The sequence below is a fragment of the Lytechinus pictus genome, unplaced genomic scaffold, assembly GCF_037042905.1.
Source record: "Lytechinus pictus isolate F3 Inbred unplaced genomic scaffold, Lp3.0 scaffold_19, whole genome shotgun sequence".
NCBI lineage: Eukaryota > Metazoa > Echinodermata > Echinoidea > Temnopleuroida > Toxopneustidae > Lytechinus > Lytechinus pictus.
Window position 1 is genome coordinate 556356 of NW_026974140.1, and position 144179 is coordinate 700534.

Consider the following 144179-nt stretch of genomic DNA (forward strand, 5'->3'; position numbering starts at 1 on the left):
GTGTTTTATTTTTAGCAATTTTAACCAGTTCTTGTTTTGCTTCATTACATGAGATTAAACCTTCACATTAAGCCTCTTATGATTCTGATATCTTTTCCAGATTACTATGACAAATGTAACTGTTGGAGATCTCTTCATCTACTTTGTCTCTGTTTGAAAAAAAAATCAGCAAAATATTCCTAATAAATCTTTGAATATCTGATTGTTTTCTTAAAGTCCCATCATTCGTATCCATTACATCAATAGATGTATTTTCAGCCTGGCTTTTATTCAATGATAAAACAATATCTGTTGTTTTTTCCCCTTCTCACACCAATTGCATCTAGATCTCAAAATTGCCCCTTCTGCAAAATAATCATACAATTTATGTAATTCCTCTTCGATCTTTTATTTCTATCTACAACTTATTCATCTAAGCAGATTCCTTACATTTCGCTTCTTTCACATATACACTACTCAAAAAAAGTTAAGGACCACTTTTTAAAACGTACATAAATATTTTATACAAGGTGTTTTATTTCTGGAAATACCTCAGTACAACTGTCCTAAATGTCCTTAAACACGCTGTAATCAATTTCACGCATGGGTGGTTTCAGTTGTTGCACAATGTCTCTCGCATCACTGCACATCCTGAAAAGTGGGCCCCGAGGGGTATCAGCTACCGACATGAAGTGGTAAAAACGAATGTCTGAGTGTCTTTCAGGCAGTTCAGTAACGAGTGTGACCACCTCCTGCAGCAATAACGGCTTCACAGCGCTGTCTCATGGAGCTGATGAGGCGATTGATGTCTCTGACGTCCAGTGCATCCCATGCAGCCTCCAGAGCCACACCCAGCTGCTGCAGTCCAAGTGGATGGGCTTCGAGCTGCTCGAGACTCCTCCCCATCATGTCCCAGACGTGCTCTATCGGGTTTAAGTCCGGGGACCTCGCTGGCCACTCCATACGCTCAATCCCCTGGCCCTCAAGGAACTCGGTCACCACCCTAGCTCGGTGGGCACGGGCATTGTCATCCATGAAAATGATGTTTTGTCCCACATTTTCTGCAAATGGCACCACTATAGGTTCAAGGACCTCATCCCTGTACCTCACTCCTGTCATTGCTCCCCCTGGGACCACGTAGAGACGAGTACGGTTGGCGTAGGTGATGCCTCCCCACACCATGACGCTGCCTCCCCCATAACGGTCATGTTCTGCAATACAGGGGTCTGCAAATCTCTCTCCTGGTCGCCTCCAGACTCTCGAACGTCCATCATTGTGGTCAAGGGAAAATCTGCTCTCATCTGTGAACAGAACTCTACGCCATTGCTGTCTGGTCCATCTGACATGCTCCCGAGCCCAGTTGAGACGAATTCTTCTGTGAGCAGGGGTGAGTGGGACACACTGAGCTGGCCGTCTGGCATGCATATTGGCTCTGTGAAGTCGGTTACGGATTGTTTGAGTGGAAACAATCACTCCAGTTGCTGCAGCGAAGTCATTGTTGAGGCGGCGTGCACTGTGAAAGCGGTTGCGGAGGCTGAGATTCGTCAAGTAGCGATCATCTCTAGGGGTTGTCGAAACTGGTCGGCCACTGCGGGGTCTCTCGGAGTATAGCCCTGTCTCTCGGTGTCTTTGATTTGCTCTGCTAATGACACTGTGTGACACGCCCATCATTCTGGCTACTCTTCGCTGACTGAGGCCAGCTTCCAGCATCCCTAGGGCTCTGGCTACATCTGTTTCACTTAGGTGGTGTCTTGGCATTGCTGTTGTAGGCAAGTTGTTGATTGTACAGACTAAAGACGGAAAATGCTTTGGAAGACACTTGTCTTATGGCCCACTGCAAAGATGCCAGAGACATCATGAAAGAACTACATGTGTGAAATTGATGTCATTGTGTTTGATGGCATTCTGGACAGCTGTATCTTGGCATTGCTATGATGTCTCTGGCACCATTGCAGTGGGCCATAAGACAAGTGTCTTCCAAAGCATTTTCCGTCTTTAGTCTGTACAATCAACAACTTGCCTACAACAGCAATGCCAAGACACCACCTAAGTGAAACAGATGTAGCCAGAGCCCTAGGGATGCTGGAAGCTGGCCTCAGTCAGCGAAGAGTAGCCAGAATGATGGGCGTGTGTGTCACACAGTGTCATTAGCAGAGCAAATCAAAGACACCGAGAGACAGGGCTATACTCCGAGAGACCCCGCAGTGGCCGACCAGTTTCGACAACCCCTAGAGATGATCGCTACTTGACGAATCTCAGCCTCCGCAACCGCTTTCACAGTGCACGCCGCCTCAACAATGACTTCGCTGCAGCAACTGGAGTGATTGTTTCCACTCAAACAATCCGTAACCGACTTCACAGAGCCAATATGCATGCCAGACGGCCAGCTCAGTGTGTCCCACTCACCCCTGCTCACAGAAGAATTCGTCTCAACTGGGCTCGGGAGCATGTCAGATGGACCAGACAGCAATGGCGTAGAGTTCTGTTCACAGATGAGAGCAGATTTTCCCTTGACCACAATGATGGACGTTCGAGAGTCTGGAGGCGACCAGGAGAGAGATTTGCAGACCCCTGTATTGCAGAACATGACCGTTATGGGGGAGGCAGCGTCATGGTGTGGGGAGGCATCACCTACGCCAACCGTACTCGTCTCTACGTGGTCCCAGGGGGAGCAATGACAGGAGTGAGGTACAGGGATGAGGTCCTTGAACCTATAGTGGTGCCATTTGCAGAAAATGTGGGACAAAACATCATTTTCATGGATGACAATGCCCGTGCCCACCGAGCTAGGGTGGTGACCGAGTTCCTTGAGGGCCAGGGGATTGAGCGTATGGAGTGGCCAGCGAGGTCCCCGGACTTAAACCCGATAGAGCACGTCTGGGACATGATGGGGAGGAGTCTCGAGCAGCTCGAAGCCCATCCACTTGGACTGCAGCAGCTGGGTGTGGCTCTGGAGGCTGCATGTGATGCACTGGACGTCAGAGACATCAATCGCCTCATCAGCTCCATGAGACAGCGCTGTGAAGCCGTTATTGCTGCAGGAGGTGGTCACACTCGTTACTGAACTGCCTGAAAGACACTCAGACATTCGTTTTTATCACTTCATGTCGGTAGCTGATACCCCTCGGGGCCCACTTTTCAGGATGTGCAATGATGCGAGAGACATTGTGCAACAACTGAAACCACCCATGCGTGAAATTGATTACAGCGTGTTTAAGGACATTTAGGACAGTTGTACTGAGGTATTTCCAGAAATAAAACACCTTGTATAAAATCTTTATGTACGTTTTAAAAAGTGGTCCTTAACTTTTTTTGAGTAGTGTATATTTTTTAATACCTCCTCAAGTTCTTGTTTTAGTTATTCCTTTTCACCTTTTTTTTTTCTTTGAGTATGGGATAGTAAATTTTCTAATTGTGTATTTCAGCCAGTCCCACAACATTTCGTATCATCTTTTTGTTTACATTCATCAACCCAAGATGGTTGGCTGTCACTGAGAGCCGTAACAAAATCCTCATCCCTTAATAAGCTTTCTGTGTTTCAGTATGGAGGTGTAAGGTAATCATGATCAGATAAGACACATGGATACACATCATTTTCTACAACAGACCGCAGATCGTCTGTAACAAACCCAAAAGTCCAGTCTTGACTGAATATATCAGTTGAGTCTCCTCTATGTAAAGGTCTTTGTTGTTTGGTTTCTAGTTCTCCAAATATCAATAAGACAAAAGCATTCTTTCAGTTTTCTATTGTTGTACATGAACGATTCCACACTTTTCTCATACTACCACCCATCCATATTAAAGTCATGTTATATAAAATTAAAGTCTCCTCCTATTATGCATGTATATCCTTCATCATTGAATTATTATAGTTCAATAAAGATCAGTAAAAAATGTAGAAAAAACATGTTCCACATGTTCCTTTTCATTATTGAGTGCACATACATTAACAATGATAAATATTTCCTTACGTACTTCAACTTTGATGCAAAAAAAGCGTCCTACTTTATCTTTAATCGAGTCGAGAAGGTTAGTTTCTGAGGTTCTCCTCTAAATCATATAAACTCCTCTGCTCATTGATGTACCATGGCTAAATATTTTGTCTGATCTAACTTGATTCCTCCACCATATCTCATCCTTTTCTGTGGGATGTGTTTCTTGTTATGTCCTTTTTCAATTTTGAAAAAAAAAAGAAGAATCGTTTTCTAGTCTTAAAATCCCCGAATCCATTTACATTATGCGTCATTAAACTCAAATCCATTGTTTAGAAAAAAAAAAAACAGACGATGGCCCCACTAAAAAACACAAACAATAACAATATTAAAAAACAGAATGACTGCGGCTTTCCCAACCAGGTGCAAATATTTTGTTTCTATTTTTGTGTCTCGCAGTATAGGTGTTATTTAAATGTAAAAATCAATTTTACCTGAATTGATACTGATAACAATATACAATAGTATTGTTCTACCTTATTTGACATATTGCAATGTTGCCTGGGGAAACATTTTCAAGTCTTATCTTGATAAATTGAGAGTATTGCAAAAAAAGGGCAAGACGAATTATGACAAATTCTAATTATAGACAGTACTCCGTTATTCTTTCGTCTGAAAATGCTACCAGTAAGTGAACTTGTGTCGTTCAATTGTACATTGTTCATGTTCAAACTACAATCAATGCCTCAAGAATGTACCTTAAAAAAATATTTCTTCAGAATTCACAAATACATAATTACAATACACGTCAAATGGATCTTATTCGTCAGCCATTTGTGAGAACAAATGTCACGCTGACCTCCTTTCATGTATTATGTATTAAAGAGTAAACAATATACCCGTTGATATAAAAAAATAGTAAAACTCTTTTCATGTTCAAAAGATTATTCCAAACTTGCTTTCTTGACAGATTATGATTATTTTCCTTCAATATGTATTTTAAGTTGATGTATTTGCATTTAAGTTGATGACCTACTCATTTATGTTTAGTAAGTGCATATGTGGGTGTGGTTGCGTGTGTGGGTGTGTGCATATATCTGTGTTTGTAATAGCTTTCCATTCTATTTTTTGCATCTTAACCTTATTATACATTTTTTTCTCTCCTTTCGGTATCTTGTACATTAGTATATCCTATGTTTTATGTTAATAATCATAAGTATTTCAGGGCATACTCACAAGCTTTGCTTTAAAAGGGGTCCTGAAACCAATTCGTCTATGCTATAATCTATTTGATATATGTTTATGTACTATTTACGTTGTATGTATATCTATTTTTATTATGATGTGATAATTTTGGTTTTCAATAAATAAACTTGAAACTTGAAACTTGAAAATAAACCACTTTGTTTACACCTGGAGTGACGCTTTGCGTAGTGAAAAAAATTATCTGATAAATCTGTAGGCATATCACCATTTGTCTTTAAAGATTCAGTTTTATTAGAATAATAATAATACGTTGCTTGTATAGCGCATATCACTACCCCGCATACATTCGTAATTCCGAAGCGTCGTTATTCCAAAGGTTCGTAATTCCGAAGGTTCGTTAGTCCGAAAACGAAGTGAGGTTCGTAATTCCGAAGGTTCGTTAATCCGAAAACAAAATGAGGTTCGTAATTCCGAAGGTGCGTAAGTTCGAAAACGAAATGATTAACGAACCTTATTTCGTTTTCGGACTAACGAACCTTCGGAACAACGAACCTTATTTCGTTTTCGGATTAACGAACCTTCGGAACAACGAACATTATTTCGTTTTCGGATTAACGAACCTTCGGAACATCGAACCTTATTTCGTTTTCGGAATATCGAACCTTCGGAATACCGAACCTTCGGAATAACGCCACAAATGTTCAGATTAACGAACCCTTTTAAGTTACGAGTGTAACCTTACTACCTATGGACGTCTCTATGCGCTTAATAGAACTGCCATTGTGTTTTTTCCCACCAATGTTATTTTATTTCACTCTGTATCTGTCCATACGTTATCAGTCTTTCTTGTACTCTACTTCCTTGTAAAACAGCCTAAGCGGATACTTGAAGTAGGCCTTTTCATGCTCTGTCTTCAGCCTCTGTCGGGTATGCGACATCTTCTTTCGCTTGTCTCTTATCTCCTTCAAGGGAATTCATCAATGAATATGGGGTTCCCCTTCCCCTCGTATAAAAATGGCTTGTCTTTGAGTAGTTTTCGTGCACTTGAAAGTACGGAGCTTCCTGTGGTATACCATTTGAATACCACCATAATCGGGCGGGGAGCCCCTCTCTCAGATCGCTGACCAGAACGGTGTGCCCTCTTCATGCATAGGTCCTGCCCTCGTAGATCCAAACGAGACTCTCCAAAGGCTTGAATCAGCTTCTCCCAATTGCCTTTCTCACAACCTTCAGGAAAGCCAAAGAATACAGCAGTGCATCTCATTTCTCTGGCTGCAAGATCAACAAATTGACCCCTCATTTTCTTTCTCAAGCTCTCTAACTCTGTTCTTCATTTCCTTCAGCTCAAAATCATAGTGTTGTTCCTTTTTTTTCAGTTTGCCAAATGTTTTTTCTGTTTTCACTAATTTTCTGAAGGGCCATTCTAAGTTCACATTCATCTTGTCAACTTTATTATTGGAACAACCTATTTTAGTGATGATCGTAAGAAGTATTTCTTTCATATCACTCGGGTTACCTGCCTTGCTGTCATGCCCGTTCGTTCGACGTTTTTTCTCAACTTGTCCATCCTCCGGCGGAGCGCCGGACTCTCTCCCCGGCCCGCGCCTCGGGTCCTCAGTGGCAAGTTCTTGAACAGCCCCTTCAGCACGATCCCAGTCGGCAACGGTCTCTGTTTCCATCTCCATATTTTCCCGTCCTTCTTTTTGTTTTACTTCTCTTGTACCTCCCGAGCCGTCTCCTATCTGTTCTAAATATTTTTAGATGTTTTGATGTTTTAAGATCCTTTTCATTGTGGTAAAATTCTTCAGTCTTTTTCACTAGTCGCAAAACACGTTCTTATGCTCTCCAGCGCCATCTTCCGTTCTATTATTACTTTTTAATCACTAACATGTTTGTTATCTTACCAAACAAGGAATGCGAGCGCGAAGCGCGGGCTAAAAATTATTGATATTCAGAACTTTAAAGGTAAATTGTGACATTGGTTTATTTCAAAACTTTCTTTTAGATTTCACTATTTGCTTTTCTCAATATTCATAAACTAGTTCTGAGTCCACACAATGTATTGCATTGGCCAGAAAGGACTGTTTTTATTCTAAAAATATATAAAGAAGATAAGTTTTGCAGAGTGAGCTTTGTTTTGATGCATATTTAAGAATTGACATAACAAATGAAGAGCGCCACCTTGAGACCAAATTACATTAATACCTGCTCATGAGTATTCATATCTATCACCTCTGCGCGAGTCGCACGTGCCGATCTGTATACCTGCTAGGTACAGCACGGTATACGGATTGAAGCGTGTACTGTAGAAGCGTGTACATTCGTGCAGTCCCTCGAATGCAAATACAAATAACTTGGAAACAACCAAGGTACTTCTTGAAATGACCATCATAATAATTGTGATGTTATGCACGTTGTTTTTCAAATCGCAGATAATAGGTCCTACATCTGGATATCTGGGCAGAGTACCAGGTGCCGAGAGACGTATTTTCTTCCCTTTCCTTGCTTTCATCTTTGCATCGTTTCTCTAGCTGTATTTTTCTTTATTTCTCCAGGGTATGGAGGGAGAATTATGGTTGCTTGTGAAAGGGTTATTCTTATTTTTTCTATTTTCTATTTCTATTTTTTATTATATATACATAATATGTATTTTTTTTTCCGTTTCCGATTCACTGAATTGTAATCAATTTCTTCAGGTTCTGTATTATGATTTGTTCATTATTATCATGTGTTGTAATAAAATAAGATTTAGTACTTTTTTTTTTAGGAAAAGAAAATAATTTTGTATTAAACTAGCTTGGCCGCCATTTTTCATTATTTTGCTTTGTGCGTTATATAGGCCTATATAAGATGTTTTTTTTTTTTTCACTAATTATTTTTCAATATTCTGCCTCAATGTATTTATCAATAAAAAGTAAAAATACCGCGTGGCCTAGTGTTTTTCCCCCTTTTTTTAAAAACAATATTCTCGGGCGGATCCAGCTTTCACTAATAAGGGGGCCGGGGATGAAAAATATTTTCATCCACATTTTCTCCGATCGATCGGCACCTCAAAGCTAATTTTTGTTGGTATCTATAGTCGTAACAGTACTAAGCCCTATAAAAAATGCGAGCGCGAGGTATTATTTTCGGAAATCTGTATTGTGTCCTGAAAATTGATCTGAGCAATATTATGATCATTAACAAGATGCACACTGACGGATCCCGCACGGGCAGGCTGTGCCCCCGGCCCCTTCAGAGGCACAATGAATATTTTTTAATATAAACATTGACCGTTATAACACATGTGTGCCCCCTTTTAAGAGCAAGGACCATGTTTGTTCGCTTGTCAAATTTTCCTAGGGAAAATGTGTCCCCCTTGGGAAATCCTAGATCTGCCTCTAAAGATAGAAATAATAAAACAAAATATTCGTAACGGTAGGGCTTATAGTGCACCGCGAAGCCACTTCAGTTTCGTAAACTGTTACTCCAGCGGGCCCTGCTAATATTATTACCCCGGCTTTAGCTTGGCTACCTTAGCATGCTAGGCGCCCAGCATTTGAATTAGTAAAGGCCTATTTAGTTCCCTTGTTCGTTTTACTATAAGGCCTTCAACAATGTTTCCGTGTTTTGTATTACATTGATCAGTTGATATGTATTAATGTCTCATACTGCTTTGATATGAATTATACCTTTTTATTGTAATTGTTACTATGTTTTTATATAAGGACCAAGATGAAAAACAACAGTAATTAATGATTACAAAAAATTCTGATCTTGTGAACCTGTTTAACTATGACTGAATGAATAAATTCATAAATGTTTCCCTTTTTTCCCCTATTTTACGCCGCCAATGTTTTTAAGCTCTGTGCGAAAAGACTGGACACTTTTTAGCTGTTTTTACATTCTCTGGAAGATTATTCCAGATTTACGATCCCATGACAGAAATTGGGGTTTGACCGTGTTCTGTTTTCACTCTAAGCAAAGGTAAAGTTTTTGAATCTTTTTGTCTTGTACTATAACAATTTTCAAAAAAATTATAATATTCGTACACTGATTGGGGAAGTTTGTTATACATGAGCCTAAAAATGAAAATCGCCACAGGATGTTTGTACAGTTTGAATATTTCCAGAATACCTAATGATCGAAACAAAGGTGATGATGGAGTCATTCTTGTATTTAACGTGATTGCTCTCTCTGCCATTTTCTGTGTAATGTGTATCTTATGCAGTGTTGTTACTGGGGCACATTCCCAGACTTCCAACCCATATGAAAAATGAGATTGAATAAAAAAATGATATAACAATACAAGTACACTTTTTGGAATAAAATGTCTCAAACGATGTATAATTTCTACCTTCTTACGAATTACGTTACTTACGTGATTAACATGTTCACTCCAATTTAAGTATTCATCTATATTATATTCCGACAAATAAAATATTATGTACTTCAGTTCACTTATCATGTTTAATGTTTACCTCACCTACCACACTTACTTTCTTCTTCTTTTGCTTTATCACCAAGAAATTAGTTTTTTCTTTATGTTAAGAGTGATTTTGTTGGCATCACACCATTCACTTATTGGTCTTAAATTATCTGTTATTACTGATAGATCAATTTGTTTTTGCTGTGATGGAAAAGAATGAAAAAATATTTAAATATTCTGCAAACAACCTGAAGTTAAAGTAGTCTGATGATTGGGGTAGATCATTGATATATATCCAAAATAATGTGGGACCTAATACAGAACCTTGAGGCACGCCACAAACAGTTGGTGAAAGGAAAGATGTGACTCTGTTGTGTTGAACAAACTGAAGGCGATTATTTAGATAATCATGAGACCAATCCAGTTGTATGCTTTGGATGCCATAGTTTCCTAACTTCTTCAGTAAAATATCATGGTTTATTGTGTCAAAAGCTTTGGCAATATCTATAAAACCCCTATTGTTACTTGCCCTTCATCTTGATATTGAATCAGTTGGTTAACTAATCAGTGCTAATTTTGTGCTGTGTTTTTTCCTAAAACCATACTGGTATTTATATAACAAATCAAATCTATTTAGAAATTTCATCAAACGAGTATTCACTAGTTTTTCAAATACTTTACTTAAAACTGGCAAAACAGAAATTGGTCTATAATTGCCTAGATCAGGTTTATTGCCCTTTTTATAAACATGACTCACCTTAGCTACCTTCATAGAATCAGGGAAGACACCTGATTGTAGAGACAAATTAAATATGTAGGCAAGTGGTTGTGATAGATAATGAGCACCATCTACTATAAGTTTTATAGGGATATTGTCATGTCAACAAGACTTTTTTTGTATCACATTTCAGTAGTATATTTTCAAACTTCTTCACTTAAAATTGGAACCCAATAAAAAGAATCTTCTAGAGGAGTACGTAAGTATTTTTCATAAGTATGGGTACCCTTGGACATATATAACTTCATAGCTAGCTGTGGGCCAATGGACACAAAAAAATGGTTAAATACCTCAACAATGTCATCTGGTGTGCTATACTCATGAGCTCCAGAATCATCTTCAACTTGCAGTTTCTCAAGTAATCCTTTGGGATTTTTCTTTTTGCACAGTAACTAATTTACTGTTTTCCATGTTTTGGAATCATACGTTACAATCATACGTTTCAAACAACTGTCCATAATTTAGTCTCTTTGCATTTTTAAGAACTGATGTTAATACAATTCAATTTTTATTATATTTACTGTACACATTAGGATCGAACTCAGATGATAAAACTTTTGAATAAAGTTTATGTTTCTGTTTAATACTTTTCTTTAGTGATCTTGTAATCTAGGGTTTACTTTTGCCTTGCCTTGACGACTTATCTACAAATGGAGCAGACATATCACATGCTTTTTCCAGGAGTGTTGAAAACTTTGCATATCCAACATTAACATCTGTGCAACTATAAATTTCATTCCAAAGTTAATTAGCAAGATCATCATTATACTTATCTTTCTGATATTTCTTGTAATCTCTGAACCTGAACTTATGACCAAGCATGTCATTATAATGTATATTTGGAAACAATGCAAAAAGGGGAAAGTGATCTGATAAGTCAGTTAGTATAACTCCTTCATAATTATTTTCTACCCGTAAATTTGTGTACATATGATCAATCAAAGTTTGTGAATTGTGCGTTTTGCGAGTTGTAGAAGTGATTATTGCTCCAGTCCTAGACACTGAAAACTAACCAAAAAATATTCAGATATGCAAGATGTGCTACTTAAATCAATATTAAAGTCACCCATTAGTATACAGTGGTGCCTGTCAATCTTAAATGTATTTAGTGTATCTATCAGACTTTCTGTAAACTCTTTCATATCAGTGTTGGGTTTCCTATATATGATTCCAATAACAAAGAGTTCACCGTTCACAAGAATATTTAGCCACAACGTCTCAGCATGGCATACAACCCTGTTTATATTATCATACATAAAATTTGACTTAATATATGCAGCAACGCCGCCTCCTCCTCCACTATCACGACTTGTGTACTCAAAATTATAACCATCAAGCTGAATTATTGCCTTTCAAGGTATCTGCCATATTTCAGACACTGCAATGATACTAAAATCATGATCTATTATAGTTGTGTAAAATAAATTAAAACGGTCAATATTTTTATTTAATGACCGCATATTAATATGAGACACACTAAATTAATTTTGAGGGATATCACGGACAACTGAATTAAAATCATCAGGGGTCAAAGAAAAAGGCTGGCAAGAATTCACATTATCTAGGTCAAATACAACCATTGAAAATCATAGAAATGGAATCTGTGGGACAATAATGTAAGATGTTAAAGAGTCACTGTATTTTAGAAATGTCAGCTTCACAAAAAAATCAAAATAGCAGGGGAATCTGCAGATTTCCTGACTAAGAGTGTCCCATTGCTGGTCCATAGGTAGCGGTAGTTCTTGGCTTTACGTGTCAAGTTTGCTTTGGAGAGCAGCTGTTTGGTGCTTGAAAGCAACTTTTCATTGACAAATATCTTGCCCTCTCCCCGCAGACCTAAGTCCTTTACTTTTGTAGACTTCAGCGATATACGCTTATCGTAGACTGTGTCACGAACCCTCCTAGTTGCAAATCTCGCGATTATTGGTCGCGGTTTCGCTGCGGACTGAGGATGGTCAGAGTTGTGTTTCGACCCCCAACGATGAGCAACATCCACATCATGGTCAGAAACATTGGCATCGATGTGCTTTAACACTTTCATTGTTAAAGCAGAGACATCCTCATTTTGGCTCTCTGGAATGACAGCAATTTCAAGGTTTTGTCTTCGACTGTGTTGCTCTAGAGCCTGGACAGCAGACTCCAGCGATGAGACTTTGTTTATCTGTGCAAAGCTGGCTTTTTTCTACAAACTTCAATGCCATACCTCTAATATCAAAGACTTGTAAACCCAAAATGAGAACACTGGTAGAACAGAAGTATCAGTGTCGTCAGAGAAAAATTATGTATGCTTCTACTGCCATTACATCTTCAGAAGATTGCTTGCTGATAGTACATGGACCAGTGGTTGTTAATTCGTTCTCAGTGAATGAGAGGAACTTCATTGTCGATACAAGTCAGCGTCACCCTGTTCTATAACTTTTAAGGATTAATGCGGTTGCCTGTCAAATCAAATATTTCATAGTTCATACTGCAAGTGTGAATCTAAGTAACACAGCTCTGGCAGAGGCATGTAGTTGAGATTGTTGGTGAGGGGGAATCCTATGAGCATCTGGTCGAAGAGGTATGGTACAGAGGGTAGTTATGCGAGAAATATAACAGGACATGGTGTAAAGTGTTAAATTGGTGTAGATTATTTGGAATCGCATGAAATGATTTGATACCAAATGATATATTAAACGTTCTGTTTAAGGTCCTGTTAAACTCGCGCGATCATCAATCTTTCATGCGTGTAAATGACCTAAAGGTCACCTTTACAAGTGCTTCACTTTTTTATCTAACCTTTAAATGTACATTCCACTTCCCATAAGCTTTATTTTGATAACAAACATGAAATGTTTATTTTTTTACACTAGTCATAATTAAGAGGTTGACCTATGTGAAAAGGATGGTATGGTTTATAACGTCAGAAGATGACGTTGCCCATGATTGCAAAAGTAGCCTTCGTCAGATTCTCAATCTGCACATATCCTCAACATAACTTTCAGCCAAAAATAGACCTTTATAAATAATTCCCAACTTGTTTGTATTCCAAACATGGTATATGCTGTATCATTTCATTACTTACATTTGTGACCCAATTTGACCTTTTATGACATTGAATGACCTTTAAAGCATCGGACACGTTTTAAATTCGTAGCGATTCATATTAGGAACATATGTTGATTTTATGAAAATCATATTAAAGAGGTATGTGAACAAGTGGGTATGGCCTATGACGTCAATAAAAAATTGCACAAGAGTGCCCAGGTGGCACCCGTCGGATTCTTGGAGTAGACACCCTATACTACAACTTCCAGCAAAAAAATGCAGTCATACCCAACTTGACGGTTATGTTGGGGTTTTAGTTGACTATACAAGACACCTATATATTCACACATAAAGAACAAACAAATTAATAAAATATGGTTAATTTGAACTTAATAAAAAATAAATAGGATGCTCAAGCAGCCCTATCGGTATTTTTTTAATTAAATGCACAATTCTTGAATTTCATTGCCCAAAATTCAGAATAATACTTTTGTTAACTTATAAAACCGTTTTAAACAACTTTGCCTTCAAACTAAATCAAAAGCACTTGACAAATATTGAAATGATCAAATTTGACGTAGTCTTGCCCTTGAATTTAATTGATTGTTTATAAACGAATTATAGAGTCTTCTAAGGAATTACATAGTCTTATTCAAAGCTTTGAATGACCGATATCTCCAGGGGGAAATACCGCGTGATTTAAAATGCACATTTATACATTCAAGTGACTCCGACGCGTAATTGGACGGGAAAACCTATATTTTATATATATATATACCTGGAATCCGTCTTTATTCTCTTATAGATTTCCCCTGTGATCTATATTATTATGTAACCGAGTGTTCTTAATTACCATCCAGAAGCCAAGGAACCGGGACAGGGTCTGGGGCTGAAGCCCCCCCCCCCCCCCCACACACACACACACAAAATTTTTTTCCCCAAATAGCGTACAAAACGTAAAAAGTACCACGATTTCATGCATGGTCAGCCCCCCCCCCCCCCCCCCCCACTCCCCCGCTCAAAACCGTTCTGCGGCCTCTGGCCATTTAAAGTTTTTTTTTTTTTTTGGGGGGGGGGTTTCAATATTTTTTTCAATTTTCCTGTTCAACTCACAGTTTTTCAGTTTCGTCAACTTGATTTTAATGGCATCGTTTTTCCATCCGACCTTATTTGCTCCTTTGGATTTTTCTAAATCTTGTCTGTACTTATTTTCGTTTTAACATTCAAGTTTGAATTATACAGTGCATCTTTCCGTGATTTTTTCTTCCTTTCAAATATCTAAATTTATCTGCAAAGTTTGTATGTAAAATTATTGCAAAGTAGATTCCCATTGTCGAAGGTAAATTTAATTTAACGACGTAAACTTAGTAATACAAAAACCTCTTTGGCCTAGTTTCCCTACCAACTTTGTACTACACTTCTTTATTGTTATACTTTCAATAAACTTGACCTCCCGGAAGAAGCCTTTTGTTTCGTCACAATAGGATAAATGGCGATTCTGTATAGTTTGCACATTAACATACTAAGTACACACACAAACAAAATTATAGATTAACAAGGATCGAGTGTATGCTGGCGCGGATCATGCCGAAGTATACACAATTCAATTCAAATCAATTCTTTATTCCATTTCCTTTCAAAACATAATACTAAGTAATGTAAATAAGTACAATTTAATAGACGAGCATTCTTACTTCGTAAGACAAAAACAATATAACATTGAGTATAAATGGAAAATAGGGGGTCAACTAAAAGCAAAGCTTGCAAAGTGTGGACCCCCTTGAAATGAAGAAAATATAGTCGACTTATTCATATATGCGTATATACAGTGCGAATCAAAAAAAGTTTACACTTTGAAAAATCCTGGGAATTAAAAAGATACAACATGTGGGTAATTTGTTCACATATATTTGTGGGTTTGGGTCTCATCTATCATACTTACAAATCATACTGTCCAATTTTGTAAAGCTCGCAGAAATCTGTTTGCGCAGAAATGCTCGTTTTCACGCTGTGTCAAGGGGAAAGGGCGAAATCAAACTTACCCTGCGAAACATTTCTCATACTTATCCCTTGCACTTTTAGTCAATTGAAATAAAACAGATACATTCAAGCATTTCGTTACAATTTTGACACCAAAATTGAAATTTCAACACTAATAAGCAAAACCTTTACCATTTTTGTGCCAGCTGGATCTGAGGACATAACTGAATCTGAACAAAGCTTTATATCAGACATCTCCTGCATTTTCACTAAGATTTTTTTATTTAAAGTGGGTTTACATTTCATATTTCATGTAATACTTGTTTCTCCACACTTTTCCCAAGCTTGACAATGATTAAAAAAAAAAAAATCAAGCCTTAGACATTACATGCAAATCACAGCTCAGTGTAAAGCAAATACCGTCACGATGGCCTCGGTGTGTGGGGAGTGGGGTGGGGCGCAATGCAATCTTCGAAGTGTTTTGGGCAAGGAAACAAGATGAAAAAGGTAAAATATATCTTCAAATTAATTTTACTAGCTAAATTCAACGCGTTCTTCATGATTGAGGTCTACTTTTATTCGCATAACTATTTCAAAGTTCTGCGCAAATCATTTTCACCAACTTTTCAAAAGTAAGTGACGCTCACTCAAGCGGAAATATTTTTGACAGTTATATCGTCATTTGCTTAAATGGATCTGTACCATTGTTAAAATGTGGAAAAATCTTCAGGATATTACAAATGTATAATATTACATGTTTTTTTCAAAGTGTAAACTTTTTTTTGGATACGCACTGTATACAGGAAAGAAGAAAAGAGGAACAGAAAGGTCGAAATCATATTGATGTAAACATAATTACTGACCAAATGCAAAGCTATTCACACGAAGAGGTCTTCGCTATGAAATGTATGTTGCGCACTAGACAGAAGAAAAAGCAGAAAGACACCATATTTATTTTGAACAATAGTCGGCCTCTCAAAATTATTGTGGTTAATTCACTGAACTCTACTAAAATTTGAGTACAGAACACGGGATCTATATTCTGCACCTGGCAGATACAGTGGCAAATCCCGGGGGCGGGGGCATCTTGCCCATGCACCCTTCCCCTTTTTTGAGAGCCATTATCAATTTTGTTTATGTAAATATGCCGCTCTTATACACGTGTGCCCCCCTTAAAACTCACAGCATATATTTTAATGAGGATATGTCGTTCAAACACAACTGAGGACCTTCACTTTTGCCTGTTAAACAATCCTTTCCCAAATATATTTGATTATAAAAATCCACAGACAGATGATACAAAAATAAAATGACACATCAAATCCCAAGGATATAACTCGAGCGTTAATATTAATGAAGAAGTTACATGGTTAATAAGAAAAATGTTTCAATAAAATATCAGTTGAATGTTATGTTAGAATATGCTGCACCAAACATGCTTCGTGTAATTTTTCTCGTTATAAAGGAAAGTATTAAATTATACATTCAATGGCAAAATATGTTAGGAAATATAATGGGAATCATATTAACATGCACATTACGAAAAAAAAAATCAAGGCTATCGTATAGGGACAAGAGGGGAACAAGGAAAACGGCCCATTTGAAGTTTACTTTAATTCCCCGAAAGCCAGACGTTGAAAATGACCCGGGCCAGCGCATAGCTGTATTCAATGGGGGAGCTTACCCCAAGGTCAAGATAGATTTCAATTGGGAGATTACCCTATTCTTGATTGGGTAGATTACCAAATTCTTGAATATTGAGGTGGTGTGACTGGTGGGGGATTTCAATAGAAAGATGACCCTTTGATTGGTGGGGTATTTCAATGGGAGATTACCACTTTGTCACGGGTGACTGTCTTGATACTTTGATGTGTCCTCTATCCGAACACCGTGTTTGCAACTAATCCCAATTATGAGACTATTTGACATCAAAATAGTGAAGGCCTAAATTCCACCATTTTCATAGATTTCGTTTGAAAATACTTACATTTAGGTAAAATTGGAATATGAGAAAGTGCTTTATAATGCGTAAACCAAACACGATTTGTTCATAAGTATCTTTATATTAAATGTTACAAAATAAAGTTTAAAAAAAAAGATGTTACACTAGAAATACAAAATAGTTACATCTGACTAAATAATGCAAGCATGAATTGCGAGCTTGAAAAAATGATTTTTTTTTCAGGGGCGGATCCAGCTTTCGTCAATATAGGGGGAGGGCGCAAAAATATTTTAATTACCCTATCTTCCAAGAAAAGCTTATTTCACGTATGTTGATCGCCCATAGGATATGTATCAATCCAGCGGACTTCGCCATTAAAGGCCCTTGGTGTCGTGATACAATTCAATAAAGAAAATGTGTGTCGTAATTATGACAACAAGTGTTGTGTTGCTGAAATTTCCAGGAATTTAAAGTGGATATGGTGTGATCAAACTATGCAAATGGATAACCCATATGTCAATGGTCATATCGTGAGACGTGTTGTCAAAAGTCTCTGAGCGTCTTTCCCATTGTTTTCTGCGGCGTACCCGCTGAGCGTTCAATTGTCCAGTTTTTCTACTACGACTGAGTGCTCTTGCCATCCAGCGTGCCCTATTGCGGCGAAAACGGACGCAGCTCTTTTATCTTTTACAGTGACACCTCGATGAATCCATTAAAGCAACTATCCAATTTGTTGTTTTTACATGAGCGCAATGCGGGGATCCACGCAAAGGCCGATAATTAGTTCAGTGACGTGTACGTCTGTTATATTTTCCAAAAGCTACCCTTCTACAAATGTTTATACTTCCAGCTTTCAGGCTTTAGTAGTAACAAGTTCAACAAGATTTTGATTGTTGTGATATAATATTTGAGCTTAATAGCATGAACATGTTTTTTTTTATGGTTTGAAAAATAAACCGTGTTGACCGTCTAAAACTTCGCGCAATTTTTTGTTTCCTTTTTTTCTTATATCTCGCGCAACTTTTGAGACCAAATCGACGACAAACGGGTATAGCATCGGGACGTCACGTGACTTTTACGAGACAATGTCATGCCGAAAATGGCTCATTTTTATACTTTGTGTACAAAGTCTATGGAGATGAAGTTCATAAAAGGGTGTTTTTTTTCGTTTTAATTGGTCTGCTTAATTAATTTAGGGTTTGATTAAGTTCTTAAATTGTCTATAATACTTCCCATTAAAACAACAATGAAAAAACAAAATATAAAAAACAAGGAAATACATAAGGAAAAAATTGGCTTTCGCAATTTTTCTTCGTGGAAACCGTAAAATTAGATTACAAAGATGAGATCAGCAAAAAAAAGAAGAAAATTTGAAAATATGCAAAAAATGTTTTTCATGAATAAATTTGCATATTTTATCCATAATAATAATAAAAAAATCATTTTCAGAATGTTTTAATACTATCTTGTAGTTTTTGTGGTAAGGAATGTGCGTGCCAAATGAGATCAGAAGGGGGGGGGGGCATCATGCCCCAGGCCACCTCCAGTCCTAAATACATCTCAAATAGCCCAGTTCTTTTAGGTTTAATGTTCAGGCGCAGGTAAGATCTTTTGTTTTAATCACACTCAGCCCGATCTCTTTTTTATCTTTTTTCAAACAAAATCCCTGATAGACATGTGGTTAAATAAACATTAATTGGATTCCTGCTTTTGGGAACAGTATTTCGGAATAGACAAAGTAAAAACGTTAAGCTTATTATAGGCCTACTCAAAAAATCCACCATACTCTTTCTGATTTATACATTATTATGGACTACACGTGTCTATAATTGAATGATATATGTGTATTCAATAAGTGGCAGATCAGGGAATTTTCAGGTGGGGGCACATTTTCCCTTGAAAACTTTTTAGACAAAGAATGTAACTAAAATAGGGCATTTTGACCCGTTTAGAATGTGACGTTTAAAAAAAATGAAGGTCTTTACTTGTGTTTGAATGACATATTCATATTACAGATATTTGCTGTGACATTTGGAGGGGCGGATCCGGCTTCGCCAAATGGGGGGGGGGGGGCAGAATTTGTTAACCACATTGATTGTTTCTTCTACTTCATCTTCAGTGTTATCGAACAGTAGAGTATCGTATCTGTTTTTTCTTCCCTCTTCCAATGACGAAATCTGGTCTTTCATCTGAATCAATTGCTTAGAAACATTCTCTCTTACAGCTTTATTGGTCTTTTGCGATGTTGGTATAGGGCTCTCACTAGCATATATAATTTGTCGAAAGCCAATAAAATTGGCAAATTATTAATATTAGAGTTAAGATGAGGGTAGAGATCTTGCATAGGCCATCGAATATGTTCGTTTTTGGACATTTCATCTTCCGTAATGTAGGATTTTAGAAGATATCCGACTGCCGACAATAAACTAGTTTTGGTGACATATTTAGGCAGTTTATAACGAAATAATCATTGCCCAATGACCCAGAGCAGTCGTTCATTTTCAGATTTGACATGATGCAAGTCACTTGATAAAAAGAAGATTATATTGTGTGCTATATTAGTTCCATTTTGTTTCGGCAAGTCCAAATAAATTCAGCTATACGATATATGCGTCAAGAACTTACGTTGTAGATCGTAAACAATAGTTCGTAGTCCGCCTCTCTGATAGTATGTGGGACTACGATGTTGTGGCGTCTAGTCGTTGTCCATATATTTATATGAAGTGAGTTATATATTGGACACCTTATGTTTGATTCCTTTAGCTGAATTCAGGTTATATTAGAGTATCCATGCATTTCCATTCTCACTTGACGTAGTTTTATAATTTTACTGTACCAGTGAACAGAAGAAATTGCAAATTTGAAGTATCATTCTGTGATTTTTTATTGCTTTCGATTGCTTTCCGCCGACATCATCTGCCTACGGTAATTTTGATGGTGATGATGATGATGATTTGATACTGGTGATGAAATAATATAAATCATTAAGAAAGGTATTAGAAAGAGTGATGAAAATGTAGCGGAACAGCTTTGCAAGACGGCCGATGGCCGCCCACCGTCTTGCGCTTCCCACGCACAAGGAAGACAGAGTCAAGAAAAAACAAGTTCGAACGAAGAGATGAAGTAAAGTCGTGCATAATGTGTTAATTTCAAATTAATGTCAAAGAAACAAGCTGGTATAGTATAATTACGTGGGCTAGACGACCGACAATAGAGTATAACAGGTTTGATGGTCCAATCATGTTGGTACGAAGGCAGTGATCATGAAAATGTGTTTCTGCCAGGCCATATCCTGTACGGAACGCCAAGAGGACCTCAAAAAGGGGCCCAAAATTTGTTTAATTCAGCTGAAAAGGTACATGCCTAACTTTTTTGGCAATGGACCAAATATACATTGGGATTTCCAGAACTACCCATGCCAGTAAATTTATCCTGTACGGGGGCCCAGACAGTAGGCACAAAGGGCCCCCGAAATGGGTTTATTCAGCTCAAAAGGTACATGGCTAATTCTGTTTAAAATGGAATCTACATGCTTTGGGGCTCACAAAAATACCAATGCCAGCAACTTTACCGTGTACGAGGGCCCAGATGTCCCACAACTAATTTATTGAGCAGGAAATGTATATAAATCCTTTTGCAATGGAGGCGATATACAATGGGATTAAGAAATATCAATACTAGCAACTTTATTCTGTACGGGGCCAAGGCATTAGGCCCAAAGGGCCCAGATGTCCCACAACTGATTCATTGAGGTGGAGACATACATGGATAATTATTTTTGCAATAGACTCAGTATACATACTGATTTTTAACAATATCAATGCCAGCAACTTTACTCTGTATGGAGGGCGCTATTTCCACTCTTTCTTGTAAGTTACGACTTCATGAAGCTCTGGAAAAATCTCTCTACATCGACAAAATCAAAGGATTATTTGGAATATAAATTACTTGGACTTGAACAATATAGTCAAAGGCAGCAGGGATCTGTTGTTTGGACGAAAATTTGACTGGATTCTGTCAGACTTTGGATATAGTTTATGATACGACTTTGCAATTTTGAAAATGGCGGCTTATAACAGGGAAGCCAATGAGAGGCAATCATACGCAGCAGCAACAGGGATCAAAGACAAACACACCATTACTGGTAAGCCAATTTTCTTTAAACATCGGGATGTACCCCATGTTATGGAAAAGTACCTGGAAAGTCCAGAAGTATACAAGGCCCTATTAAAGTCTGTGCCTACATCTCACATCATGGGCATACATAAAGTTGGTGGGCTATGGAGGTTATACATTACACATCAGGACTATAGAATTGCACTGATAGCAAGTGGTTTGAACATTCGTAATGTATGCATTGCAGTGTATGATTCTAACCCATTTCTAGCGGGTGGAAATGAGAACCTTCTTAGACTAACTGTGAAAGACATCCCTTTGTCTGTGGACAACTCAGTGATTGTTGATGAACTTGAGAAACGAAAATACAAGGTGTCGGGAAAGGTTACGTTCCCAAAGTTGAGGGTAGATGGCCAACTAACAAACTGCCTAACGGGCGACAGAGTCATCTATATAGAAAAGCCAGCACAACCTGTTCCGAGAATCTTCTCTTTCGGAAATTTTCGTGGAAAGGTGTTTCATGCAAACCAAGTCAACAAAGATCAAATAACATGTTCAAACTGTCTTAATAAGGGACATCATCGTTCAGCATGCACAAACCAGATCGTATGTCGGCTGTGCAAGAGGGAAGGGCACTTACAACGAGATTGTCCGAACCCCGGATTAACAAGCGAAGAAGGCCGAGAGGAGCCGATCGGTAAGCAAGGAACCTTGGATACTCGGGAGCGAAGTCAATACGACAAAAAGGAGCCGATGCGAACCGTCGCCAAGACAACCAATCACATAACTGACAGCCAGGCTGGAGTTGAGATGCCGAAACGGACCGCTACCAAGGCAACGAGACGAACAGCTGACAACCAAGATGCTACCGAATTGCAGACCCTTTCACAAGATGAAACGTCGGGCAACACACAATCAAAGATTACGCAATTCATTCGTAGCGAGCGTCTCAAACAAGCAGACCGAGTTCACACAGAAACCAGCGCTGATGAATCGAGTGATGGTGATAGTCTAGAAATCGAGACGGATGATTGTCCAGAATCGGAAGTATCGATAGAGTCACCCGAGTTGCCGAAGACTAGATCTCAACTTGCAGCGAAGAAACCAGCAAAGAAAAGAAAACTAAAAGAGAAGAAATCAAAGAAAAAGTGAGGAAAAATCTTATTGGTGTCTCAACTTAATTTTCTTTTATCATGTCATCGTGTCATCTTTTGAGCGTTAATGTGAGAGGATTGCGCAACAAAACCAAGCGCAACATCTTCTTCAAATGGTGTCAAAACCAAAAAGCTGACCTCATTTTAGCCCAAGAAACGTATTGGTCGACGGAGATCGAACCAGTCATTAATAGTGAATGGAAAGGCAAAGTATTTTATTCTCATGGAAGCAATCGTGCAAGAGGTGTCGCAGTTATAGCAAAGGAAAATATAAATATCAACATGACTAAAGACAGTAGCTGTGAAGACAACACTGGAAGACTATTAGTGATCAAATTCACGAAGAACTCAGCTAATTATTGTTTAATTAATTTGTATGCTCCAACGGAGAAAAAGTACAAAGATTCATTTTTTAGGAAACTTCGAAAAACAATTGATCATATCCAAAACAAAGATAAAGATTGTTATCTAATTTTGGGAGGCGATTGGAATTCTGTTTTAGATCCACGAAAAGATACGAAAGGATCAAAAAGCTTGTACTATAAAACTCCACACAAACTAAAAACTTTGCTGAAAAATAAAGGATTCGTAGATGTCTGGAGAAAATTTAACAAAGATGTAAGACAATTCACTTGGAGAAATATGAATATGGATATTGCATCTAGATTAAACTATTGGATAATAAGTAAGGACATGTTGGGGAAAGTTGTCTCTACAGACATTAGACCCGTTGTTAAGGGAGATCATAATGCAATCTCTTTGAAATTAAGATTGAGCGAAATAATTAAAGGTCCAGGATATTGGAAACTTAATACTTCCTACCTTAGTGACAATAACTTTAAGATAGGAATTAGAAATGTTATATCAAAATGCCTTAGTGATAATGAAAATACCTCTATGATGAAACTAGAGATTTTGAAGATCAAATGTAGAGAATTTGCTCAGAAATTCAGCAAACGAAAAAGGAAAAAATGTGAAAAAGAACTTTTGGAAATTGAGTTAGCCAAATGTGAATGTGATTTAGACAATCGAAATAATGATATATCAAAAGGAAAATACCTACAACTTAAAGAAAAGTTAGAGAAGCTATACATAAATGAATGTAAAGGTGCCGCAATAAGGTCACGGATCAGATGGATGGAAGAAGGGGAAAAAAACACAAATTATTTTTTATCCATTGAGAAAAAAAATGGGGAAAATAAACTTATTACTCAACTAAGAGTAAATGGGAAGAGACATGTAGTTACTAAGCAACAACATGTCTTAAGAGAAGTTAAACTGTATTATGAAGATCTGTATAAGAGAAATCATATTAATCTAGATCATATGAATGAATATGTGTTCTCACAAGATGTGAAAAAGCTTAGTCAAGATGAAAGAAATAAATGTGAAGGCTTGATGAGTATGGCAGAATGCAAAAAGGCTGTATTCTCAATGAAGAGGAATAAAGCGCCAGGTATGGACGGACTGCCTATCGAATTTTATCAAGTTTTCTGGGAAGAAATAGGCGAGTTGTTAATTAGTGCATTCAATGAATTCTTCAGTAATGGACAGATGTCGCCTTCACAACGAAAAGGTCTCATAACCCTGATTTATAAAAAAGGAAACAGTGATGATTTAAAGAACTGGAGACCAGTAACACTTCTCAATTGCGACTATAAAATAATTGCAACAGTTCTAGCATTAAGATTACAAAAGGTTTTAACGAGTATTATTATGGAAACACAAGTAGGGTATATTAAAGGACGTTTAGGAGGTTTCAATGTAAGAATTGTTAAAGATATGATAGATTACATGCATGAAAAAAATGTTGAAGGTGCGGTCATGATGGTTGATTTCACCAAAGCATTTGATTGTATTGATATATCTTTTATAATGAAATGCTTAGACAAGTTAAATTTTGGCGATGAATTTCGCAAATGGATCTGTGTCCTTTACAGTCGAATAGTAAGTTCAGTAATTGTAAATGGTAGGATAACAGAAGAGTTTCAAGTGCAAAGGGGAATACGGCAAGGCTGTCCTCTTTCGGCACTCCTGTTTGTGATTGCAGCTGAATTCTTTGCAAACAAGATACGTAAAAATGATACTATAAGAGGTGTTTGTTTTGATGAAACCAATGGTCACTTTGAGTTAAAGGTATTACAGTATGCAGATGATACTACCTTTTTTGTTGGAGACGATAGCTCATTAGAAATTATTTTAACTGAATTAGAAGATTTTGGGAGGGTAGCCGGTCCTAAAATTAATAAAGAAAAAACTGCACTCTTATGGATAGGTAAGAAAAAAAATCGATGGGTGATACAAGATATTGACCTGACATGGGCAGAAAACCCGGTAAAATATTTGGGCTTTTTTATCTCTAATAATGTGGAAATTGCTAACAGTGCAAATTGGGAAAATAAGTTAGAGAAAATGCAACGTCTCCTAGATAATTGGCGTAAAAGAAACTTGACATTATTTGGTAGAGTGACGATTGTGAAATGCTTGGCACTAAGCCAAGTAGTCCATTTGCTTATGTTTAATTCAGTTCCATCAATAATTATTAAGAAACTAAATAGAATGTTTTTCAAATTCCTTTGGAATTCACGAATGGAAAAGGTTAGAAGATGTGATGTTATCAAAGATTACACACAAGGTGGTCTGAAAATGGTTGACATAGAAAAGAAAGTAGTCAGTTTTAGATTAAGATGGTTAGGAAGGTTAACAAATGAGGTAAATTCTATGTGGAAAACACTTGGAAATTATTGGTTTGAGCGTTTTGGAACTCTTAATCTAATATTGAATAGCGACTTTCGGGTTCACAATGTTACCCCATTGTTTGATAAGAAAATACCTCCATTTTATGTTGAAATAATTCGAGCTTGGAGTCTGATTGATAAAGAAATATTATTCAGAAAAGAACATGAGGTAGAAAATATTTTATGGTTGAATCATTATATTGTTTTTAATAAATCACCACTATTTTTCAAGGAATGGTACAGTAGTGGAATAATATACTTGGAAGACATTTTGAATGTTAATGGAGGCTTTAAAGATGTATCCGAAATTTCATCTGTGTTGAAGTTTAAAAATAGTAAAAGATCTGTCATTTTTTATTATTCAAAACTGAGGCAAGCTATACCTAAAATTTGGCTATCAAAATCTATTATTGAGAACCTACAAAGATCTGCGCATCTTGATATACCCAAACTAAAAATAGGTAACTCAGTAAAATGTCTGGACCACGTACCTTCAAGATACTTTTACAATTATGCTATACGTCATGAAGGGTCAAATTCACGTTGTTGTTTCTTTTGGGAAAATATTTCGAAAAAGAGTATAGTCTGGAATACTTGTTTCGAGAGAAACTTGTTAACAGTAAAAGAAAACAAACTTAGATCATTTAATTTCAAAATACTATATAATTTATTGCCTGTGAAAAGAAATTTATGTAAATGGCGTATAAGTGAAGATGCTTATTGTAATAGTTGCCATGTAGAAGAGGACATAACACATGCCTTGATCACTTGTAAATTAAATCAAAATTTTTGGTCATATATAATTTGGCTGATTAAAAAAGCCTTCAATAAACACGTTATTATCGATGTCGATTTTTTGATAAAAAATAACGAGCACAAAGAACTAGATGATATCATTAATGTAGCTTTTTGGACTGTGTATAAATCAATTTTGTTACGTAATTACAGGAAAGTAGACAATAGACCAGCAAATCTAACGTTTTTATTTAAATCAGAATTGCGTAGGAGACTAGAAATGAACAAAAACTGTACTGGTAAATCTTTGTATCGTCTTCCGTATGTATTATTTGATTATGTTTAATGTATTTTGATATAAATGTGAAATGTATATACAGATGATTAAATAAATGCTATTGAAAGAAAAAAAAAAAAAAAACTTTACTCTGTATGGGGGCCCAGACGGTAGCCCCAAAATGCCCATAATAATGTCCGAAAACTAATTTATTCAGCTGAAAATGTACAGGAATAATTCATTTTGCAATGGAGGCAGTATACAATGGGATTTTAACAATATCAATGCCAGCACCCTTATCCTGTACGGGGGCCCAGACAGTAGGCCTGAAGAGCCCCGAAAATGGGTTTATCTACATCTACATGCATTGGGGCTCACAAAAATACCAATGCCAGCAACATTATCTTGTACGGGGGCCAAATACAGTAGGGCCAAAGGGCCCAGATGTCCCACAACTGACTCATTCAGGTGAAGACATAAATGGATAATTATTTTTTCAATGGCCAGAATATACATTGGGATAGTTTTTTAAATACCAATGCCAGCAACTTTATCCTGTACGGGGGCCCGACAGTAATCCCACAGGGCTACCTCAAAATGGGTTTCTTCATCCGAAGACATGCATAGATGGGTTAATTTCTGAAAAAAGGGAAAACTGCATACTTTTGGAGTTAAAATATCAATGCCAGCAAATATTTCCCGAACGTGGTCGGGCGCAGACAATGATCACTACGTCCCATTCAGTCAGGTGATTATAAACCTGTCCCACAAAAATGTTAACGGCACTCTAAAAGGGTATACATGTAATATTAAAGATATGGCATTATGTACTAATTTTATTATTTAAACCCTTAAACTACATTCATTTTCTACAATTGGTTATGTATAGGTGCATGGGTAATAATTTACATAACTGCATTATGTGAGGCTTTACAAAATAGACTGAAACATACAAAACCTTTTTTGAACTGAACCTAAAAAAGTAGCACCAAAGGGCTATTTGTCTCATTACTTGTTTATTCATTACAAAATCACAAGATAATATATATATGACTTACAAGTTATGCGGTCACAGACGTCAACCCAGAAAGGGTAACATTACCCAGTTAATAGTGAACTTTTTTCCAAACCTAGCAGGTTTTTTATTGTTTACAGGTGCTCTGATATTTAGGATACTTAAAAGGAAAATCAGTTTCAACTTTCGAGTAAATAATAGACAACTAGACACGTACCTTCTTGGTATCATGTCTCGTATCTGCATTCACATACGTCTACATGTTTTTTTTTCTGGAACGAAAAAGTTCATACCAGGGATCCTGTTGGATCTTAGTTGATCACACAACTTTGAAAAGTAATATGTGATAAATGAAACTCTACTCTGTAGGAATAATCCACAATTAATGAACATATTTTAACTCTTAATGTGCCAATACGAATACCCCTTGACTGCCAGGGGTATTCGAGGGAATCCTAAATTGACCGAAACGTAAGCAGAGACTGATTTTAAAACGGTCATAACTCTTTACCCGTACGTTGTATAATGAAAACCTCTACACATGAAATGAGGCATGGTTCATGGACTTTATGATCGTGTTATTATCTTTCTTATTCGCGTTTGAAAAAAATTGAGAAAAAATGTAATATTTTACATCGTTTTTTTTTCAATAAGTAAAACCTAGAAATTATAATTCCATGAACATTTCAAAGAGTAAATAACCTGATATTGTAGAGATACCAAGAAATTAGGATAAAATGAAAGTTCAATGTTTACCCTTTTAAATGACGTAGATATTGATGAAATTGAACAAACAGAAATAACGAAAAATAATGCTCTTTTGAATGAAATACTATTTTGCTATTCAAGTTGTTTCCGCTGAAGTACGAGAGAGTATGCACACGCAATTGAAAGCTACCTATTTAAAAAAGGGCATTGTCCTTGATCAAGTGACCAATCACAGCACAGCTGCGATCCCCCACGCGAACACACACAATGATATATTAGAGCCCTGTATTTTCAGAGTGCGGCCAACCGTGCCCTTTCATTCGTGTAGTCTTCAAAATAAGACCCTGTTTTTCTTTTATTCGTAGTGTAACAAACACAGTTATTGCCAGTCAGAAGGAGACAAAATATTAAAGAATTAAAGATGATATTTTAAAATATAGATAAAGAGGGATCGGAAAGATTCAATACTAACAAGTTTGGGGTAAAAAATCCCACAAAATAAAATGATCGTTCTTGGCAAAGTACACAGAAGTAAGATTTTATTTTTTATTTTTTGTGAATCAAAGAAGAGGAAATGCAGATCAGTTACAAAAAGAATCAATACAAATTTTCAAAAAAGAAAATATGCCTACTTTTTCTGTATTACTGGTCTGATCCCCCCCCCCCCCCGCCTAAAAAGAAATGTGGGGTCAGATGGAAGTGTTTATGTTGACTTTTAACGCTTTTTTGTGGTGACCCAGGTTGAATACAACATTAAATTTATTTATTACTTTATTACAAACCATAATTCTAACATAATATTCATGTTATCATTAATACATAATTGATCTCCCATCTCTCTCTCTATCTCTCTGGACTCTCCCTCTCCTTTCTTTTTCATCTTTTTTCACTATTATTTTACTTTTATATTTTTGCATAGATTTATAACAAACGATTATTTACGGTGGAGCTAAAATTATAATAATAATAATGACAGTAACAACGCTACTACTACTACACTACAACTACTTAAATGAGTCGCTTAAAATATTATAATATTAATATTTGTGAACACTAATTTAAAATTATCTAAAAATTAATATAAATGTTGAACTGTTTTGAAGTAAGAGCCCCCCCCCTTGATTTCGCAAACATGAATCTCCACTAATTTTGGATGTGACAACGTTTTTTTCGTGAGAGGTGTGTGTTTCGTGGTAATTAAGTTGAGCAAAACCTTTTTGAAGAAATTTGTGATTAATAAATTATATGTGTAGGCTGTATTCATTCCGCGAGCGAGCATACACAGCAGGCGGTTTGAAAAAAAGGCAACGGTCTTTGTCGACTGCCAATAAGCCCTATATTGGACCTCTGTTTAATATGAAATCATAGCTGAACAGTGTAAGAAAGATAAACATAACAGATAGAATTCACTATCTGGACATTTAAAAGGATGGTCCGGGCTGAAAATATTTATATCTTAATACAAAGATTAACATTCACGGAGCAAAATGCCTAAAATTTCATCAAAATCGGATAACAAATAATAAAGTTATTGAAGTTTACAGTGTAGCAATATTTTGTGAAAACAGTCCTCATGAATATTCATTAGGTGGGCTGATGTCACATCTCCACCTTCCGTTTTCTTATGTTATTACATAAAATCATACTTTTTTCATTATTTCATACTTGTGTGAATAAAATGTCTCCCTTATAATGAAATAAGTTGCATCAATAAATATCTAATGCATTAAATCAGTTGTCAATCCAATTTTTCTAGTTCTTGGAGGAAAAAAATTGAATAAACCTAATTTCATATAATAAAATACAAAAGAACAAGTGGGGATGTGACATCATCAGTCCACCTAATGAATATTCATGACGACTGTTTTCACAAAATATTGCTAAACTTTAAAATTCCATAACTTTGTTATTTGTTATCCGATTTTAATGAAATGTCAGCATTTTGCTCAGTGAATTCTACTCTATGTATTAAGATATAAATACTTTCAGCCCGGACCATCCCTTTTATGATGGGGTGAGATATTCATTATTTCTGCTTCGGAAAAAAGTAACCACCTGTCCCCATTCTACATGACTACATTCTGTTGTACAGGATATGGCCTGGCAGCAACACATTTCCTTGATCACTGCCTTCATGACAACATGATGGGACAATCAAACCTTTTGTACCTGATCAGCTGACTAAACTCTCCCAGTCCCCGGTCTATAACTAAACCGACATGGCCTAAGGCAGCAGAACAATTTGTGAACGAAAAGAACTACCCCGCCCGATTTAGCACATCCACTTTTTATCCTTCTTGGCTCAATCACCAGGTGGCAAGAAAACCCTTCCCCAAATCGATCCTATCACTTTTGGTGCAATGCGCCAAGTTAATCCGCCTGTAATATCAGTGCATAAAATGGAACTATTTAATGGGCGTACTCTGATTCCAAACCCAAGTTATTCGGCTTTCCGTTATTCTTTCCTCTCATGTAACTTTCTCTTCACCACTCCCCCAACTGCTCTCTCGGTCAACTGTTTTTCCTTCTGCGACTCTCACACTTTAACCACTCCCTCTACAGCTCTCTCATCCACTCTCTCACTCAATTTTCTCGTTCTACGACTCTCGTATCTTACAACTCAGTTATCTCTCCTACCTGTTTACACACACACACACACTCTCTCTCTCTCTCCACCCCCTCAAGTCGCTGAAGAATGCTAGCGAGCCGGAGAACACGAAATCAGAAGCATAATAGAAAAACATCTAAGTTCGGCTTGGACTGACCATACATTCTGATTCAGTATTCAATTCTACTCTTCCAAATCCATCGAGTCCCGAAAAATACTGATCCTAAATCCAAGACAGCCCAAACGCCTAGCAACCTTCAGTTCGTATTCTTGTACCTTTCACTTCTACATTCCAAACGCCAGCTTGACCCAGAAAGCTGACAACTGAAACACCTTAGGAATGTAAATAGTGCAAGGCAAACAAACTTTACCAAAACAAAGAAATCTCTATTTTCCACGCCGCTATAAAAATATTAATGCACAAAAGATATGAAGATTATTGCTATAGTAACAGCGGTGATGACGATACCGATGAGTATGGAAGGTCACAGACCATGTACAGCACAACGTATCAAGACGCTCATTTTTACAAGTGTTAGAAATAAATTGACATATTAGAGTGCATGTCATTTTATTTCAATAAGAAAAAAAAATACAAATCATAAGAATGAATGGCCTAATATATATTTACGGATTGTCAATTCTGATGCAATTTCAAATATGATTACATGACGATTACGATACGATCTTTATTCCAACCAATTATCCTCATCATCAACTTAGTGTCTATAAGATTGTAATATGAGGATGTTCGCGAAATCGAAAACATAATATGAAAATGTTTTAATCTTAAATTACTGCAGTGCTCATCCGAACTGCTAGCGATCTCGCACACAATCCCTAATTAAATTTTCAACTCGTCTCCCAATGCTTTGTTTGGATAGTTTCACGAATAACAAGCAGTGTTCACCCGTATGCAATCCCTGTGGTAGCATACTCATTGAATATAGTTTCGTTCAGTTTTAATAATTCAATATTTTCACAAAACAAGAGATGCATAAGAATAATGAAATATAACAACACATTGGCAAATATGGAATGTATTTGATACAATATATTAACACCCCCTCCCCCATCCTTCCACAAGCGTTTTTTTTTTCACGCGAGTCCGTAAACCTGTCTCCCCCACCCCCCCCCCCCCCTCCCCTCACCGAAAGCGCAACTCCGCTCTATAGAGATCAGGTAGCGCACGCCATTGGTCAAACAACAAGAAAGAGATGACTATTCATCGATAACAGTCGTTTACTAGTACGTGAATATTCACCACACAATGACGACAAGGGACATGGAATCGCTCATCCGAGGAGCGCTTTCTTTCTATTGGTGGTATGCACTACTGGTGGCAACGACACAGACTTCTGTTTCCTGTGAAATTAAATCGAAGGGGCGGTTCACGCACAATAGCCATCTTTCGCACTCCTCACGGACGCTAATAATAGGATCCCCTAACACAAAAATCAACGTTTAATCATACACTTGATTTTTAAGATTGATTGTACATTATAGTCAATAGAATCAAACGTAGAAAACTGCTCTACAATCAATGCTAAGCTTTGTGTTGCAGGGGGGTTACAGGCCCTACAGATCTGCTTTTCGTGTGCAAATTTCTTTCCCGCCACACCCGCACCATACATGCATGTACATTACGACTAATGGCTGGAGATATTCGAAATGCAGGACCTAAAATAGATTATGACATGGATAAGAAAGTGGTTTTTCAAACAAATCGAGTAAATATTGAGTGAGGAAAAAGTTACTGAATTAAGGCTTAGATATAGATCATAACAGTCCATCGAATCGATATTGCATTTAATGTGGATTATTGGTGGATCACTGGCAATTTATTTCATGGGTCAGATCATCTCTCATATGTCTCCAGCCTAAACCATCTCGCATGCGTTGATATGTACACGGCATAGGCAATAAGCCTAAACGTGCTAAACGCGTCTGAACACCAGTCAAATTTGCGGGGTTTTTCCTTTTGCTTATTCCTTCTACACAAATAATATGTCTCTAGCACACAATGTAATGGGCATTATGTTTTACTTTCCACAGAAATGGGGGATTAGATTCTAATTCCCGGGGGGACCACTTACATTGATAAGTGGATACCAGGCGCAACCATGGGGTTTCGAAAAGCACCCTAAACAAGGGAAGCAAGTCTTTTCCAGATTATGAAAATGCATCTCTAAACAAGTATTCAGCTTGTGAAACCCTACAAGTATCTGTACTTGTTTCATCTTGGAAAATGTATGTATAAATTCAATTCTGGTGCCCTTCCCTTAGTTTTTCATGACATGTTTATAAAGAATCAAACTATCCATAGATATCCCACTAGACAGTCTGAAGAATTTCATTTACCTTTACTAAAAACACATTCAGCACAAAATACATTCATTTTTGAAGGTCCTAAATTTTGGAATACTTTGTGCATAGATTTGAAAAAGTCCCCTTCACTCGCAGTCTTCAAAAGAAAACTTAAGACATTTTTATTGGCTACGTATAAAACCTAGCTCTCCTTGTTGTACTTAGATTGTCCCTTTTTTATTGCCAATATTATCACTATTATCATGATTATTTTTGTTATTAGTATCATGATTACTATTATTATAGCGATTATCAATATCATTAACATTAATATTATCTCTATTATTACTGTCCTTGTTATTATTGTTGGTATCCGAAGAACTCGTCACCACTTCTCAACCAGGCATAAACTTTGATCCGTTTCCTTTGCGCGTTTACTATGATATCCTTATACATCACCTGTGAAACATTTTCTTATGTTAGTCCACATGCAGATATGTTGTCCTCATCGTCTCTCCTCGTTATTCTTCGTAAATTACTAATTTCATGCATTATGTTATTGTTTAATTCACATTTTTCTTCCCCTCTTTTGGCCACTATCATTATTTTAATTATGTTATTTAATATTAATGAATAATTTGATATGAGGGGTCCACGATTTACAAGCACAGCTCTCCATTTCCAGCATGTTATTTTCAGCCACAAATATATCATGATCCATATTGAGGTTTCAAATGTATAATTTAGATGAATATATATATATTGTGTTACATGTTTCTTTATTACATTTCAATTGTTATAATTGTATTTATGAAGGATTTTGTCTACTGTTTTGTTGGAAATGAGAAAAAATCAAACTGAAAACTGAAACTGATATAGCTAAATCAAATATCTGATACGGGAGTTCAAATGTCCTCGTAGGTTCAAAGTGTCCATAAAGCTATATCAAATATCCGATTGGGGAAACCAAAATTCACGTAGAGAACTTGAATGTCCAGTTAGAGAGAGTAATATCCCATTTGGGAAAAGAAATGCCTGTTGCGGCAATTTCCATAAAGTTATCGAATTTATGATAAAATGTAGATTGTTGGTTAATACTTCATGTAACCAGTTATAACTTCTGTCGTAGTCAATGTTTTTATGTATAAGTTGAATATGTTTAAGTATAATGCACCCCTCGCCCTATCTCTCTCTCTCTCTCGCTCTTTCTTTCTCTCTGTATACTTCCTGTCCACTTATACATTACTGTAATGTAATATAATGTTTATGGTTAGTATGTGCAGTGGTATACCTGCTTGACCAACCCAAGCGCACTAAGTCCATGAAAATCACTTTGGTCAATAGAGAGTCCTTTGTTTCTTGTTTTTGACCATCCACCTTGGGGGATAAGCTTGGGCGTGGAGTGGGGTATGTAAAACAAAGCCTCAATTGAATAGAAGTCAAGATCATAGACACACATGCTGTACTGGTGTGCTTGCCATTAAGATCTCAACATTTAAGAAACACTTTTCAAGTTATGTCCTGAGGAAAGTTGTCAAAATCCCAGAGAGCCAAAAGTTGGTAAGTTACAAAACTTGTATAACTTTGTAGAATACATTATTGCTGTTATGATCATATATATATTTTGTTGTATAAGTATTCAAAGTTTGTGTAATTTTCTGTCTAAATTCATGCCTGAAAATTGGCATGGCGAATAGTTTTCATGATTCTCTTTACAGTACTGAACTATATGCATATTGTATTATACTGTCTGTAGCAAGCATAGTGAAGTGAGAGATGCTGACAAAACTATGAACCTAATTTGAGTTATACAGGTGTATTCCACGTTTATTGAAAGGTTAACTATAACCAAGTATTTTATTTACTTATTCACTTATTCATTATGATTTCTTTTTACAACAAATACGTATATTTGATGTTGTGCACACAGGGTACAAATACAGTTTATAATTATTTCCTTATCATATACATTTATATTATTAAGTTTATACCTGAGTTAATATCATTATTATTATTTCATTAGTTCAAGATAATTAATCATATTTGGACTGTTCACTAAATAATTATATCTGTATATATATATCAACTGCTGATAAATGCAAGCAAATTACAATTAATTACATTCATTTAGAGTTTGAGTCAAATTCGATCAATAATTTGTGATAACTGTTCTTACAATATGAACGAAACTTATAATATAATAATGTTTTTATTTCTTCTGTTTATTTATGACCTCATAAGGTACACAAAAACAACACATTTCTGAGAAGGCTACATTGTTAAAAGTTTAAAGACCTAAGATACATTCTATTGAGAATCTATGACTACAGAAGCACAGAGTTAGTCTTGATTTTAGACCTTATAATGTAGATTTATCTATTTATCATTTTGCACTATGTATTTTATTGATTTACTATATTTTATTTGCATCATACCCTTCATGCCATGATGTTATTGTAAATATGTATATATTTTCTTGTCTGTCTCTTGCAGTAAACCACGTATTGTGAAACATGCACGTATTGTGAAACATGCATGCATTGTGACACAAACACGCACGTACACACACACACACATGTTCTCACGCTCACACGATTGACCACACCCATACACCCGCTTATGATACGTCGCACACAAGGTGCATGTATATATTGAGAATAAACGTTCATTCAACTGTACAAGGCGTTGCTTGGATTTATTCTTTGTCGTCGGGTGTCGTTGCTGATGTGCGTTTGAACTTTGTCGATTCTGGGGTTTGATTCTGCAGCTACATCTCAAAGTTTACAACTTTTGGACGTCCTCACAGTTTATAACTTCGGACGTCTTCGACTGTGTATCAAGGTGTGAATGAACGCAGATCTTAAAATGGACGTCGCTGCCGAGAAGGACGACACAAGGTCGACATCATCGAAGGCAGCATCAAGGGCCAGTACAACTGCCAGCACAAGGCTGCGGGAAGCAAGAATAAAGGAGGAGCTCGCAAGGAAAAGACAAGAACAATTGCTCAAACAACAAGAACTTAGGAAAAAGGAATTCGAACTGAAAGAGGAAATGGATAAAATGAAAGCGGAAAACGAACTGGAGAACGCCAGGGCTGAAGCGGCATTGTGGCAAGAGGCCGAAAATGAACAATATGTATTAGAAGGTAACAGAAATTTGCCTCTTTCGGGAATGCCTGAGCCTGACATAGATCACAGAACGCAGGCATGGTGCAACCAACAGGCACAAACTCCTGAAGGGGGCAAGGAAAATGTATTGAATGTGAATGCAAATGATTTTATCCCCAATACAGACAAGGTTGTGGCGGGTGCTCAGAAGGGGCAGGCAGGCCATGATGGGGACAAGAAAGGTCAAGCAAATAAGGTGAGTGATCTAGGAATTGCAAATATGCTTGCTATGGCTATGAGTTTGCCAAAACCAGATATTCAACCCTTTTCTGGCAATCCAGTCGATTACTGGAAATTCATGAATACCTTTGAGGTGAACATAGGGGATAAGGTGAATGATGATAGGATGCGCTTAAATTATCTTATACAGTTCTGCACAGGTAAGGCGCGCGATGCCATAGAAAACTGCATCCTTCTGGAAGCGAGTGCAGGATATGCGCGTGCGAAGCTAATTCTTCATGATCAATTTGGTCGCAACTATATTGTCGCCCGCGCTCATGTTGAAAGAGTTTTAAAACGGTCACATATACGATCTAGTGACAGCCAAGCCTTGTGGGATCTGGCAAGGGACATGAGAAGGTGCCAGATCACAACATCTCAGTTAGGGTACACTGCAGACATGAGTACGACAGAAACCTTACTCAAGATACAGGAGCTCTTACCTATTCACTTACAAGGACAGTGGGCATCGAAGGCCCACTCACTTATGGAACAGGCCGTCATCCCAAATTTCAGTCACATGACTGATTTTGTGGAACAGACTGCGAAGGTGGCCAGCAATGTCTTTGGTAAGCACATTGGCAGGGGTCAGCCTGGTAAACAGCAGCCAGCAAAATCCTCAACCAAACCAAGAAGTGGTGCAGTTTTTAGCACTGCAAAAGAAGCCCAAACTGCTAAGTGCCCTTGCTGCAGTATGACTGGGCATGGATTAGGAGACTGCGATGACTTCAAAAGGAAATCATCAAAGGAGAGACACGCTCTTGTGAAACAGAAGAAGCTGTGCTTCAATTGCTTGAAACCGTCCCATGCAGCAAGGGATTGTAAAAACAAGGGCGTTTGCAGAAAAGAAGGATGCGGCAAGAAGCATCACACCCTAATCCATCTTGACTTCCAGCCAAAGGAGGATAAGGATCCTGAACAAGGAGAGCTGCAACTTGGGGCTGGGAACTCGAATGAAGGTACCTCCCATGCGGTTGGTGGCAGGAGGGCAGTCTCCTTAAGAGTAGTTCCTGTCAGAGTTGTTAATGGAGATAAAGATGTTACGACATGGGCGCTCCTTGACAACGGGAGTGACGTATCGCTCTGTGAGCATGGTCTCATACATGAACTTGGGGTGGTCGGTAGGAACACCTCCTTCAAGCTGACAACTGTGAATAATGCTTCATCTCAGAAGGGGATGGAGGTGTCTTTGTCCATCCAGAGCCTCAATGGCGATGTAGAGTTAGAAATACCTTCTCTATGGACGGTCGATAGGTTACCAACTTCACGTCAGAGTATCCCAGTTCGAGAAGATGTGGACAAATGGCCACATCTTCGGGGAATAGAACTCCCGAATGTAGCTCAGAGTGACATAAGGTTGCTTATTGGCTCTGATGTCCCTGAAGCATTCTGGGTAGAGGAAGAGCGAAGAGGTAAGAGGAAGGAGCCCTATGCAATTCGGTCACCACTTGGATGGACTGTTATGGGACCAACAAGTTCCAGGTTTACACCCAGAAATGGCTCGGTCAATAATGTGACCGTTGGAAGCCAGCTACACATTCAGCTGGGAAGGTTCTGGCAGATCGATAAGATGCAAGGAGATGAAGCAAATCTACCTACTGAGTCCACTGAGGATCGGAGGGCAAAAATGACTATGGAAGGCTCAGTCACATTGACTGATGGACATAACCCTGCTGATGATGGTTCCAGAGGAGTTCCAGCAACAATGTTGTCTCGATGGGTGGATGGCCCAGCCTTCCTGAAGAAAGGTGAATCTGAGTGGCCGAGGTGCCCCATTTCTCCTGAATCAAGGAAGAGTTCACTTGATGGCGAACTATCAGGAGAAGATCCCGAAGTCAAGAAGAATGTCTTCACGATTACTGCTGAGGACAAAGTCATTGATCCATTGATTGACAGGTACTCAACATGGGACCGGCTGAAAAGGGCAGTTGCGTGGATTTTGCGAGTCAAGGATCATCTTCATTCCCGAGTCAAGAAAGACGACTCGCACTCATTAACTGGTGATTTGACAGTCCATGAGTTGAAGAAGGCTGAACGAGCACTCATTCAGCATGTACAAAGGCAGGTCTTCCCATCTGCCTTTAATGGATCATCATCATCAAAGACTTCTCTCAGGAAGCTGAATCCCATTATCAAGGATGGGATGTTAAGAGTAGGAGGGAGACTTGACAGAGCTCCGATTGGGGACGAGGCCAAACATCCTCTCATCTTGCCAAATCATCACCATGTGACACGGTTGCTAATAGAGCACCACCACAAGCAAGTGGGTCATTCTGGTGCAGGGATGACATGGGCATCCATTAGGTCCAAATATTGGATCTTAAAGGGAGGCGCAGAAGTCAGAAGGATTCTGGGCCATTGCCTTCAGTGCAAGAGGAGGAATGTACCTCGCGGCACCCAGTTCATGGCAGATCTACCAAAGGAAAGGGTAACACCAGGGACACCTGTATTCCACAATTCAGGTGTGGACTTCTTTGGTCCCTTCTTCGTCAAGCAAGGTAGATCCCAGGTGAAAAGGTATGGCTGTATCTTCACATGCATGGCTACAAGGGCTGTGCATCTTGAAGTAGCCAATTCACTCGAAACAGAAACATTCATCAATGCTCTCCGCCGGAGGTTCATTAATCGAAGAGGCCAGCCGGCGAAAATCTGGAGTGATAACGGGTCAAACTTCCGAGGTGCTCAACGCGAGCTAAAAGAAAACTTGGCCCAAGTCAACTCCAAGAAAGTAAACAGATACCTGGCCCAACGAGGAATTGACTGGGAATTCAACCCTCCAGGTGCCAGCCACATGGGTGGCATCTGGGAGCGTGTCATTCGATCCGTCAGAAGGATCTTAGGAATCCTTCTGAAGAACCAAACGTTGACGGATGAGGGTTTCATCACTGTGATGTCTGAAGTGGAGGCAATCTTGAATTCAAGACCTTTAACTCCTTTGACTTCAGATTCAAATGATCTGGAGCCCCTCACTCCCAACCATCTCCTGTCATACCACAGGAACCTGACGGCACCTCCAGGCATCTTCACAAAGGAAGACTGCCTTCTACGACGAAGATGGAGGCAGGTCCAATACTTGGCGGACCAATTCTGGAGAAGATGGGTCAGGGAATACCTCCCCATTCTCCAACAGCGCCAAAAATGGACAAAGGAAGAAATTAACTTCAAAACTGATAATCTGGTCCTCATGGCTGATGACAGTCTCCCACGAGGTCAGTGGCCACTTGGTCGGATATGTGACACCTACCCTGACAAACATGGACGCGTGCGACAAGTTGAGGTGCGCATTGGGCCTAGTCAATACAAGAGGCCAATCTCTAAATTGTGCTTGCTAGAAGCTGCGAAATAAGTTACCAAATCTGTGCTGCAAATTTAATTATCGCATTCAACCATCATTCACTTTGTCGTCTGTGCTTATCCTATTTAGATTTAATATTTCGGCAATAATTTATATTGAAATGGCAGCTCATTGGCAATGGTAAGCAATATTTGATAAGTCCTAAACCAATCACTTTATTTGCATTATGCGGTAATTATTACAAAGGGGAGTTTAGTCAACAAGGATTAATTCAATGGTTATCTTTATTTCCTTCTTCAGAGTCAAGTTTATATGATAATTCAATAAGGAATTATTTTATAGTTTATTAGGCTTGATCTTCGTTAAATTAACTGCCGCATTAATAAGAATATTCGAAATGAGTCTTTGGTATAGAGCCTCATTTGGGGCCGGGCATGTTGCGGCAGATTCCATAAAGTTATCGAATTTATGATAAAATGTAGATTGTTGGTTAATACTTCATGTAACCAGTTATAACTTCTGTCGTAGTCAATGTTTTTATGTATAATTTGAATATGTTTAAGTATAATGCACCCCTCGCCCTATCTCTCTCTCTCTCTCTCTCTTTCTTTCTCTCTGTATACTTCCTGTCCACTTATACATTACTGTAATGTAATATAATGTTTATGGTTAGTATGTGCAGTGGTATGCCTGCTTGACCAACCCAAGCGCACTAAGTCCATGAAAATCACTTTGGTCAATAGAGAGTCCTTTGTTTCTTGTTTTTGACCATCCACCTTGGGGGATAAGCTTGGGCGTGGAGTGGGGTATGTAAAACAAAGCCTCAATTGAATAGAAGTCAAGATCATAGACACACATGCTGTACTGGTGTGCTTGCCATTAAGATCTCAACATTTAAGAAACACTTTTCAAGTTATGTCCTGAGGAAAGTTGTCAAAATCCCAGAGAGCCAAAAGTTGGTAAGTTACAAAACTTGTATAACTTTGTAGAATACATTATTGCTGTTATGATCATATATATATTTTGTTGTATAAGTATTCAAAGTTTGTGTAATTTTCTGTCTAAATTCATGCCTGAAAATTGGCATGGCGAATAGTTTTCATGATTCTCTTTACAGTACTGAACTATATGCATATTGTATTATACTGTCTGTAGCAAGCATAGTGAAGTGAGAGATGCTGACAAAACTATGAACCTAATTTGAGTTATACAGGTGTATTCCACGTTTATTGAAAGGTTAACTATAACCAAGTATTTTATTTACTTATTCACTTATTCATTATGATTTCTTTTTACAACAAATACGTATATTTGATGTTGTGCACACAGGGTACAAATACAGTTTATAATTATTTCCTTATCATATACATTTATATTATTAAGTTTATACCTGAGTTAATATCATTATTATTATTTCATTAGTTCAAGATAATTAATCATATTTGGACTGTTCACTAAATAATTATATCTGTATATATATATCAACTGCTGATAAATGCAAGCAAATTACAATTAATTACATTCATTTAGAGTTTGAGTCAAATTCGATCAATAATTTGTGATAACTGTTCTTACAATATGAACGAAACTTATAATATAATAATGTTTTTATTTCTTCTGTTTATTTATGACCTCATAAGGTACACAAAAACAACACATTTCTGAGAAGGCTACATTGTTAAAAGTTTAAAGACCTAAGATACATTCTATTGAGAATCTATGACTACAGAAGCACAGAGTTAGTCTTGATTTTAGACCTTATAATGTAGATTTATCTATTTATCATTTTGCACTATGTATTTTATTGATTTACTATATTTTATTTGCATCATACCCTTCATGCCATGATGTTATTGTAAATATGTATATATTTTCTTGTCTGTCTCTTGCAGTAAACCACGTATTGTGAAACATGCACGTATTGTGAAACATGCATGCATTGTGACACAAACACGCACGTACACACACACACACATGTTCTCACGCTCACACGATTGACCACACCCATACACCCGCTTATGATACGTCGCACACAAGGTGCATGTATATATTGAGAATAAACGTTCATTCAACTGTACAAGGCGTTGCTTGGATTTATTCTTTGTCGTCGGGTGTCGTTGCTGATGTGCGTTTGAACTTTGTCGATTCTGGGGTTTGATTCTGCAGCTACAATGCCTTATGGGGATTTCAATTGTCCATAGTTTGAATTAATGATTACTCGAACATTATAATTTCGTACTTTTCATCTTCCTCTTTTTCATTTTCTGTCACTCAGCTTTCGCTTTCACGTCCCGCTCTAATCATTCAAATTCTTGTCTAGATGTTGCTCAATTTTCATATCCGGTGTTGGAGTTGTCGGTATTCTGCTAGTTCCAGTGACACTTGTGACACGCTGAGAGTTATCCTGATTATCAATTTCAGGGAGATCGCTAATATCACTTGCGTACTCTCCATTGATAAAATTTATCAATCGTATTGGAGCACCCTATTTGACTTGCTCCACGGTATACAGTGTGGCGGCAACCAACTCAGTATCCATTTTGCTAAGTCCAACGGGCAAATGATCAATAATAACATCACTGCAACTGCTCACAGCGATTTTCTGCACAAGTCCAACAGTCAGTCTCGCTATGTGGGGGAACCGATGAGTTGAGCGTAACTATTTTTGCAACATTTGGAACACACAAACGAGCAATTATCATTCCACTTCTGGCTTCAGTTATGTATTCAAAATGATACAAAAAGTCAAATCCGATTAAAGCGTCGTCATGTATAGGGGCCACAAAAGCATTCCATGTAAAAACACCTCCATTAATGTTGAAATGGAATGTTGCCTGCACACTTACATCTATTAAGCTTTAGTCTGCTGCTTTGATAAGGATCATGTCGGAAGGTTTAGTGAGTGGAGGTCGGCGATGAAGTGGTATTTCATTGTACAATGTCTGGGAAATGATGGTTACCGCAGCACCAATGTCGATCAACACATTCGCATTGGTTTCATTCACCTTCCCTTTGACTGATGCTGACATGCAGACGGCTCCACTCCTTCTCACTTAAATTTATATATCTGGTGTGACCGGCGTCGAGCCGGATGACCCGGTCACCACTAGTTTCCCGACATCTGATATTGGGTATGTTGTGCACCCACATTGAATTGTTGTTCTGATTGACTGCACTCCCGCGCAAATAATGTCCTTTAACACCACAGTTGTATCATGTAGTATGACATTTGCTTCGCCTATATGTCGCACATCTACACTGATCATGTCCACGACTTCTTCCACGACCGCTGCTGCGATTGTCATACTTGAATGTCAGTACAGAGATGTAATAACACAGAGATTTAATAATATAATAATAATAATAACAGCAATTTATTATATAGCGCTTTTCCTATAATGGCTCAAAGCACTTTACAGTATATTATTACCCCGGTCATTGGATTCATTTTAATCCCGCACGAATAGTGCAAAATGTCCACTCCCTGGGAAGCATTCCTTGCATTCATCTCAGCCTCATTATGGCGCTGGCAAATTCAAAAATACAATATCTTTCGCATTCTACCGGGTACCAATTTACCACCTGGGTCCAGAGTGGCAAAGTGTGGATTTACGCCTTGCCAAAAGACGCTAGACAGCGGTGGGATTCGAACACACGACCCTCTGTTTACAAGGCGAGAGTCAGAAACACTACACCACGGCTCTTCCATAATATGTTAGAAAGCTCACTTACTTTCGGCGACAGTTCTGACGTAAGCTTTTTTCCGAATGCATTGAGACGCTTCTCCGTCACCGGGCTTGTTGAAGTTACTTGTCGAATTATTTATTCTGCACTGTTCATTTCCTCCTCCTTCAAACTCCTGTACATTTCGACAATGTCCATGGCTTCCCCTACCCAGGTCAAAAGAAACAGTCAAGGACCAGTTCATCCAACTGGTACCAGTTGATTCCAGCTAAGCGAACTGGTTTCAATATGGAAATTGGAATACTGGAATCAACTGGGATCCAGTTGAGAACTGGGGTAATAATATCCAGTATTGGACTGCAAACTTGCTCTAGAAAATCAATCCCTCAGACTCTTGAAATCTGTACAAAAATAACATCAGAGAATGACAAAAGTCACAAAACATATCTGTATGGTATTAAAACTAGAAATTAAATGAAAAAAATTATGTTACAAACTATGTACATGTAACAAGCTGTGTATTATTCTTGTATCATGTGTCAACATCGATTATTAACTTACACAGTAAATATGTATCCAGTTCTTACAACTTAGCTTGGGGACAAAATTTGAATATAATGCTATAGAAAAGAATATTCATGAGGATATGCAATTATGCACTGGACAATCAGCATATCTAAGTATTTGCCTTCAATGAATAATGTGTACACCTTTAAAGGAGTAATAGGGGAGTCTATGTTTTAAATTATTGTTTATTGAGATCTTGGGGCCCTCACTGCCTCTGAAGAGTAAACGTGAAACAGGTACCTTCCTTTACTGTACTGGCACTTGATATTTGCTGGTAGATGCGATGTATCTGAAGATTAGAAGAAGAAAATGGAAAGAAAAATAAAAAGTACAGTGATTAATACTATATTTCAGTGTTGTAAAATTCTATTTTCACATGAAGAAACTACATGGGATAGTAAAACTTCTTTCAAGTTCCACATTTCTATGATATTATAGATGATAGACAGCACATCATCATGTTTATTACAATATGTGGAGTAAGTTCACATGGCCTTGGGAATACTTCTGAAATTGATATCGCAGAGATGAAATTGCCCCCACCCTATACTTTTATTTTAATAATAAAGACATTGACTATGTATGTTTGCATACATATATGTGATAGTCTTATTTCTAAGTTACAAAGAGTCTAAAATTCATGTGAAAGACTTATCTACCGTGTCCCAAAGTTCAGTTCCAGGACACCTCTTCTGTTAATTGTATATAAATCATTAATCGGTCAAGCCCCACATTACATTAAAGAATTACACAAACTTAAAACCCAATCACACAGTCGGAACCTTGCGAAGTTCCACATATAATTTATTGTTTCAGATCCCATTTCACAAAACAAAAGTCAAACTTGGTGATCGTGCATTTGCACATGCTGCCCCCAAACTATGGAATAGCCTGCCAATCGATATAAGAAGCTCTCCATCATTGGATCTCTTCAAATCAAAATTAAAAACACATCTCTTTAGTTAAGAAAATATGCTGTATAGACATAAGTAAAAAGAGCTCTGAACAAGCGCAGCTGATTATATCCATATAAAAGCTGCGCTATATAAATTAATGTTTATTATTATCTAGGAGTCTATGTTGCACATTATCTGCTAGCATCAGAGCATGTTTAGATATGCAAGACAAATCTAAAAAAACAAACAATTAAATACAAAATGTTATCTAAGAGTTAATTATTCGCCTACGGTACCCCTACACATACTGGTAAGTCAGAGGTAAACAAAAATAATAATTTCCAAGAAAAAAAATTACCTCAGCCTCCGGATTTAAGACAAATTCAGGAAATGTTATTTTAGTTCAGACTAATTGTGCATGTTTCATCTTGGAGGTCAATCTGAAATTATACTACCAATTCCAATTCCACGCCATTGGTTATGCAAAAGCATGAAATAAAATGATGGGCATGGGCCTATGGCACATGTCACTGGCTAGCCTAGAGGATCCCATGATGATCATTTTTACTATAATTTTTACATTGTATTTTCATCATGAAGCCTAGACAAGCCTCCTATAAGGTTGCCGGTAAAACTTTTTCCCTAGGAAATCCACCTATCCCACAATGATTTTGGGGCAAACATTTAATTTGTCCATTTTGTAAGCCTTGATACTCTAAATGTGTACAAAGGTTAAAATAAAAATTAATCGTAAAATGTACAAATCGGAAAATTTTCTTACAAAAAGGATAACTTGCTTGAATATCTTGGTGTCCTCACTGCCTCTGTAGAGGTTACATGTGATAGGTACCTTCCTCTCCTGTACTGGCACACGTTCTTTGCTGGTAGATGCGATGTATATGTAGATTAAAGAAAAACAATGGAGGGAAAAATAATCAGTGCAGTGAATAACAATACATTTCAGAGTGTTGTAAAATTTCATTTGCACATGAAGGAAAATACATGGGATTGTGAATCAATGATTCAATTATAAATGATAAACAGCACATAATCATATTTATAAAAAAAGGTATGGAGTAAGTTCACTTGGTCTTTGGAATACATGTACTTCTAAAATTGATGGCGCAGAGATGAGTCTTTCATGTTTATAATTCCATGGAGCTCAATAAATGACTCTCCTAGAGGCATTTATTTGGCTCTCCTAGAATTTGCTCTCCTTGAGGCGCTCAATTTAATACAATGCTAAATTATTGTAGATTTTTCTTAAAATTGTAAATGCAACAGCTGTGTAGCTATTAATTAATCTGTGGTGAAACTAGGCCTGGGTCATTACGTTTACAAAATTATGGCGCTCCTCAAAAAAAATAATAATAATTAGGCCTAAAAAAGTGCTAGAATTTCATATTTTAAATCTTTAAATCCAACTGGATAGAACTGTCAGATGTTGGATAAACTACGTTTTGGATATTGGACTCGTTTCGTTAGAATCTACAGAACAGAACCGAACGGAGAATTTTGAGTAAGTGCTCGACGTCCATTTTTCCAGTATCACATCCGTGTCTAGTGTATTACATATGGCTGCTAAAGCTTCTAATTTAACCATCACAATGCCATCAGAGACGCAGATGTTGAAAGACATATGGCATAATATGCCAATTCTAGATACATTATTATCTAATATGCAGGCCATCAATACGAGAGTTGACGCCATTGACGAGAGAGTAAATGTTGTGAAAACTCATTATTCAGACTTAGACAACGGGTTTTCCTATATGGAAACGCAATTGGAAGAAATATCTTCATCCATCGAGGAAAAGGCTAGTAGATCAGCAATGGATGAGTTAAAGTCACAGATCATAGGCATTGAAAACCGCAACAAAAGAAACAACGTTGTGTTACATAACGTGCCCGAGATGGCTGAAGGTAATACAGTCGACTGCTCTACATTTGTGCACTCCTTAGCAACACAGGTGCTTGAAATACAACATTCTATGGAAATAGAGAGAGCGCATCGCACACCGATGGGGAGGGGTGCGCCGAGTCGTCAAGGCAACGAACGAAACAGACCCAGACGAATCCACGTACGGTTCCTACGATATCGCGATCGCGAAACATTTCTACGAGCAGCGTCATCTAAAGGAAAATCGCTTAAAATCAACGATTATCGTATCGTCGTAAGCGACGACGTCCATCAATCGACTCGTTAGGAACATCAGATATTGTTGAAGAAAGTTTGCGAGCTCCGCGCTGCAGGAAACTTCGCCTTTATTTCGTGGTCAGTTCCCCGTGTTATCAAATATAAAGATGGGAAAAAATATGATCCTGGCGCTTTAAAAACAATTAGGCCAGACGACCTGTAACTTGTTCGATTATTTGCAAAGGAAAATGTAAACACTGAGTGTCACATATGGAGCTCCGTACACTGTTTGGCAGATACTAATCATCAGTGCTGTTACTTTTTTGTTATGTATAATTTATGAGTAATACATATTTACAGTGTCCTCTACACATGATACAAAGAATCAATTTATTCAAGGATACAGATAGCAGAATAAAATTATTTTCCGAAGTGGTATACATGGGATGTAGTTTAATTAAAATTATTTTCAAACCAAAGAAAATAACTTTTATATATGACCAGTTTTAAAATCCTATCATTCATTGTACGTTGTATTGGGAAATTACGTTAAAATAAATATATATATATTTTTTTTGCAAAACCAAAGGGCAAATATATTCTGCTTACAAGAAACGCACAGTACAAAAGAAGGAGGAAGAAAAAATGGTTCTAATTGCAGTCAAGGTACCCTTATATACACTACTCAAAAAAAGTTAAGGACCACTTTTTAAAACGTACATAAATATTTTATACAAGGTGTTTTATTTCTGGAAATACCTCAGTACAACTGTCCTAAATGTCCTTAAACACGCTGTAATCAATTTCACGCATGGGTGGTTTCAGTTGTTGCACAATGTCTCTCGCATCACTGCACATCCTGAAAAGTGGGCCCCGAGGGGTATCAGCTACCGACATGAAGTGGTAAAAACGAATGTCTGAGTGTCTTTCAGGCAGTTCAGTAACGAGTGTGACCACCTCCTGCAGCAATAACGGCTTCACAGCGCTGTCTCATGGAGCTGATGAGGCGATTGATGTCTCTGACGTCCAGTGCATCCCATGCAGCCTCCAGAGCCACACCCAGCTGCTGCAGTCCAAGTGGATGGGCTTCGAGCTGCTCGAGACTCATCCCCATCATGTCCCAGACGTGCTCTATCGGGTTTAAGTCCGGGGACCTCGCTGGCCACTCCATACGCTCAATCCCCTGGCCCTCAAGGAACTCGGTCACCACCCTAGCTCGGTGGGCACGGGCATTGTCATCCATGAAAATGATGTTTTGTCCCACATTTTCTGCAAATGGCACCACTATAGGTTCAAGGACCTCATCCCTGTACCTCACTCCTGTCATTGCTCCCCCTGGGACCACGTAGAGACGAGTACGGTTGGCGTAGGTGATGCCTCCCCACACCATGACGCTGCCTCCCCCATAACGGTCATGTTCTGCAATACAGGGGTCTGCAAATCTCTCTCCTGGTCGCCTCCAGACTCTCGAACGTCCATCATTGTGGTCAAGGGAAAATCTGCTCTCATCTGTGAACAGAACTCTACGCCATTGCTGTCTGGTCCATCTGACATGCTCCCGGGCCCAGTTGAGACGAATTCTTCTGTGAGCAGGGGTGAATGGGACACACTGAGCTGGCCGTCTGGCATGCATATTGGCTCTGTGAAGTCGGTTACGGATTGTTTGAGTGGAAACAATCACTCCAGTTGCTGCAGCGAAGTCATTGTTGAGGCGGTGTGCACTGTGAAAGCGGTTGCGGAGGCTGAGATTCGTCAAGTAGCGATCATCTCTAGGGGTTGTCGAAACTGGTCGGCCACTGCGGGGTCTCTCGGAGTATAGCCCTGTCTCTCGGTGTCTTTGATTTGCTCTGCTAATGACACTGTGTGACACGCCCATCATTCTGGCTACTCTTCGCTGACTGAGGCCAGCTTCCAGCATCCCTCGGGCTCTGGCTACATCTGTTTCACTTAGGTGGTGTCTTGGCATTGCTGTTGTAGGCAAGTTGTTGATTGTACAGACTAAAGACGGAAAATGCTTTGGAAGACACTTGTCTTATGGCCCACTGCAATGATGCCAGAGACATCATGAAAGAACTGCATGTGTGAAATTGATGTCATTGTGTTTGATGGCATTCTGGACAGCTGTATCTTGGCATTGCTATGATGTCTCTGGCATCATTGCAGTGGGCCATAAGACAAGTGTCTTCCAAAGCATTTTCCGTCTTTAGTCTGTACAATCAACAACTTGCCTACAACAGCAATGCCAAGACACCACCTAAGTGAAACAGATGTAGCCAGAGCCCTAGGGATGCTGGAAGCTGGCCTCAGTCAGCGAAGAGTAGCCAGAATGATGGGCGTGTCACACAGTGTCATTAGCAGAGCAAATCAAAGACACCGAGAGACAGGGCTATACTCCGAGAGACCCCGCAGTGGCCGACCAGTTTCGACAACCCCTAGAGATGATCGCTACTTGACGAATCTCAGCCTCCGCAACCGCTTTCACAGTGCACGCCGCCTCAACAATGACTTCGCTGCAGCAACTGGAGTGATTGTTTCCACTCAAACAATCCGTAACCGACTTCACAGAGCCAATATGCATGCCAGACGGCCAGCTCAGTGTGTCCCACTCACCCCTGCTCACAGAAGAATTCGTCTCAACTGGGCTCGGGAGCATGTCAGATGGACCAGACAGCAATGGCGTAGAGTTCTGTTCACAGATGAGAGCAGATTTTCCCTTGACCACAATGATGGACGTTCGAGAGTCTGGAGGCGACCAGGAGAGAGATTTGCAGACCCCTGTATTGCAGAACATGACCGTTATGGGGGAGGCAGCGTCATGGTGTGGGGAGGCATCACCTACGTCAACCGTACTCGTCTCTACGTGGTCCCAGGGGGAGCAATGACAGGAGTGAGGTACAGGGATGAGGTCCTTGAACCTATAGTGGTGCCATTTGCAGAAAATGTGGGACAAAACATCATTTTCATGGATGACAATGCCCGTGCCCACCGAGCTAGGGTGGTGACCGAGTTCCTTGAGGGCCAGGGGATTGAGCGTATGGAGTGGCCAGCGAGGTCCCCGGACTTAAACCCGATAGAGCACGTCTGGGACATGATGGGGAGGAGTCTCGAGCAGCTCGAAGCCCATCCACTTGGACTGCAGCAGCTGGGTGTGGCTCTGGAGGCTGCATGGGATGCACTGGACGTCAGAGACATCAATCGCCTCATCAGCTCCATGAGACAGCGCTGTGAAGCCGTTATTGCTGCAGGAGGTGGTCACACTCGTTACTGAACTGCCTGAAAGACACTCAGACATTCGTTTTTATCACTTCATGTCGGTAGCTGATACCCCTCGGGGCCCACTTTTCAGGAAGTGCAGTGATGCGAGAGACATTGTGCAACAACTGAAACCACCCATGCGTGAAATTGATTACAGCGTGTTTAAGGACATTTAGGACAGTTGTACTGAGGTATTTCCAGAAATAAAACACCTTGTATAAAATCTTTATGTACGTTTTAAAAAGTGGTCCTTAACTTTTTTTGAGTAGTGTATATCAAGAATGGTTTTGACTATGTACTAAAGAGATCGATTTCCGACCCAAATGGTCGTTATAAATCTTATTTTGATTGAAGTTGAAGGAAAATTACTCGTTTTGTTAAAGATATATGCACCGAACATACAGAGCAGAGAAATTGTTGGTCTCATATACAAGAAACATTATAAAGTATTGAGAACATTGAGGAAACAGTGTTACTGCTAGGCGTAGACTCCAATATTTGTCAGGGTGCTCAATTGGATAGACTTGAAATTACAACTGTAGATAAATACAAAGAAAGTAGAAAAAGATTTGATATCTCTGCTCTGTGAACATGAACTGGTGGACATATGGCGTCGCCAAAACCCTAAATTGAAGAAATATATATAGACGGGTCAATATACGACCAAAAATAGCCTTACCCGGAACAAATTGCAACAAATGATTTTTCAACGGTATTTTGTACTATTTGACCCCAGGAATAACATACTAAAAATCTACCAAAATCCGCATCAGGGAAAGTGGTTATTTTCAAGATGGCGTCCAAGATGGCCGCCATTCACTGAAAATAGATACAACTGACACATTATCCACCCTAGAATACTATTTCGGTTCATATTCCATGGTCTTGGGGTACAAAAATTGATTTAGGCTAGAATGCATTATAAGCCCTCCAGTGTACCAGGCAAATCCAAGATGGCGCCCAAAATGGCTGCCGTAGGCTGAAAATCCACAATTAATCTAAATTGGTTTTTTATTCAATGGTTTTTAAGGGTGAAATAGTACATTAAAACAAGTTACAAGGACAGCCAGTGGTCTGATGTGTCCTAAAATCCAAGATGGCTTCCAAAAATGGAGTTTAAAATGGCTGTTGATAATTAAAATGGACATAGTTCATTTCAAATCCGCCTGGGACTTAATGATTTCGGTGTCTTGACCATGATTTCAATGGTCAAATAAGACATTGGGATAAGTTACAAGGACAGTAAGTGGTCTAGTATGTTCAAAAATCCAAGATGGCTTCCAAAAATGGAGTCGAAAATTGCTGTTGCTACTTAAAATAAACCGACATAGTTTGTTCAATGTCCAGAAATATGATTTTTGTGTCTATACCATGGTTAAAAGGGTAAAATAATACATTGTGACAAGGAAAGTCAGTGGTCTAGTATGTGCAAAAATCCTCGATGGATTCTAAAAATTGATTCTGAAATGGCTGCTAATACTTAAAGCGGACAGAGCTCATTTCATTTTGGCCTGGGATATGTGATTTTGAAGTCTAAACCACTAGTTTCAAGGGTCAAATAATATATTAAGATAAGTTACAAGGACAGTCAGTGGCCTGGTCGGTCAAAAAATCTAAGATGGCTTCCCAAAATTGATTATAAATTGACTGCTGCTACTTAAAGCGGACATAGCTTATTTCATATCGGCATGGGAGATGCAATTTTGGGGTCTAAACCACTGGTTTAAGGGCCAAAATAATACATTAGGACAGATTTTAAGGCCAGTCAGTGGTCTGGTATGACCAAAAATCCAATATGGCTTCCAAAACTTGATTCTAAAATGGCTGTTGATACTTAAAAGTGGCATAGCTCATTTTGAATCCGCTGTGAGATATGATTTCGGTGTCTAAACTATGGTTTCAAGGGTCAAATTGTATATTAGGACAAGACAATGACAGTCAGTGGTCTAGTATGTCCAAAAATTGAGTAAAAATATGTGTGATGGTACTTATAAAAGGACATGGTTTGTTTAATATCTGTCTGGGGAATATGAGTTTGGTGTTAAAAGCATGGTTTAAAAGGGTCAAGTAATACACTGGGGTAAGTTACAAGACCAGTCAGTTGTCTGTATGTTAAAAAAATCAAAGATTACTTTAAAAAAATGGGGTGTCAATTGACTGTTGCTACTTAAAAGTATGCATATTTTGTTATAAATACACCTTGGAGGTATGATTTTGCTGTCTATACTAGAGTTTACAGGGTCAAGCAATACATTGGGTTAAGTTGAAAGGACAGTCAGGTGTCAGGTATGTCCAAAAATCAAATATGGCTTTAAAAATGGGGGTCTTAAATGACTGCTGTTACTTAAAAGTGGATGTAGAACATTATAAATACACATTGGGGATATTATTTTGGTGTCTACACTAGGGTTTCAAGGGCCAAACAATACTTTGGGACTGGTTACCATGATATGCAGCTATCCATTTTGCCTTAAAATCCAAGTTGGCTTAAAAAATGGGTTCTAAAATGACTACTGGTACATAAAATATCTACCTGTTAGAAATATTATTGGTGCCTACACTTAAATGGATGGGGACAAGTTATCATATTGTTTCATGAGAGGTGATAAAATTCTAGAATCCATCATGGATTGTTTGACAAAATGGAGTACTAACCATCCTTGTTACTTGTCCGAATGTATTATTTGACCCTTCATACCACAATTTGGACACCAACATTATTTCTTGCAGATGAATATTGTAGAACTCTGACCACTATTGAATGATATGAGTCGTTTTAGATTCCTTTTTTAAAAAACCTCTTGTGTTTTAGGCGAACTAGACAACTGCATATCAATGTAACCAGTCCAAACGTATTATTTTAACCATGAAACCATAGTGTGGACACCGAAGTCATATCTCCTAGGTGGATTTTAAATGATCTATGTCCATTTTTAAAGTAACATCAGTCATTTTAGACTCCGATTTTTGGAAGCTTTGTTAGATTTTCGACATACTGGACCACTGACTGTCCTTGTAACTAATGTTCTGCCTTTTGAAAGCATGATATAGGCAACAAAATCATATGCCCTTGACGAATAAAACATGAACTATGTCCATTTTTAAATACCATCGCGGCTAATTGATACTATTTTTTAAGCCACCGTGGACTTTTGGACATACTTGACCACCAATCGTCCGTGGTAACTTATCCCAATTTATTATTTGACCAATTTAACCATGGTATAGGCACAAAAAAAATCATATTCCCGGATATATGTTTGGGATTTTTTAAAGTAGCAACAGCATTTCTTACTCCATTTTTGGAAGCCCTCTTGGATTTTTGAACATACCGGACCACTGACTGTCCTTGTAAGTTGTCCCAATGTATTATTTGACCATTTAAACCATGGTCTAGACACCAAAATCATATCTCTCAGGTGGATGAGATATGAGCTATGTCCATTTTAAGGATTAACGGCCATTTTAAACTTAATTTTTGGAATCCATCTTGAATTTTTGGACACACCAGACCACTGGCTGTTCTTGTAACTTGTCCCGACGTACTTTTTCATCATTAAAACAGGCGGATGGAAACCAAATTAAAGCCACTTAAGTAATACATGAATTGTGGATTTTTTAGACTACGGCAGCCATTTTGGGCGCCATCTTGGGTTTTCCTGGTACCCTGGAGTGCTAATATTCACTCTAACTTGTATAAACAAATTATTTTACCCATTGGACCATGGAATATGAACCCAAATAGGATTCAAGGGTGGATGAGTGAGTTATATCCATTTTAGTGAATGGCGGCCATCTTGGACGCCATCTTGAAAATAACCACTTTCCCGGATGCTGATTTTGGTAGATTTTTAGTATGTTAATTCTAAGGTCAAATAGTACAAAATACCGTTGAAAATCATTTTTTGCAATTTGTTCCGGGTCAAACCATATATTGACCCGTATAATATGGAGAAGGAATGACTTTAAAAGTCAGAGTAGATTAAATTACTGGCTAATCTCAAATGAGATTCAAGATTTTGTGTCGGATGTTAATATCATACCATCGATAGCTACAGACCATTCTGCGATTATATTGTATCTTAATTTGAAGGAAAAAAAAAACGGGTAATTGATACTGGAAATTTAATTCTTCTTTATGTTATCATGAAAAATACTGTGAATCCCTTAAGGGAGATTTTGAGATGTGGAAACAAGAATGTGAATCATTCGACCCTGCATTTACATGGGAATATCTTAGATTTAAAATCAGAAGAATTACACAAACATTTAGCAAAATGAAAGCCAAGTTGGTTAAACAGAAACGTGTTGAGTTAGAAGATAATGTGAAACAACTAGAAAATATTTTCGGAGAAGGGGATAAAAATAAGATCTTACTGTATGAGAAAGCTAAAGAAGAATTAGAAGAATATTATAGAATTGTCACAGATGGATTAATTATTCGATCCAAAGCTAACTGGTCAGAGTACGGTGAAAGAAGTAATGAACATTTTTTTGTTTTTTGAAAAGCATCATAAAAACAAATCTACCATTCGTAAGCTTGAAGTACAAAATTAAGTTCTAGAAGATGAAAGTAATATTCTTAAAGAAATACAACATTTTTATAAATCATTCTACTCGAAACAGCATGTTGAGTTGGACGATTCTAACGCCAGATCTTTTTTGTACGATGGAATTAAATGTTTGGATGAAGAATCCCGGAATAGTTGTAAAGGTCTGTTAACAATAGACGAATGTCAGGCAGCGGTTAAAGCAATGCCAATCGGAAAATCACCAGGATATGACGGACTCACAAAATAATTTTATGTGAGATTTTGGGACATTTTGTCTGACCCTCTGGTCAAGGGGGATCCACACTTTACAAGCTTTGCTTTTTAGTGGATCCCCCTCATTTCCATTTATGCTCTATATTATACTGTTTTTTCTGTTTTGTTTTTTTTACGAAGTAAGAATGCCCTTCTGTAAAATTGTACTTGATTTGTATTACTTTATATTACTTTGTATTATGTTTTCTGAATGGAAATGAAATAAAAGAATTGAACTAGCGGCATTGAATGATTCTTTTATAAAATCAGAATTATCAAAGACAAAAACAGAGTGTTGTTACGTTGATACTTAAACCAAACAAAGATAACAGATTTTTGGAAAATTATCTACCTATTTTATTGATTGATATTGATGTCAAAATATGCTCTAAAGTTTTTTCAACACGCTTACGAAAAGTAATACATTCAATAATCAATCCAGATCAACATGCTTTTGTAAAAGGAAGAAATATTGCAGAGGCAATTCGGAATGTCCATGATATGTTTTACTACCTTAATATTGAAGAAAATGATGGTTACATTGTATCGATCGACTTTAAAAAAGCCTTCGATTCCATTGATCATGAATTTATTTGTAAAGCCCTTGAATCGTAGGTCCAATTTTTATCAAGTGGGTCAAAACACTATGTTGTAACACTAAGGGATGTGTACTTAATAATGGCCACTCTATTGGTTATTTCCTTATTTCCAGAGGTGTAAGGCAGGGGGATCCCTTATCTCCGTATCTTTTTCTGATAGCCATCGAAATTCTAGCTGTACGTATAAGACATGAAAGGGATATTATAGGTATTAGTTTTGGATCATGTGAATCCAAACATTCAATGTACGCCGATGACTTTTGTGCTTTTTGTTTAAATTATAATTCAGTGAAAGTCTTATTAAAAATACTAAGACAATTTCAGAGTTTTTCCAGCCTGATTTTTGAAAAGAAAAGACACAAATACTAAAAGTTGGCAAGTACAGAGATGGCCAATGTATTGTTGGCGTTAGCACAGTAGAAACTATAAAAGTCCTTCGAAAAAAAAGATGGGAATGATGCTGCAGACCTCAAAGAGGGAAAAATTAGAGATATATTGCTTTCCACAAAACGAGAATTAACAATGTGGAAACAACGAAATTCAACCTTGTTTGGTAAAATACAAATTATTAAGTCATTCGGGATATCAAAATTCATATATCTCTTTTCATTAATTATTTTACCTAGCTGGGCAGTGAAAAAAATTGAAACAATTATTAATGGATTTTTGTGAAAAGGGAAGTATAAAATAAGGAGAAATGTACTTATTCAACAGATTGAAGAGGGAGGCCTCAAAATGGTTGACGTTAAATCGGCAATTTCTGCTCAGCAGCTAATATTTTCAAATTTTATACACGGAAAGCAGGCGGAAAATTATTACTTAACTGTAATTTTGAGAAAAAAATTATTACATTCACAGTTACATTCGTTTTATATTTCTGTATTGGAAAATTGGCAATTTATCCGTTCCTCAAAAGAAGATGAATCTCTTGTTAATCAGATTATTTGGAATAATTCAGAGAAATTGCTCAACAATTTTTTTTTCTTATTAACACCTATTTGATAAAGGAATTATAACCAGGCATCACATTATGACATCAGGGGGGCGTTTCATCAAACAATTAGTCGGTGGTTTTCTCCGACTAAATGTGATTTTCACCGACTAATTTCATTTTCACCGACAATTTTGCCATCACCGACTAAATTCCATTTCATGAAAATTTGTCGGTGATTTTCTCCGACAAATTATTGGAAACCACCGACTAATTTTGTCGGTGGCCTTCACCTACCGACAAAACTTATTTTCACCGACTAATCCAATTTTCACCGACTAATCAGCCTTTTGAGGGCCTTTGCAGCTAAAATCGATCAATTTCAGTTGATTTTGAATATAACATTTTAATAAATTGCTTATTTTTCATTTCATTGAGAAAATTCAAAGAAAATGTATTTATTTTTAGTCAATGACAAATAAAAAGTAGACATTTCAAGAATAATATTTTCATCTTTAAAACTATATTATATCAATCAATACATAGGAAACATCTTCAAATGTACACATTTTTTCAAACATAATTTTCTTTAACCCAAATAAATCATTGTGCATTTTTTAATCAATAATGTCTGAAAAATGCGACCTCATTGACTTTTGTACAAGTTTTTTCAATGTTCATTAGTGTTGTTGGTGTTGCTGCTGCTGTTGTCATCGTGATTGCTGGAATTGCTGTTTGTTTTTGCTGCTCTTGGTGTTGTGGGTGTGGTTGTTGCATCTCCCGGTGCAATTAGTTATTTTTGCTACTGATGTTGCTCAAGGTGTTGCCTGTGTGGTTGCTGTTGTCATCGCTGCTACTGCTGCTGTTTACGAGTGTGGCTGTTGCATCTCCTGATGCATCTATTGATGTTGTCGCTTGTGTTGTTGCTTGTATGATTGCTTGTTAGAATCCTTGCTGTTGGCTTTGTTTCTACTGTCATTGTTGCTACTGCTGTTGATGTTTACCACTGTGGTTGTTGCATCTCTTGATGAAGTTATTTATGTTGCGCCCGATGTTCCCTGCATGGTTGTTGGAGCTCCTGCTGCTGTTGATGTTGTCGGTGTGGTTGTTGCATCTCTTACTGCAGCTGTAGTTTCAGCTGCTGATGCTGTTGTTGCTCCTGCTGCTGTCCATGTTCATTGAAGTAACTGAAATGGATTTAATTTATAGAGCATGGGATATTTTATTAATAAAGATATTAATTTCCATCATTATTGATATCAGTCATTTATTCTTAATTTAATTATCATTGTTAAAACTTACATTTCTTTATTTCTAATGTTTGAAATAAGAACTTTAAGTTCTAAATGGTTAAAATATTGTCACCAAAGCCTTATTAAACAATGAAAACAAAAAAGTTAATAACAAAGAAATGCATAAGAAAATGATTAAAATTTCCTCTTTTTTTATACACAATTGATTTTAATGACTTGGGTTTTTCTCATTGGTTTACCAAAGAAAGGGAGTCAAAATCCAAAATTATCACATTTGGTCTTTATTTCTTGAGCCAAATGCTGATTTCATGCAAGAGTCATATTATCATATTAAATTAAAAAAAAACAACATCAGGAACAGCAGCATGATTTCTGAAGCGAGTGCACAATCAACAGGCAAGATCCTGAGGCACCCCCCCTACCAAGATCATTTGAATTAATGAGGTTTCATGACTGCTTTTGTAGGCATTACATTTATACAGGCCTACAAGAGATATAATTTTTTTTTTTTTTTTTTTTTTTTGGGGGGGGGTAATCTTCCAGTGTTACTCCCATACAAAGCAGATGGTGATGGGGCGGGGGGGGGGGGTCTAATAGGAATGCAGAACAATGGAACATTCATTTACTACTTTGGCAATAGAAAGCAAGTCACACCATCTAGCATTGATTGATATTGGTTGTTTTACGACTGTCCAAGAAATATCACCATTAATAATCTAAGCACTTATAGATGTCATTGTTTTCAAATATTTGAGTAGACCAAATAAAGAAGAGAGCAGTACCAGTAATTTAATATTTTTATTAATGTGACTTTACTTTCTTCGCCAAAGTGAGGCAGTCATAATTAAGTTTTTTTTTACCTTACAAGTGACATCACATTTCCTGCCTTCTTGTCTGGCTCTCCTAAACCTTCAACCATTTATACTTGTGTAACTTTGTATCTCATGTCTGTCTGAAAAGTTTGGTTGAAGCCTCCACCTGAAGGAAAAATAGTATTGAAATAACTAATTAAAATATTTGCCATAATCTGGTATTTCTTCTCACATGTATATGTACATGTCTAAAAACAGGAAATAAAACATCTTTTGATTACCAGGTTTCATATAGAAGGGGGTAAATAAAGGGTTCAAGTTTTTATTATGTTAATAAAAAATACAAACAATAGTAAATGACATATGCTCTGGCTGAGAAACTTAACAAGTGAAATTATTCCTCACAATGTAGCTTGTATGTACATACACATGAGCAAGTAGTGCTAAATGGATTGAGGGGTGAGAGCAGGGGCTCCGGAAACCGGCGGGGGGGGGGTGCATGTTAGCTGCAGGGTCAGCGTAACGGTTTTTACAGTGAACGGGCTGACCATGCAAAAAACCAGATGGTCATTTCATATTTTTCAGCCCCCGCACTGTTTTCCAAAACCATGTACAAAAATGTAAAATTGACCATCTGCTTATGATTTTTTGCATTGGTCAGCCCCCCCCCCCCCCCCACTTTCGGCTCAGCCCCCTCACTTTCAAAACCGTTCTGCTGACCCTGCAGCTAACATGCAAAATATATTGAATCTATTATGTCTTTCATGCTTATGTAATGTTTGCATTTCAAACTGACTTTAAATAGAAAATCTGGTCACAGTCCGATTTCATTGTCATTGATGTGGGTTTTTATGATTTTACATTCTGCAACCAAAACAATATCCTTCATTATTTTTTAATCATTATCGCATTTTACTAGTCTACATGTTACCTGTGGTTGCATTTCAATCTCAGTATTTCTTCACCCATTGCCAAATCTTCTGTCACATGTTCATCAGATTGGCCGCTGGCACATTCCTTGCTGTAGTAGACCAGTCAGAGCCTTGCTTTCTAGTTCCAGATCCGTCTTCTTCTGCATACTGTTCAAATGTCCATAGTCTGAAATTAAAATATTAATAATATCACATTGTTATACATGTAGCAAAGAAAATATGTAGATTTACAGTGATCATTGAAAAATACTGCACTTTCAATGAATATTGTTGACATTTCATAAAGGGGAATGATCGAATATACCAATCATTTTTCTTCTTTTATTATCCTGAAATTTATAGAATTTACCAACAATCGGTCAACAATTTATCCTTGTTAATTCATATAATTTTCACTTGATTATAAACAAGACGGTAATTAACACATTAACCATGCAAAATAGTAAAACAGCTTTTTCAATAATTTTTTTTTTTAATTCAAAAATAAAAATAAAAGTTTTTTTCTAACTCAATAGCGCTTGGATACCTTGCCGGTTAAAAGCCACGATCAAATTAATAAAAAATATGAATAGGCTCCTAATTCATAACTGCAGCAAATTGCATCCCCATCAAACTGTCAACTATTTCTGGACTGTGACCTTTGTTCAATGAAACTTTAATATGAGATTCAAGGCAGAAAAATACTTGGGATTGATGAGATCCATTCCATATTCTCCTATATTTTTTTCTAATGAAGAGACCTTTAACCTTTACATGCTATTTAAGGTTAGGTATGACTAGACTCTAACTTTATGTGGTACGACAGTATTTTTCAAAAAATAGATTAAGAGACATTATCAACAATAATTTAATTTATTTACCCCAATAACACCGATGCTATTGCAGATTCATGCTAAATAGTAATTTGTCTAAAAAATTGACTTAGAAAAATAAAAGCATAACAAACTTCATAATCGCACACAAATGAAGAGCATTATCTCGTCTCCCCCAAATTGGACGATCAATATTTTTTTTAAAAGGGAGCTATGCAATGGCTCATTTCACTCGGGTGTGCAAAGTCAAAGATAATTTAAGATAGATCTAGGCCTATAAGCTATACCAGTACGGCCACGGGCCGGTTGCACTATTTAAAACTTAGATCTAATAATTTTTTTATATCTAGATTTTAATTTTTATTGGGTGTGAACGCACCTCTGCCACAATCGCATCCCCCCCCCCCCCGAATCCTCGCCAGCTGTCGAGAGCCTTCACTTCATTCGACTTGTGACTTGCTAAGGCTAAGCCTACATTAATAGTTGAGAACATCCACTTTGCAAATTTCCCACTCACACTATTACCATGTGATTTAGCTCCTGTTCAATTCCTATTTCTGTAACACAGAATTAGGATGGCCCCATTGGATATGTGTACATTTACAATTGCACACGCTGGTTTGCCTGGTGATCAAGGATATCTCCGACCACACCGAGCAACAAAATTATTACAAAACCAAAGGAAATGAAAAAATATGATTTGCAACATAGAATAACACAAAGGTAGAACAATATAAAGAATTCTCTTTGCAAAATTTATAAAATTGCAGCCATGTGCGGATCATAAAAACGTGACAGCCGTGAGCCGTGTCGTTAGTTTGGACCTGAGATAGTTCTACAGACACAGAAACACGGGTATGGGACTAGACTGGATTATGTGCTGTCAAGTTTATCGATCGTATCGACAGGGGTCCTGCCAGAAGATTCTCTTTTCTTGTAATTCGTTTGATAATTACGCACAACGAATAATTCAATCACCTTACATACAATATGAACGACATTTTGAAGGGTTTTACTTACGGTAAAATCCTCATTCACCTCTCCGGGGACCTTCGCTTCTTCTTATTTCTTCGTTTCACTTCGCATCGTCGCGTCGAAAACATCAACCAATTTTAAATCTTCTTCACGACTTTGGGAGTGGGCGTGGCCTAATTAGTCAGCGAACCTCGTTCAAGACGATTTGTAAAATAAAAATTCACTGACAATAGTCAGAGAAGCTCCGAGAGTTTGATGAAACGAATTTTTGTCAGCGCTGACTAAATTGTCAGCGCTGACAATTTTAGTCAGCGCTGACAGTTGTCGGACGAAAATATTGATGAAACACCCCCCTGATGGCTCTCTAACAAGTTTTAACTTGCTTAAAGATCAATTTGATATAAACGGGAATGACTATTTGCTACTGAAACGAATATACTACTCTATAAAAAAGAACATCGATCATAATGTTATTCAATTCCATGTAGACGAAATTAATTTTCTAGAAGACAATATAGTAATACCGATTACTTTTAGAGAAGTTAAGTCTATACATAACAAAAACTTTTATGATTATTTGGTTAAAAGTAAGAGAACACAATCTCTCAGTTCTTTTCGATTAAAGGGTAAATACAGTTTAAGTGATTCTGAATTTTACAAAGTTAGAAAGATAATGATAAATACAACCATTGATACAAAAACTAGAGAATTTCAGTTCAAAGTCCGAAACAACATTTTGTTTAATCGCTCGAGGGTATTCATTTGTCTCGCAATCTACTATGGTCAACAAGGAAATTCGTGATCACTCTCGCAAAAAGTGTTCACTAGCTTTAAGGAAATTCGTGATCACTCTCACAAAAAGTGTTCACTAGCTTACAAGTTCACGAGCTTTCGAGTGCCGCTGCAACTCTTTATCAAGTGACGAAAATTATATGATAACGTAGTATATATATACCAATCCCCAGGACCGTACGCACGAACGCGGGAACAATAAGTCGGCACTGATCCGTTGTGTGATTGGTCGGGCGTTTCACCAATCAGTGCGTCGATGTACGGTGCGGCCGGTGATCCGTATATGCAAAAAGCCAGAGGTATATGCAAATACGCCGCGAGTCGGCAATATGCAAATAAGACAAAATTGGCGGGCTCGCTAGTTTCCCGTGGGTGGGGGTTGACTAGCTGAGCGGTCCCTCGCTCGGGACCGGGAACGATCGGGTCGGCGTGCACTGCCAGGTAAGGGGGTATTGTGCTGTCGGATGGTTCGCGTCCAGAAATCGGGGATGTCGATCCCGCTGTCTCTGTTGAAGTTGTTAGTCAAAGACGTATACTAATAGCCTCCTTAATCCTGCATGTATACCAATGTCTCTCTTTGGCAATGTAATGTACACCCTCCCAATCTGGGTGGTGTTGCTTCTCCCAAGCATGTTCTGCCACCGCGGATGTGTCGGTTCGCTGTAACCGAACATCGCGCTTGTGTTCAGAAATGCGTTCAACTATTGGTCGGGCTGTTTCACCGATGTAAGACCCGTCACATCCCTTGCAAGGAATGTTGTATACTACGCCATCACGTCTGTGATCAGGGATTGGGTCTTTGGGGTGTACAAGCTGTTTGTGTAGGATGGTGTCCGAGCGGAAAACCGTTCGGATACCGTGACCTTCTAATCGGTGTTTGAGTTGTGGTGAAATACCATCTATGTATGGCAAGACTGTGCAAGTCTTGAAAACCTTCTGATTCCTTGGCGGTTGTTTCTTCTTGAAAGTGTTCTCGATAAAACGGCGTGGGTAGCCGTTGCTGTATAAGGCGTCACGTATGTATGCTCTTTCTCTTGGGAGTTCAGGTGGGTGAGTTTTAATACGTGCTGCTCTAACAAGACCCTTCTTGACCGATTTGTCGTGATGAGAATCAAATGGTATGTATTGGTCTGTATGAGTGGGCTTGCAGTAGACCGAGTTGGAGAGTTTCCCGCCCTCGTGTCTTTGGACTAGCGTGTCAAGGAATGATAATTTCCCTCCCTGCTCAGTCTCCAGAGTGAACTGGATGAACGGTTGCTGGCTATTCATGTATGCGAGTAGGCTGTCTGTTTCGGACCTATTTACAATTATGAAAGTGTCATCGACATATCTCTTCCACACCCGAGGGCGGCATGTGGAAGGACACTTGGGCAAGGCGTTCTGTTCAAAACCTTCCATATATATGTTAGCCACAACCGCTGAGACTGGGCTACCCATTGCTGCTCCTTCTGTTTGCTCATAGAAAGAGCCTCTGTACAGAAAATATGTGGATCTGAAGACGAACTCCAGGAGTTCGGCTAATTGTTCAGGCATTAGTGTGGTACGTTCTGCTAATGTAGGGTCGGATTGCATGCGTTGCAGTGCCATACTGCATGCGCCCTCTATCGGTACGTTCGTGAAGAGGGAGACTACAAAAGAGATCATAGATTATTGTTCGTTAATTGTCTGCTCCGATGTGAATTCAGCGAATTCACTGGAGTTGGAAACCGTGTGTTCTGAGCAGTTAGTGAGAAGGGACAGGATGTCCGCCAGGTAATTTGATAGGTTATTGGCAAATGAGCCTATGCATGATACTATTGGTCTGAGAGGTATCCCGGGTTTGTGTATTTTTGGCAACCCGTGTATTCTAGGTGGCTATTTCTGTGTGGGCTTTATCTTTCTGTATGTAGCCTCATCTATAATATTGTCTTTCTTTAGTGCCAGTAACGTACTGGTCAGTTTTTCTTTATTTATAGGCTGTATAAACTGAAAATAAAAGATTCACCATAATGCTCTTTGGGTTGTAAAGACTATGAAACCTTAGAACATGTACTATAGTATTGTAACTATGTTTAACTATTTTGGGATGAATTTAAAGCTTATTTATCGATGTTGGATTTTTCAACACTAGACGAGCAGACCATAATTGTTGGATTTTTACATAAACAACAAGATGCTAAAATTAAGAATCATGTCTTACTTATAGCAAAGAGGTATATTTACACGAGCATAAACGATAACAATAAGCCAAGCATTTACTATTTTAAAAGAATGTTGTTAAAATGCACATCGCTAAAAGGAAGGGAAAGTTGTATATCCATCAACGAAAATGGAAATGTATTATGCCACTATTTACTTCAAATCACTGCTAATAAAGATGGTGACTTTTTTGTTGTTCTATATTTCTTTTTTCTATACTTACATGTACCGTTTTAATCAATAATTGTACGTAACGAACCTGTACTTACTTTGTTATACGCATTACTATGTGTAAACACAAAAAGTATGAATGTATCCTTATTTATCTGTATCATTTGTTTTATTGAAAAGTATCAATAAAATACTATTGAAATATTAAAAAAAAATCTTTAAATCCATGAAATGGCCATCTATTTTCCATAATTCTCATAATAGAAGATACTCAAGGACCCCCCAAAACTTGACATCTGAATTACTTACCAACTGCCCGTTATGCCTCCTTGCATGTAGGGCAGCAACGAAGGATTCGGATCTCCACTCCTGGTGGTTCTGAGCTGGGCCTTCTTCTGGAAACTACCCCAGGTCATGTTCACCGACTTCATCTCCTCCTCGAGGCTCAGTATGACTCCAGGTGGTCTTGGGGCTCCCTCTCTCCTGAAATACAGTTATAAAGTGATAAAGAGCTATTTATGAAAAAAATCTTACTCTTAAAAAGGTGGAAAAAATAATGAATTTCCATTTTCGGCATTTCATGTGACGGCCTCAAAATCCAGCCTGTCTCATCGAAATCCTCAAATTGTGTGTAAAGTGATTGGTGCACAGACATGGGGCACTGGCCACTGCCACGATCATTTTGTTAAATCTGAAATTGAAAATCACGACTGGCCGAGATTTTTTCCAAGAAAATCACATTCACAATCACATACCGTATCTCTTTCATTTTTTAAATAGATTTCTTTTGCACACTTAGTCATAATAATATAAGGAACATTAACAACTGAAAGATTTTGTGAAATAAAAAGAAATTCATGTTAAATCTTAACACAAATCGTAAGGTCAATATGTGCGCAGACTTGAGGACTAGCACAGCCAGCCGTATGCGGCAACCGCACAACCACGCCGGCCGATTCCCCCGGCTTGGTTAGCCGGGATGAGACTGCCAGTACGACGAAATCTAAAGCTAGCTGCAAGCCGCGCCATTTAACAAACTACGAAAAGAAAATCATAGAAAATTGTTAACTTACTTGTTTAGCCTACAGAGAATGTCTTAGCTTCAAAGTCGTTGTCCAAATCTGACCCTTGTTATATTAGTTGTATCATTAAACGGCCTTCTTTATCGCACTTATCGATAAAGTGCAGTGCAGTGCAAACGGCGAATATGGCTTTTTCAAATTGACGGTTGACGGCCGGCTAACTTGCATATATCAGATCGACCAGTGGCACTCAGTGCGCATGCCCAGGCCCGCCTGCGCCCGGCGATCGAAGACATTCTGCGGAGTCTGGAATTTTGATAAGGGGGGGGGGGGGGTCTGACTGCAAACTAGAAAACAGTTTTAAAATAGATACGAACTTCTTCTTGTTTGGTTATGGTTGGCAATCAGTCAAGAAATGACGAATTTTGCCACTGCTTTTGGAGCTTTTTTTATATATGGAAGATCAAGAATGAAAAGCTTATTTTTAGTTTCTATTTTATTTATTTTCTTTTTATTTTAAAGATAAAAATAGCTTTGCTAACATGGCAAGGTTGAAAAAATAGCAATAAATATTATGCGCATTATGAATATAAAAAATAGCCTATTTTTATTTTATTCACCTACAAAAATAGAAAAAAAATGTCTGTTAGTTAAAAAAGAAAAAGAGAAAAATATACGCTTTTTTATTTTATTTGTAAAAAAAAGTATAAAATAGTCCCCTTTAACGAAAATTAGTAAAAAAAAAGGGGATAAAATGGGAAGAAATATTTTTTCTCGCAACAAAAAAGAGGATAATTTTTGTTGTTATGTTAACTAGAAAATTTCACTGAGAATAACGCAGTTTCGATTTAAGTTATATGGTAAGATCGAACCACATAATTTAATGAAACTTTACATGAAAATATTACATAAACATAAAGAACAATCAAGTAAGTTATTATAGATGTTTTTTCCTCTTATCCTCAATCGAGCTGTTTTAATCACAACAACGTATATATATATATATATATATATATATATATATATATATATATATATATATATATATACACAATTAAAAAAATTGACTTAACAATGCAATGATTTATTTTTTATATCACATATTGTTTTTAATTTCCGAACTTTTTCCTTTACATAAACTTTCTAAATAAACAATCACTAAAGCTTGAATTCAACCCATAAAGTGACACGACACTTGCTCCCGGTGATTTTAGGGACATAGCCGGTTAGAGTTAGAGACTGATGTACGCCTAATAGAGTTTTTGGTTCAGAATAATGTAAATATCAGGATAAGGGTTTATTTAGTGTTGGAGGATAGGTTTTTGTTTGGCTTAACGTGCGGATTTTGCCGGAGCAAATCAATAAATAACTCCAAAAAGTTGATTAGGCCTACACATATCAGGGCTGGAATTTTGCAGATCATAACCTATAATCGATTTTTGTTTCATCTATAGAAATAATAATCTTGAAAATATATAATACCAATCTTTCTAGCAGGGGCGGATCCAGGTTTTTCTAAAAGGGGAGCACATTTTCTGAGATAAATTTTACAAGCAAAAAATGAATGAATGAAATAGAAAAGGGTTTTCATCTAAAATTTAATTTAAAGTCATCGCTTTCAAAGGGGGGGGGGGCACATTTGTGTAAAATTGCATATTTAAATTAAAAATGATTATTGCTCTAATAATAATAATAATATAGGATATTTATATTGCGCACATATCCACCTTGTTAGGTGCTCAAGGCGCACCTATATTACCCGGCTAAGATAGGCGTTCATAGCGCACACAGCTTTTTAAGGAATTACTTCCTACCGGTACCCATTTACCTCACCTGGGTTGAGTGCAGCACACTGTGGATCAGTTTCTTGCTGAAGGAAATTACGCCATGGCTGGGATTCGAACCCACGACCCTCTGTTTCAAAGTCCGAAGACTAATCCACTGGGCCACAACGCTCCACTAGGGGGGGGGGGGCATGAGCCGGATGTGCCCACTGGATCCGCCGGTGCTTTCTATCTTAAAAAAATAATTGAACATGTTTACAATACCGTATGAAATGAATGAAGTGGTTTCAACCTCCTTACAAATGTTACTTATGTTGTTATTTACTACATGCCACTTAAATAAAAAAAAATTAGGGTAAAATGTTATTCAAGAATTGAATTTCAATTGTCTTATTCTGTTAAATACAATTATATACAACATAAGTAAAATGGGTTTCATCTGGAATCGAATGGTAGATACACCAGTAGTAATGCCTAATATTAATTGGTTTTAACTAGTATCAACTGGTCTCCATACCAGTATGGTTAATGAGTCTCAACTGAAATCAAGTGGTAGATGAATTATACCCGCAAGGCCTATTGGTTTCAACTGGTCAATGTTACAAGTGGATGCAATTGGTAGGCACACCTATCGCATTTCAATGTACTCCAACTCGAATCAACTGGTATAATATTTCAAAATGATTAATGGGTTTCAGCTACATATGGAATAAAATAGTAGTCATACTAGTAAGGCCAATTGGTTTACCTTTAGTATACCAGGCTACTTGGAAAGTTGAATGAACTGTTGAAAATACCCACTGAGTTTCAATGGGTTCCAACTGGATCAAATTGATCAAAATGGGCTTCAACTTGAATCAACTGGTAGATCGAGGCATATTGGTTCTAACTGGTATCAATTGGTTTGATATATTCCAGTATGGATAATGGGTTTAAAAGTATATTATGGGTAGTCTATGGGTTCCGATTGGTATAATCTGTTCCAGTTTGGTTTATGGGTTTTAACTGGAATTAACTGGTAGATACCAGTAAGGCCTATTGATTCTAAATGGTATCAATTGGTTTGATATTCCAGTATGGTCAATAGGTTTCGAGTAAGTTATGGTTGGTCTATGGGTTCCAACTGGCATAATCTGGTCAAGATTGATTTATGGGTTTTAACTGGAATCAACTGGTAGATATACCAGTAAGGCATGTTGGTTCTAACTGGTACCAATTGGTTTAATGATATACCAGTATTCTTAATGGGTTTAAGGTGGTATTAACTGGTAAATACACCCATTGAGTTTTTATGGGTTTCATTTTGCATCAGATGGTCCAGTTTTGCTTTATATGGGTTTTAAACTGGAATCTATTGGTAGATAAACCAGTAAGGCTTATTGGTTTTAACTGTTACTAACTGGTGTACTAGTCTATTCCAGTATAGTTAATTGGTTTCAACTGGAATCAACTTGTATGTTTTCAGCATGTCCAGTTGGGACAATTGGTTTCAACTGGAATATACTGGTATGATGGGAGTTTACCAGTTGTGCCAATTGGTTTCAACTGGTACCAGTTGAATCCAGTTGAAACCAGTTCAACTTGTTTCAACTTTTTTTTTTACCTGGGTAGCGATGCTGGCTCTTTCATCCCCACAGTTATCGTCAAATGCTGATCATTCAACCCTTTTCATAAAGTGCCAAATGGCGATCGACTCTCTCTTGTTGCAGCGTCTGCTCTTAGGTAGCCTTTCTTAGTTAAATGTATTATATCGGCTACATATTTGGCAAGCGACTCCGTCCTCCCAAGTTTCATTGACTCGAGTTGCGCTAGATATGACGTTGCTCAACGACGGTCTCCAAAGCGTCGCAGAAGACTTGTTATCAGTTCGTAATAGGTTAGTTCACTAAAACTTGCCAATTCATATATATATTCGGCTGCCTCTCCTTGTAAAGCTGATGTTAGTCTTATGTGCTTCTCTTCTGTGCCTCATCCACTCGACATGACGAGAGCCTCGTATTGATTTTTAAATGCAAGTAGAGATAATGTTTCATCATAGAAATTCTGTTTTGGAAGTCATAAAGTGGTATCGTGGTTTTCAGAATCTTCTCTGCTTTGAGTTGCCGCATCTTATTTCTTAAAGATTGTATTTTTTTTGCTTAACTCTTAATGGCCTCCAGAGGTACATCCTCTTCGCGCTTCCTTCTTCTGCCTGGCATGATGACTTCTTCAAAACAAATGTTCTGGAAACTAATTTTTCAATGGATGTGTAAAAGTTCTTATCCAGCCGCTGCTCACCAAATGTTACGTTTGTAAACTATTGACGTGTTGGGGTACAAAATAACTCTGTACAAATTCATGTAGTTCAGTAATCAGAACTTTATTTGACCAAGGTAGCATGGATGATAGAAGCAGTTAAGGCGTTCTCTCAATAACTTTACAAATGAAGACTGACTCAAGACTTACTGAATACTGGTATATATAAGATAAACAAATTACCATCATCATATTAGTATCCCACCAGCAGATCTGTTCTCCGAGATAATGCAATTGCAACAGTCGATACAAGGAGCAATGGATCAAATTGCAATCCGTTGAGAACAGAAAGCTTAGTCAGAATTAAGTTGTAAACAAGGATAATCACATAGAGTGGACAAAGAGTAGAATACATGGAAGAGATGGGAAACCTGAATGATCCATGGGTAATGTAAACAAGGCTTTTACATAAACTTGTCCAGAAGGAAATGAAATAGCCTTTGACTCTATGGTGAGACCAATTTTATATGACCTAAAATCCCGCTGCGAATAGCAACCAAACTGTACACTTCAGGTTGGGGTAACCAAGATATTTATGAAGGATGAATAACCTGAGTTTAATAGTAATATCATGAAATACATAACTCTGGCTAGTAACAATATCATTATTTAAACTCTTTTAAGTCAGATGCAAAAGGTACATTGATATAATACTTGTCTACTACCCTTTCATTCGAAATCACACACATTATGGAGTCTTTATAGCAAATAGGTCACCGTCAGTCTGGACATAATACCTAAACTAACCATGTAGAATGGACAACATTTATTGTAATCATAATTATTCAACAATGCATGCCCCCAAAAGTGTGTTTCTAAGCAAACTTCTTTTTTATTCAAAATGAGGTCGATCTTATTAATTCCCTTTTCCGCTTTTCCTATGTGCTACAGGTCCCTTAAAGAGAGAATATAAGCCCAGCTTTACAAAATAATCTCACTGACCTCAGGTGCATGCACAAATTAATTGAATGTACTAATTTAGTAATTACCATGCCCCCTATAAGAATAGCTTATCTTCTCTTCATATTTTGCTCTGCTGATATATCTTTAGTTAAAAAAATAGATAAATACACCATCATGCCAGATTTAGAAACATTTATGCAATGAACAACGCGATATTCCATAAGGAGCATGCCCTTCATTAGTAGTTTGAATCTCCATTGGTATGGATTCCTAATTTGACTCTTCGTGCGTTTCCTCTGTCATGCCTAGATTGTGATTAGCCTATACTTCTATAATAACGTGAATTCCTTTAAAGGTAAATAGTACTCGTTGCAGCAAACAATTATGTCATAAGACAGCCTGTTAAGTCAAGGTTAATGGTCAAAATGTTATGCTATACCTACGTATATAGATATGGTACATTAACCCTTCCGGTGCGACAAGCTCAAATATGGACCACTTGCATCCAACTCGAGCAGACGGCAGATAGACCGGGGGCTGGGAAAGTTTATTCAGCTGATCGGGTACAAAAGGCTTGATGATCCCATTATGTTGGCACGAAGGCAGTGATCAAGGAAATGTGTTGCTGCCAGGCCACATCATGTATGGAAGGCTCAGAGGGCCCCCCAAAAATGGTTTATTTAGCTGAAAAGGTACATGGCTAATTCTTTTTGCAAGTGACCTAATATACAGTACATAGGGTTTTCCAAAAGTACCAATGCCAGCAAATCTATCCTGTACGGGGGGCCGGACAGTAGGCCCAAAGGATCCCCGAAAATTGGTTTATTCAGCTGAAAAGGTACATGGCTAATTCTTTTAAAAATGGAATCTGCATGCATTGGGGCTCACAAAACTACCCATGCCAGCAACTTATCCTGTACGGGATCCAGACAGTATGCCCTAAATGCCCATATGTCCCACAACTAATCTATTAAGTTGAAAATGTACATGGAAAAATTATTTTGCAATGGAGGAGATATAGAATGGGATTTAACATAATATCAATACCAGCAACTTTATCCTCTACGGGGGCCCAGAGAGTTGGCCCAAAGGGCCACCGCAAATTGGGTTTATTCAGCTGAAGACATACATGGATATGTTTTTTCTGAAATGGAATCTCCATAATTTGGGGCTCACAGAAATATCAATGCCAGCAACTTTATCTTGTACGGGGGCCTGGATAGTAGGCCAAAATGGCCAAAATGTCCCATTATTTTTTTTTATTCAGCTGAAGACATACATGGATTTTTTTTCTGAAATAGAATCTCTATAATTTGGGGTTTACAGAATAGTAGGCAAAAATGGCCAAATGTCCCATTATTTTTTTTTTCTTCAGGTGAAGACATACATGGATAATTCTGTTTGCAATGGATTCAGTATACAGTATGATTTCCACAAATAGCAATGCCAGCAAAGTTATCATGTATGGGGTCTAGACAGTAGGCCCAAAGGGCCCCGATCGAAATTGGTTTACTCATCTCAAGACACATGAATAATTCTTCTTGCAATATAATCAGTATACACAGGGATTTAAAAAAATATTGCAACTTCATCATGTATGAGGAAATAGACATAAGGCCCAAATACTTGCCGAAAACTGATTTAATCCTATGAAGATATGTATTATTCTTGTCTTGCAATGGACCTCGTATACATTTGGTATGCGAGTGGTATTGTGGTTTTCAGACCCCTCTCTGCTTTGAGTTGCCGCATCTCATTTCTTAAAGATTTTATTTCTTCTGCTAAATGTTCAATGGCCTCCAGAGATGCATCCTCTTCGCGCTTCCTTCTTTCGCCTGGCATGATGACTTCTTCAAAATAAATGTTCTGGAAACTAATTTAACAAATTACCATCATCATATTAGTATCCCACCAGGAGATCTGTTCTCCGAGAGATACAATTGCAACAGTCGATACAAGGAGCAATGGATCAAATTGCAATCCATTGAGAACAGAAAGCTTAGTCAGAATTAAGTTGTAAACAAGGATAATCAGACAAAGTGGACAAAGAGTAGAATACATGGAAGAGATGGGAAAAGTGAATGATCCATGGGTAATGTAAAGAAGGCTTTTACATGAACTTGTTGAAAAGGAAATAGGCTTTGACTCTATGGTCAGTCCAAATTTATGTGACCTAAAATCCCCTGCGAATTGCAACCAGACTGTACACTTCACTTTGGGATAAACAAGATATTTATGAAGGGTGAATAACCTGAGTTTAATAGAAATATCAAGAAATACATAACTCTTGGTAGTAACAATATCATTATTAAGACTCTTTTAAGTCAAATGCAGAAGGTACATTGGTATAATACTTGTCTACTACCCTCTCATTTGAAATCACACATATTATGGAGTCTTTATAGCAAATAGGTCACCGTCAGTTTGGACATAATACCTAAACTAAACATGTAGAAGGGACAACATTTTTTTATCATAATTATTAAACAATGCATGCCCCCGAAAGTATGTTAATTCAAGATGAGGTCGATCTTATCAATTTTTTTTCCCGCTTTAGTTACGTGCTACAGCTCTCTCAAAGAGAGAATCTAGGCCCAGCTTAAAAAAATAATCTCACTGACCTCAGGTGTGTGCACATATTAATGCAATTTACAACTTTAGTAATTGTCCATGCCCCCTAAAAAGAATAGCTTACCTTCTCTTCATATTTTGCTCTGCTGATATATCTTTAGTTTTAAAAAATAGATAGATACATCATCATGCCAGATTTAGAAACAAATGATGCAATGAATAACGCGATTTTTCCATAAGGAGCATGCCCTTCATTAGTAGTTTGAATCTCCATTGGTATGGATTCATAATTTGACTCTTCGTACGTTTCCTTTGTCATGCCTAGATTGTGATTTGTCTATACCTCTTTAATACTGTTTTTTCCCTTAAAGGTAAGTAGTACTAGTTGCAGCAAACAAATATTTCATGAGACAGCATGTTAGATCAAGGTTAATTGTTAAAATGCTATCATATATATACGTATAGAGATATGGTACATTAACCCTTCCGGTGCGGCAAGCCCAAATATGGACCACTAGCATCCAACTCGCTCAGACGGCAGGAAGACCGGGGGCTGGGAGAGTTTATTCAGCTGATCGGGTACAAAAGGTTTGATGGTCCCATCCTGTTGGCATGAAGGCAGTGATCAAGGAAATGTGTTGCTGCCAGGCCATATCCTGTACGGAAGGCTCAGAGTAGTCTGCAGGCACAGACCCTCATTGGAACTTTGATCAACAAGTGTGCCTCCACGCAAAGACTAGCACATACAAAACTTGCTGTTCCAATACAGGGTCTGCATAATCTTCCAAAAATCATTTCTCACGCTCCAAATCTGGCCCCACCTCCTTCTTTCAGAGTCACTTTCCATTGGCTAGTAAACATTGTCAATCAGCCTCCCAGGGGAACTGCTACCAGTGGCCAGTGAGAAGATAATTGATAACTCAGATAAGATTTAGCCAGTAGTTAATCCAACATAAACAATGTCCCATGCCCAGAAAACCCTCCAGGGATCTTGTGGTCTACATCCAAACAAATGAAATGGTCATTATAGGGCTTACTGTATACTCATGGAGCAATAGCTCTATGGTATAATACCATAGGAAATAGTCACATATCCCTGCTAGAACAAATCTTCCAGTCCTAAGCAGGGAAGTACACGTAAGCTATAGAAATGTTTATTTCTTGTATTGGCCCATTATAGTTTGTTCCAATACCAACAGTTTCTTTATATCTTTCTATTGGGTCATTTTTTCACTTTATATAGGTTGGAACTTCCTTCATGTATTTTATTAGCCCTATAATAGATTATGAATATAACTAAGGATCAAGGACAAGTTCACCCAACAAAGAAGTTGATTTGAATAAAAAAAAGGAAAATCCAACATTTTATAACACTGAAAATGTCCTCAAAATCGAATGTTAAATAAGAAAGTTTAATCACATTTTAAAGTTTCGGTTAATTTCACATACAGTTTTCCACATCCTGGTCCGATTTGCAAATGAGGAGACTATCCACTTTTTTTGCATTTGATTATGTGATATATTCTAATTTTTAACAAATGAAACAACGACCAATTCCTCCCTGAACATGTTGAATCAGCTTTTTTATTACTATGGTTCAGTTAACTTGGTCCTTATTGCACAATTTAAACAATAACAAACAAATGAAATAGTGAGTTAGGGTTATAAACTGTCTCGTTTGCATCCCAGGTGTGCATGTCACATCACTGTTTTGTGAAAAATAAGCGAAACTTTAAAATATCATACATTTCTTATTTTACGTCCGATTTTGATGAAATTTTCAGCCTAGCTAGTTTGATTTTCCTCTTTTTATTCAAATAAAAAAATTATAGGGTGGACTTGACCTTTAAGATTTCATATAATTTGCACGAAGTCCATTTCTCTTTGGCTCTCATTTTTCTTCCCTATTCTCCACATTTATTTGATTCTATCTCATTACTCCTTAATCACTTTTCTTTTTTCTAGTTAAATATTATTACATCTTTAATTCCAATCTGTCATTACAGCCAGGGCTGTTGGCAACAGAAAACTGTGTGCAGGTTATAAATAGTAAAATTAAATTCAAATACTTAAAAAAAAACAGTGAAGACTTTATATTCACAACTTAAAATGGCATGTAAAATGAGAAAGACAATGATGTCCCTCATGTTATACTTTTTTTTTCTTCTTCTTTCATTAAGAAATAGTTTTAACGATATTTCAATGTTTACAGATTTGACATAAAAGACCAACTTGACTGAACATATTAAATGTTAGTACCATGGCAATGCCACATGTTTAGAAGAGAACATTTTGCTTCACGTGACGATGAGGAGAAATTTGAAACATCAATATTCAATATATTAAAATGCCAAAAAAAATAGTGAGTGATGTCGTCAGTCCCCTCATTTGCATACCGACCAGCAGTGGCGTACTGTGGGTCACGGCATTGGGGGGGGGGGCACCAGCAAAAATTCTGAGCCACTTAGTGAGCGCGCTTCGTATGTATCTAACTGATCAAATAATGCGAGCGCGAAGCACGAGCTGAAAATGTTGGATATTCAGACCTAAAAAGGGACTCAAATTTTTGTAATCATTAAAAGAAATAGTGAGTGAGGAACATCATCAACTTTCTCATTTGAGTTGTGCATATAACTATTTTGTGGAAAAATAGCGAAACTTTAAAATGTCATAACTTTCTTATTTTACATCCGATTTTGATGAAATTTTCAGCATTGTGCTTGTTTGATTTTTCTCTATTGATTCAAATCAACATTTTTCTGAGGTGGACTTGAGTTAAAATTATGCTGGATTTGCCTATTGAACGAGATAGCACGGAAGATAACATGGAACATTAAATAATCTCATGATTCTGTTTTAAGTCAATATGCACAAGTGATTTGAGTTTTCATTATTGTTATATGAGAGATACATCATCCTGTTTTTTATTACAAAAAGTGTTCAATATCAAGTTTCCAGTTCGCTCTATCGCTTTCGTATATTAAAATGTCCGGTGTTTGAAATACCAAAACCTTTCAGCTCGCACTTCACGCTCGCATCAATTATTGTTGATTTAGATACCTATCCTGTTCATGATTAAAAAAGGTGCTTATTCCTTTGAATGTTAATTTTTTTTAATTTTATATATATATAAATTGCAGCTCCCACTTCACGCTCTCATTTTGATTGGTGAGATAATTTTGATTGGTGAGATAATTGGTGAGATAATTCGGAAGTCACTGCAACACTAAGCAATCCTCAATGGGGTACTTCGGGCAAAAATTATTATCTAAACAAATAAATAAGAATAAAATTCACTGAACACAATGCTTAAAGTATAATCACAGTATGATTTAAAAAATAGCAAAGTTATTGAATTTTAAAGGTAAGCAATATTTTGTGAAATAATGCATGTTAATTGTCAGGAATATTCATGATATGGGCTGATGATGTCACATCCCCGCTTTAGTTCTTCTTATGTCATGTAGAAATCATGATTATTCCAAAATTTTCATTTTCATACGTTTGATATGCCTCCCTTATGATAAGTGAACTTGCTGTACACGGTAAGAAATAATGATGCATTAAATGAGTTGATGATCTTACTTTTATTTATTGGAACACAATATTCAAATAAACATAATATCAATGATTAATTGACATTAAATACTTCAATAACACATATACGTAATGTATGTTTTTGTTTTTAAAATAAGAAAGATATAATATTTACATAAACAATACAAGAGGTGTCTTCATTAGCATTTTTAGGTGAACTGTTGATAAGAAGCTTATTTGGGGTGAACATGATGGTGTCATCTGTAATAAGATTGCAAAAAAATGTTGGTGTATACAATAGGCATGCAGCTTTCATAGAGGAATTTTAATTTTATACCAAGTCTGGGGAAATTTTTGTAAATTTCATTTTACACACAAAAATAGCAGGAAGAATAATAAATCACGCCCCATTCCTTGCTCATACTGAACCAACATTTTCAAATAGTAGAGTACTAAAAGTCGAAGCTATAATTATAATTTTAACATGGCAATTTTCATGTATTCTTGCCACAATAATGTTTTACCAAGGACATTTTTGCAATATTTGTGTGTTAATAGTTCAATACATATATATATGATAACGAATGCAACAAACTTTCACTTGTCATCTTTTTGTATTATTCACAATGCAGTATTTTATCAAGGCCCTGCCATTTGGAATTCAATTCCAACTGAAATTCGTAAAAGCAAATCACTTAAAGGACAAGTCTACCCCCAACAAATAGTTGATTTCAAAACAGGAGAAACATCCAACAAGCAAAACACTGACAATTTCATCAAAATCGGATGTAAATTAAGAAAGTTATGACAATTTAAAGTTTCGCTTAATTTTACCAAACAGTTATATGCACATCCTGGTCGGTATGCAAATTGGCAGACTGATGACGTCACCCACTCACTATTTCTTTTGTATTTTATTATATGAAATATGAAATATTCTAATTTCTCCTCCTTGTCAAGTGAAACAAAGTTTTATTTCTCCCTGAACATGTGGAATTACCATTATTTTAACAGTTTATGGTTAAGTTAAGTTGGTCCTTATTGTCAAATCTGTAAAACTTGAAATATTGTATTATTCAAACAATAAAAAACAAAAGAAATACTGAGTGATGGACATCACAGACTCTCATTTGCAAATCGCTGAATTGTGCATTTAACTATTTTGTGAAATATTAAGCGATACTTAAATATTTCATAACTTTCTTATTTTACATCCAATTTCGATGAAATTTGCAGCGTTATGTTTGTTTGATTTTTCTCTATTGATTCAAATCAACAATTTTCTGGGGTGGACTTGACCTTTAATGTTTTCATTTTTTTTTCTTTCGATCAGTATTTCAATTGATATATAGGTTTTAGTAGTTTTGTATTTTCCAGGGTTTGTTCGGCTTTTTGCTGTCTCATTTTTAGTGTAATTTCTATAAAATGTTATTTCTTTCTTTTACCATTTTAAGTAATTGAGTTGGTGTTTAAGGTAAGAATGTTATGACATTAATTTTTCACAAAACATTGAGTTTAATATTTATGCATTTGTACATGAAGGCCTACCTCCTGATCATCATGCAAATGAGAGAATTACCCATGTCACACACCATTTTCATTTGCATTATCTTATGATGTGAAATATTTCAATTCCTTCTGTTTGTAATCATATATTATGAAAAATTATTAATATGATTGAACAAATTTGTACATGTGGAACCACAAAAGGCATATTGTAGATGAATATGAATTATTCGAGAGTATCTTTGATATCAAATTTAGTGAGTGTAAATTGATAAATGCTTTGCTGTTTTCCAATAATTATAGGGGAAAACAAACCCATATAAGCCTACAAACTAAAACTTGATAATTAAGATAATATCAACAAAATTGATATTGATGTTGCAGTTTTGGAGAATATTTCCCAAACTTTCTTTGCCTTCTAATGCCTATAGGATAAAATGTTATGCCTGCGCTGTCAAAGATTATTTTTGTTTGATAAAACTTTGCTGTAAAGTGTTAATTATAAGCAACGAAAAAGGCTTTGTTTAAAAAATACACTGTATGATCCAAAAGAATAAACATAGCAACATGCACAATTAAAAGAACTATCAAGATTAAAAAAGAGAGAAAGCAACATTTATTTATCAGGGAGTCAGGGACCATGGCAAGACATTTGCCATATATGTATGCCACTATGCTATTGCATAATGCTAGACTGGAGTTTCAATCAGGAGTATAAGTGCGATGCAGCGTGTAATTAAACAAACACCAGTTGATCTCCTGCCCAGCAGGTTACTGGCCCAAATGACCAGCTAGTGGGAGGAGAGTTCAGAGAGGGAATGTCATGGTAACAAACTCACAATGATTGACATAGCAAAATTTGTGCCCAACTTCCAAAGATGAAGCAGACCCTGAGCGAGAGAGCCTTCAGTACACAAGGCATGAGTAGGCTGCACATTCAGACCCTTAACTCGAGCGAAGGGTTTGCCCAGCAGACTAGGCTCAGAGGGCCCCAGATAGGGACCCCAAAAATGGTTTATTCAGCTGAAAATGTACATAGCTAATTCTTGTTGCAATGGATCCAATATACATTGGTATTTCCAAAAGTACCCATGTCACCAAAACTATCTTGTACGGGGGCCCGGACAGTAGGCCTAAAGGGCCCCCCGAAAATTTGTTTATTCAGATGAAAAGGTACATGGCTAATTCTTTTAAAAAATTGAATCTGCATGCATTGGGGCTCACAAATAAACCAATGCCAGCAACTTTACAATGTAAGGGGGCCTAGACAGTAGACTCTAAGAGCCCAGATGTCCCACAACTTATTCATTCTGGTGAAGACATATATGGATAATTCTTTTTTGCAATGCAAGGACCGACGATACATTGGGATTTCCAAAACTACCCACGCCAGCAACTTAATCCTGTACGGGGCAAGACAGTAGGCCTTAATGGCCCAGATGTCCCACAACTAATTTATTAAGTTGAAACGTACATGGATAAGTTCTTTTGCAATGGAGGCGATATAATTAAAAAATAATATCAATACCAGCAACTTTATCCTGTACGGGGGCCCAGACAGTTGGCCCAAAGGCCACCGCTAATTGGCTTTATTCAGCTGAAGAAATACATGGATAATTTTTTTTCTGAAATGGAATCTGCATAATTTGGGGTTCACATAAATATCAATGCCAGCAACTTTATCCTGTACGGGGGCCCAGATAATAGGCCAAAATGTCCAAAATTTCCCATTAACTCATAACCTGCCACGGCCTTGTAATGTGCGCCGACCCTCCTCTGCTTCATACATGCAAGCGCACAATTGATCGACTACTTTTTTAATGACTGTGTAGTGTCAAACTACCATTGTTTAGGATACTCTAGATCCGGGCTCTAAATGCGGATTCATTAAATAGAATATTCGAGTAAATTATCATGGGAATCGAACCGTAATGAGTTATAATTTCTGCCTGAATGTAATAATGGAAATTATTGCATTAGGACCAGTATTAATGAAATTGTAGTCCTTGCTTCTCAACTGTAATATTCGAGTAGTTCCACAGAATTGTTAATTATTATGTTTTTTATTTGAAGGTGGAACTTTATTGTTAGAGGAATGCAAACGTATGCCGGTGTTAGTTGTTTTAGTGATACGGCGGGCAACACCCACTTTATACGTCCATTGGCACACTTGAAATAGCAGCCGACAAGGCCGTTTGCCAGTGGGCGCTTTACGTGTTGGCGTTGGCATAGCCATGTTTTTAGCCGGCTTAGATATGGTACGTAGCAATGAATTATAACTCGCATTATAGCATTATTGTAGCGAAAATTAGGTAATCGATTAAAATATATAGTAAATTAAATTTTGTGCAATTTTCCTCATGATTATGTACAATATTGGTACAGATTGGATTTTGGGCGTGGCTTTTGAATTTTGCCGCGGTATTGATCATGTGACTTTAATTCTTGATGAAAAGTTAATCATAGATGAATGTTCACCTTGTGCGAGAAAAGCATGATTTATTTGATTATGTTTATTTTATTCTTATCATGTTGAGGCTTTCAGGAATTCAATCTGATCAACTGATATGTTGATGCTTCTAGACATTTGAAGCGGGTTACTGTCGTTTCGATATTCAACCGAACACATTTGAGAGTTGATAATCTTTAATCGTAGCTGAAATAATTTTGGGGCTATGTTTATCGAGTTTGTTCTTTTCAAAATCGTATATTAGAGGATTTATGTATTTATGTATTTTTGTCCAAATAAGGCATGCTGACGTGGCTTTGTAAACGACGTCATGTTTAGGGCTCGGCTTATATAATGGAGCTGTATAAGCTTACATACACCACCTAGGGTGAGTTAATATTAATATAGCTACATTATAGTTAATCATATCGCATATATACCTTTGTTCCCTTTTTGATGTGAATTTATATATTGGCGTTGTCTATCTACATGATTTACTTTAACAGTTTTACGTGCCGTGTATGTGTAATTCCAGACGGTTGTGGATTTATTATATACAGTTTATATTTTTTGATTCTGCGATATATACGATATATTGATAATGTTATTATTAAAACATTATCCCTGAATATATACGACAATATGAAGTACATTTATGTATCATCTTTTTACTACTACGTGTATTCTAAATTTGATGCTTTACGGATTAGTAGTTATTTACAATTCAATCAAGTGCATAGACAATTAACCTAACTTCACAATTATAATTAACGAAATATCACGTGATAAACGATGCGACTATTGCATTGTATCATTTATATTTGTACTCTGTAATGCTGATTTTTACTTATGATACGACTGTATGTTTATTCAATGCAGGGATATGTTGTTTACGAATAAAGAAATACATTCAACGTTAGTCACCGTCTCCCGACTCAGATTTGTTGGCTCAAATGGGTGTCGGATCTGCGACACAACTCCGAAAAATTTTCGCACTATTTTTACGAGCGCCCGTCCTGAAAAAGGCGGATAATCGTCATGGCAACCGCACACACCCCCTCCGATGCGGTTGTGTTGGAAAAGGGTGACCTTGTGAACGCACCATGGCAATTATCTGCATTACTTTTAGGCGGTTTCAAACCGCCACGATCACAGGAATCCCCGTTAAATTACGAGAAAATGTTTAGGCTAAAAAATACCCATTAATTATTCTTGCATTAACACCGCCCCGAAACATACCCTTCGGGGTAAATTCCTGAAGTTAGGAGCATGCGCAGTATGGTCTAATAAGCAGGCAAGTTGCGAGATTCAAAACCACTAGCCCAGCAGCCACCCACGGCTCCCGCGCCCAACGACACGCTTGGCTAAAAGTTCCCGTAAATTGCTTTCACATTGCCAAAATACCTGCGACCTTGGAAAAATCCCCGCGAAAGTTTTTGTAATTTGGCCGAGTACCTACTATTTAGCGGGTATTTTCTTTCGGGGAAATTACGCGTAGTTTGCTTTCACATTACCAAAATACCTGGTATTTTCTGATCGGGGTAACTTTCCCAATCAGAGAATACCTGGAACTGACGAACTTCGAGGCGGTCTGAAACCACCTTTTGAAATGCGTTCATAAAGTCAAAATCTGGTCCCGATGCCGCTATTATGCGGATAATTGCAGCATCAAAATAATGCGGATAACTCTGGTCCTCCTTCGATTTTACGACCAAATTATGCTGCTATTAGCCGCATAATTGGGTTTATGAAAGGGGTATTACATTATACTTTTTCGATTTTTTGCGGAATTTTATGAGCATCATGGCTCCATAGAAGAAGGGGCAGAGACTTTATGACCAAGATGAAGTCAGAGCGATGGTACTGAGGGATGCATTGCCCCAGGCAGATTCGGACTCCAATGAATCTCTGGCGGAATGAGTGTCCGAGAGCTCAGACGATGACTACGGTCCCACGCATTGAGATTCGTGTCAGAAAGAAGACAGAACTGATCACTATCAAAACGACTCTGTCACTGGTAGTGAAAATCCCTCTGCGAGATTACACAGTGCAATAATTTTTGGACAGGAAGAGAATTACATATGAAAAGCTATAAGACCTGGTAAAATTTTGTATTATTATGACAGTTGCTTTAGAAGACTACGAACTTCGAAGCGTACTACGAAATTTACTACGAAAAAATGCTTTCATTACGAGACAGGCCCATTTGAATTTTTCCGACTTTTTACTTTCAAATTCGGGATTGAAACATTGAGATGGAATCAACTGCACCTGCTTTAATAGTCCTCTCAGCAAACCATACAATGCCCTCAAGCGCTACGGATAACCACAGATAATAAGCAGTGACTGAATTGCTATACTGGCATCACCCGGCGTGGTGAATGAAAGTCTCCATGCCAAAAACTGTATTAATTGTAAATGGTAAAGTAGCCAACGAAAATTCATATCCCGAAATAAACTTTGGAGCATGAAAAATGGACCAGAAGAAGTTGGGATATTGCAATGAAATAATGATCAATCTAATGATCGACTTGCGTCTCGGGGGGATTCGCCGAAAATATATTGTTTACTCTTACTTCGCCTATCACCCGAGCTGGGCTGCGGCTTGAAATTTGACCTCAGGAGCGGATTAATTCTGACTGGCTTGAATTTCTGGACATATATGATTTATTTTCATGCTATTTTATTCATCTTCGTTTTATCAAAAAGCTTTCTTGAATTGATATTTACCCCAGGTATTACTAAAGGAAAGAAGGAAGCGCGAAGAGGATGCATCTCTGGAGGCCATTGAACATTTAGCAGAAGAAATAAAATCTTTAAGAAATTAGATGCGGCAACTCAAAGCAGAGAGGGGTCTGAAAACCACAGGTATTATAACGGCTGAAAAGGACCTAGTAAAAGCCAAGATAATTTATTCAGTCTCCTTTTCTCCACAAACTCTTTTCTCATGTCCGTACGAACAAACGCATATTGACTCATTGGGTTTTGAGCTTCACCTCAAACCTCGGATCTCAATTCTGTAGTCATTTTTTACTAGTCTAATTCCTAGACCACTATTACAGCATCGTTGATGTTTGGTTTGACTTTGTGGTTTTATTTTGACGGAGGCAGAGGGACTAGGAGAGAGATGAAGAGATAAAATGTATGTATGTATGTATGTGTGTGTGTGTGAGAGAGGGGGAGAGAGAGAGAGAGATGGCAAAGAGATGGAGGGGGAGAGCGAGCGAGAGAGATGAACCATTCATGCCTTCAATATGTGTACAAGACTACCTATCCTATTATCTGCGTTGCGTTAATGCGGTTTTTGTTCGTCGGAAGATAAGTGCCCTAAGGAGATTTCTGTTTTAAGTGAGCAACATTTCCATGTCAAGCAAGCGACACCCCTTTTCAAGTGAGAGGCAGAGGGTGCTGATTGAGCGATCAAAGTGCTAAATGAGCATCAAAATTCCCAAGTGAGCAACATGACTGCAGAGTAAGCACCCAAAATGGCACCAGTCTCTCAATTGACGCGTAAGTGAGCGCCTTATTCCAGAGAAGTGCTGTACACCAGTCTGCTCCTTCATTCATGTTGTTGTGTTTGTAGCTAATAATGCGAAGGGAATTGCTTGACTTGAGATCACTCCTTATCCACCAAGCAAGCACAGCAGTGGCAGAGCATTGCTGCAGGAGTCATGTCGTGGGTAAGAAGAAATCTAGAATGTCAAGTTTATCTTAAGTTTAATATTATTAGACTGATAAATCCGCTGTTTCCAATTTTTTTTCCTCCGACGCTACACAGATCGACGGTATTAATTGGGCTCGTAATGGTGGAGAAACAATAACACTGTCCCACATATGCTTTTCTGTGTTAGGCTATATGCGTTAGGAGTAGGACTAATTAATTTAGGCCTAGGGCCTAACTGTTGTTAGTGGTCATCGATTTTGAGCTAAGATTTCATGATTTTAAAAATTTGAGTTATAATGTAACACAACTAGATAGATGTATGATACTATTTTTACCATTAACTTTGATTTAAACGAATATAGGTCCTATAGCTGCGGCTTTTTTTTTTTGGTAAATATTTCTATCATTCATATTATCACTATCAGTATCAGGCCAGCGTCAGCGATTACTGGTATGTTTTGCCGAGATTTGTCTGGCTGCACTACGCCGGTATCCCCTCCGTCATAGACCGATGACAGCCATTTGGCTCGGAATGGTGGGGCAAACAACAGCCTCGTAACTATACTTCAGCGTCTATGGAGAAGGATGCGCTGGCGCACCCTCGGCCCTCCTCGCCTCACGCCTCGATTACTCCTAAATTTTACTTTTTTGATGGGGAAAAGGTAAGAAATAATATTAAATATAATTTTATATTAAATACATTCACCTTCAGAAAAACTATGCCGGAAAATTGCAAATTAAACACTAACAGATCATGGTCAGCCAGGTTCTTCATCGATCGCTCGATTGCTGTTAGGTGCAGCTGAGTGTACAGACATGCTGATGCCGATCTAGCGATCGAAGAAGGGCCTGGCTGGTTGACCTTGATCTGTTTGTCATCGAAATTTGCTAAAGGTGGTAAGCTTAATGTATTTAATATAAATTTATTGTCACTATTTCTTCCTTTTTCCCCGTCAAAGAGCAAAATGTATGAGAAATCTCCATAGATGCTATAGTTAAGTAGCGGTTGTTTGCCCCCCCCCCTTTCCGGGGAGGGGGGGGGGGGCTTTTCATCAAATTGCAGCTCCGTGTAGCAGATCAATATGACCGGAACTCCATAACGGAATATTTGCGAAGCTTTGGAGCGGATTTCTTTCTTCCTTTTTCACGATAAGAAGAAAATGCTATGCTTTGGAGTGGCTTTTTTTTTCTCAATAAGACAAAAATGCTATGCCTTGGAACGGAAATTTGAGGGTAAAAATGGGGGTCCCATCCGCGGCGCATACCCACTATGCATTTTATACTGAGTGGGCATTACATGCCCAATGACCGTCATCCGTATGTGTAGGAGGACCAACAGAATCAGAAAATATTGAAAAACTCCTCTGAAACAGCGGATTTATCAGTGTAGCTGCTGCTGCAAATAGACCCTACTGTCTTTAAAGATTTACTAGAATAGATCTAGGCCTATATACCTACATGTAGTTTAACTAGAAAGCGTCTATGGAGAAAAGGGTGACTTAAATTACCCTCCTTGATTACTCCTGAATTTGACGGGAGAAAAAAACAAGAAATAAAAAAGATGGATTTATATCAAATACAATTGGCTTTAATACCAGCCTTCCGAAAAATATGCTAGAAAATAGCGACAAATAGCTGCGCTGACGGCGATCAAAGAAAAACCTGGCTGATCCTGATCTGTTTGTCATCAAACTTTTTTTGATAGGTGGTAAGCTGATATGAATGTATTTGATATAAATTTATCGTCCCTTTTTCCTGTCAAAAAGCAAAATTTAGGAGTTATCGAGGTGGGTGTGCCAGCTCAGCCTATCTCCATAAATGCTGCAGTTAAGGCATTCGTGGAGCTCTACCACTACGAGCCCAATGGCCGTCATCCGTCTATTGATTGAGGGGATGCCGCAGAGCCAGACGAAGTCTCAGAGAATCATATCCCTGACAGAAATAGACCTTTGTATCGATTTAGTTTAATATTACTTATTAAATGACTGGCTTGACCATAACACAGTGAATGTTAGGCCTACTGACTGAATTCAACATGGGACAGGGAAGGGGGGGGGGGTCACATGTTTGGATATATGCAGCCTTCTTTTTTATGTTCAATATGCATTGATTAGTGAAGTGCTAATCATCATCAATATTGTCCCCTATAAAGTTATAATTCCAAACATTTGTATTGAAATACTTAAGAGATTTCGCTTGTAACTCAGGCCTAGAATCTGATTTTGTTAATGACAATCCTGAAGGTATCAACTTGTACTTTCTTGCTGGAGAGGGGGTGGTATGGTTGTAGAACAATACCAAGATTTCACTTAATATGGACTTCACAATGATCTAGATATTTTAGTAGGTTTAATACATTTTGGATTATCGTGCAACAAGAAAATATGGATACAGCCATCAAAATATTGATAAACAAATCAAAATTAATTTTAGTGGGTGTTCTGGGCACCACTTTTATGTGTGATGGTTTGATTGGAGAAAGTAGATAACAACTAGAAGATAGTGGTCCATTCTATACAGTTTTTTAAACTGGATTTAAATCCCAGGTGCTCTGAAGAAATGTAATAAATCGGAAAGGTTATCACCCTTCAGTATATATTTTGTCATTTCCAAGTTTGATAGCATGGTGTGATACATGTACATTTGTGCTCCAGAAATTTCATTTGAGATCTATCCTTGTTTAGGCAAGGATTTAATACATTGTTTAAAAAGCAATATCAGTTTGTGTCTTAACAGTTTATTTATATATTATCAATTAAATTATCAATCGTTCATGTGATTCTCTTTTTTTACCATTTCTTTTTCTACTGCAGATGTGAGTGCGACAACTACCACAGAAGATTAGCCGACCTAAAGCCACTTCTCAAGCAGAAGGAAGGTAGCCCGATTGTCGTGGTCGTGGGAGGTGGTATCTTTGTTTCGGCATGCAAATCCACGAAAGGTTAAAGTCTTGATGGCATAAGCGGAAAAGTGCTAAAAGCCTGTGGTAATCAACCGGCTGTGCCCTTTTGGCTTTGGTAATTTTTTCAATGGTATCAAAGAGGTCCGTAAGTGACGCTGTTCTAGTTATCCACTTAGTCCAGCAGCACACAGATTGTACAGGCTGTTGTTCCAGGACTACCTTCATGGACTTCTCTTCAGCTTTTAATAAGAAAAATAATAGCTGGATTTATAAAGTTTGTTTTTGTTTGTTTTATTTTTATTTCTGCGTTCACAATACATTATCATAAATATTTACATTGTTTGTAATATACAAAATAATTCATAATGCATACAATATAAACATAATACATAATTTGAAGGGAAAAAAATGGTGTGGGCATATACTTCACATTTTGATGATAAAAAAGGAACATTAACAAAATTTAATGAACGCAGGAGACCGCCATCGTGAGCGGTTAAGCTTGTAATTGATGGCGGCCTCATAAAAAGGGTTCGTGACTATGATTGGTATTACTGAACAAGTGGGTGCAATGCAGGTGCAGGTGCGGGTGCAGAAGATAGCTGTATGTATAATTTATATTTTTTATTTAATTCATAGTGGTAAATGAGGATTAATTTGAAGGTTGGGATGAATAAGATCGAATGATATTTCTTTTAACAGTTGATTTTAAAGAGTATAAAGTGGAACAAGATTTAATATTTTCTGCAAGATTATTCCAAATGTCTGGAGCATGATGTCGAATTGATTTAGAGGTAATTAACAGTCTGGGGTTTGTGAGATGAAAGTTTCCAGATGTACGAGTTGGGTAGGTATGGACAGAACTATTGAACTTAAACATATCATCAAAAGACGAAGGGAGTAGGTTATTAATATACTTAAACATAATGATAGCTACTTGAAGAGTATACAAGTCGGCAACTTTTAGTGTTTTCTGTTTGAAAAATAATGGATCAGTGTGAGCCAAGTAATGAGATCCTGTACAAATGCGAATAACTCTCTTTTGTAATTTGAAAATAGAAGTCAGCTTTGTTGAGCCACAATTAGCCCAAACAACGTTACAATAAGTAATATACGGGAGTACTAAGGAATTGTACAATAGGAATAAAGTTTTAAGAGGCAAAATAAATTTTAACTTAGAAATAATTCCAATGCTTCTCGAAATACGCATTGTAATATGGTGCAGATGCTCATTCCAAGATAAAGCTTCATCTATGATAACCCCTAAAAATTTAGAGTGAGTTTTCCGTTCTAATGACTTGCCGTCAATCTGTAGGTGAACTTGAGTGTTAGAAATATGAGAGTGATGTTTAAAATATATGAAGTGAGTTTTTTGTGTGTTCAAAGATAATTTGTTAGCTTTGAACCACTGTGATACTTTGTTTATTTCATGATTTAAAATATTGTATAACGAAGTAGGATTTGTATGAGAAAAAAAAATATTTGTGTCGTCAGCGAATAATACAAAAGATAAAATGGATGATGTATTACTAATGTCATTGATATATAGTAAAAATAATAGTGGGCCTAATATGGAGCCTTGAGGGACACCACAACGAACTAAAAGTGAGTCAGAGTCATAACCATTAAATGCGACGTATTGTTTTCGATTTCTTAAGTAATCTTTAAACCAAAGGAGGGATTGACCTCGTACGCCATAATAATTAAGTTTTGAGAGTAGAATGTCGTGATTAAGTGTATCAAATGCCTTACTAAGGTCACAAAATATGCCAATGACATGTTCTTTATTAGCAATGGCGTTTGTAATTTTATCATAGATTTGGATTAAAGCCAAGTTTGTTGAGTAATTTTTCCTAAAGCCATATTGATTAGAATTTAGCAGATTGTGTTTGCTGATGAATTTATAAAGTCTGTTATATACTATTTTTTCTAAGATTTTTGATATAGTTGGGAGAAGAGAAATGGGGCGATAATTATTAATTTCATGAGGATTGTCTTTTTTGAAAATTGGATTGACTTTGGCGATTTTGAATAAGTCAGGAAAAACTCCTTGTGATAATGATTTATTAAAAATGTTACTAAGAGGATTAGCAAGTGGGTGAATTATTTCTTTTAAAAGAGTCATACTAATTCTATCATGTCCATGCGATTTTGAACTGTTAAGAGACCGTGTAATATTGATAATTTCAGTTGGGTCCGTAGGGTTAAAAAATATAGAGTGTGGATTAGGTTCGGGGAGATAGTCGGTAAAACGCGCATTAGGGCTATTAATTTTGCTTGAAAGTTCGGGTCCGATATTTGTGAAAAATGAATTAAATGAATTTGCTTGAAGGGAAGAGTCAATTTTAAAACCGTTAAGAGTCATATCATCAGTAGGAGGGGAATCTGTCTTTGTTCCCATTACCTCTTTAATGATTTTCCATGTTGCATTAGTGTTTGAACTGGCATTCTTTATTCTATTAGCGTAATACATTTTACGTGATATACGAATTAATTTTGTCAATTTGTTTCGGTATACTTTATATGTTTTTAAGTTAGCTTCGGACGGTTTGTGTAAATGTGACTTGTAAAGGCGATTACGTGTTTGTATTGATTTCAATATACCTTTTGTTATCCAGGGATGTTTGGGGGTCTTTTTTCGATTATTTTTCATTCTACCTATGGGGATATTCTTATCGTAATAATGTTGTAATTTATCATTAAAGCGATTATAAGATGTGTTTGCTCCAACTTCATTATAGACATCCTCCCATTCCTCAATTGTTAAGTCTTGTTTCAATAATTCAATATTACGTTTAGATTCTCTTCTATATGTATGTTGGTTAAATGTTTTGAGGTGTGGTAGTTTTAAATCACAAGTTAGAAATATTGGTAAGTGGTCTGAAACTTCAGAGCATAGAATTCCTCCTATCATTTTGTTGTTCATGTTATGTACGTTGGAAAAAATGTTGTCAATTTGAGTTGATGAATTTTGGTTGATTCTAGTGGGATTATTTATGAATGAATTGAAGCCGAATGAGTACATTAGTTTCATGAAATTGTTTGATTTATTATTGTCGATTGAGGGTAAGAAATTGATATTAAAATCACCAATAATAAAACAGTTTTTATTTTCATTACTTATTATATGGAGATATTGCTCTGTTTCCTCATAAAATGAATCAAAATTAAAACCTGGTGGTCTATAAATTAAACCTATGACGACATTTTTAAATTCTGTGTTTTCAATTTCAATAAACAAAGATTCAGCATGTAAAAGTTTCACGTCGGAACGGATCTTAAATTTCAGTTTTTCGGCAATATAGAAGGCTACCCCTCCGCCTCTTTTCCCTTTGCGGTCTGCCCTAATCAGCTTATAATCTGGTAAATTAAACAAATCTGGGGAATTTTCGTGTAACCATGTCTCGCTAATACCAATAACAGAAAATTTAAAATTGTTTAACGTGTGTAAGAGATTTTCAAAATATTCGAAGTTTCTATTCAGACTTCTTAAATTTGCATGTAAAAGAGAAATATCATCATGATTATTATTAAATATGTTATTAAATTCTTGAGGTGTGTAATATTTACTGTTGTGTGAATTTTCTATTAAATTATCAGGAATAAAAGAGAGTGAATCCATCAAAATTGATATAATGTAAAGTACCGGCGATTATGTAAGGGATATACTGCGAGCGTGCTTGTGGTGAAGGTGCGTGTGATAGTGATTGTGTGTATATTCATGTGTAACTGTGGTGCTGATGTGCAGTTAATATAAATGAAAAATATGTCTACAAAAATAACAAGACCCATCTTGGTCAGCATATACAATATAGGAAGCACTACGGCAGAGCTCTGCCACCTAAGAACGTATATACAAGAGTTGAAATAATTACATATAAATAATGAATGATTACATACAAATGAATAAAGAGCAAACCCAAAATATGCCTACGGATCTGTATCAATAATAAAAGATCTAATGTGTATTACTATTGGCATGGTAAATCACTCCATTAACTCCATGTATTAACGCAGTAGGCCTAAAGTTGAATAGCCACGCCCTCCCTGATCAGATACGTGGATGTATGTGTGCAAGTGTAATAAATATGGATAATTGTGCGCATGGGCCTGTCCTAGGGAATAATGAAGTTTGTTTCAAAAGCGCTTATCAATCAGCCTTGAATACCCGATCAGTCGCGCGTGTATTCAACATAAAGGGGCGTCAATCATGCATGGAATAGCCACGCCTCCTCTGATCAGGCAGCGCATGTACATGTGTGTATAGGCATACAAATTGAGTTTAGCTTATTTAACAAATCAATATAATTGGTATACACAGTGTGAAATCAACCCGTCCATTCCCCTATTGAACATTCAAGTCTTATATCATGATAGAGATTGATCATGCATGTATAACCCCGCCCACTCTGACCAGATACTTGGGTACCTGCGTGTTTTCATATTAGGACTGATTTGCAAAATAATAAGAAATTTTATAAAGCTCACATCCATCATGTCAATTACCAATGAAATAATCTAAATTCCAGGCGTAGTAGTACTTGTTTAGGTATACGTTGACCATGCATGGAATAGCCACTCCCCCTCTGATCAGACACTACATGTGCATGGTGCATGCGGGGAACAAGATGTAATTAACATGTTAAACAAATCAATGCAATGACTATGCATATTGTAAATTCAACCCAATACATTAAAGGGAGGGGGAATCATCTAATCCTTGGGATGGCTGTTTACAGTGATTAACAAGATAATAAGACGATACAAAAAAATACGATAGAATGGTTTCCTATTAACTGAATGATGTAATCAACATGTTCAGTGGATCAATTAAATTGTCATTGTACATTGAGAATTCAATCCATTGTCCAATCAAGCATTTCAATGAGTATGGTTAAAAATAAATAAAGAATTCGTTACTAAGGTATTATCTGCCAGCATAAAAATGTCATTGAAATTCCAGGATGATTATTTTGGCGCACAAATTAAGATCATGAGAGAACAAGCCAAATAATTATACCTATACGGTTCTTTAAAGCGAAAAAAATGTGTAGAATGCTTTTAACAAGAGTTATTCTTAATTCAGCATTTCAGGAGTGTAACAATAAACTACTCTGGACGGGCGTAGCCACTTCCCTTCCGATCGGATACTGCATGTAATTGGTGTATGCCGATAGACAAGTTGAAATTTACATATCAAACAAAATAAATGTTATTGGTTACGCATATTGTAAAATCGGCCCAAGCCTTCCCTATCGAGCACTTCAGTCGAGTATAAAAACATGAATAATGGATATAGATTGATAATGCATGTGCAGGTACAATACAATTCATCATGCATGAAGGAGCCATACCCTCCCTGATCAGACACGTGGATTCACAGTTTGATCATGTAAACATGGTAAAGGATAGCCACACCCCCTCTGATCAGACACTACATGTACATGGTGTATGCGGGTACACAAGTTTAACATTAACATAATAAATAAGTCATTGTAATCAGTTATGCATATTATAAAACCAACAAATGCCTCCGCGATCGAGCATTTCGATCAAGGATCATAATAGATAGAGATTGATCATGCATGTATACATGGTATAGTCACACCCTCTCTGACCAGATACTTGAGAACATACGTGTTTTCATATTAGGATTGAACGCAAAATATTTTTTCTTACAAAGCTTCCATCAGTTATCAATTGAATACCCTGCATACCGGATGAATCAGTAGAATACAAGGATAGGTATGCGTCTTGTATAATTATCAAGGATAGGAATAGCCACTCCCTCTGATCAGATAGTACGTGTACATGATGTAGGCCAATGCAGGCATACAAAGTGACAGGATGACTAAACGATACCAAGAAAATTTTGAGGATAAAGCGGTTTCCTAATGACTGAATGCATTCCGCATTATAATCAACATAATAGATCATTGTGAATTGTGAGAAGTATAGATTCATGCCTGTCCTAGCGAACATTTGAGTACGGCGTACACGCATGTGTAGCCACACCCTCACTGCTAACTTACAAGACGTTTTGGCGCATGCGTGTTTTCAATTATAGAGTTTGTGGTAAGGCTCGTACCTATACCATTAAAACATATATTGACGATAAGCCACACCCCAATCTGATCAGAGAGTGATGTATATGTACATGAAAGCATGCACGCGTCAGTTCACGCATGACCAACGGTATTAACACAACAATCATAGAACGACAATAGGGATTACATTTCAAACGAACCGTTTAAAATACTTGTGTTAATTACAGTCTCAATTTCAATCCTCAATTTCATGAGGATTGTCTTTTTTGAAAATTGGATTGACTTTGGCGATTTTGAATAAGTCAGGAAAAACTCCTTGTGATAATGATTTATTAAAAATGTTACTAAGAGGATTAGCAAGTGGGTGAATTATTTCTTTTAAAAGAGTCATACTAATTCTATCATGTCCATGCGATTTTGAACTGTTAAGAGACCGTGTAATATTGATAATTTCAGTCTGGTCCGTAGGGTTAAAAAATATAGAGTGTGGATTAGGTTCGGGGAGATAGTCGGTAAAACGCGCATTAGGGCTATTAATTTTGCTTGAAAGTTCGGGTCCGATATTTGTGAAAAATGAATTAAATGAATTTGCTTGAAGGGAAGAGTCAATTTTAAAACCGTTAAGAGTCATATCATCAGTAGGAGGGGAATCTGTCTTTGTTCCCATTACCTCTTTAATGATTTTCCATGTTGCATTAGTGTTTGAACTGGCATTCTTTATTCTATTAGCGTAATACATTTTACGTGATATACGAATTAATTTTGTCAATTTGTTTCGGTATACTTTATATGTTTTTAAGTTAGCTTCGGACGGTTTGTGTAAATGTGACTTGTAAAGGCGATTACGTGTTTGTATTGATTTCAATATACCTTTTGTTATCCAGGGATGTTTGGGGGTCTTTTTTCGATTATTTTTCATTCTACCTATGGGGATATTCTTATCGTAATAATGTTGTAATTTATCATTAAAGCGATTATAAGATGTGTTTGCTCCAACTTCATTATAGACATCCTCCCATTCCTCAATTGTTAAGTCTTGTTTCAATAATTCAATATTACGTTTAGATTCTCTTCTATATGTATGTTGGTTAAATGTTTTGAGGTGTGGTAGTTTTAAATCACAAGTTAGAAATATTGGTAAGTGGTCTGAAACTTCAGAGCATAGAATTCCTCCTATCATTTTGTTGTTCATGTTATGTACGTTGGAAAAAATGTTGTCAATTTGAGTTGATGAATTTTGGTTGATTCTAGTGGGATTATTTATGAATGAATTGAAGCCGAATGAGTACATTAGTTTCATGAAATTGTTTGATTTATTATTGTCGATTGAGGGTAAGAAATTGATATTAAAATCACCAATAATAAAACAGTTTTTATTTTCATTACTTATTATATGGAGATATTGCTCTGTTTCCTCATAAAATGAATCAAAATTAAAACCTGGTGGTCTATAAATTAAACCTATGACGACATTTTTAAATTCTGTGTTTTCAATTTCAATAAACAAAGATTCAGCATGTAAAAGTTTCACGTCGGAACGGATCTTAAATTTCAGTTTTTCGGCAATATAGAAGGCTACCCCTCCGCCTCTTTTCCCTTTGCGGTCTGCCCTAATCAGCTTATAATCTGGTAAATTAAACAAATCTGGGGAATTTTCGTGTAACCATGTCTCGCTAATACCAATAACAGAAAATTTAAAATTGTTTAACGTGTGTAAGAGATTTTCAAAATATTCGAAGTTTCTATTCAGACTTCTTAAATTTGCATGTAAAAGAGAAATATCATCATGATTATTATTAAATATGTTATTAAATTCTTGAGGTGTGTAATATTTACTGTTGTGTGAATTTTCTATTAAATTATCAGGAATAAAAGAGAGTGAATCCATCAAAATTGATATAATGTAAAGTACCGGCGATTATGTAAGGGATATACTGCGAGCGTGCTTGTGGTGAAGGTGCGTGTGATAGTGATTGTGTGTATATTCATGTGTAACTGTGGTGCTGATGTGCAGTTAATATAAATGAAAAATATGTCTACAAAAATAACAAGACCCATCTTGGTCAGCATATACAATATAGGAAGCACTACGGCAGAGCTCTGCCACCTAAGAACGTATATACAAGAGTTGAAATAATTACATATAAATAATGAATGATTACATACAAATGAATAAAGAGCAAACCCAAAATATGCCTACGGATCTGTATCAATAATAAAAGATCTAATGTGTATTACTATTGGCATGGTAAATCACTCCATTAACTCCATGTATTAACGCAGTAGGCCTAAAGTTGAATAGCCACGCCCTCCCTGATCAGATACGTGGATGTATGTGTGCAAGTGTAATAAATATGGATAATTGTGCGCATGGGCCTGTCCTAGGGAATAATGAAGTTTGTTTCAAAAGCGCTTATCAATCAGCCTTGAATACCCGATCAGTCGCGCGTGTATTCAACATAAAGGGGCGTCAATCATGCATGGAATAGCCACGCCTCCTCTGATCAGGCAGCGCATGTACATGTGTGTATAGGCATACAAATTGAGTTTAGCTTATTTAACAAATCAATATAATTGGTATACACAGTGTGAAATCAACCCGTCCATTCCCCTATTGAACATTCAAGTCTTATATCATGATAGAGATTGATCATGCATGTATAACCCCGCCCACTCTGACCAGATACTTGGGTACCTGCGTGTTTTCATATTAGGACTGATTTGCAAAATAATAAGAAATTTTATAAAGCTCACATCCATCATGTCAATTACCAATGAAATAATCTAAATTCCAGGCGTAGTAGTACTTGTTTAGGTATACGTTGACCATGCATGGAATAGCCACTCCCCCTCTGATCAGACACTACATGTGCATGGTGCATGCGGGGAACAAGATGTAATTAACATGTTAAACAAATCAATGCAATGACTATGCATATTGTAAATTCAACCCAATACATTAAAGGGAGGGGGAATCATCTAATCCTTGGGATGGCTGTTTACAGTGATTAACAAGATAATAAGACGATACAAAAAAATACGATAGAATGGTTTCCTATTAACTGAATGATGTAATCAACATGTTCAGTGGATCAATTAAATTGTCATTGTACATTGAGAATTCAATCCATTGTCCAATCAAGCATTTCAATGAGTATGGTTAAAAATAAATAAAGAATTCGTTACTAAGGTATTATCTGCCAGCATAAAAATGTCATTGAAATTCCAGGATGATTATTTTGGCGCACAAATTAAGATCATGAGAGAACAAGCCAAATAATTATACCTATACGGTTCTTTAAAGCGAAAAAAATGTGTAGAATGCTTTTAACAAGAGTTATTCTTAATTCAGCATTTCAGGAGTGTAACAATAAACTACTCTGGACGGGCGTAGCCACTTCCCTTCCGATCGGATACTGCATGTAATTGGTGTATGCCGATAGACAAGTTGAAATTTACATATCAAACAAAATAAATGTTATTGGTTACGCATATTGTAAAATCGGCCCAAGCCTTCCCTATCGAGCACTTCAGTCGAGTATAAAAACATGAATAATGGATATAGATTGATAATGCATGTGCAGGTACAATACAATTCATCATGCATGAAGGAGCCATACCCTCCCTGATCAGACACGTGGATTCACAGTTTGATCATGTAAACATGGTAAAGGATAGCCACACCCCCTCTGATCAGACACTACATGTACATGGTGTATGCGGGTACACAAGTTTAACATTAACATAATAAATAAGTCATTGTAATCAGTTATGCATATTATAAAACCAACAAATGCCTCCGCGATCGAGCATTTCGATCAAGGATCATAATAGATAGAGATTGATCATGCATGTATACATGGTATAGTCACACCCTCTCTGACCAGATACTTGAGAACATACGTGTTTTCATATTAGGATTGAACGCAAAATATTTTTTCTTACAAAGCTTCCATCAGTTATCAATTGAATACCCTGCATACCGGATGAATCAGTAGAATACAAGGATAGGTATGCGTCTTGTACAATTATCAAGGATAGGAATAGCCACTCCCTCTGATCAGATAGTACGTGTACATGATGTAGGCCAATGCAGGCATACAAAGTGACAGGATGACTAAACGATACCAAGAAAATTTTGAGGATAAAGCGGTTTCCTAATGACTGAATGCATTCCGCATTATAATCAACATAATAGATCATTGTGAATTGTGAGAAGTATAGATTCATGCCTGTCCTAGCGAACATTTGAGTACGGCGTACACGCATGTGTAGCCACACCCTCACTGCTAACTTACAAGACGTTTTGGCGCATGCGTGTTTTCAATTATAGAGTTTGTGGTAAGGCTCGTACCTATACCATTAAAACATATATTGACGATAAGCCACACCCCAATCTGATCAGAGAGTGATGTATATGTACATGAGAGCATGCAAGCGTAAGTTCATGCATGACCAACGGTATCCACAACAAGCATAGCCCAACAGTGATTTTACATTTCAAACGAACCGTTTAAAATACTTGTGTTAATTACAGTCTCATTCATTGCTCGATCAAGCAAATGGGATTACATTTCCAGCGAATTGGTTGAAATAGTTGAGATGGTGAACTATAAATAATGCAATTACCACAAGAATATGATAATACCTCTGGTCTGCAGTACTAAGGTTTGTAAAGATTATAGAGGTACTTAACTGATGCAAAAGAAAACCCTGACAAATTAGAGATAAGTAGTAATCAATCGAGTGAAATTATTCAGCATTGAGAATATTTTTTAACATAATTGTCATATGAGTCGCTTACACGCATGCGTAGCCACACCCTCACTGACAAGACCTTATGACGCATGCGTGTTTTCAATTATAGAGTTTATGGCAAAGCTCGTATACCATTCAAACATAAATTAGCCATGTGTAAGCCACATATCACTCTGATCAGACAGTGATGTAAAGCAGGCACGCGTCAGTTCACGCATGACCAACGGTATTAACACAACAATCATAGAACGACAATAGGGATTACATTTCAAACGAACCGTTTAAAATACTTGTGTTAATTACAGTCTCAATTTCAATCCTCAATTTCATGAGGATTGTCTTTTTTGAAAATTGGATTGACTTTGGCGATTTTGAATAAGTCAGGAAAAACTCCTTGTGATAATGATTTATTAAAAATGTTACTAAGAGGATTAGCAAGTGGGTGAATTATTTCTTTTAAAAGAGTCATACTAATTCTATCATGTCCATGCGATTTTGAACTGTTAAGAGACCGTGTAATATTGATAATTTCAGTTGGGTCCGTAGGGTTAAAAAATATAGAGTGTGGATTAGGTTCGGGGAGATAGTCGGTAAAACGCGCATTAGGGCTATTAATTTTGCTTGAAAGTTCGGGTCCGATATTTGTGAAAAATGAATTAAATGAATTTGCTTGAAGGGAAGAGTCAATTTTAAAACCGTTAAGAGTCATATCATCAGTAGGAGGGGAATCTGTCTTTGTTCCCATTACCTCTTTAATGATTTTCCATGTTGCATTAGTGTTTGAACTGGCATTCTTTATTCTATTAGCGTAATACATTTTACGTGATATACGAATTAATTTTGTCAATTTGTTTCGGTATACTTTATATGTTTTTAAGTTAGCTTCGGACGGTTTGTGTAAATGTGACTTGTAAAGGCGATTACGTGTTTGTATTGATTTCAATATACCTTTTGTTATCCAGGGATGTTTGGGGGTCTTTTTTCGATTATTTTTCATTCTACCTATGGGGATATTCTTATCGTAATAATGTTGTAATTTATCATTAAAGCGATTATAAGATGTGTTTGCTCCAACTTCATTATAGACATCCTCCCATTCCTCAATTGTTAAGTCTTGTTTCAATAATTCAATTACGTTTAGATTCTCTTCTATATGTATGTTGGTTAAATGTTTTGAGGTGTGGTAGTTTTAAATCACAAGTTAGAAATATTGGTAAGTGGTCTGAAACTTCAGAGCATAGAATTCCTCCTATCATTTTGTTGTTCATGTTATGTACGTTGGAAAAAATGTTGTCAATTTGAGTTGATGAATTTTGGTTGATTCTAGTGGGATTATTTATGAATGAATTGAAGCCGAATGAGTACATTAGTTTCATGAAATTGTTTGATTTATTATTGTCGATTGAGGGTAAGAAATTGATATTAAAATCACCAATAATAAAACAGTTTTTATTTTCATTACTTATTATATGGAGATATTGCTCTGTTTCCTCATAAAATGAATCAAAATTAAAACCTGGTGGTCTATAAATTAAACCTATGACGACATTTTTAAATTCTGTGTTTTCAATTTCAATAAACAAAGATTCAGCATGTAAAAGTTTCACGTCGGAACGGATCTTAAATTTCAGTTTTTCGGCAATATAGAAGGCTACCCCTCCGCCTCTTTTCCCTTTGCGGTCTGCCCTAATCAGCTTATAATCTGGTAAATTAAACAAATCTGGGGAATTTTCGTGTAACCATGTCTCGCTAATACCAATAACAGAAAATTTAAAATTGTTTAACGTGTGTAAGAGATTTTCAAAATATTCGAAGTTTCTATTCAGACTTCTTAAATTTGCATGTAAAAGAGAAATATCATCATGATTATTATTAAATATGTTATTAAATTCTTGAGGTGTGTAATATTTACTGTTGCGTGAATTTTCTATTAAATTATCAGGAATAAAAGAGAGTGAATCCATCAAAATTGATATAATGTAAAGTACCGGCGATTATGTAAGGGATATACTGCGAGCGTGCTTGTGGTGAAGGTGCGTGTGATAGTGATTGTGTGTATATCCATGTGTAACTGTGGTGCTGATGTGCAGTTAATATAAATGAAAAATATGTCTACAAAAATAACAAGACCCATCTTGGTCAGCATATACAATATAGGAAGCACTACGGCAGAGCTCTGCCACCTAAGAACGTATATACAAGAGTTGAAATAATTACATATAAATAATGAATGATTACATACAAATGAATAAAGAGCAAACCCAAAATATGCCTACGGATCTGTATCAATAATAAAAGATCTAATGTGTATTACTATTGGCATGGTAAATCACTCCATTAACTCCATGTATTAACGCAGTAGGCCTAAAGTTGAATAGCCACGCCCTCCCTGATCAGATACGTGGATGTATGTGTGCAAGTGTAATAAATATGGATAATTGTGCGCATGGGCCTGTCCTAGGGAATAATGAAGTTTGTTTCAAAAGCGCTTATCAATCAGCCTTGAATACCCGATCAGTCGCGCGTGTATTCAACATAAAGGGGCGTCAATCATGCATGGAATAGCCACGCCTCCTCTGATCAGGCAGCGCATGTACATGTGTGTATAGGCATACAAATTGAGTTTAGCTTATTTAACAAATCAATATAATTGGTATACACAGTGTGAAATCAACCCGTCCATTCCCCTATTGAACATTCAAGTCTTATATCATGATAGAGATTGATCATGCATGTATAACCCCGCCCACTCTGACCAGATACTTGGGTACCTGCGTGTTTTCATATTAGGACTGATTTGCAAAATAATAAGAAATTTTATAAAGCTCACATCCATCATGTCAATTACCAATGAAATAATCTAAATTCCAGGCGTAGTAGTACTTGTTTAGGTATACGTTGACCATGCATGGAATAGCCACTCCCCCTCTGATCAGACACTACATGTGCATGGTGCATGCGGGGAACAAGATGTAATTAACATGTTAAACAAATCAATGCAATGACTATGCATATTGTAAATTCAACCCAATACATTAAAGGGAGGGGGAATCATCTAATCCTTGGGATGGCTGTTTACAGTGATTAACAAGATAATAAGACGATACAAAAAAATACGATAGAATGGTTTCCTATTAACTGAATGATGTAATCAACATGTTCAGTGGATCAATTAAATTGTCATTGTACATTGAGAATTCAATCCATTGTCCAATCAAGCATTTCAATGAGTATGGTTAAAAATAAATAAAGAATTCGTTACTAAGGTATTATCTGCCAGCATAAAAATGTCATTGAAATTCCAGGATGATTATTTTGGCGCACAAATTAAGATCATGAGAGAACAAGCCAAATAATTATACCTATACGGTTCTTTAAAGCGAAAAAAATGTGTAGAATGCTTTTAACAAGAGTTATTCTTAATTCAGCATTTCAGGAGTGTAACAATAAACTACTCTGGACGGGCGTAGCCACTTCCCTTCCGATCGGATACTGCATGTAATTGGTGTATGCCGATAGACAAGTTGAAATTTACATATCAAACAAAATAAATGTTATTGGTTACGCATATTGTAAAATCGGCCCAAGCCTTCCCTATCGAGCACTTCAGTCGAGTATAAAAACATGAATAATGGATATAGATTGATAATGCATGTGCAGGTACAATACAATTCATCATGCATGAAGGAGCCATACCCTCCCTGATCAGACACGTGGATTCACAGTTTGATCATGTAAACATGGTAAAGGATAGCCACACCCCCTCTGATCAGACACTACATGTACATGGTGTATGCGGGTACACAAGTTTAACATTAACATAATAAATAAGTCATTGTAATCAGTTATGCATATTATAAAACCAACAAATGCCTCCGCGATCGAGCATTTCGATCAAGGATCATAATAGATAGAGATTGATCATGCATGTATACATGGTATAGTCACACCCTCTCTGACCAGATACTTGAGAACATACGTGTTTTCATATTAGGATTGAACGCAAAATATTTTTTCTTACAAAGCTTCCATCAGTTATCAATTGAATACCCTGCATACCGGATGAATCAGTAGAATACAAGGATAGGTATGCGTCTTGTATAATTATCAAGGATAGGAATAGCCACTCCCTCTGATCAGATAGTACGTGTACATGATGTAGGCCAATGCAGGCATACAAAGTGACAGGATGACTAAACGATACCAAGAAAATTTTGAGGATAAAGCGGTTTCCTAATGACTGAATGCATTCCGCATTATAATCAACATAATAGATCATTGTGAATTGTGAGAAGTATAGATTCATGCCTGTCCTAGCGAACATTTGAGTACGGCGTACACGCATGTGTAGCCACACCCTCACTGCTAACTTACAAGACGTTTTGGCGCATGCGTGTTTTCAATTATAGAGTTTGTGGTAAGGCTCGTACCTATACCATTAAAACATATATTGACGATAAGCCACACCCCAATCTGATCAGAGAGTGATGTATATGTACATGAAAGCATGCAAGCGTAAGTTCATGCATGACCAACGGTATCCACAACAAGCATAGCCCAACAGTGATTTTACATTTCAAACGAACCGTTTAAAATACTTGTGTTAATTACAGTCTCATTCATTGCTCGATCAAGCAAATGGGATTACATTTCCAGCGAATTGGTTAAAATAGTTGAGATGGTGAACTATAAATAATGCAATTACCACAAGAATATGATAATACCTCTGGTCTGCAGTACTAAGGTTTGTAAAGATTATAGAGGTACTTAACTGATGCAAAAGAAAACCCTGACAAATTAGAGATAAGTAGTAATCAATCGAGTGAAATTATTCAGCATTGAGAATATTTTTTAACATAATTGTCATATGAGTCGCTTACACGCATGCGTAGCCACACCCTCACTGACAAGACCTTATGACGCATGCGTGTTTTCAATTATAGAGTTTATGGCAAAGCTCGTATACCATTCAAACATAAATTAGCCATGTGTAAGCCACATATCACTCTGATCAGACAGTGATGTAAAGCAGGCACGCGTCAGTTCACGCATGACCAACGGTATTAACACAACAATCATAGAACGACAATAGGGATTACATTTCAAACGAACCGTTTAAAATACTTGTGTTAATTACAGTCTCAATTTCAATCCTCAATTTCATGAGGATTGTCTTTTTTGAAAATTGGATTGACTTTGGCGATTTTGAATAAGTCAGGAAAAACTCCTTGTGATAATGATTTATTAAAAATGTTACTAAGAGGATTAGCAAGTGGGTGAATTATTTCTTTTAAAAGAGTCATACTAATTCTATCATGTCCATGCGATTTTGAACTGTTAAGAGACCGTGTAATATTGATAATTTCAGTTGGGTCCGTAGGGTTAAAAAATATAGAGTGTGGATTAGGTTCGGGGAGATAGTCGGTAAAACGCGCATTAGGGCTATTAATTTTGCTTGAAAGTTCGGGTCCGATATTTGTGAAAAATGAATTAAATGAATTTGCTTGAAGGGAAGAGTCAATTTTAAAACCGTTAAGAGTCATATCATCAGTAGGAGGGGAATCTGTCTTTGTTCCCATTACCTCTTTAATGATTTTCCATGTTGCATTAGTGTTTGAACTGGCATTCTTTATTCTATTAGCGTAATACATTTTACGTGATATACGAATTAATTTTGTCAATTTGTTTCGGTATACTTTATATGTTTTTAAGTTAGCTTCGGACGGTTTGTGTAAATGTGACTTGTAAAGGCGATTACGTGTTTGTATTGATTTCAATATACCTTTTGTTATCCAGGGATGTTTGGGGGTCTTTTTTCGATTATTTTTCATTCTACCTATGGGGATATTCTTATCGTAATAATGTTGTAATTTATCATTAAAGCGATTATAAGATGTGTTTGCTCCAACTTCATTATAGACATCCTCCCATTCCTCAATTGTTAAGTCTTGTTTCAATAATTCAATATTACGTTTAGATTCTCTTCTATATGTATGTTGGTTAAATGTTTTGAGGTGTGGTAGTTTTAAATCACAAGTTAGAAATATTGGTAAGTGGTCTGAAACTTCAGAGCATAGAATTCCTCCTATCATTTTGTTGTTCATGTTATGTACGTTGGAAAAAATGTTGTCAATTTGAGTTGATGAATTTTGGTTGATTCTAGTGGGATTATTTATGAATGAATTGAAGCCGAATGAGTACATTAGTTTCATGAAATTGTTTGATTTATTATTGTCGATTGAGGGTAAGAAATTGATATTAAAATCACCAATAATAAAACAGTTTTTATTTTCATTACTTATTATATGGAGATATTGCTCTGTTTCCTCATAAAATGAATCAAAATTAAAACCTGGTGGTCTATAAATCAAACCTATGACGACATTTTTAAATTCTGTGTTTTCAATTTCAATAAACAAAGATTCAGCATGTAAAAGTTTCACGTCGGAACGGATCTTAAATTTCAGTTTTTCGGCAATATAGAAGGCTACCCCTCCGCCTCTTTTCCCTTTGCGGTCTGCCCTAATCAGCTTATAATCTGGTAAATTAAACAAATCTGGGGAATTTTCGTGTAACCATGTCTCGCTAATACCAATAACAGAAAATTTAAAATTGTTTAACGTGTGTAAGAGATTTTCAAAATATTCGAAGTTTCTATTCAGACTTCTTAAATTTGCATGTAAAAGAGAAATATCATCATGATTATTATTAAATATGTTATTAAATTCTTGAGGTGTGTAATATTTACTGTTGCGTGAATTTTCTATTAAATTATCAGGAATAAAAGAGAGTGAATCCATCAAAATTGATATAATGTAAAGTACCGGCGATTATGTAAGGGATATACTGCGAGCGTGCTTGTGGTGAAGGTGCGTGTGATAGTGATTGTGTGTATATTCATGTGTAACTGTGGTGCTGATGTGCAGTTAATATAAATGAAAAATATGTCTACAAAAATAACAAGACCCATCTTGGTCAGCATATACAATATAGGAAGCACTACGGCAGAGCTCTGCCACCTAAGAACGTATATACAAGAGTTGAAATAATTACATATAAATAATGAATGATTACATACAAATGAATAAAGAGCAAACCCAAAATATGCCTACGGATCTGTATCAATAATAAAAGATCTAATGTGTATTACTATTGGCATGGTAAATCACTCCATTAACTCCATGTATTAACGCAGTAGGCCTAAAGTTGAATAGCCACGCCCTCCCTGATCAGATACGTGGATGTATGTGTGCAAGTGTAATAAATATGGATAATTGTGCGCATGGGCCTGTCCTAGGGAATAATGAAGTTTGTTTCAAAAGCGCTTATCAATCAGCCTTGAATACCCGATCAGTCGCGCGTGTATTCAACATAAAGGGGCGTCAATCATGCATGGAATAGCCACGCCTCCTCTGATCAGGCAGCGCATGTACATGTGTGTATAGGCATACAAATTGAGTTTAGCTTATTTAACAAATCAATATAATTGGTATACACAGTGTGAAATCAACCCGTCCATTCCCCTATTGAACATTCAAGTCTTATATCATGATAGAGATTGATCATGCATGTATAACCCCGCCCACTCTGACCAGATACTTGGGTACCTGCGTGTTTTCATATTAGGACTGATTTGCAAAATAATAAGAAATTTTATAAAGCTCACATCCATCATGTCAATTACCAATGAAATAATCTAAATTCCAGGCGTAGTAGTACTTGTTTAGGTATACGTTGACCATGCATGGAATAGCCACTCCCCCTCTGATCAGACACTACATGTGCATGGTGCATGCGGGGAACAAGATGTAATTAACATGTTAAACAAATCAATGCAATGACTATGCATATTGTAAATTCAACCCAATACATTAAAGGGAGGGGGAATCATCTAATCCTTGGGATGGCTGTTTACAGTGATTAACAAGATAATAAGACGATACAAAAAAATACGATAGAATGGTTTCCTATTAACTGAATGATGTAATCAACATGTTCAGTGGATCAATTAAATTGTCATTGTACATTGAGAATTCAATCCATTGTCCAATCAAGCATTTCAATGAGTATGGTTAAAAATAAATAAAGAATTCGTTACTAAGGTATTATCTGCCAGCATAAAAATGTCATTGAAATTCCAGGATGATTATTTTGGCGCACAAATTAAGATCATGAGAGAACAAGCCAAATAATTATACCTATACGGTTCTTTAAAGCGAAAAAAATGTGTAGAATGCTTTTAACAAGAGTTATTCTTAATTCAGCATTTCAGGAGTGTAACAATAAACTACTCTGGACGGGCGTAGCCACTTCCCTTCCGATCGGATACTGCATGTAATTGGTGTATGCCGATAGACAAGTTGAAATTTACATATCAAACAAAATAAATGTTATTGGTTACGCATATTGTAAAATCGGCCCAAGCCTTCCCTATCGAGCACTTCAGTCGAGTATAAAAACATGAATAATGGATATAGATTGATAATGCATGTGCAGGTACAATACAATTCATCATGCATGAAGGAGCCATACCCTCCCTGATCAGACACGTGGATTCACAGTTTGATCATGTAAACATGGTAAAGGATAGCCACACCCCCTCTGATCAGACACTACATGTACATGGTGTATGCGGGTACACAAGTTTAACATTAACATAATAAATAAGTCATTGTAATCAGTTATGCATATTATAAAACCAACAAATGCCTCCGCGATCGAGCATTTCGATCAAGGATCATAATAGATAGAGATTGATCATGCATGTATACATGGTATAGTCACACCCTCTCTGACCAGATACTTGAGAACATACGTGTTTTCATATTAGGATTGAACGCAAAATATTTTTTCTTACAAAGCTTCCATCAGTTATCAATTGAATACCCTGCATACCGGATGAATCAGTAGAATACAAGGATAGGTATGCGTCTTGTATAATTATCAAGGATAGGAATAGCCACTCCCTCTGATCAGATAGTACGTGTACATGATGTAGGCCAATGCGGGCATACAAAGTGACAGGATGACTAAACGATACCAAGAAAATTTTGAAGATAAAGCGGTTTCCTAATGACTGAATGCATTCCGCATTATAATCAACATAATAGATCATTGTGAATTGTGAGAAGTATAGATTCATGCCTGTCCTAGCGAACATTTGAGTACGGCGTACACGCATGTGTAGCCACACCCTCACTGCTAACTTACAAGACGTTTTGGCGCATGCGTGTTTTCAATTATAGAGTTTGTGGTAAGGCTCGTACCTATACCATTAAAACATATATTGACGATAAGCCACACCCCAATCTGATCAGAGAGTGATGTATATGTACATGAAAGCATGCAAGCGTAAGTTCATGCATGACCAACGGTATCCACAACAAGCATAGCCCAACAGTGATTTTACATTTCAAACGAACCGTTTAAAATACTTGTGTTAATTACAGTCTCATTCATTGCTCGATCAAGCAAATGGGATTACATTTCCAGCGAATTGGTTGAAATAGTTGAGATGGTGAACTATAAATAATGCAATTACCACAAGAATATGATAATACCTCTGGTCTGCAGTACTAAGGTTTGTAAAGATTATAGAGGTACTTAACTGATGCAAAAGAAAACCCTGACAAATTAGAGATAAGTAGTAATCAATCGAGTGAAATTATTCAGCATTGAGAATATTTTTTAACATAATTGTCATATGAGTCGCTTACACGCATGCGTAGCCACACCCTCACTGACAAGACCTTATGACGCATGCGTGTTTTCAATTATAGAGTTTATGGCAAAGCTCGTATACCATTCAAACATAAATTAGCCATGTGTAAGCCACATATCACTCTGATCAGACAGTGATGTAAAGCAGGCACGCGTCAGTTCACGCATGACCAACGGTATTAACACAACAATCATAGAACGACAATAGGGATTACATTTCAAACGAACCGTTTAAAATACTTGTGTTAATTACAGTCTCATTAAATGCTCAATCAAGCAAATGGGATTACATTTCAAGTGAATTGGTTAAAATACCTCTAATTTTAGTATAAGGTTTGCAAAGATTCTAGAGGTATATGATACAAAAGAGACAAATTGAGAAAAGTGGTAATCAATTGAGTAAATATATTCCGCATTGAGAATAATTTTTAACCAAATTGGCAAAATACACGGTTAAATACAAATATACATAAATAGGATATTACTAAACTTCTCATTCAGTTATATTATTTAATGGCAGGCACTTTATCAGCCTTCAGAATTGAAGTATGCCTAATGAAAACTATGAAGTGTAATTGATAAAAACATGCTTCATCATGTATGAGGATGGTTTGTTATATTAAAAACCCAGAGTCAAAATTTATGTTTTACTCCTCTATACATTTCCTTGTTTCCTTTTTTTCGAATGTATCTAATATGTCAAAAGATATACATGTATTCATTATTATTATTATTTTTTTTTTTTTACATTTGCGAGGAATATAATTTGACATTACAGCGATGCATGATCAGTCCAAGTACAGCTGTGGTTAGTATGGTGGAAAAAAAATCGGTGAAACACTAAATACAAATACTGTATGGGAAGCGCCTTTGTGGCTTTTTATTTTCTCGTTTACATATACTGTACGGGACTTTTTACAAAGTTATGGTCATATGTATCCAAAATATTGAATATCAGGTATTAAAAATGTGTGTTGTACACATTGCATAAATATTAACTCTCTTCTTTTTTCCAACATGTTTTGAAGAAAAATAATTATATTTTTCCGCAGGAAACTTCAATAGAAGCAGATTTTGTCAGTGCCGATAACTTTGAAATTACAGAAAGGACTAAAATGGAAAACAATATGATAATAATTTCAAAATTAAGCATAGTACATTTACAAATGGAGATCAGGGGTCGTTCTATCCGAAAGGCATTTGGTATGAACAAAAATAAAACGTCCGTTTTCGGGAAGGGAAAGGGAAAGGCGATGTATCATTCAGTCATTCAGTAAAGTCTCGATACATTAGAAAAATGGGGAAGAAAGAGTCATATCACCTGTTGTAACGTTGATGTTGCTCAATCTCTGTAGGGGTTCCATGTAGTCGTACCTTTTTCCTTCCATTGGAGGACGATTTTAGCACCTTGTAACTTTATTCTTGTAGATTGGTTTTTTTCCTTTCGCAACTTGTAAGCAATTTCGGCAAGGTGGCCACGTTGAGCTTTCAGGGTGGGAGGAAGGTCTGTCCTGACCGTTATGCGAGGGGGAGGTGATGATTGCGTTTCCGCTGCGATTCCTGGCTGCTGCGATGTTTCCTTTGGGCGTCTTAGGTTCTCGAAAGTTGATAGAATGAGATCTCTGTCTGGCATCCTGACGAATTTAGCGATTATCGGAGCGGGTCGGAAACGGGCTGCGGCACCGGCGTCTGGGGTCCGAGGTGGGTTGCGATTGGGTAAGCGATGTGCGTTGATGAGTTGGATCCCTTTTGCCCTTCCCTCGTCAACACCAAGAAAGATGAATACTTTAAGTATTGTTTTATATATATCCTCATTAGGCTCACCATCAACTCCGTAGAATAGCAGATTGGGTTTTCGGTTGTAGATTTCCATCAAGAGAAGTTTCTCTTTTAAATTGGATATTTCGTCTTGTAGTGGAGCAATGGTAGCTGGTATAGAATTCTCAACCTCAGCTATTTTGGCAGAATTAACCTCAATTGTAGTTTCCACATCTGTAAGGCGGCGATTAAAAGACTGAAGTTCAGTATTGATGTTATCAAGTTTAGACAAGATTTTGTCAGAAAAGTTGGCAATATCTCGCTGTAATTCCGAATTAGAGGGATCCGAAGAGGTTGGAGAGCTAGAGTGCACTTTATCTGCCACGGTGGCCGATGCGGCCGGCTGCTTGCTCGCAGTTTGTCGGGTAACAGGCCTCGGGCCATGGGATGCCATAATTCGCAGTTGATAGAATTTTTGTGTAATCTTAATAGGTGGCAAGAGCTCTGCTCAGTGCGTCCGTTCAGCTCGAAGTCATGTTAAAAAGTGCTTTTTGCCTGAGGATACAAAGCGCTGCTGGTATTAACCTGGGTTTAGCTCAAGCTACCATCACCGGTGCTCAGTGCATGCAAGGAATTACTCCTGCTGGGTACCCATTCACCTCACCTGGATCGAGTGAAGCACAGTGTGGATGAATTCTTTGCTGACGGAAAACATGCCATGTCTGGGATTCGAACCCACGACCCTCTGTTTGAAAGGCGAGAGACAGAACCACTATACCACAACGCACCCACTGTTGGTCCAAAAATTGATGGATCTTCAGGTTAATTTGAAGCTTATAATTTGGTTTGTAGAATATCTCCAAAATAGGAAACAACAAGTCGTCATATCGGATCATCTTTCAAATGTACTCACAACCAGTACAGGATTGCCGCAGGGATGTGTACTTAGGAATATATTATTTATCTTGTACATGTACACTAATAATTGTCGAACAAAACTAGAAAATACCTTTATATTTAAGTATGCTGATGATACAGCCTTGGTTGATCTCATAGGATTCTGATGACTAAAATTACATCACATGTCTAGATGAGTGTGTTACTTGGTGTGACAGCCAACTGTCTGAAACTTAACGAAGCTAAAACAAAGGAAACGGTTGTAGATTATCGTAAGAAAATTAATGTATCATCTAAGATAAAAATCCATGAAGAAGAAATTGAACATGTCTTTACAGTCAGATATCTGGGAAATGTAATTTGGCAAAAAATTTGACTGGGAAGACCATACCAAATGGTCAGTTGCAAAAGGCTATCAAAGGCTTCATTATCTTTGAAAACTGAAGTCTTTTCATGTTGACCAGTCCATTCTTAGACTGAATTATATGAAGGAAGCAATGAAATTTAACAGACTTATCAAACAGACTGGTAAGATATTAGGTATTCAAATTGAAGCAGACTTTGATTACAGACATAATGTCATTAGTGAGGTCAAATACATTCTTGCAGATAACAAATACCTTCTGCATACTTGTAGTTGCTATGAATGGCTGCATTCCGGAAAACATCTTCAAAGTTTGAAGAGTCGTACAAACAGATTTTTGAATTCCTTTGTACCCATCTCAATAAGATCGTACAAGTCAACTCCTGATGTGTAATCTTTGATCTGTTATGACAAGTCTTTGATATGGACTAATGAGATATACATGTGGGAGTAGTAGAAATAGTAGTAGAAGTAGTAGTAATGATAGTAGTAATAATAACTATAAGAATGCTTTTAAAAATTATGATCATATGATTAATAGATTATTAACATTTCAGTTTGGATAATTGAGTTATTATACGTGTGTCATATAATTCTAAACACTGGATCTAAGTGATGGGTGAATTTGACACTGGAGGGTAGCATTATAGTGGTTTATGATGTGCAATTTCAAAATGTATTTTGATTATAGTATAACTTAAAGGCAGGAACAGTGTCAGTTATGAACATACATTATGAATTTTAATACTTTTTAGAACATTTAATCACGGTCTTTGATTTTTATCTAAATTTGTGCTTTTGTAATAGACCATGCAATATACTATTTTCTGAACTGTAAATTTCTTACGATGTTCTCTTATTTTTGTATACTTTTCTGTTCCATCTTACCTGTCACCCCTCAACCTATCTTTCCTAACTTATCTCTTTATCTTCTTTAGCTACATTTGCACATGCTCTTGCCTCCACTGTATATCTGTTTTCTTTAACTTCAACTGACGTTTTTTTTTATTGTTTTATACAGTGTATTTATAATTCAATGTTTGTGATGATGTTTTTACAATCATTTTTGGGTCATAAGGTCAAAGGTCATAGAGTTCAATGTGTACATACAGTGCCTTCTCATGATCAAGGTCAAGGTCAGAGATGTTATTGTATGAAAATAGAACAATTCTGATCTGGTTATGGCAGAGGCATACGTTTTGCCTGTTTGTGGTCGAGGATTCATCTTGTGTTTATTTCTGCTATTTTAGTTAATGCAATGATATCAGTTTGTATGGTATATCTTGCTGTAATAATTTCTTTGATGGAACAGTGTATAATACCCCTTTCATAAACCCAATAAAACACAATTATGCGGCTAATAGCAGCATAATTTGGTCGTAAAATCAGAGGAGGACAAGAGTTATCCGCATTATTCTGATGCTGCTATTATCCGCATAATAGCAGCATCGGGACAAGATTTTGAGTTTATGAACGTATTTCCAAATAATGCGGATAATTGCCATGGTGCGGTCACAAGGTCACCCTTTTCCAACACAACCGCATCGGAGGGGGCGTGTCCAGTTGTCATTACGATTATCCGCCTTTTTCAGGACGGGCGTTCGTAAAAATAATGCGGATAATTTTCGGAGTTTGTGAACGCAATTTTTATTGAATTATCCGCATTACTCTTAGGCGGCTAATTGGAGAATAGGTTTTATTCGGTTTATGAAAGGGGTATAAGTTACACCACTGGAAATTCATAACTTATATATACTTAACTATATAGTTAACTATTGAAAATTAAGATTGAAACTTATAAATTGTAAACAATCACTATCGCCTAAGTTTAGGTCGATATGCAAAATACAAACTATGTAGCCAGATCATGAATATAACTCTTGTACAATGTTCATGTACTTCTGAATAGTACCTCACGATATATTTATGCTAGTATGTTTTTATCTGTTCATCTTTTTGTTTCTTTAGTTTGATTAATAAACAATTTTTTCACTTTAAAATGTAAGATTATGTGTTCAATTTTGTAATTATTTTTTTTCCAATTATGTGTGGTCACCTAGGACAACAAACCCAAACAGTTGAACCCAATCAAAAACCACTGAATTTTAGTTGACATTCTCTTGGAATTAGTTGGTATCAGTGGCTTTTAATATAATTAATTGGTCCGAATTAGATTCATGTTGATGTCCTTCAGCTTCTAGGTATGGGGTCAGTTGGTCCCAATTGGTCCAATGGGATTTGAATAGGAGAGTTTGTTTCAACTGTTCCAGTAGGGGCCAACTGCCAATTTGAAACAACTGTGACCGATTGGTTTCAATAGTTAACATTTTGGATCAATGAATTGGTTTTCATTATGCAAAATATGACTGGTTTACCTCATTTGTATGTCTTCTTCTTTTTTTTTCTTAAAAACTCGACAAAGTACAGTAGACTACAAATGCAGTCATGTATTTTTGTTATTGATAATTATAGGAAATACTTGTGTAGGATATTTCACAAAGAAGATGTTTTAATTGGCATCACATATTAAGAATAAGTTTTTCAATCGAGAAATAAGAATGCATTCATACTTTATTAAAAACATCTATTTATCTAGAAAAATAGAAAATATGCAAATGAGGTTCAACAATATGATCAACAACATCGGTTGGTGTAACCGGTTAAAACCATTTGTAAACTTTTGAAATATCTGGAACCTATTTGTTTTATCTACAATTATTGACAATGATGAGACAATGATGATAATAGTAGTAGTTTATGCTCATGATGATGATTAAATATCAACAGCAACAATAATAATAATGGTGATAATGATGATGATGATAATGATAATTATGATGATGATGGTGATGGTGATAATGATGATGATGGTGATGATGGTAATCATGGTGATGATTATGAAGATGATAATGATGGTGATGATGGAGATGATGATAATGATGGTGATAATGATAATAATGGTGATAATGATGATGATGATGATAATTATGATGATGATAATGGTGATAATGATGATTATGATGATGAAGATGATGGTGATGATGAAGATGATGATAATGATAATGATGATTATGATGATATTGATGATGATGAAGATGATAATGATGAAGAGGATGATTATGATGTTGATGAAGTTGATGATGATGGTGATGATAATGATGGTGATAATGATGATGATGATGTTGATTATGATGATGGTGATGATTATGATGGTGGTGATGGTGATGATGGTAATCATGGTGATGATGATGATGATGGTGATGACGGTAATCGTGATGATGATGATTATGAAGATGGTGATGATGATGATTATGAAGATGATAATGATGGTGATGATGGAGATGATGATAATGATGGTGATAATGATGAAGATGATAATGATAATTATGATGATGATGGTGATAATGATGATGATGGTGATGATGGAGATGATGATAATGATGGTGATGATGAAGATGATAATGATAATTATGATGATGGTGATAATGATGATGAAGGTAATCATGGTGATGATGATTATGAAGATGACAATGATGATAGTCATGATGAAGAGGATGATTATGATGTTGATGAAGTTGATGATGATGGTGATGATAATGATGGTGATAATGATGATGATGATGTTGATTATGATGATGGTGATGATTATGATGGTGGTGATGGTGATGATGGTAATCATGGTGATGATGATGATGATGGTGATGATGGTGATGATGATGATTATGAAGATGGTGATGATGATTATGAAGATGATAATGATGGTGATGATGGAGATGATGATAATGATGGTGATAATGATGAAGATGATGATGATGATGATGGTGATGATTATGAAGATGATGAAGATGATGATTATGAAATAAGATGATGATAATGATGGCGATAATGATGATGATGATTATGATAAAGATGACGATTGTAATGATATTGATGATCATGATCATGATGATAATGATAATAATGATGATGACGATGATGATGATAGTAATAAAAATGATAATATAATGATATAAACATTTATAACAATGGTGGCGATGATGATGATGATCACTGGTGTAGCCAGGAATTTTCAATGGGGGGGGGGGGGCAAGGCGAGGCTGTGGATGGGGGCATCTCCTGGCCACAGTAGAGATATTTATTTTAATATGTGCATGAAAATTATTTTCTGTTCTGCACATCAAAATTCTATATTTTAGGAGAACTTATATGAGAAGTAACATACTTATATTTTGTGTTCATTTCACATGGTAGGGATCGGTAAGTTATGTCAAGTGGACTCAATTAAAAAAAAAACGTCATTCACTTTAAAAACCAAGTTTCCACTTTAAAGTCGCAAGCATCTAGCATTCTAGGGTTGTCTGCAATGCTCGAAAGTTTTTTTTCGTTACTATCATTTGAATTAGTCCATTATATCACTGAATTATTATATTTCATGGACAATTAACTTCCATTCAAATCCTTTCTCTTCTCTTTTTCTTTCCTTTTTTTCTTTTATATACCCGGTTCATTCTCAATACGCGGGACTAAAGGGCGTGTCGCTCACTTGACGATATTCCCTTCATATCAACACAAGATGGCGTTTTTATTTCACAGGGTAATACAATAATATGAACCCTTTGTCGCTTACTCTTTAGATGCAAATATATCGAGGAAATGGGCCGGATTTGTTCATACATCAACAGAATACATACTAAGGGTAAAAACGGAATACAGATATACAAGATTTGCTTCAGTTAAATGACAACTATAATGATTTGAAACTTGGTGCTTACTTAACAAGAATAAACATTTACATGTACATATATGTGAAAGCTGAAAATACAAAAAAAAAAATTATTGTCAGAACTCCGATGTAAACTATTTGCTAAAGCTGGTTGAAATATCTTCCTGTCATGGTGTTCCGATGTTATATGGTATTTGATAAGATGCTAGCTGCACGATATTTAAAAAAAATGCGTTTAAAACGATGTCGCTCACTTGAAATTTCATGAAATATATAATCTTTAGGAGTACCAACGGAAAATTATTTTTATAAAATCAATGATAAGAGCTCCAGCGCTGAAAACTTGGGAATAGCGAAAATATACATTTCTACAACCTTTCCATTTTGAATTAGGCATGAAAAATGATTATTCTGCCTGATATAGCAATTTTTTTAATGAAGCAGAATTTGCTTTTTCGCCTAAACTATACTCAGATTTTGGCAGAATGAACATAAGTAGGACAAAGGATCTTTTGTTGGTAATCAACCAGCGAGGACAAACGAATAAAAGCGAGTTTAATTTTGTCAGAAAGAATTAAAAAAAAAAAAATTGGGTTTGAAACTCGCTCTTATTCGTTCAAAAATAATTAAAAAAATAGGTCGAAAGTGTGCGTCATTTTGCGTGTTAAAATCGCATATAAGGTGCTCAATTTGCAAGTGAAAGAGGAAGAAAGAATCAAGACTCCTTTCTCAAACCAGTCTTTAGACGGGTCAATATACGACAAAAAATAGCCTTACCCGGAACAAATTGCAACAAATGATTTTTCAACGGTATTTTGTACTATTTGACCTCAGGAATAACATACTAAAAATCTACCAAAATCCGCATCCGGGAAAGTGGTTATTTTCAAGATGGCGTCCAAAATGGCCGCCATTCACTGAAAATGGATACAACTGACACATTATCCACCCTACAATACTATTTCGGTTCATATTCCATGGTCTGGGGTACAAACATTGATTTAGGCTAGGATGCATTATGAGCCCTCCAGTGTACCAGGCAAATCCAAGATGGCGCCCAAAATGGCTGCCGTAGGCTGAAAATCCACAATTAATCTAAATTAGTTTTTTATTTAATGGTTTTAAAGGTGAAATAGTACATTGAAACAAGTTACAAGGACAGCCAGTGGTCGAGTGTGTCCAAAAATCCAAGAAGGCTTCCAAAAAATGAGTTTAAAATGGATGTTGATAATTAAAATGGACATAGTTCATTTTATATCCGCCTGGGACATAATGATTTTGGTGTCTAGACCATGATTTCAATGGTCAAATAAGACATTGGGATAAGTTACAAGGACAGTCAGTGGAGTAGTATGTTCAAAAATCCAAGATGGCTTCCAAAAATGGAGTCGAAAATTGCTGTTGCTACTTAAAAAAACCCGACATAGTTTGCTCAATGTCCAGAAATATCATTTTTGTGTCTATACCATGGTTAAATGGGTCAAATAATACATTGGGGCAAGTTACAAGGAAAGTCAGTGGTCTGGTATGTGCAAAAATCCTAGATGGATTCTAAAAATTGATTCTGAAACGGCTGCTAATACTTAAAGCGGACAAAGCTCATTTCATTTTGGCCTGGATATGTGATTTTGATGTATAAACCACTGGTTTCAAGGGTCAAATAATATATTAGGATAAGTTACAAGGACAGTCAATGCTATGGTATGTCCAAAAATCGAAGATGGCGTCCAAAAAAATGGTATTATAAATATGCTGCTGATACTTAAAGCGGATCAAGCTCCTTTCATATCGGCCTGGAAATGTGATTTTGGTGTCTAAACCACTAGTTTCAAGGATCAATTAATACGTTAGGGCAAGTTACAAGGAAAGTCAGTGGCCTGGTCGGTCAAAAAATCTAAGTTGGCTTCCAAAAATTGATTCTAAATTGACTGCTGCTACTTAAAGCGGACATAGCTTATTTCATATCGGCATGGGAGATGCAATTTTGGTATCTAAACCACTGGTTTAAGGGCCAAAATAATACATTAAGACAGGTTTTAAGGCCAGTCAGTGGTCTGGTATGACCAAAATCCAATATGGCTTCCAAAACTTGATTCTTAAATGGCTGTTGATACTTTAAAGTGGCATAGCTCATTTTCAATCCGCCTGTGAGATATGATTTCGGTGTCTAAACTATGGTTTCAAGGGTCAAATTATATAAATGGACAAGACAATGGCAGTCAGTGGTCTAGTATGACAAAAATTACAAGATGGCTTCCAAAAATGGAGTAAAAATATGTCTGATGTTACTTATAAAAGGACATAGTTTGTTTAATATCTGTCTGGGGAATATGAGTTTGGTGTTAAAAGCATTGTTTAGAAGGGTCAAGTAATACACTAGGGTAAGTTACAAGACCAGTCAGTTGTCTGTTAAAAAAAAAATCCAAGATTACTTCAAAAAAATGGGGTGTAAATTGACTGTTGCTACTTAAAAGTATGCATAGTTTATTATAAATACACCTTGGAGGTATGATTTTGCTGTCTATACTAGAGTTTACAGGGTCAAGCAATACCTTGGGTTAAGTTGAAAGGACAGTCAGGTGTCAGGTATGTCCAAAAATCAAAGATGGATTTAAAAATAGGGGTCTTAAATGACTGCTGTTACTTAAAAGTGGATGTAGAACATTATAAATACACCATGGGGATATTATTTTGGTGTCTACACTAGGGTTTCAAGGGCCAAACAATACTTTGGGACTGGTTACCATGATATGCAGCTATCCATTTTGCCTTAAAATCCAAGTTGGCTTAAAAAATGGGTTCTAAAGTGACTACTGTTACATAAAATATCTACCTGTTAGAAATAATCGTGGTGCCTACACTTAAATGCATGGGGACAAGTTATCATATTGTTTAATGAGTTGGTAACAGCACCCATTTTGATGAAATTTTAGAATCCATCATGGATTATTTGACAAAATGGAGTACTAACCATCCTGTTTACTTGTCTGAATGTATCATTTGACCCTTCATACCACAATTTGGACACCAACATTATTTCTTGCAGATGAATATTGTAGAACTCTGACCACTATTGAATGATATGAGTCGTTTTAGATTCCTTTAAAAACCCTGTGTTTTAGGCGAACTGGACAACTGCATATCAATGTAACCAGTCCAAACGTATTATTTTAACCATGAAACCATAGTGTGGACACCGAAATCATATCTCCTAGGTGGATTTTAAATGAACTATGTCCATTTTAAAAGTAACAGCAGTCATTTAGACTCCGATTTTTGGAAGCCATCTTGTATTTTCGACATACTGGACCACTGACTGTCCTTGTAACTAATTTTCTGCCTTTTGAAACCATGATATAGGCAACAAAATCATATGCCCTTGACGAATAAAACATGAACTATGTCCATTTTTAAATACCATCGCGGCTAATTGATACTATTTTTTAAGCCACCGTGGACTTTTGGACATACTTGACCACCAATCGTTCTTGTAACTTATCCCAATTTATTATTTGACCCATTCAACCATGGTATAGGCACAAAAAATCATATTCCCGAATATTGAACAAACTTTGTTGGGTTTTTTTTAAGTAGCAACAGCATTTTTTACTCCATTTTTGGAAGCCATCTTAGATTTTTGAACATACTGGACCACTGACTGTCCTTGTAACTTGTCCCAATGTATTATTTGACAATTGAAACCATGGTCTAGACACCAAAATCATATCTCTCAGGTTGATGTGATATGAGCTATGTCCATTTTAAGGATTAACAGCCATTTTAAACTCAATTTTTGGAAGCCATCTTTAATTTTTGGACACACCAGACCACTGGCTGTCCTTGTAACTTGTCCCGACGTACTACTTCATCATTAAAACAATCGGATGGAAACCAAAAGATGGAAGCCACTTAACTCTTACTCTGCCAGGCCCAATACCCCTCTACTGCCAGGGATATTCGAGGGAATCCTAAATTGACCGAAACGTGAGAAGCAACTGATTTTAAAACGGTCATAATTCTTTACCCGTACGTTGTATAATAAAACCTTGTACACATGAAATGATGCATGGTTCATGGGTTTTATGATCGTGTTATTATCTTTCATATTTGCGTTTGGAAAAATGGAGAAAAGATGTAATATTTTACATCGTTTTTTTTCAATAAGTAAAACCTAGAAAATTATGATTTCATGAACATTTCAAAGAGTGAATAACCTGAGGAATTGTAGAGATACCAAGAAATTAAGAAGATAAAATGAAAGTTCAATGTTTACCCTTTCAAATGATGTATATATTGATGAAATTGAACAAACAGAAATAACGAAAAATAATGCTCTTTTAAATGAAATACTATTTTGCTATTCAAGTTATTTCCTCTGAAGTACGATAGAGTATGACCTGATCCAAAAAAGGGCATTGTCGTCGATCAAGTGACCAATCACAGCACAGCTGCAATCCCCACGCAAACACACACAATAATATATTAGAGCCATGTATCTTCAAAGTGCGGCCAACCGTACCCTTTCATTCGTGTAGTCTTCAAAATAAGACTCTGTAATTTTTTTTATTCGTAGTGTAACAAACAAAGTTATTGCCAGTCAGAAGGAGACAAAATATAAAAGAACTAAAGAGTATATATTGAAATATAGATAAAGAGGGGTCGGACAGATTCAATAATTACAAGTTTGGGGTATAAAATCCCACAAAATAATATAGGCGTTCATGGCAAAGTGCACAGAAGTAAGAAAAAAAAAGTTTAGTTTTCGTGAATCAAAGAAGAGGGAATGCAGATCAGTTACAAACAAAAAAATCAATACAAATTTTCAAAAAGAAAATAGGCCTATTTGTTCTGTATTACTGGCCTGACCAAAGTAGCCACCTGTTAACATTCTACGCGACTACATTCTATTGTTCATGCCACCAAGTCATGAACAATAGATGCCCAGACTCTCTTTCATGATTAATCTCTAATCCGCATTCCCTTGACCTACTATCTATGAAAGTAATTTAGCACAGGATGTTCATAGAAATCGGGGCTCACGCGCATCTTTTGATTTGACTTTTTAATACTTTCAAAGGTTCCGGTATTGATTTATTATGGGTGACCCAGGTAAAGAGAAAACAATTTGCCCCCCTACAGAAAAATCCTGCATCCGCCCAGAGCCTCCCCAGCTCGTAGCACTATTCGTGGTAAAAGAAATAATTTGTTCAGATAACATAATGTACAATAATATGCGTGGTATAAAGAAATGTAATATTCAACCCGTTATCAGCGTTATCATTTTCATTTCTACTCTCTAAAGTCGTTTTAAAATCCCCTTCATAGTGACGTCAATGATGCAGCAACAAACAGGTCGGTCTGATCGGTTTTGTTAATGTATCCCTTTCTTTCTTTTCCTCAAAACATCTGATATTACTGTATATACTCCGTTTACTTTTTCTCTGACCAATGGTTTGATTTAGCAAAGGAAAAACATCCACCTTGAAAAAAAATAAATCTTGAGAAGAATAAAGCGGTATTATCGGCCGTTTTAATTATCAAATTTTTTATTTGCTTCTTCCTATTTTATTAGAGGAGAATATTCAACGATTCATATTTTTGTGAGAAGTTTGAATATGATATTGGTAAGCATAACAATGTCAGTCATTCTTTTTTTATAATGGTTTGGGCTATAAAAACACAAACGAATATGAACCGTTGTTTACCTGATCTTAACTTTATGAAGAGAGAGTTTGGCTGCAGAAGGAATGCAATTGATATGATTACAACAATTATTTTTGAATAATAATCATAATGATGATGATGATGATTCTGATGGCAATAACATTAATAATAATAAGAAGAAGGTGAAGGAGAAGAATAATGATAATAATGATAATAATTATAATAATAACAATAACAATAATAATGATTACGATAATAGTAATACTAATAATGATGATAATAATAACAATAATAAATGAAAAAATAAATAATGAGTGTGATGATTGCAGTGCGACGAGAGTTGGAAATGACAGCCTTCTTTACTCATATATTTATAACGAGAACAATTTTGTGAGAATGCTAAAAAAAAAGTAAAATACCTTTCCCCCGCCCCCCCCCCAAAAAAAATATCCCCCAAACCTTGCACATTTGCAGGCAGAAAAAAGCCTTGACACAAGAATACTACCATACCGGCCTGTAAAAGACCCGATCGATAGCTCATGAATATTCATAAAACAATAGCGAATGGGCGAGTAGCGTTGGGTGAGAGACATCGGACCACTCTGTCATTGGTCAATTCCGAGCTGAATGCCTTCGCACACTCGCCTTTGCTCTGCCCATAGAAGTACGTGTATTGCTACACACAACCTTTATATCACACGTGTCTATAGTGGAAATCTTGATTCAGATCGCGGCAATATCCTAAATCAACTCTTCAAAATAATGATCCAAAAATCCCATTTTACTAAAAAAAATGTCTATGTAAACCACTATTTTTTATATGACAAAATCAATTGTGAATTCCTTGCCAATATAACAACATAAAAAACACATAATATGGTGTTGATTTTCTGGCTGTAAAATTGGTTAAACAAAAAAAAGTTACTTGGGCAACTATAGCTGCCAATGGCACTAGAGGGCTATGGGCAGCTATAGCTGCCGATGGCTCTTAAAGAGTTAAGTAAGTAATAGATGAATTGTGGAGTTTTTAGACTACGGCATCCATTTTGGGCGCCATCTTGGATTTTCCTGGTACCCTGGAGTGCTAATATTCACTCTAACTTGTATAAATAAATTCTTTTACCCATTGGACCATGGAATATGAACCCAAATATGATTCTAGGGTGGATAATGAGTGAGTTATATCAATTTTTAGGGAATGGCGGCCATCTTGGATGACATCTTAAAAATAACCACTTTCCCGGATGCGGATTTTGGTAGATTTTTAGTATGTTATTCCTGAGGTCAAATAGTAAAAAATACCGTTGAAAAATCATTTGTTGCAATTTGTTCAGGGTCAAACCATATATTGACCCGTCTACTTGTCGCTTAATCATTTGCGACAGAGCATTAGAACTTGTTTACTTTCTTTGATAGGGCTGGAATTCTCCTTTGTTCACATCTTAATTTTTAACCATAAGGATTTCATCATGTAAATCCAGAATCTTGGCCTCGCTCACCGCTTTTTCTTGCTTGTGGACATTTGTTTGTGCGTTGTGAGTTTTATATGTGATCATCTACCACCTTCATGAAGTGAAATTTATGTGGAATCTCAGTTTGATAGTTGTCCGCTGCCAAGGAACTAAAAGATAACGGGAACTTGAACTATATCGGCCGGCACGTTACCCGTGTTCTTTACTTGTTGAACCATTTATATACCCGGGGCTCCGAAGAATATACTCGATCAGCCCACGGACATTAATTGTTAATCCCATAATAATGAACGTTTCGAATGGTGTACAGAGATTGAGAAGGTCTTGACAATGGAATTGGTCAAGCTTACCACCTTTGTGTTATTTGTTGTGTGCCTGGAACTCTATGAACGTGGTGAAACAAGTGCAATATGTGAACGTGCCCTTATGAATGCCAGTAGTATAGTGAACAAGACGCTTGAGTTACAAACATTGGTTGCTACTGATAAAATATATATTTTCTTCATCACAGAAACATGGTTGAGCGAGTGCATATTTGATGGTTAAATATTTCCTGCTGAATATCAAATTTTCAGGAGAGACAGAAACCGTAATGGAGGAATTCTCGTTGGTTGCCACAAAACCCTAGTCTCCGTGCGTCGAGATGACTTTGAGATACCCCATGGTGACCCGAACTCAAAATTGTGCGAACTATTGTGGACGCAAATCTCTATTCCCAATAGCCAAGGCAAAATTTAGTTTGGTACTTTGTACAGACCTGCCTCCTCCAATCCAACAAGTTTCTTCGAGGCACTGACATCTTCACTAAACAGGATTGCTCTTCATATTCACATATTCAAAGCTATCATCCTAACGGTTGATTTCATTGCAAATATCTGCCCTGGTCCAGGCATTGGAAAAAGTGCATTATTCAGTTCAGTTTGATGTTTCCCTCTGTGCCGTAACAAAATCACTCCCTCGCTCGTTTTGGCAATTTCACAAGGCAGACAAACATAATTTTCAAAGGTCAATTTAATCGATTCCCTAGGATTTGTTTATCGATGAAAATGATATAGATACCACTTGGGATAACTTTACTATGCTATTGCATACGGCTGTCAAAGATGTTGTGTCCTCTGCCCAAGCAAAAGGTCGCCGACGCAAGCCATTGATCACCGCAGATATTGTCCATCTTTCCCGAAAAAAGAAGGCGCATACCGCAAAGCCATTTCTAACAAACACTAGCACATTTGGGGAGAAGTTTCAAAAACTGAACAAGGATATTATTAGACTTACTAAACTATCCTTTAATGACTATTTGCAATCTCTGGCTTTGAATTCGGCTCGTGATCCTTAAAGATTCTGGTCATTTGTAAATGCTCAAAGAAAGAAATCTAATGTGTCTTGCTTCGCATACAATAATGTTTCGGTTGAATCTATTTCAAGGAGTGCGCATGCTTTCAATAATCATTTCGTGAGAAACTTCTCCATGCCACAGTTGGAATATTTTGAAATAGACGAGTGTGATGTTTTTAAAGAAATAGTACAATTAAAAAGTCAATAAGCCCCCTTGCCCTGATGGCATTTCCCCCAACTTTCTAAAAAATTGTGATACTGCTATCACTCCAATCCTTACGAAAGTTTTTAATCTAAGCCTGAAGCTCGGCTGTGTACCCAGGTCATGGAATCAAGCTTACGTGACTCCGCTCCACAAGAGTGGTGAGCGTAAGAAGATCGAAAACTATCGTCTAATTTCACTTCGCTCTGTTCCATGTAAGATACTTAAACGGCTTATTGTGGTCAAGCTTCTAAATCACTCACAAACTATCAAGATTATTTCTAATTCCCAGCATGGTTTCTTCCCAAAACGCTCATCCTCAACACAAGCTGTTACCCTCCATTCTAATTGGGCAAAAGCTTTGGACAAGTCTAAGCCCCCAAGAATTGGTGCAATTTTTTTTGACTGGTCGAAAGCCTTTGACAAGGTTAACCATTCCAAACTAGTCCAAAAGTTGCATAATTAGGGAATTTGTGGAAAATTGCTTTGTTGGATACGTTCTTTCCCCTCAGATCGGCAACATTGTGTATTGTTTGATGGGATAAAATTGGAGTGGATAACAGTTCCTTCCGGTGTACCACAAGGCTCCGTTATAGGACCGATCCTATTTAGTTACTTTACTGCTGAATTGCCAAACATTGTCTCCCTCCTCCCCCAATATGCCGGTGACACGGTCTTGTAACGGGAAATATATACCCCTGATGACTCTAAATTGTTGCAAACAGACCTGAACAACATACTTTTATGGTGCATTAACAATGACATGGTCTTGAATTCATCCAAATGTAAAGTTATGCATATAAATAGGTCCCGTAAACCAGTGACGACTGTTTACTTCCTTGGAGAAAAGCAGTTAGATAAAGTTGAGTCCTTTAAATATATTGGAGTCACACTCGCACGAGATCTGAGTTGGAAAGAGCACATTCAACATGTTGTTAACAGATGTTCCATACTTTGTGGTTTTATTCGACGTACAGTGAAATCTAGAAATGCTACAGTTCTCACAAAACTATTCTGCTCATTATGCAGAAGTTGCCAATTCCTTATCTTACACGGAACGCCTATCCCTCCTTAAAGGTATAGTGTATGATTGGTTGATCTCAGACAAGGGCAATGAATCAATTTTGAAATTATTATATTCATTAAATAACTATATTATTCCTCTGTTTTACCACGGAAAAGAAACTTGCATAACTTTTCTATTTTCATGATATTTAGGGGTGAAACATACATCATTACCAGTTTGGTTAACCGACACATGCGCCCTCTCTAGTTAGAAAATGAATTGATATTAGAACACTGCTTGAATCGTGCATATTCATTACACCATGCATATTGATGAAATACGTCATGGCGCATGCGCAGTATGAACAAATCCCCGTATCAACAAAGCTCAGTCAGACCGCAGGTCCCTATGCTAATGAGCAAAAAGGCCAGATTCATCCAAATTATCTCGTTGCTGAATCCTCCTCCATGCAAGATCTCGTGATTCGTGAGATTTCTCTAAGAATTTACCTGTTTTAACCTCAAGTTAAATGAAATATTATTGCACCATCAGATAGAGTAAAAGTTACTCTTTCATATTGGTCATTTATTTTGTATACAATATTTTGTTAAATAAGTAAATTTCTGGCCAGAAAATGTGCCTCAAAACGGAATTTTCTTCCTCTGTTTTCTTTTGCAAATTGTGCAAAACTTTTTATTTTGAGCCTCAATGATATTTATATCAACATAAAGCTGAACTTCTGTACTTTCTCACAATGCCACTCTTGATATGCAGCACCTTTTAATCGGGTCAAGATCACACTTTTCCCACCAAGGTACAAGACGAGATTTCTGAAATGTTGTACTTGCATGAAATCCAGAGTTCTGATTGGCTGGATAAGATTCACAGAACAAAAGGCGCGGGGTATTTGAGGAGATTACCACATGGGAAGTGTGACCTTCCCACGAACCCAGGCACTAGAACCGTTGGAATTTGCCAGTGTCCGGTCTCTTTGACCAATCAGAGTGCAGTATTCTTGTTTTCAAGCTGCTTTATGTACTTGGCAAATGAAAAGTGTGATCTTGACCCGATTAAACCAATTCTTATTTTGAAACCTATATCATTTCAAAGCATACATATTCAGCTTTACCATGATATAAAAATCATTTGGGCTCAAACAAAAATAAAGTGTGAAAAAAGCAGCTTTTGTCAGGTGAAAATATTTATTTTGTAGCATATTTCAGATCAAAATTTTAACCTATATTACAAAATCTTTGAATAAATCCAAACACGTGACCTGAAAGAATGATTCTTCTTCTTTACAATGGTACCAAATTCATGAAATTCGATGCACAATCAGAGCAGCAATGACCGAATGAAAAGAGGTGTTTTGGTCCGCAGCAAGCTCATTAAATATGCAAAACATATCAAGTCATGAATATCACTTGGATGAAAGAAGCCACTTTCTTGGGACCTGCGGTGTGACTGAGCTGGAGTGCAGTGTGCAGCTGAGTAGAAGCAAACATCAAACGGTGCGTGCAAGCTCCATGAGCCAATGCTAGCCGGCTAACGATATGATTGCGCTCTAGTTTCAGACATAACCCACTACCCTTACAAAAAATTCCTGTAGTACTCTGTGATATGTACTGCAGGAAGTATCGCAGGAAAGTACTGCAGGAATTACGTGCACGTAATTTGGGACGGTACTACAGAAATGTACAACAGGAGTACAACAGGTCCGTGTCCTGTGATACTTCCTGTGGTAATAACCGCATAAGTATGGCAGGAAGTATGACAGGACACCATCACCACAACCGCTACAACTGCTACAACCACTACCACACTACTACTACAGGACAGTATCACAGGAATATCACATGATAGTATGACAGGACAGTATGACAGGACAGTACTACAGGAATTCCGCAGACCAGTATCACAGGGAAGTACTACAGGACAGTATGACAGGACAGTACTACAGGAATTCCGCAGACCAGTATCACAGGGAAGTACTACAGGACAGTATCGCAGGACAGTACTACAGGAGTACCGCAGGCTTCTGGTACTGTGTCCTGTAGTACTGTCCTGTGATACTGGTCTGGTATTCCTGTAGTACTGTCCTGTGATACTGGTCTGGTATTCCTGTAGTACTGTCCTGTGATACTGGTCTGGTATTCCTGTAGTACTGTCCTGTGATACTATCCTGTGGTGATAAATAGTATCACAGGACAGTATGACAGGACAGTACTTTAGGAATTCCGCAGACCAGTATCACAGGAAAGTACTACAGAACAGTACTACAGGACAGTACTGCAGGAATACCAAGAGGCCTTACCTCAGGACAATTCCTGCAGTACTGTCCTTTGGTATTCCAGTGATACTGTTCTTTGATATCTTCTGTGGCATTATTGGTCTCATCCTGCAGCCTTCTTGTGATACTTTACTGTGGTAATCCTGCAGGGGTATTCTTGTTGATTTGCTGTGACAATCCTATGGTATTGTCCTGTAGTAGTCTGTGCGATTTTCTCACGACACCGTCCTGCACTGGTTTGTTAGGCGTAGTAGTTTGTAAGAATTTCCTGTGATTCAGCACAATAACTTTGACATCTTGACTAATGAAAAGAGGGGTGAAAAAACCCACAAATTTGCAAAGACGTTAAAAGCATATTCACATACCTTTATTATGTATGAGTTGTACTATGCACAGTATAGAACATCTTTGATATCATAAATGACTGCTAGAATAATGCAGTAACATTTCATCTTTAGGATAATACATGTACAAAGATTTATATCCACCAACATTGAGATGCCACATGAACTACTTTCACTATTCATACATTGCTGCCATTTTGAGATCACATAAAGAAAGCTAGATTCGACCCAGAATCCTTCCCTCTAACACAACAATAAGTGATTATTATTAATACCTTGGTCACATTCCTTGACCGGTTGCCTTACGGCAAGACAAAATCAGCAGTTTTAGGTATTCCTGTACAAACCACCCACGTGTAGCTGGTAGTAGCTGGTACAAGGATGATTAAAACTGCTAATTTTGACTCGACGTAAGGCCACGAGCCGGCGAATGTAACCAAGGCTTAAGCAGTATTATGGTGGCAAAAAAACCTGTAATAGCTGAGCAATTGCATTTTCCCCTTCTTGTCAACACCCGATTGGCTTAATACTAAAAGCAGAACATCCTTTACTCAACCATGTTATGAAACAATGGATAACCACTTCTGCATGTACAGATAATGCATGGTGCACATACAGTAAGGGATGAAATTATGATGTGTTGATCACCAGTATAAACTTAAAGTACATGAACGTAATCATAATCACTTCATTTTGCTCAGAATTCACTTAAGTCCATAAATACTGAAAGATATTTTTGAATGAATTTCACATGATTTAGAATGTTCACCATAGGTTAGAAAAAATATGAACATAAGATTACTTTGCCAAAACGTAGATCAAATCTATTGAGACATTAACCTTTTTGACATTGAATAGGCATATCATTGTTTTACACAGTCTTCTTGTCTAAGAATTGCTCCAACTACGTATTGAAGGGTTATATATGAATGTAAGCATGAGCCCATCATAAACACGAAATTGCGGCATGTAATTTGATTTGCTACATGTCATAATTGATAACTAAATGACGTTCAATACTTGATGTTGCTACATAAAATAATTAAGGTCATGTGGCAACGTGAATTCATACCTACTCGAGTCATTTAGTAATTTCAATTAGTATATGACCTAATTAATTATGACATATAGCTCAAAATTGACTTGAATAATTATGACCAATTTGATTGACCTTATTTATTTGAAGTAGCAACATCAATTATTTAACATAAGCACTCTCAATCGACGTGGAGTAACTCTTCTTTAGGTCATGTTACTATTCGAATTGGAACATGTCACTGTTTAGGTCATGCAGCAATTCAAATTACTTGCTCAAGTAAACAATTACAATTGTAATATCACGCAAAATGAATTAGCTGTACATGACATAATTCTTTTTTTTGATGGGCTTATGCTTCCATATATTAAGTAAATAGCTTTAATTCTTAATGATTATCCAAAACTTCATTTACATGAAATAAACCAATATGAAGAGCATCATATCCAAAGTGATCACCAGTATACCCAATGTTACAGTACAAAAATAAAAAGCTGATTTTCTTATGTACTTTCACACACGTTATACATGTGCACTGTATGTCAGTTGACCCTGGCAGACAATAGAATTGACAAGCAGTGAGTCCTACATGTACATGTAGCTGCCTGGTTTGCATACTTTAATGTTATATGAATTTCAATCATGGCCATGTGCTGTTTATACACTAACTGGAGGGATCTTGTCATAATAAAATGTCAATTAAAAACTGAATAAAATCCCAATTATTCTGAATAGACTAGCCCCCTTGCAATGGACATTGTAATCTTGTTTTCTTTTACCTTTCATTCTTTTTGAAAATTTTAATACAACTCGTTGGTTTTTTTATACTTTATTAAAGCTTTTATGATTATAAATGTAATTAAATAATTTGACTTTAATCTTGATAAATGTATATTACTGGTATACTAATTGTGAATTTTTAGCAAGAAACAGCATTTGTGTTGGATTAGTACATAAAAATGTTGCGAAATTTCGGAACACGTACCCAGGCATCACAAATTTGGTCTAAAAAAATGTGCAAGACTTGAAAGTAAAAAGGCAGCTAACAGCCTCCCAGTTATTAACCCTTAGTTAAATTGGACCAATTTGACCCCCCCCCCCCTTCCAAAAATTTTGTGATCATGCTGTCGCACAATTTTTTTAAAACATGCCTCTTTCTAGTCTTGTGCATCTTTTGAGACCAATCTTGTGTCACCCGGTACGTGGTTCTGTAATAATGTGGCATTATGTAAGTACATGTCATACCAAAAATTGCTCAAAAACATGATTTTGTGTAAAAAGTCAATGCAATAGAGGAAAAAGTATGATTTTGTATTCTAATTACGCATAAATTAGTATTATCACTTAATAACAATTTGCGTGAAATAATTTACAATTCAATTTTGTAAATTATGCCTTAGACAACCCATGCGCCAATCTTCGACGCGACTGTGCGGTCGAGATCTCAAGGGAGGGGGGGGGGGGCTGGGAGGCCTGGCCTTAGTTGACTTTCTGGCTCCTCTTGAGTAGTCACCATTCATTGGACAGCTTGCTTCGGCAGCCTCCTTAAGAAGTTTTTATCCACGTCTGCATAGCATGAGGCAGCTTAATCTGTAGAAAAAAACCAAATGTACCATTACGATAACATGAACAACATAAAAATAAAAGATATAAGGTGTTTTGCCACCATCTAGATCTCTTTACAAGTACATACATATCGGATCATGAGGTCCTTGTGGCTATCTCTCTTAGCATATTCTTGCTTATCAAGCAAACTATGCCGAATATTCAAGAGTGACATACAATTTATAATGCAAACAAATTGTCATAAGCACATATTGAAACTCTCTAATAAAAAAATGAAGAATAAATCTACATCTCCTAACAAGGATTTTCAACTACACTGTATGCCACTGCATGAATACAATCTGCTTAATTTTGCAATTATTATATCTACTGAAGTGAATGCCTACATAATCACCTTTTATGAACTCCAACCGTGTCTTGTACATGATCATGGCCTTTTCTGTGTACACCTGTAGTATCTTTCCCACATAATGCTGGACTTGCTGCTCGATCATCCAGAGATCCCTCTTTGAATCTTTAATGAAATGAAATGAATTTGAGTGACATAGTAAAATTTTATTTGCAGATTGATAAAAATACATGATAAAACTTCTTCATTTCCATATTTCAGTGTTACAATTCAGGTGCAAAGAGTCATATTCTTTAATAATATTAAACATAAAATCAATGAAAACATTAAAAGTAGAGGAGCATTTTAACCTTACTCACAGTCTGTTATTGTCGCTAAAGTCTTTACAATAAGAAGATTGGACACTTTGCTGACATCGCGTAATGCTTTCCATCGATTTACATGTATAATAGTCTTTGTGCCTAGTCTTTTCTATGTAGTGTCTTTAATATGTAGATAAATCATGCGTCCTTTAGCTAATTAGACGAACAATTTCGGAAACTAAAGACGGATCCATATTTTATCAACCGGAAGAGAAATTAGCGCTTAAATGAAGCTATTTGAGGGATATTGATAATATTTAGGGTGAATTGGCTTCACATCTTTTCGTAAGTTTGTCATGTTCATAGAAGGTTCGAGCGAAGTTCGTGCAGGCTCCAGTCCACTTCACTTTCGCTACACTACGCTCCACCTACCCAAACTTTGAGACCGTGAACTGGATCTGATATTCTGAGTGACAAAAAGTGGGATTTTATGGGGGGGGGGGGGAATATAAAATTCATGCAACATCACGCTCTTTAAAAAAATTAAAACTAATATTCTTACTGCACGCAAAGTTTCACTTCTCCATGCCTCTATCCGTCTCAAAATTGGTGATTTAGAGCCAAAACATGAAGTTCCTCACACGTATCAATATTCAATACATCGCATGCGCGTGAGGTCGGTCGGGCCTGAGCTCAGACCAGACCCGTTATCTCGCACATATTGCATCCGCATGCAATGTTTTGAAATCGGCAGCGAATTATGAATATGTGTAAGGAACTTCATGTTGGCTCTAAATCACCAATTTTGAGACTGATAAAAGCATGGAAAAGAAATGAAACTTTGTGTAAAGTAAGAATATTAGTTTTAATTCATTTTAAAAATCAAGATGTTGCATGAATTTTATATCCCCCCCCCCCCCCCATAAAATCCCACCTCTGTCACTCGGAATATCAGATCGAGTTCACGGTCTCGAAGTTCGAGTAGGTGGAGCGTAGTGTTGTGTAGCGGTAGTCAAGTGGAGCGGAGCCTGCACAAACTTTGCTTGAAGTAGGGATTGCCATGCAATTGTTGAGATTGTACACAGCGGCACGTAATACACCCACCGGTGCTCTCTTGGCTTTCCATGTGATACCACTACCGTCTATCATTAAGAAAGAAGTTGACAGGTTAAAGGCTTGGAGGTGTCATAGATATTTACTATTTAGTTAGGTTGTCGTCCCCGATCTGGCGCGAATGCAGTTTCGCACCGGCCGATTTCCAGCATACCTCATCACCAATACTTGTTCCCAAATGTCATGACAAGTCTCTCAGTCACATTTCAGTGTCAATATACCCAATGCTTTACAAAATATTGTGATCGAGAACGGCTGTATTTCGGCTTCGATCTTGACGTCGTTGAACTAATCCGTAGACATCGCTTTGCGGATCGCTTGGATTCGCTGTGCGCCGTATATTGATATGGACTGAATTTAACAACCAAATCATGCGAACATGTGGCAAACGAACTGCCAGCATGCTGCATGTGAATCTTTTGGTTGCATAACTTCATTCCATATCAACATGACGGCGAGCGGTGAAGCCAAGCGAAGCGATGTTTGACTGAGGATTCGAACGATCGATGCCTTCAAGATCGCAGTCAAAACACAGCTGTTACTGCTCGCAATAATAGGAAAAGCGGCGCTAATGCAGTTTCGCACCGGCCGATTACCAGCATACCTCATCACCAATACTTGTTCCCAAATGTCATGACAAGTCTCTCAGTCACATTTCAGTGTCAATATACCCAATGCTTTACAAAATATTGTGATCGAGAACGGCTGTATTTCGGCTTCGATCTCGACGTCGTTGAACTAATCCGTAGACATCGCTTTGCGGATCGCTTGGATTCGCTGTGCGCCGTATATTGATATGGACTGAATTTAGCAACCAAATCATGCGAACATGTGGCAAACGAACTGCCAGCATGCTGCATGTGAATCTTTTGGTTGCATAACTTCAGTCCATATCAACATTACGTCGAGCGGTGAAGCCAGGCGAAGCGATGTTTGACTGAGGATTCGAACGATCGATGCCTTCAAGATCGCAGTCAAAACACAGCTGTTACTGCTCGCAATATTAGGAAAAGCGGCGCTAATGCAGTTTCGCACCGGCCGATTACCAGCATACCTCATCACCAATATCTGTTCCAAATTTCATGACAAGTCTCTCAGTCACATTTCGATGTCAATATACCCACTGCATTTCAAAATATCGTGATCGGGAACGGCTGTATTTCGGCTTAGATCTTGACCTTGTTGATCTACGGCTTAGATCTTGACCTCATTGATCTAATCCGTAGACATTGCTTCGCAGATCGCTTGGATTTGCCATTGCTGTAATGTTAATATGGACTGAATTTAGCAACCAAATAATGTGAGCGAAGCGATGTTTGACTGAGGATTCGAACGATCGATGTCTTCGAGATCGCAGTAAAAATACAGCCGTTACCCCTCGCAATATTTGGGAAAGCAGTGGGTATATTGACATCGAAATGTAAACCAAGAGACTTGTCATGACATCTGGGAGCAAGTATTGGTGATGAGGTATGCTGGTAATCGCCAGATGCGAAACTGCATTAGCGCCGGAAAAGCAGTGGGTATATTGACGACGAAATGTGACTGAGAGACTTGTCATGACTGGCCTGGAGGCGTCTGGGGAGTAAAATTATTTCTAGTATACGTAGGCGTAGCACATAAATATTTATTGGCTAATGCAAGTATTTTATAATTAACGATTATCATCGGCAGAAGTTTTTTTTTTTTTTTTATTGGCACTGCTCATGATATCGTCGCCCTCTCTTATACGCGTCTTGTAACTAGGCTACGAACAAAGAAGGAAATATGGCGACAAGATCATCGGTGAGTATCTGCTCATCTTCTCACATGATTTTTCTTAATATTTGTATTATTTTTCGTGTAAAAAAAACTTTATAAATGCCTAATGGGGGGAAATGAACTTCTTTTCCATTTACAAAATTGTGTGATAAGCAAGTTAAATAAATCAAATATTTTGGAGCAACATTGTTTTCTCCAAAAACTCTCCTTCGTGTGGCCCAATTCCTTGCCAGGCGTCATGGGGAGTAAGCCTACATATAGTAGAAATAATTTTACTCCCAGACGCCTCCAGGCTAGTCATGACAAGACATGATTTGGGACCAAGTATTGCTAGCCTATTGGTGATGAGGTATGCTAGCACTGTAATCGGCGGGTGCGAAACTGCATTAGCGCCCCCGATCCACTCACACAAGCATGCGAGGTTAGCAGGGCCGTAGCCAGAAGCATTTTGTTGGGGGCGTGTACCACCTAAATTTGCCAACTAAATTTGGCGTGACAGCGCCAACGTGAGTACAGGGGGAGTCTGATGGGGGATGTGCCCCCCCCCCCCTACAATAATCACATGCTAAAATATTTTGAATTTTTAGAATTGAATTAGTGGCATTTGGTGAATACTTTAAGGTAAATTATACAAAGATATTTGCACTTTAAAAATAAACATTTTGGATCAAAATAGAAAGGCTAGTGTGCCGTAGTTGCTAACTTGCAGTATAATGATATACCCTATGCATTAATAATATCAAAATCAAAGATTTTTTAATTTTTAATTGACCTTCTGTGCAAGATGTCTCAACTAAAAATTCAAGAGTGCTACTGCTAACAGTGGCGTACCGTGGGTCACGGCATTGGGGGGGGGGGGGCACCAACAAAAATTTAGAGTCATTAAGTGGGCGCGCGAAGCGCGCTCAATTGCCAGGTATAATGGCCTGATAGGGACATTTTAAGGACTGTGCCATTAAAAGGATATGTATCTTAGTGATCAAATAATGCGAGCGCGAAGCGCGAGCTGAAAATGTTTGATATTCAGTCCTAAAAAGGGACATAATAAGCAAAGTTTTGTAATCATGATACGTACCTGTCTTACAAAACAAACAATGCGAGCGCGAAGCGCGAGCTGAAATTTTTTGTATAACTTAACCCTAAAAAGGGACATTTTCAGGACTATCTTTGGGAATTTATGAAGTGCGTACGTATCTCATCATAGTCATCTAATGCGAGCGCCAAGCGTTCGCTGATTTTGTTAGAATTACACTGGCACATGAAGCACTTTTTGTGGTCATTGTAATCATGAACATGATACGTATTTCACTAATGAAATATTGCGGGCGAGAAGCGCGAGCTGACAATTTTTGAAATTCAGACCTGAAGAGGGGCATTCTATGGCTTGTTTGTAGGAATTTACTATTTCACTAATTAAGTGATGCGAGCGCGAAGCGCGAGCTGAAAATTTGTTATAATTAGATCAGAAAAAGGGACATTTTAAGGACTGTCTTTAGGAATTCGTGCACTGCAAAAACGCCGGTGTTGATTTAACACCAGCCCGGTATCTATATCGGTCCACACTAATGCGAACGTAAGCACAGACTAGAAATGTTTTATTAAGGCCTTAAAAGGGGGCAATCACTTTAAGTATATAGTCATGAAAAAAGCATATGTCACTACATAAAACAATGATAACTTGAAGTGCAAGGAGATAGTTTGGTGCATAATCTTTATGGGCTTAAAATACAACAGGAATATATATCTTATTAGTCAGACAATGCGAGCACCAGGAATGATGCAACCCCAACCTGCCCCCATCCCCACCCTAAGCACCTTCTGACACCATAAATTAAAAAAAAAGTTTAGTAAAAATAACTTAGAACATTTTTGTGTTTTTTGCCAACTGCAAACTTGTAGACAAGTCTACAAGTTGTAGACTTGTCTTCATGAATTTGCCAACTGCAGAGTTACCAGTTTTTTTAAGTCATGTGTTCTGTTCTTTTCAGATCTGAAACGGGGCAGTACTTGTACATCACTTTGCTGACTGGTAGAGCGTATAGTGTTCTGCCACTTTAATAGGCCCACTTTATAATTTGCCAACTATACTTTGGCTTTGATTATTCAACTTAAACCTTGGAAATTCATCCCACCCAATATTTATGTAGCTAGTATTGCCTCTGATTTTACAAAACTAATGTGTTTGTTAAATCGTAAATAATTGTGGTATAATTTGCAAACTAACAAGCTTGTTCATATTGGGGGAGGACCGGGGGCTTACTTTGTGTGTTATTATAGCTCCATCTGTTTTGTACCTAGTATTTTGCTGACTAGTAGGGCTCTAAGCCTGGCTACATGGACTTGGATTTGCCAATTGGTTGTCTTTACTCTAAAAAGTCTCGTAAAACTCTTCGAAGTTAGTACCCCTATTTTTCTTTCCTTTTCTTTCTTTCTTTCTTTCTTTCTTTCTTTCTTTCTTTCTTTCTTTCTTTCTTTCTCTCTTCTTTCTTTCTTTTTCTCCCCTATCCTGCATTTTGCCAACTGGTACATGATTTTGCCGACTGCCACGAATGTTGGGGGGGGGGGGGGGTGTCACACCCCCCCCCCCATACCCCCCCTCTAGCTACGGCCCTGGAGGTTAGTTATACTAACCTCGCACAACGCATGTCATTTCATAATGAATTATGACGTTTTCATTCATCACACGAATGTGAGAGAATGACACACGCCAAAATCTTGAGAATATACTGAAACATACTAAAACAGGCATCTCACGTATAATCGCTGATGGCGCTACATCATAAAATAACGCTGAACAGCGAAAAAAATGCGGAGCGCCAAGAACGCAACCAGCAGTACAGCTGATCTGACGTAAACGACGGAAACAAGAATGTTTATTAAATAATATCACGCGCCCTCTCAGTGCGTATAGAGTAAACCAGCGAATCGGCAGCATGCCTGCTTCGACATCAAGGAAAATGTTTGTTATAAAGTACCAGAAAGACAGAGAGGAATTGAAATTGGCTTCATATCGTTTGGTAAGTTTCATATCCAAAGCTTATCTTACATAAAATCTTTATATATCGCTAGTTTACAAGAAACCGCACTAAAAGGCCTTACTTTTGCAAATGCCGTGCCAATGGACAGTGGTTATCCTGTGCACGGCGGCGGTAATGTACCCATTGCCTGGGTGCCCCCGATCTTCATGATCTTGCCTTTCTTGGCAAGGAGGGCTTCGTGAAACGGTTAGCGGACAAGTAGCTTACTATCTTTGATTTAGTCAAGACTTACGACGGTGTTGAAAAACGGGCCCCTGACCTGGCTACAATACAAACATCCTCACCGCCGCAATCAATACACATGTATACCCAGTTGTTGTGTGTCCGGACGGGTTGTGTGTCCGGACGATCATTTTTAGAAAGTCATTTGGAAAAATCTACAAACGAAGTTTCATAAATGTTTAGTACAAAATGTTAGAAAATATTACAGAGAACAAAATAGAAGATGATTACAACTATTGAATTCGTATTTTTAGTGTAATCCAAAGACAAAAAAAGAAGGCTTCAAAATATAAAGTGTCCGGACACCCGACCCCCCATTCTACTAGTACTAGCCAGCCGTTGGCCGTCCCCGGCCGCGCACACGTTCCGCAGATCAGCGCCCACCCGTTAAGCGAGCAAGATCGGGAACAACCCAGTGCTGTGGCCGTACGTTATAGATGATTAAAAAGTCGAAGAAATTTAAGTGTATGCCGCGCCAAACTACGAAAAATGGATCTAACTTACTGTTTAGCCTGTTGTGTGAATGTCTTAAGAAGTCGTTGTCCGAATATGATCCATATTCTGTCAGTTTTTGTTGAATTATTGACGGCCTTCTTCAGGTTCGGCAGAGCAGTTACGAAAGTTATTTTTCAAATGGCGGAAACCGGAAGCACGTGAACACACGCGTGCGCATTAGGAGTCAGCGCCGCAGTCCGTGCGTTTGTACGGGGAGGGGGGGGGGGTTCTTACTTTTTACTTGGCAACTAGTCAATTTGACTATTTTCGCCATCATATGTATCATATTATTAATGTAAAGTAATTGAATAAAGTAAAATTCAAATATTTATTTCTTCTTCCTTTCTTTTTCTTTTCTATGTCTTTTAATTTTTTCTTTCTCTGTATTTCTTTTTTTAATAGGATTTAAAAACATGTCTCACATTTAAAAGCAGGGCTTTTACTGAAAATATGTTATATAGGCCTACTAGTATATGCAAGTAGGATGGAGATGACAAAGAAAGAAATGAGGAAAATCACAGCTCCAATCCTATGTATTTTTCATTTTATTTATTTTAAAAAACACACATTTTATCCTTTCTTGCGATCGAAGGAAAGATCCCTTTATAAGTTTCAAGTATATAGTAAAAGAAAATAATCTTAGATCATATGCGGCAGGGTATTTTGATAAGTAGTCCAGTAGATATGTGAAAAAGATGCTCGAATCTGGCAGAAAGTGTGAAATTTGGCACACAGGGGTATTTTTGGGCGCTGATTTCAAAAATTGCCGGCCCCAAGCGATTTTACCTTCGGGTCGGCCGCCATTTTGAAATCCAAGATGGCCGCCATGAAAAATCATTAAATGTCATTTTCTTGAGTTTTACATGGCATGTGACACTGAAATTTGGCATATAGGGGTATTTTGAGGCACTGATTTCAAATATTGCCGGCCCCCAGCAATTTGACCATTTGGCCGGCGGCTAAATGGCCGCCATCTTGGAATCCAAGATGGCCGCCATGATATATATTATTGCAATCATTTTCTCGAGTTTTATATGAACTGCGGTATTGAAATTTGGCATATAGGCTTAATTTGGGGTGCTGATTTCAAATATTGCCGGCCCCAAATGATTTGACCATCGGTTCGGCCGCCATTTTGAAATCCAAGATGGCCGCCATGAAAAATCATTAAATGTCATTTTCTTGAGTTTTACATGGCATGTGACACTGAAATTTGGCATATAGGGGTATTTTGAGGCACTGATTTCAAATATTGCCGGCCCCCAGCAATTTGACCATTTGGCCGGCGGCTAAATGGCCGCCATCTTGGAATCCAAGATGGCCGCCATGATATATATTATTGCAATCATTTTCTCGAGTTTTATATGAACTGCGGTATTGAAATTTGGCATATAGGCTTAATTTGGGGTGCTGATTTCAAATATTGCCGGCCCCAAGTGATTTGACCATCGGTTCGGCCGCCATTTTGAAATCCAAGATGGCCGCCATGAAAAATCATTAAATGTCATTTTCTTGAGTTTTACATGGCATGTGACACTGAAATTTGGCATATAGGGGTATTTTGAGGCACTGATTTCAAATATTGCCGGCCCCCAGCAATTTGACCATTTGGCCGGCGGCTAAATGGCCGCCATCTTGGAATCCAAGATGGCCGCCATGATATATATTATTGCAATCATTTTCTCGAGTTTTATATGAACTGCGGTATTGAAATTTGGCATATAGGCTTAATTTGGGGTGCTGATTTCAAATATTGCCGGCCCCAAGTGATTTGACCATCGGTTCGGCCGCCATTTTGAAATCCAAGATGGCCGCCATGAAAAATCATTAAATGTCATTTTCTTGAGTTTTACATGGCATGTTATACTGAAATTTTGCATATAGGGGTATTTTGAGGCACTGATTTCAAATATTGCCGGCCCCCAGCAATTTGACCATTTGGCCGGCGGCTAAATGGCCGCCATCTTGGAATCCAAGATGGCCGCCATGATATATTATTGCAATCATTTTCTCGAGTTTTATATGAACTGCGGTATTGAAATTTGGCATATAGGCTTAATTTGGGGTGCTGATTTCTAATATTGCCAGCACCAAGTGATTTTACCATCGGTTCGGCCGCCATTTTGAAATCCAAGATGGCCGCCATGAGAAATCTTTAATGTCATTTTCATGAGTTTTACATGACGTGTGACACTGAAATTTGGCATATAGGGGTATTTTTAGGCACTGATTTCAAATATTGCCGGCCCCCAGCAATTTGACAATTTGGTCGGTGGCAAAATGGCCGCCATTTTGAAATCCAAGATGGCCGCCATGAAAAATCATTAAATGTCATTTTCTTGAGTTTTACATGATAGGCGACACTGAAATTTGGCATATAGGGGTATTTTGAGGCACTGATGTCAAATATTGCCGGCCCCCAGCAATTTGACCTCCAGGTCAGCAGCAAAACGGCCGCCATCTTAAAATCCAAGATGGCCGCCATGAAAGATAATTTGCTCAAGTCTTACGTATGGCCTGTAACACTTTAAATTTGGAAAAAAACTTGATCTTTGCATCCTTGATCAATGAAAAGAACATAGTAAATAGATGCTATTTTGAATTCCAATATGGTTACCAAGTTTGAATGATGTTCAACATTATAATGGTGAGTAAAACCCATTGCATTGGCACTGAAAACAAATCCAACACAACCACATCTTTGTCCGTTGCAAGGAATTTGGCATCCTTAATTGCTGATATAGATGTTACGTAAGTATGAAGCACCATAAATGCACAAACCAGCTAGCTTCTTCTGCAGTTACACATTTGAAGTGGCTTTGGTTGAATAATAACCATCCAGAACAATCATTTTCTGTTGAGAGGCTTTAAATTATTTCTTTGAGTTTTATATGATCTGCATTATTGCACTTTGACAAATCGACGGAGTGTGGGGTGCTTATTTCAAATATTGCTGGCCCTCAGCGATCTGATCCCGAGTCAGAGGCAAAATGTCAGCCATCTTGAAATCCAAGATGGCTGCCATGAAAAAAGATCATTGAAAAAAAATCACTTTATCTAGTATCACGTAACGTATTATTTTAAAGTTTGGCATCTAGGGATATTGAAATTGCCCCCAGTAATCTGTCCAACAGATATGCTGCAAAATGGCCACCATCTTGAAATCTAGAGAGGGTAGACTGTCATGAAAATTCATTAAAATCATTTTCTTGGTTTTAAACAATTTGAGGCACTGCATTTTAGAAATACAGGCAGGATTTTGGCCCGCTGGTTTTAGAATATTGCTCCAATAATTGCAATATTTTATTACAAATCAACATGAAGAAAACTGCTCCAGACTTGAAGTACTGATGGTTATATAGTAGTATGATGATGATGATGAAATGAAATTAATATTAATAATCGATGATAATAATACATATTTTATTGTTCAAAATAGAATTCAGTAACAGAAATGCTCCGAAAAATTTTTTTGCCCATACCCTGTAGATCGTGAGCCCGGCAGCAACTTAGCAGCGCGACATCGGACGTTGCTCTATCCTTTAAAAAGGGAGTTCACCCCAGAGAAAAGTTTGTTGTAAAAACAAAAGAAAATATGATATAAAAAAGATATTGGTGGATCCATCAAAGATATTAGAATTTTAAGTTTTTTATTTGTGACGTCATATAGGCTACTGTACGAGCAGCTTTCCCATTATGTTGTGTGATATAAAATGCATAAATGGTTCATCGTGGGTATTTTTTTTTCTTTCTGGAGCGGGTGTGAAATCATTAGTTTGTTGATATACTGAGGGTTCAATAAAAAAACATTTTCATTTTTTGAGGAGGCTACATTCCATTGATTTTTGTACTATAAGAAACATGGGGGAACTGCTTGAATCTGACGTCACAAATGCACCAAATGAAATTCCAATAGCTTTTTAAATATTTGATGGAATTTCCTCAAACCTTCAATATTTTTTTTCATTACTTATTCTGTTATTGTTTCAATAAACTTTTTGTCAGGTTGAACTTCCCCTTTAATTCGTTGACCGCCAAACAGGTTAGAAGCAGCTCCCCTTTTCTAACATCTTTTGGTCTGATGCTGTCGGAGCTTGAACTCCCGATCTCCCGATTGTGAGGCGAACATGCCCCCATTGTCAGATTGTCGAACACACGATGGTTATTCAAAAATGCCAAATTTCAAAATAATACCTACATTATAATTATGATACTTGATTTTTTTTAATGATTTTTTTATGGCAGCCATCTTTGATTTCAAGATGGCTGCCATAAATTGGATGAACATTACTGGATTCGAAAGAAGTCTATGGAGATCACAGGGAAATCTCAGTTGTGGGCGATGCCGTCGAACTTAACACACGTGTAGAAAGCAACTCGGACGCCAAAAGAAAGCTTATTTTCTTTTCTTTTGACTGATGATACATATGTTTACTCACCATTGTAATGTTGAACATCATTCAAACTTGGTAACCATATTGGAATTTAAAATAGCATCTATTTACTATGTTCTTTTCATTGATCAAGGATGCAAAGATCAAGTTTTTTTCCAAATTTAAAGCGTTACAGGCCATACGTAAGACTTGAGCAAATTATCTTTCAAGGCGGCCATCTTGGATTTTAAGATGGCGGCTGTTTTGCTGCTGACCTGGAGGTCAAATTGCTGGGGGCCGGCAATATTTGACATCAGTGCCTCAAAATACCCCTATATGCCATATTTCAGTGTCGCCTATCATGTAAAACTCAAGAAAATGACATTTAATGATTTTTCATGGCGGCCATCTTGGATTTCAAAATGGCGGCCATTTAGCCGCCGACCAAATTGTCAAATTGCTGGGGGCCGGCAATATTTGTAATCAGTGCCTAAAAATACCCCTATATGCCAAATTTCAGTGTCACACGTCATGTAAAACTCATGAAAATGACATTAAAGATTTCTCATGGCGGCCATCTTGGATTTCAAAATGGCGGCCGACCCGATGGTCAAATCACTTGGGGCTGGCAATATTTGAAATCAGCACCCCAAATTAAGCCTATATGCCAAATTTCAATACCGCAGTTCATATAAAACTCGAAAAAATGATTGCAATAATATATCATGGCGGCCATCTTGGATTTCAAGATGGCGGCCATTTTGCCGCCGGCCAAATGATCAAATTGCTGGGGGCTGGCAATATTTGAAATCAGTGCCTCAAAATACCCCTATATGCCAAATTTCAGTGTCACATGCCATGTAAAACTCAAGAAAATGACATTTAATGATTTTTCATGGCGGCCATCTTGGATTTCAAAATGGCGGCCGACCCGATGGTCAAATCGCTTGGGGCCGGCAATTTTTGAAATCAGCGCCCAAAAATACCCCTGTATGCCCATTTTTACACTTTCTGCCAGATCCGAGCATCTTGGCCATTTTTTGTCACATAACCGCTCCACTAAAGGGGTGGAGGAGCAATACAAGCAAATATAAAGATACCATTTTGAAGCGAAACATAAGAAAAGATAATAACTTTGCCAACTAGGTAAAAAAGTAATATGACATCGATCGTGACACTTTAAGGATGGAAAATAGTTTGAAAATATATAGGGCCTATACAAACTTCATACAAATTAGAAAAAAGAAGCAAAATAAACTGGCATCATGATATGTGAACAGAGATACAAGATTGTTCTTGCAATTGAAAAACATATTTACAAACTATATATAGCCTCGCATCATAAAAATAGATTGAAAATATACAAATTTATTTGATTTAAAAAGAAATAGATATAAGCCAGCCTGGCTAACATATTGCAAGGTTGCAAAGATATAAACCGGGGATATAAAGCAAAAAAAAAAGTAGGCCTAAAAATGGAAATTAAATATTCTATTTTTAGTTTAACCTATTTCACCTGTAAAATAGAAAAAAATATTGAGGAGAACAAAAATTGAAGCAATTTCATTTGTAAAAATATATGTGTAAGAAAATAGGCCCTTTTTACAAAAAAAAAATAAATAAAAAAAAATAGATGGGAAATTGGAAAAATGTATTTTCTCGCAATAAAAACTTCAAGGGGCCAGTATCGCATTAAAACTTTGTTAGCAAACATGTAAAACAAAATCCTAGATGGCATTTTAATTGAGATTTATTTTTTAATCAACATTCAACGCTGAATTTTCTTATGTTAATTGTTATGTGATGAACCTTAAAGGGATGGTCCGGGCGCTGAAATATTTATTCTAAATAAATAGAGTGAAATTCACAAAGCAAAATGCTAACAATTTCATCAAAATCGGATAACAAAATAACGAAGTTTATCAATATTTTGTGAAAACAGATAATGTGCACATGGTCATGAATATTCATTTGGTGGGCTGATGATGTGACATCCCCATTTTCCTTTTTTAATGTTAAATATGAAATTATGATTATTTAATTTTTTCAATACATGTGTAAATAATGTGTCTCCATTGTGATGAAGTTGCTGCATTAAATAACTAATGCGGTTAATCAGTTGTCATTCCAATTGTTTAAGTTCTTGGTAGAAATATGTTGAATAAACCTCATTTCATATAATGTACAAAAGAACATGGGATATGACATCATCAGCCCACCTAATGAATATTCATGAGACATGCCTAAATAGAACTGTTTCATGGGAACATTGCAAATCCTTAAAATTCAACTTAACTTCGTTATTTGTCATCCGATGTTGA

At 37.0% G+C, this 144179-nt stretch overlaps 2 protein-coding genes and 3 long non-coding RNA genes across 7 annotated transcripts; 2 read left to right on the forward strand and 3 right to left on the reverse strand.

Moving 5' to 3' along the window:
• The first annotated feature begins 34101 nt into the window (after positions 1-34101).
• LOC135157722 (uncharacterized) lies at positions 34102-44136 on the forward strand. Of its 2 annotated transcripts, none has more exons than XR_010296699.1 (2): positions 34102-40550; positions 41484-41781. XR_010296699.1 is itself a non-coding variant. In XM_064114436.1 (2 exons), the coding sequence occupies exon 2, from the start codon at positions 35758-35760 to the stop codon at positions 39640-39642; it is 3885 nt and encodes a 1294-aa protein (XP_063970506.1). In that variant the 5' UTR covers positions 34102-34470; positions 35404-35757; the 3' UTR covers positions 39643-44136. The 2 variants fall into 2 exon arrangements, 1 of the variants encoding a protein (XP_063970506.1); XM_064114436.1 differs by having other exon boundaries at positions 34102-34470; positions 35404-44136.
• Positions 44137-56966: 12830 nt separating this feature from the next.
• LOC129260060 (uncharacterized) lies at positions 56967-61414 on the reverse strand. 2 transcript variants are annotated; one of them, XR_008584436.2, is made up of 4 exons: positions 61295-61414; positions 59462-59628; positions 58584-58696; positions 56967-57652 (listed from the first exon to the last, which is right to left on the reverse strand). It is a non-coding gene; the product is annotated as an uncharacterized LOC129260060 (long non-coding RNA). The 2 variants fall into 2 exon arrangements; XR_010296725.1 differs by having other exon boundaries at positions 58579-58696; positions 61295-61376.
• A 329-nt stretch (positions 61415-61743) lies between these two features.
• Positions 61744-65159, reverse strand: LOC129261230 (uncharacterized). Its single transcript, XM_064114557.1, has 4 exons — positions 65146-65159; positions 64704-64873; positions 62638-63669; positions 61744-61751 (listed from the first exon to the last, which is right to left on the reverse strand). The coding sequence occupies exons 1-4, from the start codon at positions 65157-65159 to the stop codon at positions 61744-61746; spliced, it is 1224 nt and encodes a 407-aa protein (XP_063970627.1).
• Positions 65160-83848: 18689 nt separating this feature from the next.
• Positions 83849-87211, forward strand: LOC135157734 (uncharacterized). Its single transcript, XR_010296716.1, has 2 exons — positions 83849-84137; positions 86935-87211. It is a non-coding gene; the product is annotated as an uncharacterized LOC135157734 (long non-coding RNA).
• A 42969-nt stretch (positions 87212-130180) lies between these two features.
• LOC135157693 (uncharacterized) lies at positions 130181-137582 on the reverse strand. Its single transcript, XR_010296658.1, has 3 exons — positions 137495-137582; positions 130600-130719; positions 130181-130229 (listed from the first exon to the last, which is right to left on the reverse strand). It is a non-coding gene; the product is annotated as an uncharacterized LOC135157693 (long non-coding RNA).
• Between the last annotated feature and the right edge of the window lie 6597 nt (positions 137583-144179).

Bases quoted from the DNA above. Each gene is read 5' to 3' on its own strand.
- LOC129261230 (XM_064114557.1), bottom strand. The intron at 63,670-64,703 runs GTTGGTAAGTAA...TCTCTTTTGTAG, and splicing joins GCAAGGAGGCATAACGGGCA to TCTCCCTCTTCACGAACGTA.
- LOC135157722 (XM_064114436.1), top strand. From the start codon at position 35,758: ATGAACGCAGATCTTAAAATGGACGTCGCTGCCGAGAAGGACGACACA.